General features: G+C 44.5%; 2 protein-coding genes across 5 annotated transcripts; both read left to right on the top strand.

Annotated features, from left to right (window-relative positions):
- The first annotated feature begins 34,794 nt into the window (after positions 1–34,794).
- On the top strand, positions 34,795–117,042 carry Septin6 (septin 6). Of its 4 annotated transcripts, XM_042702484.1 has the most exons (11): positions 34,948–35,136; positions 52,949–53,063; positions 65,958–66,153; positions 79,921–80,107; positions 84,025–84,186; positions 91,871–91,967; positions 95,256–95,424; positions 101,309–101,441; positions 102,819–103,009; positions 107,377–107,421; positions 112,786–113,543. In XM_042702484.1, exons 1-10 carry the CDS (start codon positions 35,107–35,109, stop codon positions 107,378–107,380), a joined length of 1,284 nt encoding a protein of 427 aa, XP_042558418.1. In that variant the 5' UTR covers positions 34,948–35,106; the 3' UTR covers positions 107,381–107,421; positions 112,786–113,543. The 4 variants fall into 4 exon arrangements, with proteins under 4 accessions (XP_042558415.1, XP_042558417.1, XP_042558416.1 ...); XM_042702481.1 differs by lacking the exons at positions 107,377–107,421; positions 112,786–113,543 and adding an exon at positions 114,071–114,251 and having other exon boundaries at positions 34,795–35,136; XM_042702483.1 differs by lacking the exons at positions 107,377–107,421; positions 112,786–113,543 and adding an exon at positions 116,030–117,042 and having other exon boundaries at positions 34,947–35,136.
- Positions 117,043–124,259: 7,217 nt separating this feature from the next.
- Nkrf (NFKB repressing factor) lies at positions 124,260–139,324 on the top strand. Its single transcript, XM_042702480.1, has 3 exons — positions 124,260–124,970; positions 135,066–135,196; positions 136,490–139,324. The coding sequence occupies exons 1-3, from the start codon at positions 124,705–124,707 to the stop codon at positions 138,445–138,447; spliced, it is 2,355 nt and encodes a 784-aa protein (XP_042558414.1). The 5' UTR covers positions 124,260–124,704; the 3' UTR covers positions 138,448–139,324.
- The last annotated feature ends 3,804 nt before the right edge of the window (positions 139,325–143,128 follow it).

Raw genomic sequence — 143,128 nt, forward strand, 5'->3', positions numbered from 1 at the left:
GTGTTGTGTTCTTTATCTCAAGGCTTGCACTCTACCACTTAAGCCACAGCAGCACTTCTGGTTTTCTGGTAGTTATTTGGAGATAAGAGTCTCCTGGGGGGCTGGGAAGGTGGCTCAGTGGTAGAGTGCTTGCCTCGCATGCATAAGGCCTTGGGTTCGATTCTTCAGCACCACATAATGAGAAAAGGCTGGAAATGGCGTTGTGGCTTAAGCACTAGAGTGCTAGCCTAGAGCTGAAGAGCTGAGGGACAGCACCCAGACCCAGAGTTCAGGCCCCTTGACCAGAAAAAAAAGACTCTCATGGACTTTCCTGCCTGGACTGGCTCTGAACCACAATCCTCAGATCTCAGCCTCCTGGGTAGCTAGGATTACAGGCGTGAACCACCAGCGCCCAGCTTTAAAATCTCTTTAATTACATGAGATACACGAGTACTTTTTTTTTTGTCATTTGTGGGGCTTGAACTCTGGACCTAGGCATTGTCCCTTAGCTCTTCAGCTTAAGGCAAGTGCTTTACCACTTGAGCCACGGCACCACTTCCAGTTTTCTGGTGGTTAATTGGAGATAAGAGTCTTACGGCCCGAGCCACTGGCCCCAGCTATCATTACATTTTTATAAGTTGTTTTAACACAATATAGAATTATATAGACTAAAATGTGACTGGCTCCAGAAGTAACATATAGAAAGTAGCTTCTTCAGCCAAGCACTAGTGGCTCTCACCTCTAATCCTAGCTACTCAGGAGGTGGTGCTGTGGCTCAAGTGATAGAGCACTAGCCTTGAACTGAAGAGCTGAGAGACAGTGCCCAGGCCCAGAGTTCAAGCCCCATGACCAGCAAACACACACATACACACACACACACACACACACACACACACACACACACACACACACTAACCATCACTAAGTCTTGGCCTTGTCTCCATAATAAATCTTTCTTCATATTGCATAAATCAGGTTCTTCACTCCTGCCCGGATCTTACACCAGTCACTAGCTTCTTTTCTGCACCTGCCATCACAGAGAGTTTTAAAATATTTTTATTGAGGCATAATTCACATGCCATACAATTGGCCCTTTTCAAACGTTGAACTCTGAGCCTTTAGTGTTTCACGTATTTGCTCAACTTCACAGCTCATTTCAGAACATTTTCATCACCAGAAAAAGAAACCTGTGTGCTGGGCATGGGGACTACAATCCTAACACGGAAAAATCACAAATTTGAGGCCAACCTTGGCTACATAGTAAGATTTTTCTTTTTCTTTTTTTTTTTTTTGGTCCAGTTGTGGGGCTTGAACTCTGGGTCTGGGTGCTGTCCCTCAGCTCTTCAGCGCAAGGCTAGCACTCTACCACTTGAGCCACAGCACCACTTCCAGCTTTTTTCTTTTTGCTTATGTGGTGCTGAGGAATCGAACCCAGGGCTTCAGGCATGCAAGGCAAGCGCTCTACCACTGAGCCACCTTCCCAGCCCCTAGTGAGATTTTTCTGTAAAAGAGAAAGCAAAAAGTGGGCTGGGAAGGTGGCTCAGTGGTAGAGTGTTTGCCTTGCATGCATGAGGCCCTGGGTTCGATTCCTCAGTACCACATACACAGAAAAAGTCAGAAGTGGCGCTGTGGCTCAAGTGGTAGAGCGCTAGCCTTGAGCTGAAGAGCTGAGGGACAGCGCCCAGGCCCAGAGTTCAGGCCCCCAACTGGACCCCTCCCCCAAAAAAAAGAAAAAAAGAAAAATAAATTTAAAAAAAGAGAAGAAAGAAGAAATGAGGAAGAAGAAAGGATATATATGAAAGGAAGGAAGAAAGCAGTGACTCTCCATTCCTTCCAGCTTTTGGCTACACTAGTAATTACTACTAATAATTAGTCATTAGTACTTGTTAATCTATTTTCTCTCTATATAGAGTTCTCTACTCTGGATATTGCATAAAATTAGAATCATATTGCATGTGCTTTTTTTCCTTCCACTAACTTCTTTCATTCAGCAAAAATTTCCCAGGTTCTTTCTTCTTGTAGTGTGTGTCAGAACCTCATACACTCATACAGTTTTACTGCAAAATAGTATTCCATTACATGTGAGTGTTTCCAGCTTTTGGCTATTATGATGAATGTGCATTCATGCACAGGTTTTACACGAATACATATGGTTTTGTGTGTGTGTGTGTGTGTGTGTGTGTGTGTGTGTGTGTGTGTGATGACATTGGGCTTGAATTTAGGGACTCAAGCTCTTGTTCTAACACTAAGTGATGCCTCTAATCCAGCTTATTTTTTGTGCCAGTCCTAGGGCTCTGAACTCAAGGCCTGAATGCTATCCCTGAGCTTTGTTCAAGGCTAGCATACTACCACTTGAGCCACTGCTCCACTTCTGGGTTTTTTTTTGGTAATTAATCTGAGTCTCATGGACTTTCCTGCTTGGGCTGGCTTTAAACCACAATCCTCAGACCTCAGCCTCCTGAGTAATAAGGATTACAAGCATGAGTCACAGACACCCAATATAGCTCTGTTTTTTATGCTTATATGCTAGTTATTTTTTTATTTTTATTTTTGTCAGTCATGGGGCCTAAACTCTGGGCCTGGGTGCTGTCCCCCAGCTCTTCAGCTCAAGGCTAGTGCTCTACCACTTGAGCCATAGCTCCACTTTCAGCTTTTTCTGCTTATGTGGTGCTGAGGAATGGAACCTAGGGCCTCATGCATGCAAGGCAAGCACTCTACCACTGAGCCACCTTCCCAGCCCCTGTGCTAGTTATTTTTAAGATAACACTTACTGTCCAGGCACATGACTGGACTTCAGTCTACTTATTTTAGGCTTCCTATTGTAGCTAGGATGACAAACATTTGCCAGTGCATCCAGCTTTCTTCTGTTGATATGGGGTCTTGTAGACTTTCTGGCCTAGATTGGCCTGGAATCACAGTCCTCCCAAACCGAGCCTCCAACATAGGTTAGGATGGCAATCATTTCCCATTATACCCAGTTATGGGTTGAGAAGGCATTTTATGAACTTTTCTGCCTGAACTGGCCTCCAACTTCAATCCTCTCATTTTCAGACTCCTAAGAAGATAAGATTACAGGTGTGATCCACTGTCCTAGCTTCTTCTTTTTTGTAGGCCATGGGGCTTGAACTCTGGGCCTGGGCGCTGTCCCTGAGCTCTTCAGCTCAAGGCAAGCGCTGTACCACTTGAACCACAGCCCCACTTCCAGTTTTCTGATGGTTAATTGGAGATAAGAGTCTCCTGAGTAGCTACGATTACAGGCGTGAGCCACCGGCGCCCAGGCCTTCCTTTCTTTCCTTCTTCCTTCCTTCCTTCCTGTCTGTCTTTCTTTCTTTCTTTCTTTCTTTCTTTCTTTCTTTCTTTCTTTCTTTCTTTCTTTCTTTCTTTCTTTCTTTCTTCCTTCCTTCCTTCCTTCCTTCCTTCCAGTCAGTCTTGAGGCCTGAACTCTGAGCCTAGGTGCTGTCCTTCAGCTCTTCAGCTCAAGGCTAGCACTCTACCACTTGAGCCACAGCTCTACTTCCGGCTTTTTCTGTATATGTGGTGCTGAGGAATGGAACCCAGGGCCTCATGCATGCAAGGCAAGCACTTTACCACTGAGCTACCTTCCCAGCGCCTGATTTTTTAAAATTGTTATTATTATTGTTATTTTTTGGTGCCAGTCCTGGGGCTGGGCACTGTCCTTGAGCTTCTTTTTGCTCAAAGCTAGTACTCTACCACTTGAGCCACAGTTCCACTTCAGGCTTTTTCTGCATATGTGATACTGAGGAATCGAACCCAGGGCTTTATGCATGGCAGGCAAGACTCTACCACTAAGCCACATTCCCAGCCCTTTAACTGATACTATAAATGATATACAGAGAGGTTACAGTTGCATAAGTGAAATAAAGAGTATATTTCTTTGTGTGTCTTGTCTTATTACAATTCGTGTGTGTGTGTGTGTGTGTGTGTGTGTGTGTTAGTCCTGGCCTGGGTAATGTCAAGCCCCAGGACTGGCAAAGAAAAGTTCTATTGGCACATACAGATGTACATTCTTTTATTTTTTTGGTTGTATTCTGTAGACGACCAGAAGGTCTAGTTGGTTTCTTCAGGCTTTATGTTTTAGAAGTAAGGCCTTTTGCCAATCCCTTCTATCCTTTCGTGGGATTTATTGTTAGGTGCACCAGAGCTGGTTGTGTGTGTGTATGTGTGTGTGTGTGTGTGTGTGTGAGAGAGAGAGACAGACAGACAGACAGACAGAGACAGAGAGACAGACAGAGAGACAGAGAGAGAGAGAGGGCCCTGGAGCTTGAACTCAGGGGCTTGACTTGTCCCTGAGCTTTTGTTCTCAAGGCTAGTGCTCTACCACTTGAGCCAAATTTCTACTTCCAGCTCCTTTTTCCTTTTGGTGATTAACTGGAGAAGAGAGTTTCACAGAGTTTCCTGCCCAAGCTGGCTTTGAACTGAGATCATTAGATCTCAGCCTCCTGAGTAGCTAGGATTACAGGCGTGAGCCACCAGCGCCCGGCTAGCAGAGATGTTCATATTTGATTGTGACCCTCCTCTGTTTCAGTGTGTTGCATTCTCATTTATCCCAGGGCAAGAAAACTTTCCTTCATGGCACTCAAGGAGATGATCTCGCTACTGGTAATTTTTAGTCTCCTCAAACACTGCCTTACAGACAAAATGATTACCTTAAAGCTCTCTGAACTCACCATGTTCTTTCTTCCTTCTGGTCCTCATATATACTAGTCCCTTTATTTAGACTATCACTCATCTCAAATTCTTCACAGATGACTCTTACTCATCTTTCAAAACCTAAGAAATCTTTCCCAACTCACCTCTGATAAATTTTTTCCTCTTCTGTGATCTCACAGTACCCTGTGCTGACCAAATGGACCTACTTCACAGTATTTCTCCCATTTAAAAGGAGTCAGAAAAGTCCATGAGACTCTTATCTCCAATTAACCACCAAAAAACCAGAAGTGGTGCTGTGGCTCAAGTGGTAAGGGGCTATCCCTGAGCTGAAGGGCTCAGGGACAGTGCCCAGGCCCAGAGTTCAAGCCCCATGACCAACAACAAAAAGGAGAGAAAGGGATCAGAACAAGATGCAGTAGTGCACATCTACAATCCCAGCTACTTAGGAGACTGAAATCAGGAGAAAATGAATTTGAGACCAGCCTAGACAGCCTAGTGAGATCTTGTCTCAAAATAATTTTTTTTCTTTTTGTTGGTCATGGGCTTGAACTTGGGCCCTGGGCACTGTTCCTGAGCTCTTTTGCTTAAGGCTAATGCTCTACCACTTTGAGCCACGGAGATAGGAGATATTTCTGGTTCTCTGCTAATTAGTTGGAAATAAGAGTGTCACAGACTTTCTTGCCTGAGCTGGCTTTGCACCATGATCCTGGGATTACAAGCATGTGCTACTAGTGCCCAACTTCAAAATGAAAAAAAATTTTTTTTGGTCAGCCATGGGGCTTGAACTTGGGCTTGAGCGCTGTCCCTGTGCTCTTCAGCTCAAGGTGAGCGCTCTACTGCTTGAGCCACAGCGCCACTTCCAGGTTTCTAGTGGTTTATTGGTGATGAGAGTCTAACTGACTTCCCTGCCTGGGCTGGCTTTGAAGCACGTTCCTCAGATCTTAGCCTCTTGGGAACAGCAATAGAAAATTTGTCTATTTCTCTGATCAGACTAGCAACTCCCTGAGGGAAGAAACAATCTGATCATTTCTATAGGTTGTGGAGCTTGAACTCAGCCTGGGCGCTGTCCCTGAGCTCTTCAGCTCAAGGCTAGTTCTCTACCACTTGAGCTACAGTACCACTTCTGACTTTTTCTGTTTATGTGGTGCTGAGGAAATAAACCCAGGGCCTCATGCATGCGAGGCAAGTACTCTACCACTGAGCCACCTTCCCAGCTGATCATTCCTATTTTCTACAGTACCTGTCACAAGGTCTTAGAGTCCCTCATGACCTATACAGCACTCAAATATTTTCCCTGCAGAAACTGTCACATTGAAGGTTAAGTTCCCACATATGAATTAATTAATTAATTAACTTGTTTATTTTTGTCAGTCATGGGTCTTGACCTTGGCCTGAGCACTGTCCCTCAGCTCTTCAGCTCAAGGTAAGGGCTCTACCACTTTAGCCACTGCGCCACTTCCGGTTTTCTAGTGGTTTATTGGAGATAAGAGTCTCAGGGACTTCCCAGCCTAGGCTGGCTTTGAACCCTGATCCTCAGATCTTAGCCTCCTGAGTGCTGGCTTTGAGCCCTGATCCTCAGATCTTAGCCTCCTGAGTAGCTAAGATTACAGCTGTGAGCCACCGGCACCCAGCATCCACATATGAATTAAGAGAGACACAAACATTCAGCCCATGGAAATAAGTAACTCAGCTAATTTAACTTAACTAGCAAAGCTCTTACAATGTACCTGTGCTGTTCCAAGCACTTTACAAATGTCAACATATTTTATTCTCATGACAACTCTATAACATAGGCACTTTTGGAATTTTTTTTTATTGTGAAAATACTGTACAGAGGGGTTACAATTACATGGGCAAGATAATGAGTACATTTCTTATCAAGCATTGTAGCCTCCTCCTTTGTTTCCCCTTCCCATCCCTTTCCATCCTCCCCCCCACCCAATCCGCCCGCCTCCCCCCCCCCCACCAAAGTTGTAAAGTTCGTTTTCAACATGACTTGTGCATCTCATTGTTGCAATGGGTCCACCTGTATCCCTATTTAAATGATTTGTTTTTCCCCTTCCTCTCCACAAATTATTTTTGGAATTTTACAGAGAAAAACAGAAACACAAATGGGTGGTGTGTGTGTGTGTGTGTGTGTCTGTGTGTGTGTGTGTGTCTGTGTGTGTCTGTGTGTGTCTGTGTGTTGGTCCTGGGGCTTGAACTCATGGCGTGAGCATTATCCTTGTCTTGAGCTTTTGTTCTTAGGCTATTACTCTATCACTTGAGCCACAGCTTCATTTCTGACCTTTTTTGGGGGTGGGGTAATTGGAGATGAGAATCTCATGGACTTTCCTGCCTTGGCTGGATTTCAAACACAATCCTCACATCTCAGCATCCTGAGTAGCTAAGATGACAGGTACGAGCCTCCAGCGCCTGGCTGCTGGGGGACTCATCTCCAATAAACTACCAGAAAACTGGAAGTAGACCTGAAGCTTAAGTGATAGAGCCTCAGTCTTGAGTGGAAAAAGCTCCTTGGCCCTGAGTTCAAGCCAGCACAGGCACACACGTGTGCGCGCGCACACACACACACACACACACACACACACACACACACACACCTTTGTCCCAAGTTGCTAGGGGCTTATGCTAGCCTTCAATAAAAAAGTTTAGGAACAACAAATAGGTCCTGAGTTGATGCCCCAGGACAGGCACAAAAATAATTAAGTCAGGGGCCAGTGGCTCACACCACCTGTAATCTAGCTATATAGGAGGCTGAGATCTGAGGATAGTTGTTTAAAACCAATCTGGGCAGGAAAATTCCATGAAACTTTTTTTTTTGGCTTTTTTTGTGTGTGTGTGTGTGAAAATACTGTACAGAGGGGTTACAATTACATGGGCAAGATAATGAGTACATTTCTTATCAAGCATTGCAGCCTCCTCCTTTGTTTCCCCTTCGCATCCCTTCCCATCCTCCCCCCCCCCCCCGCCCCTCCACCCAATCCTCCCCCCACCGAAGTTGTAAAGTTCGTTTTTCCACATAACGACTTGTACATCTCATTGTTGCAATGGGTCCACCTGTATCCCTATTTAAACGATTTGTTTTTTCCCTTCTCTTCCACAAATTATAGCAACCTCAAATACAGTGAAAGCAGGGGTTATACCGTGGGGGAGGGACATACAAGGCAACAAAGAAATAATCTTATAAATGTGTTAGAAACAATCACCTGAAAGAAAAAAACATTTGCATACATATCTTAGGGTTCATTTTCCTAACATCAACTTATCTGACCTTTTCTGCTTGTCTCAGACATATACTGGTTATCGCAAATAAGGGAAACCATGGGACCTATGTTTCTTTGGGCCTGGCTTACTTCACTTAATATAATTTTTTCCAAGTCTTTCCATTTCCTAACAAATGGGGCAATGTCATTCTTTCTGATGGAGGCATAGAATTCTTTTGTGTATGTATACCATATTTTCTTGATCCATTCATCTACTGAGGGGCATCTCGGTTGGTTCCATATCTTAGCTATGGTAAATAATGCTCCAATAAACACAGTTGTGCTGGTAGCTTTAGTGTGGCCTTGTTTGTGATCATTTGGGTAAATGCCCAAAAGTGGGATTGCTGGGTCCATGAAACTCTTATCTCCAATTAACCACAAAAAGCCAGAAATGGAGCCTGTGGCTCAAGTGGTAAAGTGTTAAATTTGAGCACAAGAGCTCAAGGACAGCAGGAGGCCCTGAGTTCAAGCTCCAAGACTGGCATACACACACACACACACACACACACACACACACACACACACACAGATACATACACAAACCCTCTGTTGATTTGTTCAAGGAAATATAAACTCCAACTGGACGTGTTGATTAGCCAGATGGTGACTGCAAACCTCTCGTTTTCCACTGCTGAGCTGTCTTTTTTTTTTTTTCTTCCCCTACTATGGGGTTTGAACTCAGGGCCTGCACGCTGTCCCTGAGTTTCTCAGGCTCAAGGCTAGTGCTCTACCACTTGAAACACAGCACCACTTCTGTGTTTTTTTTTTGAGTAGTTTATTGGAGATAAGAGTCCCCAAAGCCAGGCCCAGGCTGGCTTTAAATGGCATTCCTCAGATTTCAGCCTTCTGAGTAGCTAGGATTACAGGCATGAGCTACCCATGCATGTCTGAGCTGTCTTTTGTTTAATACATGCACAAACTTCCCCCCCAAGAATGCTACACTATTTTTGGTGGAAAAGAAATTACAGTTGCATGAGAATTTCCTCTCTTGGACACAGAGTACAGAAGAGGGTTTAGACAACAGGGTCCTGAGAACATGGGACAGGAAGGAAAGTCTTTCACCTTAGGTTAGACATGCAAGAGCCAAGAACCTGCAAGCCAAGAAGGGCAGAGCAATGACAGTGCAGTCACAGCCAATGTGAACTTAGGCCCTTCTTGGCAGATGCCTGCGCATTTGATGGTCTTGCCTTTCAAGTAGCAATACAAGGGTGCAGAGCCCCAGCCGAGTGTAAGACTTAAGGATGGATGGCCAGAATAGAACTGCTCTATTGAGATATCCACAGACCACACAATTTGCCTTGTTTATAGGTTTTTCTGTATATAAACAACCTTTCATTTTCATATCTAAACACAATGAGTATAGACATTTTGTTTATTTATATCTTGCCTGGGACTAAATGATCAAATCCCTTATCGATGTATGTCAACATTGTACTCAGAGGGAGGTGAATGTGATCGAAGCACATTATATGCATGTATGGATATATCACAATAAATTCCCTCTGGCCCTTTAATACATACTAATTAAAAAAGAGAAAGGACTGGGAATGTGGCTTCATGGTAGAGTGCTTGCTTAGCATGTATGAAGCCCTGGGTTCGATTCCTCAGTACCACATACACAGAAAAAGCTAGAAGTGGCGCTGTGGCTCAAGTGGTAGAGTGCTAACCTTAAGCAAAAGAGGCTTAGAGACAGTGCCCAGGCCCTGAGTTCAAACTCCAGGACTGGCAAAACAAATCCTTTTTTTTGGTGGGGGGGGTAGAAGTGGGGGGAGGTGGGGAGGGAAGGGAAGTAGGAAAAAAAACAAAGGAGGAGGTAACAATGTTCAACAAGAAATGTACTCATGGGGGCTGGGAAGGTGGCTCAGTGGTAGAGCGCTTGCCTTGCAAGTATGAGGCCCTGGGTTTGATTCCTCAGCACCACATAAGCAGAAAAAAATCGGAAGTGGCGCTGTGGCTCAAGTGGTAGAGTGCTTGCCTTGAGCTGAAGAGCAGAAGGACAGCGCCCAGGCCCAGAGTTCAGGCCCATGACTGACAAAAAAAAAAAGAAATGTACTCATGGGCTGGGAAGGTGGCTCAGTGGTAGAGTGCTTGCCTTGCATGTATGAGGCCCTGGGTTCGATTCCTCAGCACCACACAAGCATAAAGAAAAAAAGCTGGAAGTGGTGCTGTGGCTCAAGTGGTAGAGTGCTAGCCTTGAGCTGAAGAGCTGAGGGACAGCGCCCAGGCCCAGAGTTCAGGCCCCATGACGAGACCAAAATAAAAAAAAAAGAAATGTACTCATTACCTTACTCATGTAACTGTAACCCCTCTGTACAGCATCTTTACAATAAAATAAAATTAAAAACAGAAAGAGAGAAAACGAGCTGGATGCTGGTAGCTCACACCTGTAATCCTAGCTGTTAGGGAAGCTGAGATCTGAGAATAGTTGTTCAAAGCCAGCCTGTGCAAGAAAGTCAATGAGACTGAGGGGGGACCAAGATGGCGACGGGGCAGTAGGGAAATGCCACAGCTCTCTCCAACCAAAAAGAGAGTTTGAGTTCCAACGCTTAATCTCCCCAAGAGACCGACAACAACAAAAAGACGAACACTCAGAGAAAAACCAGAGGTGGAAAATAACAAAAAAAGAAAGAGAGGAAAAGAAGAATTTCAGAACAGAGAAGAGCGAAGACCCCTCCCCCAACCTTCACTGGCCGCGCGGCAGTGCGCCAAGCCGCCGGCCAGCCGGCCCGGCAGGGGCTGCTGGAGCCACAGAGACACAGGGGGCTGCTTGCAGATCACCAGGTACCGGATTGCAGAACAGCGGATCGCCAGGAACAGAGAAACCTACCAGCCGGGAGTCTCCAGGAGGATCCCACCCCCACCCATCACTCTCCACCGGAGCGGAGAGGCTCCATCCCGCCAAAGCCGCCCGGCACCAGCAGCGCCACAAAGGGACCTGTCCGCAGACCACCCGCCCAATCGCGATCACAACGACCCGGCGGGGGGCCGCCCAACCCAGCCCGCAACCACCCCAACTGAACTCGGACTGCAACAACAACTGACGGACTGCAACAACAACTGACGACCTACAGGGTGAGTACCCATCAGGGGACAGGGAATCCATCAAGGGAGACCAGAGCTGGAGGGAATCCCCAGACCCTGACCTAGACTCCCTACCCCAACACCCGGACCACAGGACCCACTAAAACTGGGAACTGTTCGAGAGCTCCACCAGCCGGTGGAGCACACTCTGCTGGCCAGGCCAGAGCAAGAGCGCCCCTGGAAGGGAGCTTAAATGCTCAAGCCAGGAACAGTGCCCCTGGGTCAAGACTACCAACAGTAGAAGAAATTTGAACTGTGTCCTCCAGGCTGCATAACCAAGGTGGTATACACATTAGCACAGGCCTAACGAGCGCGCTCCAGGCTGGGGCCGGAACCAGGCCAGGGGACCGGCGCCTGAACAAAGCAAAAAGGGTCAGAAGTGGGGCTGTGGCTCAAATGGTAGGGTGCCAGCCCTGAGCTGAAGAGCTGAGGGACAGCACCCAAACCTAGAGTTCAAGCCCACAACCAGCCCAAAACAAACAAAAACACATCAGGAGCCCATAGCAGACTCCAGTATTTGGGAGAGTGCATCCAGAGCATCTGATCTTCCCAAGAGCACCCGCAGGAGCAAACACAAGCAGTCTAGGCTGCTCAACCCTTCCAAAGGCGGGAATTGCTACAGCAGAGAGCTGAGAATCCTAAGTGAATAGCAGCTGGAAATAGGCTCCCAACAGAATCCAGATCAGGCACAGACTCTCTCTACCAATACAGAATCAGCAACCAAGCAAAGACAGACACACCAAAACAAGATTGAAGAGCAGTCTCCTGAACCCCCATGCGAAAATCACAGAGAAAAATCACAAGGTTTACCACTACCCAGGACAGCAAGCTCACCTCAAAAGCCAGCAGCCACGCAGGGGAGAGCCCCAGTGGGAGCAAAGCAGGAATGGAAGACAAAAACTACATCCAAGGGTTGCTGGAGGCAATGACTCAAGAAATAAAGCGAGAAATGGATCAGAAATTGAAAGAGCACAAGGATGAACTATCAAAAGATATACAGGATATCAAACAAAAATTGGATGCAAAAATAGAAGCTGCACAAACCTCAGTAAGAAGTGAGATAAACGCCAAATTAGAGGTAATGCATACTGATCTCACCTCATTGAGAGGTGAGATCAGTACTCTGAGAGCCAACATTGAATCCATAAAGGGATCCATTTCCACCATGCAAACCACAATAGAAGCCACGGTCAACAGAGTGAATGAAATGGAAGGTAGAGTGTCAGATACAGAAGACAGAATACACCAACTGGACCAAAAAGTGACAGATATGGAAAAATCACTCAAATTAAACCAAAGGGAAATTCAAGAGCAAGCAGATAATGCTAAAAAATTTAACCTTCGCATAATCGGAGTGGACGAAGGTGAGGAATTCCAGAGCAAGGGAATGCAACACCTATTTAACAAGATAGTCAATGAAAATTTTCCCCACCTCAAAAACGACCATCTTAACTACATCACAAAAGCTTATCGAACACCCAACAAGCAAGATCCCAGGAGAAACACTTCTAGGCACATTATAGTAAAAATGATGGATCTGAATAATAAGGAAACAATCCTGCATGCAGCAAAAATGAAGAAGGAGCTATACTACAACGGGAAAAAAATTAGAATCACTGCAGATCTCTCCACACAAACAATGAATGCAAGAAAAGCCTGGGAAAGTACCATACGAGCCCTGAGAGCCAATAACTGCCAACCCAGACTGATATACCCGGCAAAGCTAGCATTCACATTCGATGGAGAACTGAAAACTTTTAATAGCAAAGAAAAACTAAATGAATACATAAACATTAAGCCAGCATTACAAAGAATTCTAAGAGGGGGGACACAACCTGAAGAAAGCAACCAGGAACTGGGACCTGCCCCAAACAGGCATTACTCAAAGTCTAACTGAGCAAGCACAGGAGGAAAGGAAAGAAGAAAAACTTAGGAAAACGGAATGGCAGGGACAACAATGCATCTCTCTATACTTTCTCTTAATATAAATGGGCTGAATTCGCCAATTAAAAGAAAACGAACTGAGGACTGGATCAGAAAACAAGACCCATCCATCTGTTGCCTTCAGGAGACCCACCTCTCAGCCAAACATACAAACAAACTCAGAGTGAAGGGGTGGAAAAGGATCTACCAATCAAATTCCCCCAATAAGAAAGCAGGTGTAGCTATCCTGATATCTGACAAAATAAACTTTTCATTAAAATCAGTACAGAAAGACAAGGACGGACACTACATATTAATAAAGGGAACAATCCAAGAGGAGGATATAACCATCATCAACTTATATGCCCCAAATATTGGTGCACCCAGATATGTTAAACAAATGCTCTCAAACTTACAGAATAAAATAGATCCCAATACGATAATACTAGGAGACTTTAACACGCCACTCTCACCAAAGGACAGGTCTACCAACCAGAGGATTGGCAAAGAAGCTACCGAATTAAGTGAGGCCATACTTCAAGCGGAATTAACTGACATCTACCGAGTATTTCACCCTAAAACAACACAGTACACATTCTTCTCAGCAGCTCATGGAACTTTCTCCAAAATAGACCATATCATAGTTCATTCAAGGAACTTAAGCAAATACAAAGGGATCAACATAATCCCCTGTATCCTATCTGACCACAGTGGAATCAAGCTAGCTCTCAATAACAAAGCATACCGCAGAAATTTCTCTAATACATGGAAATTGAACAGCACACTCCTTAACAAGGCCTGGGTAACAGAAGAGATCAGAGAAGAAATAAAGCATTTCCTAGAACTCAATGAAAATGAAAACACCTCACAAAGAAACTTGTGGGACACAGCAAAAGCAGTCCTGAGGGGCAAATTTATTGCCCTCAGTGCCCACATCAAGAGAATGGAGACAGACCAAGTAAATAATCTCATGTTGCAACTAAAACAGCTAGAAAAACAAGAAAAAAATGGGACCTAAAGCTACTAGACGAAGCCAGATAACCAAATTGAGAGCAGAGATTAACCAATTAGAAAATCAGAAAACCATAACCAAAATAAACCAAACAAAAAGCTGGTTCTTTGAAAAAATAAACAAAATTGATGGCCCGTTGGCAAGATTAATTAAAAAAAGAAGAGAGGAAACCCATATTAATAGGATTAGGGATGCCACGGGAAGCATCACAACACGTACCCAAGATATCCAAACAATTCTAACAGACTACTTTCAAAAGCTATACTCTCTAAAGGAAGAAAATCTGGCGGAAATGGATGCATTTTTAGAGAAATACAAGTTACCCAAACTGAGCAAAGAAGAAGTTAACCAATTAAATAAGCCAATATCCTATAATGAGATACAGGAAGCTATCAAAAGTCTTCCAACAAAAAAAAGCCCAGGACCAGATGGATTCACAGCAGAATTCTATAAGACCTTTAAAGAAGAACTAATACCCATACTCCTCAAGCTCTTCAGAGAAACAGAGAAGGAGGGAGCTATCCCAAACTCATTCTACGAAGCCAATATCACACTCATCCCCAAACCAGGCAAAGACCCAACCAAAAAGGAGAATTACAGGCCAATCTCCTTGATGAACACAGATGCAAAGATCCTTAACAAGATTCTAGCTAACAGAATCCAGAAACACATAAAAAAAATAATACACTATGATCAGGTAGGCTTCATCCCAGAGACACAGGGATGGTTTAACATACGTAAGTCAATAAATGTAATCCAGCATATCAACAGAGCCAAGGTCAAGAATCACATGATTATCGCCACAGATGCAGAAAAGGCCTTTGATAAAATTCAACATTCATTCATGCTAAAAGCTCTGGAGAAAATAGGAATAGAAGGAACATTTCTAAAAACAATAAAAGCCATTTATGACAGACCAATAGCCAATATTATACTTAATGGGGAAAAGCTACAACCAATCCTCCTAAAAACAGGAACAAGGCAAGGATGTCCACTGTCTCCACTCCTCTTCAACATAGTCCTAGAACCTTTAGCCAGGGCAATAAGGCAAGAAAAAGACATTAAAGGGATCCGCATAGGGAAAGAAGAAGTGAAACTATCCCTTTTTGCAGACGACATGATACTATACCTCCACGATCCCAAAAACTCCATCCCCAAACTTTTAGAAATCATAAGTCACTTCGGCAAAATAGCAGGATACAAAATAAACCCACAAAAATCAGTTGCCTTCCTATACACTGATAACGCACAGGAAGAGAGGGAAATAAAGGGAGCAACCCCATTCACAATAACCTCCCAAAAAATAAAATATTTAGGAATTAACCTAACCAAAGATGTAAAAGAACTATTTAATGAGAACTATAAAAAGTTAAAGAAAGAAATTGCAGAAGACACTAGGAAATGGAAAGACCTCCCATGCTCCTGGATAGGCCGACTTAATATAGTAAAGATGGTGATACTTCCAAAACTAATATACAAATTCAATGCAATTCCTATTAAAATCCCAATGACGTACATCACTGAAATACAGAAAACAGTCCAAAAATTTATATGGAACAACAAAAGACCTAGAATAGCCAAAACAATTCTAGGGGATAAAGACAATATGGGAGGGCTATCCATGCCGAACTTCAAACTCTACTACAGAGCTATAATCACAAAGACAGCATGGTACTGGCACAAAAACAGACCCGAAGACCAATGGAACAGAATAGAAGATCCAGATATAAATCCACAGGCCTACAGCCAGCTGATATTCGACAAAGGAGCCAAAGACATACAATGGAAGAAACACAGCCTCTTCAACCGCTGGTGCTGGGAAAACTGGGCAGCCACATGCAGAAAACTAAAAGTGGACCCCAGCCTATCACCATGCACCAACATCAACTCAAAATGGATTAAAGACCTTAACATTAAACCTGAATCTCTGAAACTACTGCAGGACAGAGTAGGAGAGACACTTGAACTAATAGGCACAGGAAGGAACTTCCTGAACAGAGTCCCAGGGTCACAACAAGTTGGAGAGAGACTCGACAAATGGGACTACCTTAAAATAAAAAGCTTCTGCACAGCTAAATCTATCGCAACTAAGCTAGAAAGACAACCAACTAATTGGGAAAAAATATTTACCAGCAATATATCAGACAAGGGGTTAACATCCTGTATATACAGGGAACTCAAGAAACTAATCCCTCCCAAACCTAACAAACCAATTACTAAATGGGCAAGGGAACTAAAGAGGGACTTCTCAAATGAAGAAATAAAAATGGCAAAGAAACACATGAGGAAATGTTCATCATCCATGGTGGTGAAGGAAATGCAAATAAAGACAACCCTGAGATACCACCTTACCCCAGTCAGAATGTCCCACATCCACAAATCAGCCAACGACAAATGCTGGAGGGGATGTGGAGAAAGAGGAACCCTATTACACTGCTGGTGGGAATGTACACTTATACAACCACTTTGGAAAGCAGTCTGGAGGGTCCTTAGAAAGCTAAAGATTGACCTCCCTTACGACCCAGTCATACCACTTCTAGGCATCTACCCTGAACAACAGGAACCAATATACAAGGACACGTGCACCTCCATGTTTATTGCAGCACTGTTCGCAATAGCTAGGATATGGAAACAACCTAGGTGCCCCACCACAGATGAATGGATCCAAAAATTGTGGTATCTATACACAATGGAATATTATGCAGCCATTAGAAATGACAAAATAATGGCATTTGCAGGGAAATGGATGGAGCTAGAAGGAATCATGTTGAGCGAGGTAAGCCAAGAACGAAGAGACAAACGATACATGGTCTCCCTCATAAGTGGATGCTAAATCCAAAAGGTTAGGTGATACGACAAAACTAACAGGACTTAAGAAACAAAGAACTCCCGCTCATCTGGTTGAACCACTACTAAATATCCTCATGCTGCTGATCACAAATATGGTATATAACATGTGAACACTGTTATATATTACAGACTGTGGTAGACAATTTGCTCCAGGGAAGTTAGAATGAACTTGTGACTTTGAAATTATGTAATCATTTAATCACAATCAAAAAAAAAAAAAAAAAAGAACCTCGGGGAAGGGAGAGAGGGAGGGGATGGTAGGGGGAAAACAATGGAGGGGGTAACAATGTTCAAGAGGAAGTGTACTCATAACCTCACTCATGTAACTGTAACCCTCTGTATAGTAGCTTTACAATAAAAAAAAAAAAAGAAAGTCAATGAGACTCATCTCCAATTAACCGTCAAAAAGCCAAGTGGCTCAAGTGATAGAGTGCTAGCCATAAGCACAAAAGCTCAAGGACAAGCCAGGCATTGGTGCTTTGTGCCTGTAATCCTATTCAGGAGGCTGAAATCTGAGGATCATAGTTCAAAGCCAGCTTGAGTAGGAAAGTCCTCACGAGACTCTTAATCTCCAATTAACCACCAGAAAATCAGAAGTAAAGCTGAGGCTCAAAGTGGTGGTACAGTACTAGCCTTGAGCAGAAAAGTTCAGGGACAGCTCTCAGGCCCTGAGTTCAAGCCTCACCACTGTATTAAAAAAAAAAAAAAAAAGCTTAGGGAAGGGACAGGGTCCAGTCCCAGGACTGGCATAAAAAAAGACAAATGGGCTGGGAAGGTGGCTCAGTGGTAGAGTGCTTGTCTTGCATGCATGAGGCTCTGGGTTCAATTCCTCAGTACCACATAAGCAAAGCCTCAAGTGGCACTGTGGCTCAAGTGGTAGAGCACTCGCCTTGAACTAAAGTGCTAAGGGACAGTGCCCAGAGTTCAAGCCCCACAACCAACAGAGAGAGAGAGAGAGATAAACAAAACAACAACAAAAAGCATTCTAGGGGCTGGGAAGGTGGCTCATTGGTAGAGTGCTTGCCTTGCATGCATGAGGCCCTGGGTTCGATTCCCCAGCACCACATAAGCAAAAAGAAAAAAAGCCGGAAGTGGCGCTGTGGCTCAAATGGTAGAGTGTTAGCCTTGAGCTGAGGGACAGTGCCCATGCCCAGAGTTCAGGCCCCACAACCGGACCCAAAAAAAAAAAAAAAAAAAAACCCCAAAAACAAAAAGCATTCTATTCACTGAAATGGACTTACCAAATATATAATTCCTAGAACTTTATAGAACATTATCCCAGCCTCTCAGGTAACAAACAATAGCGTTAGGATAATGGCCAAGGTCTATACAAGGCCAGGATCTGAGCACTTACTTTCTTTTCTTTTTTTTTTGGGTCCGGTCGTGGGGCCTGAACTCTGGGACTGGGCACTGTCCCTCAACTCTTCAGCTCAAGGCTAGCGCTCTACTACTTGAACCACAGTGCCACTTTGGACTTTTTCTGCTTATGTAGTGCTTAGGAATCGAACCCAGGACCTCAAGCATGCAAGGCAAGCACTCTACCACTGAGCCACCTTCCCAGCCCCAGCACTCACTTTCTTAAAGTTGTGATTCTTTTTTTTGTTTGTTTGTTTGTTTTTGTTTTTTTTTTTGATCCGGTTGTGGGGCCTGAACTCTGGGCCTGGGCACTGTCCCTCAGCTCTTCAGCTCAAGGCTAGCGCTCTACCACTTGAGCCACAGTGCCACTTCCGGCTTTTTTCTTTTTGCTTATGTGGTGCTGAGGAATCGAACCCAGGGCCTCAGGCATGCAAGGCAAGCACTCTACCACTGAGCCACCTTCCCAGCCCCAGCACTCACTTTCTTAAAATTGTCATTCTTGAGCCAGGTTCCAATGGGTCATGCCTTTAGTCCTAGCTACACAGGAGGCTGAGATCTGAGGATTGCAGTTCAAAGCCAGCCCAGTCAGAGAAGTCCCCTGAAATTCTTGTCTCCAATTAACCACTCAAAAACCAGAAGTAAAGCTGTGGTTCAAAGTGGAAGAGCACTAGCCTTGAGCAAACGGAGCTCAAGGACAGTGCCCAGGCCCTGAGTTCAAGCCCCACAATCAACAAAATAAAAAAAAATTGTCCCTCTTGATGTCCTATCACAAGTCCACTTCTGGCATTAGTGAAAGACTGGCTTAGCCTGAATAGCTTTCGCTGCTTGTTTTGCTATTTATTTTGTTAAATACCAGTGTGGGTTTTGTTTGTTTTGTTTTTGTTTTTGTTTTGGCCAGTCCTGGGGCTTACACTCAGGGCCTGGGCATTGTCCCTGAGCTTCTTTTGCTTGAGGCTACCACTTTACCACTTAAGCCACAGCTCCACTTCTGGCTTTTTGCTTTTTTTTTAATTTTTTATTGTGAAAATACCATACAGAGGGGTTACAATTACATGGGCAAGGTAATGAGTACATTTCTTATCAAGCATTGTTGCCTCCTCCTTTGTTTCCCCTTCCCATCCCTTCCCATCTCCCCCCACCCTGGCTTTTTTCGTTTATGTGGTATTGAAGAGTGAAATCCAGGGCTTCACGCATGCTGGGCAAGCACTCTACCACTAAGCCATATTCCCAGCCCACCAGTGTTCTTATTGTTAAATCAATCAATATTACCAATGATCAATAACAGGAGATCTAAAAATGCACACTCAAGTGAATTTGGCTGATCAAACTTTTGGAAGATGCTTTTGCTCTGCTGTCTCCACAATATGTATTTTTAGACAATAAAACACATTTCATTGCCAATTTATGTAGTCTATACATGTCTGCATGTTTTATTATGTGGTCTAAAATGGAAAAAATCTATTAGTGTTCTACCCTTGACAAATTTTTCAAAAATTTTAGATGTCTTGGCCAGATTTATGATTAGAACTTAAAATCACTGAATCAGTGACAAGGGCTCAGAGAATTAGTCTCTGTGTGTGTGTGTGTGTGTGTGTGTGTGTGTGTGTGTGTGTGTGTGTGTTCTGTTACTATGATTTCAACTCAGGGCCTGATGCCTGTTTGGTTGACATTCTGCCACTTGAGAGTCATGTTTCCAATCCCACTTTTTGTTGTTTATTTTGGAAATGGAGTATTGCAGCCTTTTTTGCACAGGCTGGCTTCGAACCATGCTCCTTTGGATCTCAGCCTCCTGATGACGTAGGTATTTTATTATGAAGGATGTGAAGCTTGGAAGAAAAGACAAAGGGTCACCCATGGCGGTAGGCCATGAAGCCACTTGAAGCAGAGGCCAGATCTTCCTCAGGAAGTAGCCTTGGCTCTATGCCAATAGGCCAAAGAGTGAGTCAGTTTGAGTCCCTAACTTCTATTATGGAGCAGAATAACATTAACAGGTCCCTTCCATGGTCATAGAAAAAAAAACCCTCAGAATTATTCTAAATGAACACAAAAAAGCACATAAGGACCTCTTCAAGGAGCTGTAGTATTGTGTACTGTGCAATGAAAATAGAGATGGAGAATATTTAACAAAATGAACAAGATCTTATCTGTACTCCAGGCTAGCTATTTCTGCCTTACATACTTTAAGATCTCTCCAAATCTCTGCCCCACGTTTTTGTCCCCATCCACCGATGCCCTCTGTCAGGGTTTCATTGTAGCACAAAATAATGAACTCACATGGCTGGAATCCACCCCTGTAGCTTGTATTGGCCACTTGGCATTTCCCAACTTATTTCTTTTGCCTATTTTACCCAACCACCTCCTATTGTCCCTCAGACCTCATCTTTTTTTTTTTTTATTGTAAAGCTACTATACAGAGGGTTACAGTTACATGAGTGAGGTTATGAGTACACTTCCTCTTGAACATTGTTACCCCCTCCATTGTTTTCCCCCTACCATCCCCTCCCTCCCTCCCTTCCCCGAGGTTCTTTTTTTTTTTTTTTTTTGATTGTGATTAAATGATTACATAATTTCAAAGTCACAAGTTCATTCTTACTTCCCTGGAGCAAATTGTCTACCACAGTCTGTAATATATAACAGTGTTTACATGTTATATACCATATTTGTGATCAGGAGCATGAGGATATTTAGTAGTGGTTCAACCAGATGAGCAGGAGTTCTTTGTTTCTTAAGTCCTGTTAGTTTTGTCGTATCACCTAACCTTTTGGATTTAGCATCCACTTATGAGGGAGACCATGTATCGTTTGTCTCTTCGTTCTTGGCTTACCTCGCTCAACATGATTCCTTCTAGCTCCATCCATTTCCCTGCAAATGCCATTATTTTGTCATTTCTAATGGCTGCATAATATTCCATTGTGTATAGATACCACAATTTTTGGATCCATTCATCTGTGGTGGGGCACCTAGGTTGTTTCCATATCCTAGCTATTGCGAACAGTGCTGCAATAAACATGGAGGTGCACGTGTCCTTGTATATTGGTTCCTGTTGTTCAGGGTAGATGCCTAGAAGTGGTATGACTGGGTCGTAAGGGAGGTCAATCTTTAGCTTTCTAAGGACCCTCCAGACTGCTTTCCAAAGTGGTTGTATAAGTGTACATTCCCACCAGCAGTGTAATAGGGTTCCTCTTTCTCCACATCCCCTCCAGCATTTGTCGTTGGCTGATTTGTGGATGTGGGACATTCTGACTGGGGTAAGGTGGTATCTCAGGGTTGTCTTTATTTGCATTTTCTTCACCACCAGGGATGATGAACATTTCCTCATGTGTTTCTTTGCCATTTTTATTTCTTCATTTGAGAAGTCCCTCTTTAGTTCCCTTGCCCATTTAGTAATTGGTTTGTTAGGTTTGGGAGGGATTAGTTTCTTGAGTTCCCTGTATATACAGGATGTTAACCCCTTGTCTGATATATTGCTGGTAAATATTTTTTCCCAATTAGTTGGTTGTCTTTCTAGCTTAGTTGCGATAGATTTAGCTGTGCAGAAGCTTTTTATTTTAAGGTAGTCCCATTTTCAGACTCATCTTAAGCAATCATGACATCTGTAAAGCCACACTTGATTACCTGAGTCTGAACTCCTTACCCATTCCCAAGGGTCCCAGAGCATCTTCTCTTTATCTGTCTATACAATATTATATTATAGTATAGTCTGTGTGTCTTTCTGTCCCCCTCCTCCCACCCAGACGTTAAATCCAATAGCAGCACTTATTCTTTTTTTTTTTTTTTTTGTCGGTCGTGGGGCTTGAACTCTGGGCCTGGGCGCTGTTCCTCAGCTCTTCAGCTCAAGGCGAGCGCTCTACCACTTGAGCTACAGCGCCACTTCCGGTTTTCTGGTGGTTTATTGGAGATAGGAGTCTCAGTGTCTCCTGCCCAGGCTGGCTTTGAACCGCTATCCTCAGATCTCAGCCTCCTGAGTAGCTAGGATTACAGGCGTGAGCCACCAGCGCCCGGCGCAGCACTTATTCTATTCTGTCCTCAATGCCATGTCAGATAAATTACTCAACATAGGAAGCAAATGAGTAAATGAATTCATTCCATTGATGTATCCATCCTTTCCTTTCCTTTCCTTTCCTCTCCCTTTCTCTCTTCCTTCCTCCTCCTTCTCTTCCTCCTCTTTCTTTTTTGTCAGAAAGCTTGAACTCAGGACCTAGGTGCTGTCTCTCAGTATTTTTTGCTCAATGTTAGTGCTCTACCACTTTGAGCCATAGTGCCATGTCCAGTTTTTGAGTGGTTCATTGGAAATAAGAGTCTCACAGGGACTTTCCTGCCCAGAATGAAAGTGAACCATGATCCTCAGATCTCAGCATCCTGAATAGCTAGGATTACAGGCATGAGCCACTGACACCCGGCCCCTTTTTCTTTCCTCCTCCTCCTCCTCCTTGTTCTTCCTCTTCCTCTTTTTTTTGTGGTATTAGGGGTTGCTGGGGCTTTGTTCTAGCTATTTAAGCATTCTACTTCTTGGGCTGCATCCCCTATCTATCTGCCCCTTGAATCCTGACTTTATTCTTTTTTTTTTTCTTTTATTTTTCCAGTTGTGGGGCTTGAACTCTGGGCCTGGGTGCTGTCTCTGCGCTCATCAGCTCAAGGCAAGCACTCTACCACTTGAGCCACAGAGTCATTTCTGGTTTTCTAGTAGTTTATTAGAGATAAGAGTCTCATGGACTTTCCTGCCTGGGCTGGCTTTGAACCATGATCCTCAGATCTCAGCCTCCTGAGTAGCTAAGATCTCAGCCTCCTGAGTAGCTAAGATTACAGGTGTGAGCCACCAGTGCCTGGCTCTGACTTTATTCTTGACTTGCTCTCTCAGCTGGAGAGACACTTAAGAATGGCTGTCAGTGCTGAGCTTGAGCCTGCTTTTTCAGGCTCAAGATGTCTCTTTCTTTTCTTTTTTTTTTTTGACAGTCCTGGGCTTGCACTGTCCCTGAGCTTCTTTTGCTCAAGGCTTACACTCTACCAATTGATCCACAGTGCCACTTCTGGCTTTTTCAGTGTATGTGGTACTGAGGAATCAAACCCAGGACTTCCTGCATGCTAGAAAAACATTCTACCACTAAGCCACATTCCCAGCCCTCAAGATGTCATCTTGAGCCAGGCACTGGTGGCTCACACCTGTAATCTTAGCTACTTAGGAGGCTGAGATCTGAGGATCATGGTTCAAAGCCAGCCCAGGCAGGAAAGTCTGTGAGACACTTACCTCCAATTAACCACCAGAAAACTAGAAGTGGTACTCTGGCTCAAGTGGTAGAATGCTCTCCTTGAGCTGAAGAGCTCAAGGACAGTGCGCAGGCCCAAAGTTCAAGCCCCACGACCACCACCAACAACAAAAAAGGTGTCATCTTGATAACTTGAAATCCAAAGTGAGAGTATTTACACCTCTGTAATTGGCTAATACTACATAGCAAGGTCATTGGTTTGTTTCTTGAACAGCTGACTGGTTAAACATTTACCAGCACCTTAATGTATTGGTCCAACCACTGCCTCTCACCTAGATCTTTTCCAATTACCTTTAAACCTATTCAAGTCTTCTGTGTCTAAAGAAACCTTGGCTCCTATATCCTTCTGCTTAAACTTCCTCAAAGAACTAGTGGTACTTGCTAGATCCATTTATTCTTTTCTTGAGCATTATTCAACATATTTAAATCATTTGGGGCCACCATCCACTTCATCCAGCAGTTTATGCTGAGCTGAATGACTTTTTTTTTTTGGCAGTCCTGGGGCTTGAACTCAGGGTCTGAGCACTGTCCCTGAGCTGCTTTTTGCTCAAGGCTAGTATTCTACCACTTGAGCCACAGCACCACTTCCGGCCTTTTCTGTTTATGTGGTATGGAGAAATCGAACCCAAGGCTTCATACATGCTAGGCAAGCACTCTACCACTAAGCCACATTCCCAGCCCCAAAACTTATTGTCTTTACCACTATGATTTTTTTTTGCGGGGGCGGGGGGAAGGGGGTCCGGTCGTGGGGCCTGCACTCTGGGCCTGGGCGCTGTCCCTCAGCTCTTCAGCTCAAGGCTAGCGCTCTACCACTTGAGCCACAGCACCACTTCCGGCTTTTTTCTTTTTGCTTATGTGGTGCTGAGGAATTGAACCCAGGGCCTCATGCGTTCAAGGCAAGCACTCTACCACTGAGCCACCTTCCCAGCCCTGATTTTTTTTTTTGGTTGGTCATGGGATTTGAACTTTGGGCCTGGACTCCATCTCTGAGCTCTTCTCTACCACTTGAGCTATAGCACCACTTCTGGTTTTCTGGTAGTTAATTGGAGATAAGAGTCTCATGGATGTTCCTGCCTGGGCTGGCTTTGAACTGTGATCCTCATATCTCAGCCTCCTGAGTAGCTAGGATTACAGGTGTGAGCCACTAGTGTCCAGCCCTTACTGTCTTTTTAAAACTTTTTTTTGTGTGCAAGTCCTTGGGTTTGAACTCAGGGGCTGGGTGCTGTCCCTGAGGTTCTTTTTGCTCAAGGCTAGGGCTCTACCACTTGAGCTACAGCTCTACTTCTGGCTTCTTTAGTAGTTTAGTGGAGAAAAGACTCTCACGGACTTTTCTGCTTGGGCTGGCTTTGAACTGTGATCCTAAGATCTCAACCTCCTGAGTAGCCAGGATTACAGGTGTGAGCCACTGCGCCTGGCTACTGTATCTTTTTCCTGTCTGAACTTTCTGTTTCCCTGGCTACTCTTTTTCTTTTCTTTACTTTTAACGGCAGGGGCTGGGGCTGCCAGGGCCCCTCTTTTTTTTCAACCACCTACTACACATGGTTGTGAGTGAAGCTTGAGGTCCTGGACAGAGGTAACAGTGTGGAAAATACTCTGCCCTTCTACTTCCATTCCATTCATTCATTTATTCACATGACTTGTCCAGACATGTTCCTCTAGGACCAGGCTGCTCTGAGGTAGAGGTTGCTCCTTCCTGTCAACAATCTATATGGGGCTGGGAAGGTGGCTCAGTGGTAGAGTGCTTGCCTTGCATGAGGCCTTGGGTTCGATTCCTCAGCACCACATAAGCAGAAAAAGCTTGGAGTGGGACTGAGGCTCAAGTGGTAGAGGGCTAGTCTACAGCTGAAGAGCTGAAGGACAGCGCCCAGGCCCAGAGTTCAGGCACCACAACCGACAAAAAAAAGAAAAAACAAAACAATCTATATGTTTTGGGTTTTTTTAATTTTTAATTTTTATTTGTGTATTTATGTATTTATTTATTTATGGCCAGTCCTGGGGCTTGAACTCAGGGCCTGGGCACTGTCCATGAGCTTCATTTTGCTCAAGACTCGCACTCTACCACTTGAGCCACAGCACCAATTCTGGCCTTTTTGTTGTTGTTGTTTGTTTATGTGGTACAGAGGAATTGAACCCAGGGCTTCATGGATGCTAGGAAAGCAGTCTACCACCCTGCCACATTACCAGCCCTATTTTTTTTTTATTTTATTTATTTTATTTTATTTTTTTGTCAGTCATGGGGCTTGAACTTTGGGCCTGGGCATTGTCCTTGAATTCTTCAGCTCAAGGCAAGTACTCTACCACTTGAGCCACAGTGCCATTTCCAGTTTTCTGGTCGTTAATTGGAGATAAGAGTCTCATGGACTTTCCTGCCTGGGCTTGCTTTGAACCATGATCCTCAGATCTCAGCCTCCAGAGTAGCTAGGATTACAGGTGTGAGCCACCAGTGCCCAATTTTCTCTTTTCTTTTTCTCTTCTTTTCTTTCTTTTCCTTCCTTCCTTCTTTCCTTCCTTTCTATACACACACTCTCTCTCTCTGTCTGTCATACCAGTACTGCAGCTTTAACTGAAGACTTTGAAGCTATTCCTTAGCTTTTTACTCAAGGCTAGCATTCTACCACCTGAGTCACAGCTCCACTCTGGCTTTTTGGTGGTAAGTTGCAAATAAGAGTCTCACAGACTTTCCTGCCTAGGCTAGCATTTAACTGTGATCCTCAGATCTCAGCCTCCTGAGTAGTTAGGCTTATGGGCACCCAGTCCTAACTGCTTTAAACACTCTCTCCTCCAATCTTTTTATTTTTTCCCCAAGATCAAGCCAGTATGACCTTTCAAAATTACAAATGTATTTGTCACTCCCCGAGTCAAAGCTCTTCAGCTCCTCTCACCATCTAAGGGGCAGTTTCTCCAACTGATTCAAGTGGCCCAGCATCTAGACATTGTCATCCTCCTTCCAGAATGCCCTGGAATAATTGATATATTAAATTACACCATATGAAAGAAGTCACTTTTCAAAAGAACACTTCTGCTAGCAGAAAAATATGTCTACATTCTGTGTGTGCAATAGAAAACCATAGCCACAAGCACAGATGTCCATTGGAAAAAAAAAATAAACTGTTGAATTAAGCATGATCTGCACTGGAATGGTCTGTTTAATATTCATTTGCTACTTGTTCATTCGTTTTGTTGCTTGCTAGCAGATAAGCAAGAGCATCTGCTAAAGATTTTGGAAAATTTTTATGGTTAAAAAAATTCTAGCCAGGCGCCGGTGGCTCACGCCTGTAATCCTAGCTACTCAGGAGGCTGAGATCTGAGGATCGCGGTTCAAAGCAGCCAGGGCAGGAAAGTCCTTGAGACTCTTATCTACAATAAACTACCAGAAAACTGGAAGTAGTGCTATAGCTCAAGTGGTAGAGTGCTCGCCTTGAGCTGAAGAGCTGAGGGACAGCACCCAGGCCCAGAGTTCAAGCCCCATGACTGACAGAAAAAAAAAATTCTACCCATTAACTGATTTTCTTTTGCTTTATGAGTACCCTGTTAAGCAGGGTCAGGATTCCAGGCAGGGCTGAGTAGGCATTATTCCCTAGAGAGTATGTTTTCCTCCACTCCAGAGCTAAAAGCTTATGTGAATAATTATTCCTAACATGACCCCTTCCAAACCTTTCCACATGTTACCTTCCAGTCTTATTTGTAGCTATGATCTTCTCCTTCTCCCATTCCCTTTAGCCAAGACTTGAAATTCCTTAAATGCTCTCTCTCCAGTTTGTTTCTTTGCAGTGCTAGAGATTGAACTCAGGGACTTCTTGCATGCATTTTGCTCCTGATTTCCACTCCTGGACTGCCTTTGCTTTCTGTGACCTTTTTATTTTTATTTTTTTTAAGAAAAAGAAAAAAAAAAACTATTGTTTCCATTTTTGGAGGTGATCTGTGATCTTATACTATTTTCTGCCTGGCACTGGTGGCTCATGTCTGTACTACTTATTCAGGAGGCTGAGATCTGAGGATCAAGGTTTGAAACCAGCCCAGGCAGAAAAGTTTGTAAGGCTCTTACCACCAATAAACTACTCAGAAAAAGCAAGAGGTGGTGCTATCATTCAAGTGCTAGAGCACTAGCCTTGAACACTAAGAGGCTCAGGGACAGCAGTACCCATCTTATGCCCAGATAAGGATCCCCAAAGACCACCAAGGAGCCGATTTCAACGCAAGCACACCATAGTTGTTTATTGCAACCTGGAGCCTGGACTCATCATGACAGTCACCGATGCAGCAGATCTAGATCGAGGGACCTGACCCTTCATCTAGCAGGCTTTTTATAGGGTTTTCAGGGACTTTTATGCGTCATTGCAGCACTTAACAAATCATATCACACTGCGGGAAAATCATAAAATAATTCTAAAAGATGATTAGAGTAACCAGTGGCAGGAACCGACCAGGTACTGGGGATTGGCTGGTTCATGGGGTTGATGCTCTTCAAAATGATTGGCTAAAGCAGATGGTCTGAGCCCTGACCAAGTGGTTTTTAACTTGCAAGAACACCTGGAACTTGCAGTTTTTCCTGTTATCTGCTGATTGGCTGTAGTTAGTGGAATTTTCCGTAAAGGGGGGTATTTCTGGAATTTGGGATCAAGGGGACCAAGGGGAGTTGCTGACACAGTTCCTGGCCAAAATGGAATCCAAACCTAAAATTGCTATATTTTGTTCAGCCTTTACACCCAGGCCCTGAGTTCAAGCCCTAGAACTGGCAAAACAAACAAACAAAAAACAAAAAAAAAATGGCTGGTCCTAAGGTAGTGGGTTATCACAATTGATTGTTCACAGTCAGTTACAAAAAACAAAAAAACAACCAAACAAACAAGCAAAAAAATCACATATTATTTTCTGTAACTCTCCTTGACTGCTAGACTGACCAGCCATTTTTTTCTTTAAGACTCAATCCAGGGCTGGGAAGTTGGCTCAGTGGTAGAGTGCTTGCCTCGCATTCATGAGCTCCTGGGTTCAATTCCTCAGCACCATATAAGCAGAAAAAAGCCAGAAGTGGTGTTGTGGCCCAAGTGGTAGGTGTTAGCCTTGAGCTGAAGAGCTGAGGGACAGTGCCCAGGCCCTGAGTTCAGCTCCCTAGATCGACCAAAAAAAAAAAAGACTCAATCCAATTGGCTCTTCTTTTTTTTTTTGGGGGGGGGGGGGGTCTACCACTTGAGCCACAGCACCACTTCCAGCTTTTTTTCTTTTTGCATATGTGGTGCTGAGGAATGGAACCCAGGGCCTCATGCATGCAAGGTAAGCACTCTACCACGGAGCCACCTTTCCAGCCCGCCAATTGGCTCCTCTTTGAAGTTTCTTTCAACCCCAGGGTTGTGCTCTGTACTGATCTTATCATTTATCCCATGATCACTTATGTGACCAGTCAGGAGACTACTGACCTAGGTTTGCTTTGTTTGTTTTTTCTTTTTCTTTTTTCTTTTTTTTGTCGGTCGTGGGGCTTGAACTCTGGGCCTGGGTGCTGTCCCTCAGCTCTTCAGCTCAAGGCGAGCGCTCTACCACTTGAGCTACAGCGCCACTTCCGGTTTTCTGGTCGTTTATTGGAGATAGGAGTCTCACGGTCTTTCCTGCCCGGGCTGGCTTTGAACCTCGATCCTCAGATCTCAGCCTCCTGAGTAGCTAGGATTACAGGCGTGAGCCACCAGCGCCCGGCTGTCTCTGAAGTCTTTTGCTCAAGGCTAGCACTCTACCATGTGATCCACAGCCACCGGCGGCCGGCTCTTTTTCTTTTTTAATCAAGGCTAACACTCTACCACTTTGAGCCACTGCTCCACTTCTGGTTTTTGGTAATTTATTGGTGATAAGATTCACAGACTTTTTTTCCAGGCTGACTTTGAACTGCTGTCCTCAGATCTCAGCCTCCTGAGTTGCTAGGATTAAGGACAACAGGCATGAGCCCACTAGAGCCCAGCTCTGGGAGCTTCTTATAGAAGTAAGGCATTTACTTATTTAATTTAAAATTTTTGGGAGGTGGTAATGGGACTTGAACTGAAAGCTTCACACTTACTCAGCTTGCTAGTTCATGGCTATCACTTTGCCACATGAAGCACACTTCCAGCCTGGCTTTTGGCTGATCGCTTTGGATCTGGCATGTTGCAGACTCGAAGTTTGCAGTGGAATCCTTAGTTCATCTACAGTCCACCCCTTTACTGTGTTTCTAATTCAATTGGCATCCTTTAGGTTTGATGAATTCGAGATCGCTTCCCCCTTCTTTTCTTCTTCTTCCTCCTTCAACGTTCTTTTCAAATTCTCAGGACTTCTTTACTCTCAGAGCAACTGCACTCTATTCTCAGAGCAACTCTACTGTCCTCTCTGCTTTCACAAAGCCATAGCTTCAGAGCAAAGGCTTTTCCCTCCCTTTCAGTGTCCTCCTCTCTCTTCCTGTCCCCTGGTCCTATCCGGTACTAGCAGTCCCTCCACCCCAGCAGTTAAAATGACCTTCCAAAGCTTGGCTTCACTTAGGGCCCACTCCTCTGTATCAGGGGAAGCCATTTCCTGTTCAGGGAGGGAGATTGTGGCTCCACAAACAATATTAGCATGATGACAGCAGTCACCTGCTGGCCCTTGGGAAATTGTGGTTTGCTCCAGCTTCCTCCAGGACAGTGGAAAAACCCAAAGTGTCTCATTTATGCGCTTCCCTTCACACCTCCATCAACAAACAGACTGAGCACCTGCCAAACACACTGCTAGGCCCAAGGGACCCCACCAGGACACATCAGACACGTGTACATGTTCATGTGTGCATGAGACCCCCAAAATGCCTCCAGATAAGGGGGATCTGTTTTGATCTGGAGATGGGGACAGATAATCAAGGGAGAAAACCCACACTGTCCATTCATGAGATTTCTTTTCTCCTTAAGCCCTTCCTTCTATTTCCCCTGTGCCTGGGGAGGTGACCAGCATCAGCCTGGGGAGGTGACCAGGACCAAAGACTGGAAGGCTCCAACCCCCTTTGATAAAATGAGAATTGGAATTCACTTCTCTCAGTTGTTCACCTACTCACTATAGAGCGGATCAGGTATGCAAGCCCAGAACCTAGTCAGCCTAAAACTCTCTACACTTTGACATAAGCACATTGTCACATACCACCACATACCAGTGTCATACAAACCTTTATATACATACTTACCACTGCAGAGCAAAACACACAAACATGCACACACCTACTCACACATCATGCCTAAAGCATACCCCAGGGAGATCAGGAAGCCCAAGCCCAGGAGTGGTTTCCAGCGGCATATAGCAGCTTATTACAGGAAATCAACCTCCAAGTTGCAAGAGACTTAATTATATACTCTGTCCCAGACTGGGAGGTCCAGTGTTTTGGAGGAAGTGACTTTGTGACCTTGTCAGTGAGGTTCTGAGTCTCTAGGGACCTGTGGCAGAGCAGGGCACAAAAAGTTGAATGGTATAGTGCTATTAGGCTGGGTGGAAATGTACCTGGCTTCAGTCAGTTCACAGAGCAGTAGCTCATGGGTTGGGGAAGAGAGACAGACAGACAGACAGACAGACAGAGACAGACAGAGACAGACAGAGATAGAGAGGAGAAGAGAGAGAAAGAGGGGGGACAGGGAGAGATGGGGGGGAAAGAGATTGAGAGAGGATTCCTGAAGAGTTGTATACTCTTGAGTAGCAGCTCTCATCTTGTTCTCAGGGTAACTCCAAGCTTAGCTCAGAGCCTGGCCTGAGGCCCTTTCCCATCTGTGTCACCAAAGCTAAGGCCTGGGAAGACTGACTCCCAGCCCCCATCTGGTTGGGGCCCAAGCCTTACAGCAAGTGGTTCCTCAAATTTAGGCCTGGTCACAAGTGTCACTGCCATTCCAATCCAGAGCCCAGTTTCTCCCCCAGGGATTCTCGAAGACCCCAGTTACCCCTCTTCTTTGCCACAGCCACGTACCTTATGGCAGGGTCACTTTGGGGTCTCCAAAACAACCATGTGGCACAGTGGACACCTTCTGGATACTTAGCTTTCAATACTGTCCCCCTACTGCTACTCCTAGAGTCTCATTACCATTATGCCTGTGTTTTGTGTTATTTTTCCCATTAGCCCTGGGGCTTGGAACTTGGCCTAGGCACTATCTGTGAGCTTTTTTGCCTTTTTTTTTTTTGTTGTTGTTGTTAATTGGCAATGAATCTCATGGATTTTTCTGCCTGGGTTGGCTTTCAACCCCAATCCTCAGATCTCAGCTTCCTGAGTAGCTAGATTACAGGCACGAGCCATCAACTCCCAGCTATGTCTGTTTTTTTTTTTTTCCTTTGGTCCCTATTGGAATGGTCTCCCTCTTGTTCGGGAAATGCTGAACAGAGTAACTACCTTGTAGATGCTAGGCCTTGCATTTCATATTGGGGCAGATTTTTTTGCAGTTTTTTTTTTTTTTTTTGGGTCCGGTTGTGGGGCCTGAACTCTGGGCCTGGGTGCTGTCCCTCAGCTCTTCAGCTCAAGGCTAGCGCCCTACCACTTGAGCCACAGCACCACTTCCGGCTTTTTTCTTTTTGCTTATGTGGTGCTGGGGAATCGAACCCAGGGCCTCATGCATTGCAAGGCAAGCGCTCTACCACTGAGCCACTTTCCCAGCCCTTTTTTGCAGTTTTTGTAGTCAAAATACACAAGAGCCAGGCCCTGGAGGTTTACATCTAATTCTAGCTACTCAGGAGAGGTTGAGGGCTAGAATTTGGAGCTAGTTTAGGCAGAAAAGTCCAAGAGACTCTATGTCCAAACTGTTAGGAAACTGAGTCACGGGGATATTAGAACAATGAAAGAGTAGACTATGACTTCAACTGACCAGACCAACTTGAATGAAAAGTTGAAGGATCCAAGGAGAGTCAGGAGACAAGAGGCATCATGGGAGGTAAGAGGTGGAGGAACTTAAATAAGGTAATGGGTAAGGGGCAGGGTCTCGAGTAGCTCAAGGGATCCAAGAGTTTAGCAAGTTTCTGGTGCCGGGTTTATTTATGATGCAAGTCAGGCTCAGGGAACTTATTGTTGGAACAAGTGTCTGGTTTTGTCTCTCAGTCTCTCCTGGCACCTATCACCTGAGGGGGGGGGGAGGGAGTGGGCATTCATATTTAGATTAAGATTCTAAGATGGAGCTGGGAGATCCCCTGGGGGAAAGGTAGTTAGTGGGCCAAGCTGTTGGGAGCAATATTGAGTTAGGAGAAAAAAGCAGATTCCCATAAAAAATAATTCACAAAAAGGAAGACTAGAAGAGTGTCTCAAGTGGTAGAATGCCAGATGAGGAAGCAAGGCAGCTGAGTGAGAGTAAAGCCCTGGGTTCACACACCAGTACGATAATCAATCAGCTGTTGCCCAGAGAGTATGAGGAGGGCTACCTCTGGGGGCGGGGGTGAGGGGGTGGGTAGGGGAGAGAAGAGAATCAAATGCCAAGGATGGCTCCCATGGCCTTACCATTTCCTTGCTTCCCTTTAAGGCGTAGAATAGTGGGTTTCCTTCTCCTTCTGTCTACTCAATGCCTTCCTTCACTTAGCTCTTCAACCTTAGTCTCTCTGGCATTGAGAATCTTGAAGGTCTTCTCTCACTCTCTATAGGATCCCTTCGTAGCCAGGATTTTCTCCATTAGCTGTTGCCCTTCTTGTGGCATTTATCTCTGAGACCAGGCATCCTACCTGTTTGCACCCTCTTGGGCCTTTAGCTCGTTAAATCTGCCAGGGTTCAATACTCACAGGCAGCTCACAAGTGGCCAGGGATGGAGAGATGGTGAGTTGTGAGAACAAGGGAGAGAACTCACCAGGGCAGATGAGTAGAAAGAAAAGGGCAGCAGGCTGGCATAGTCCTTGCTTTTAGTCCTTCCTCTACTACAAATGACAATTCATGGGAGCTGGGCACCGGTGGCTCACACCTGTAATCCTAGCTGCTCAGGAGGCTGAGATCTCAAGATAGCAGTTTAAGGCCAGTCTGGGCAGGAAAGTCCTAGAGACTCATCTCCAATTAACTACTAGAAAACCAGAAGTGGATCTGTAGCTCAAAGTGTCACCGGACAGAGGTGAGGATTAGTGAAGCTCTCCTTTAAATATATTAATATGTTAACTCTTTACTTCGGGTTCTTGACTTCAATCGCAGAATAAGAATTTCTGGACAAGTCACAAAGGTAAGAATACTTGGCAGAGCTTTATTAAGTAAAAGAAGCAAGGAAACAGACAAAAAAGCAGACAAACAGAAGGGCAGGGGCACACTCTAGCAGAGTGTGGGACACAAAGACACAGACACACACAAGGAGACACCCAGAGAGACACACAGCTCCTTGGGCTGTTGGGTACATACAGGGTAAAGGCAGGGGGTCTGGCCTTAAGTTATGCAAAACTAGGTGCTTTGTCTTCGTTTTTAACTACACCTGGTGTTCCAGGTAAGAATGTATCCTGCCATAAAACAGATCCTTATCCTTTAAACAAGGAGACACCCTGCTATCTGCATTTAAAGGCATCCTGTCAGGCAGTTGTGAATTCTTGGGTGAGAGATGCATCTCTTAGGAAAGAATGTATTCAGTTGCCTTTGTTTGAAACAAAGATAGCATTTCTAAGTTTTTAGATAACATATTTCTGAGTTGCCTACCGCAGGCCTGTTCCATAAGTTATTCTGCTTCAAAAGTAGTAGAGAGCTAGCCTTGAGCAAAAAACAGCTCAGGGACAGGCCCCAGAACTGGAGAAAAAATAAAATAAGAATTCATAGGGAATTGGGGGGCAGGACAGAGAGCCTGATTCAGCTCCCCCTACCTGCTTCTCCATCTGGGTCAATACCGTTGGGGCCCTGGCCTAGGAAGGGTGGATAGTTGGAACCTCAGTTTAAGTTAAGGTTCTGGGACACGGGCCCAGAGGGAAAAGAGCCATGAGGACCATTTGTGTTAAGTAGTCAGTGGTGGTGAATTAGGCTTCTTGAAATTCCAGCCCACAGCACCCAAGGTTTGGGGACCCTAGGGCAGGAGAAAGGTCCTGGCTTCAGAATGTACAAGTTACAGCTGGGTTGGGGGGCATCCCATTTTCTAAGCTGCAATGTGGAGCTGCAGGTGCCCCAACCCCTCCCCTCCAGCCGCAGCAATTCTCCTGGGTCCTGGTGGGGTGTGGAGCATTGGCACTCAGGGGCTGAAGTCAAAGAGGGGGTTTAGGGGGCTGGGAGGAAGGAGTGTTGAGCTGAGCACGGGAGGGGGGAGGAGGGAGGGGTTCCTTCCTTCCCAGCCTGGGGTGTAAGTGTGTGTGTGTGGAGGGGGGGGCGATCTGGGGACTCAGGGATATAAAGGGGGGGGGATAATTCATCAGAGGGAGGTCGGGACGTACCACGGAGCCCAGTGGAGGGAGGGGGCAGAGGACATGGTCATCGAGGGGAGCCCCCGCCCCCTTGGCCGAAGCCTGGGGCTAGGGTTGGAGGGAGAAGTGGAACTGGGCTGGCGGGTGGAGGTGGGGGGAAGGGAGGGAGGCGGTGTGCTCCTTCCATCCCATCCCCCCCAAACCGGGACTTCCGAGGGGGTGGGTGTTAGAGGAGAGGTTAGGCTTGGAGCGGGCGACGAGGGGGCCCCTCCCTCGCACCTCCCCCCCCCCCCCCCGACTTGGTCGCGCCCGAAGTGTAACACTTTCTCTTTGTCGGAGGAGCTCTTCTCTTGTTTCCTGTGCTGTGGCTCCGGTTGCAGCGGCGGCGCCGGTGGCAGCCCTGGCGGACGCGGGAGCGATGGCAGCGGCCGACATAGCTCGCCAGGTGGTGAGTGCGGGCTTTGGATTGCCAGCGCCAAGAGGAATTGGTGGTGGTGGTGAGGGGATTGGGGACGAACCGGGGGGGGACTTCATCGCCAACCCGCGTGCAAGGAGGCAGTGGGCAGCCTTAAAGATCTGAGGCTTGGAAGGACTTTGGTTTCGGGGTTGGGGGGTAGGTCAATGACTAGTTCCCCTTACCCCCACTCCCTTGGCTTGATCGGTGTGTGTGGGGGGGGGACTCTTGGCAAAAAGCCTGCAGGCGGCAGCTGAACTTGCGTGGCCCTAGCCCGCTGCAGTAGGCGCCGCTGCCGCCTCCTTTGCTGCAGCTGCGGTCGCGCTGCTGGCTGGGGCGTTGCCGAATGAATGGCCGCACAAGCCGCTGAGTCCTGGGGTCCCTGGCCGCCCCCCGCTCCGACCTTGCTGCGCCCCCCCGGCACACTACTGCCTGCTGGGACTCATGCTAGCTGTGGCTAAGGGGCGAGGGGCAGGGGCTAGCCTGGGGCAGAGGGATGAGGGGGGCGGGGAAGTGACTGGCTGGAGTAGGGTTTCTCCATATGCATTGCATATGTGACTGCGTCTGTGTATGTGTTAGCCGTGTGTGCTTGTATATGGGCACGCGTGCGCTTTCGTGCCTTCCCCCGACCAGGCAGATGTGGCTCCTGGCCTTCTATCTATGACCCTAGATGAATCGATCTGTTTGTATAGAGACAGAGGTGTGCTTACTTCTTGAGTTGTGCGTTGGTACGTCCGAATGCGACTGCAGCAGCTTGTGCTCTGTGCCACGGGGTCCCCTGTGTGCCTCTGTGTGTGAGGGTGCAGTTCAGTGGCCTGTACTTCCATGGCTGCATATTTGGGCACGTTTCTGAGTGGGCCTGGGGGGGGTGGTGTCTGTCTCCAGTGTGTGTTCAGGGTAGCTTGGGCTTGTTTACCAAAACCTGTGGAGCTGGCTTCTTTCTGTGGGGACTCAGGAAAATAAGTGTGAGACTTGAAATGCAGTACTGACTCTTTTTTTTCTTCCTTCTTGTTGGCTTCAACTCTGGTTAAAACAAAACAAAACAAAAAAGCAACCCGAAACCCCAACAACAAACAACTCCCCCCCCCAAAAAAAACCCTTTCATTTTAGAAACTGAAGTTTTCCAGCGTGGGAGTACAGAGAAGACCCCATACTCCTCTTTTTTTTTGACCAGAAGTTTGCTTGCAAAGGGAGAAGTTGATTCCATTTGCAGGGAACAATCCACTCCTTATCTATGGATATCTGGGATTTTAAAAAGCCCACCAGCATCCTGAGTTCATGAGGTAGAACAGGTAGAGTAAATCCCCCTACACCAAATACTACTTGATGAAAATCTCTGAACCACACAAAAATGTTGCTAAACCTCATAGCTTATTTAGAGAAATAGTCCATGCAATGCAATTCCAGTGGGGGAAAATGCCTGTAGGTATTTGCCGTAATCAACGTTGATTTTCAAGATCTGAGTCCAAAATCTGACATTCATTTTCTCTACAGGACAGAGAAAGGTAGTCCATTCCCTGTCCCACATTGGAAGGAAGGTGAAGATGGTTTCTTTGCAATCATCCCATCCCCTTGTGTAGCTAACACAGAACTCTGTAGGCAGTCCTAGGGAGGAAGGTTATGAGGAATAGTTAGGAGATAGTGCTCTCTGATGATGGAATTTAAGAGAATTCTCCCCCAAGATTGGCACTGTAATATGTGTTGTTTTAGTGTTTAGAGGGCAACCAGAGTGCTTTTTTATTCTTTGTTATGTACATTTTACAGATGGCATACTTAAGTAGAGAAATTACCCCCCTGGGTCACACTTGCTCTATTCTTAGTGACCAAAAATGGCACTAATGATTTTTTTTCTTGTTAGATAATGAATTTGCATTGATCCATACATACACTCTCACCACACTCCTTTTGCCTGGCTTAGGATTGCAGGGCAGATGTTGTTAAATGAACATTCCAGAAGGTTATTTCACTTCAAACACAACTAAGGCAACCCAGGGAGCTCTTTTGTTCTGCAAAATGGGGAGCAGGGGATGGAAGGCCTCTTGGTTTGCTTTGCTTGGTTCCACTTTGCTCTGGCTGCCTTCAGCCATGTTGTATACTGAAGTACATAATTGCAATGGCAGATTCTGGAGCCGAAAAATCAGCCCAAGCACTTGAGACCTTGTTATTGTGATAAATGGGTTTCTGGGAAAACTGACGTCACTCTTCATGCTTCCATTCCCCCCACCCTCACCCCCCCAGCCAGTGAAGATCTTATTTATATGTCATTTGTCTCTGCTTTGCATCTGCAAGAAGTTGTAATTTACTGGCAGAAGTAGGGATAGACTCAGGAGACCTTGGGTGGCTGGTTACTGCTGGTTTCTTGTATCTAGGGTTTGAGAAAATTAAAGAATAAGTCTGGAATCTTAGCTACTCAGGAGGCTGAGATCTCAGGAGCGAGGTTTGAAGGCAGCCCAGGTAGAAAAGTCTGTGAGATTCTTATCTCCCATTAACCACCAAGAGTCCAAAGTGGAGATGTGGCTCAGAGTACTAGCCTTGAGCGAAAAAGACTAGGGACAGTGTGGAAGTCCAGAGTTCAAGCATCAGTTCTCTCTGTCTGTCTGTCTGTCTGTCTGTCTGTCTGTCTCTCTCTCTCTCACACACACACACACACACACACACACACACACACACACGAATAAGCCTGATGGTTACGGGGCTTGAACTCATGGCCTGGGCACTATCCCTGAGCTTTTTTGCTAAAGGCTAAGCACTCTACCATTTTGATCCACAGCTCCACTTCTGGTTTTCTGGTGGTTAATTGGAGACAAGAGTCTCCCAGACTTTTCTGCCGTGGCTGGCTTTGAACCATGATCCTGAATAGCTAGGATTATAGGCATGAGCCACCAGTGCCCAGCAGGGGTGACGTCTTTTTTTTTTTTTTTTTTTTTGCTTATATGGTGCTGAGGAATGGAACCCAGGGCCTCAGGCATGCAAGGCAAGCGCTCTACCACTGAGCCACCTTCCCAGCCCCAGGGGTGACGTCTTAATAAGCACTGAGATAGAGTATCATGCCAATAGTGCCTTCATGTGTGTGTGTTTGGTTTTTCTTTTTCTAAAGTCAGTTGAGGGTCACTGTGCCTAAATATCCTTAGTGCTTTAACAGGTCTGGAGTGCTTGGGGAAGGGTCTGTATTTGGGCAAGTGTGCATCTTGGAATTTGTTCTTGTATGCATAATTCAATGCCTTCCCCTATGAATGGATACCACAAAGCATTCTGTATGACAACATTATTTCTCCACTGCGTCCATGACTGACTCATGTATCCAAGTCTGCGGCTAGCCTTTGTCATCTATACCAAAAAAGTAGTAGATAAAGTTCATGGCTTTTAAGCTTCTAGCCTATTTGGAGAGACAAATTGGGGACACAGTGAGACAATTAGAGAATTTGAGAAGATCCTTGGAGTTTTTTACCCCAAATTTCTTTTCTTTCTTTTTTGTCCAAGACAGGGACTGTAACCTCTCAGTATCTATAGATTTTGTTCATTGCCTAGTGCTCTACCAACTGAGCCATGCCTCCAACTCCTAACCCAAACTTCTAATAATAGTGCCTTGGGCTGCTACTTACTCTGTACTCTGGGAAGTTAACATGATTCATCTGAGGTAACAGCGAGGCACAGGGCAGAACTTCAAAAACCTGTAACTTCTACCTCTTACATTAGGAAGTTTCTCTCAGTTTTCAGTTTGGGGTTTCAGCCATTAAATGCTGGCCTACAGAAAGCACAATCTGGTTGATTATTTTTAGAACCAATCCCAGGATTGGCAGTGGCACTGTAGGGCGTGGTCAATGCTAGCTCTCTCAAGTTTTCCATGAAAGAATTTGTGGGAGCTAATTTTACCCTATGAACTTGGGAGGGCTGCTTAAGTCTTGCTATTAAATGGCAGCTTTTAAAATTTTTTGTAAATTGTGTGTGTGTGTGTGTGTGTGTGTGTGTGTGTGTGTGTTCTAGGCTTGAACTCAGGGCTTGGGTGCTATTCCTGAACTTTTTTGCTCAAGCTAGCATTCCACTACTTGAGCTACAGCTCCACTTCTGGCTTTTTAATAATTTATTGGAGATGGGTGTCTCACAGACTTTCTTGCCCTGGCTGGCTTTGAACTGTGATCCTTAGATCTCAGCCTCCTGAGGAGCTAGGATTACAGGCATGAGCTACCAACGCCCATTTTTTTTTTGGGGGGGGGTAAATTTTTGAGTCAGGGTTTTGCTCTGAAACCACGGCTGGTCTTGAACTCCAGATCCTCTTACCTTAGCTGCTTGGTGGTGTATACCAATATGCTTGATGGCTTTAACTCTTCTCAAAGCTTCTGGCTGAGATGGTTCCCTACTCACTAGGAGAGAAAACAAAATGCCCGTACCGTATTCACCTAGAGCTCTAGTGGGACTATAGCACTGAGGAAAGTTTCCATGGCCCTAAGTATTAAAATTTTGTTGAATCCAAGTCAGGTATAGGGCAATCACTATACAAATTTCCAACTAGTCTACAAGTTTGAGATTTTTTTTTTTTTTGTCGGTCCTGGGGCTTGAACTCTGGGCCTGGGCGCTGTCCCTCAGCTCTTCAGCTCAAGGCGAGCGCTCTACCACTTGAGCTACAGCGCCACTTCCGGTTTTCTGGTGGTTTATTGGAGATAGGAGTCTCACGGTCTCTCCTGCCCGGGCTGGCTTTGAACTGCGATCCTCAGATCTCAGCCTCCTGAGTAGCTAAGATTACAGGCGTGAGCCACCAGCGCCCGGCTTACATGTTTGAGATTTGACAAAAAAAAAATTGGAGGGGCATTTCAGTTCCCCCTAAATGCACGTAGTCCTTTCCCTGAAAGAGTTTTCAGACTATTGATAGACACAGACACCATTAGATCCTGGTGCTAAGTCCACACAGGGTAGCTATTGCCTGCCATGAGATTTCATTACTAGTGGTCCTAATTCAGCAGTTGATGAGGACTATGACAAGAAAGGCTTCTGGAGAGCTATAACACAAGAGGGGGTGAGTTGAAGATAAGTGTGATCTCATTTCTGCCAGGCTGGGAACAATTCATCTGTTCATTCACCCTTGATTATTTTCATTCATTCCTTTAACATTTATTTATTGGGCACCGATCCTGCTAGGTCCTGTGCCAAGGCCTGGCAATGTAATAGTGATTAAGGTACACAGGAACTCTTACCCTCTCAGAACTTCCAGGTAAAGGCAGGAATAAGCCTTGTTTCCTCTTCACAATCTAAATCCTGGAAATGAGAGCTTTGGCAGTGTGCTTATTACAAACTGCATCACAGTCCAGTGATTTGTCTGCACAGTGTAATGAGATTTTGAACTACCGTCATATGTATAGCATTTGTTTTGTGGCATCTCTGTTGTAAATTTTCTCTTGGAATTACTGGCTATGTTGCCCGGTATTGGCCCCTTCCCTTCGTGTGCTCTTGGAAGGGAATAAATCCATTGCATTGATCTGCGCAAAACTAATTAGCAAGGGATATTCCTTGGAAAAGGTTTCTCCAAAAATGAAACAGGACTGATTTCTAGACTTTCCTGGATTTCCTTTCCTTTCCTTCCTTCCTTCCTTCCTTCCTTCCTTCCTTCCTTCCTTCCTTCCTTCCTTCCTTCCTTCCTTGCTTCCTTGCTTCCTTCCTTCCTTCCTCTCTTTTTCTTTCTTTCTTGCTTGCTTGCTTGCTTTTTTGTTGGTTGTGGGGCTTGAACTCTGGGCCTGGGCTCTGTCTCTAAGCTCTTCAACTCAACAGTGCCACTTCCAGTTTTCAGGTGTTTTCTGGAGTAGCTAGGATTATAGATGTGAGCCACTGGCGCCTGGCACTGGCCCGGATTTCTGAATTATCTAAGCCATGATTTAATATTTTTATTATTATTAAGGAGAAGCAGAAGGGTTATAATTCCACAAGTCTGCTAATAGGTAATTTTTTTTTTGGACACTGTCACCCCCTCTTTCATTTTCTCCCCAGTCCCCTCCAGTCCCAGCCCACAACAAGTTGCATAGTTTATGGTTTATTTATTTATTTTTTCCAGTCATGGGGCTTGGATGCTGTCTCTGAGCTCTTTTGTTCAAGGCTAGCCCTCTACCACTTTGAGCCACATCGTCACGGTTTTCTGGTGGTTAATTGGAAATAAGAGTCTCAAAGGGACTTTCCTGCCTAGGCTGGCTTTGAACTGTGATCCTCAGATCTCAGCCTCCAGAGTAGCTAGGATTACAGGCATGAGCCACCAGCACCTGGCTTATGGTTTAATATTTGTGTGAACAATTGAGAAAGGGCTTTGAGTTGCATATATATTAGAAGGAAAAGGGAGGAAAGGGAAAGGGGTGGAGAAAGGAAGGGAAGAAGGAAGGAGTAAGAGAAAGCAAAGGAAAAGAAAACCATGGAGAGATGTAACATGTTTCTTTAAATTATCTCCCAGTGCTTTCATCTGTATGATTTCACCTTCCCTGACAGCTTCCTGGACAAATATTATTCTCTTCATTTTAATGTGTGCAGGGAGACTAAGTGACTTAATCCAAAGTTTTACTGCTGGTCAGTAGATGAGATAATGGAACACCTACCAGATGATACAGATTCCCTGTTTGAAAACTCTCACCTTTCCAAGATGTTTATGAGACATTGAAATCCTGTCATGCCCCTCTTCTCCTCACCCCTGTCAGCATGCTCACAGGACTCAGAGAAGGGTTCACATGCTACTTTGGACATTCTGATAGATTTACCTTAAAATCTAAGATAACACAGTCATGGCTTGTGTGGGTTTTCTTTTTCTTTCTTCCTTTCCATATTACTTTAAATAAAAATCTTGGAGCCACCCGCCATGTAATGATGGATTATTTTAAGTAACAACTGGGGGGGGGGCAGAATAAATTAGAAACACAGACCCTTCTTCCTCAGTTTGGCAGCTTCTGCTGCTGGGATTTGAAATCGTGGGTTTCTCTGCTGCCTGCACAGAGGAAGGAGGCCACGTGCTCAGGAGGGTGAAAAATCATGTTAGCCTCTTCTCCAGTGTCTTCTCCTTAGAGACAGCCATCTGCTGAATGATGCAGCGCCCTCTCTGCTGGCCCTGGCCAGGGGTCATTTGTGTGACCAAGGGGCAATCTGTAGGCCTTCTCAGGGAAGGCCTCAGGGTTCTGGGTTCCCCTCCCAGGGACCTCTCTGACCCCTACCTAAGGCCCTGGGGTAACAGGAGCTGAGCCCTGCTTTCACAGTCCTGATGAAGTGTGAGATGGTGTTCGATTTCCTCCCACAGCAGAGGCCCCAATTCTGAACACTGGCTGATGTACAGGCAGGAACTGTTTTTTTTTTTTTTTTCTTTCTCTTTCATATCCCCTTTAAATAAGACCAGATGGAAGCAGGGGCAAATTCAGGCTCCCCAGAGGGCAATTGGGCATTCACCCAGAGGCCTATGGGAAAACCTAATTTTTTTTTCCTTTTTCTTTTTAAGACATTAGAGGTTAACAATGGCCAGAACACCAGAACACCTAGAAAACTCCATTGGGAGTGCCTGGCTTGAGGGGGAGTGTATGTGGCTTTTGTAGGAAAGTTGGCCCACCCTTGAGCAGGGGTCAGACCTGGGTTGAGATGGAGATATTTAACCTAGACAATGGCTTGTTGAGTTAGGTAGGGTTGTTAGCCTGGGACTCTTGAGTGGAGCTGGGCAGCTGGCCAGGCTGAGGCTTAGGCCAGAGAGAGAAGAGAGGAAAAGAGAAAGAAGAGTGGGGGAAGAGAGAGATGAGAAGGAATACAGGCCTTTCAGCAGCATCAGCTACCTCAGTTGCCTTCCAACTGGTCAGAGCCACCTTAGTGAGCTTCCAGACCATGGTCCTTTGACCTTTCTTCTTCCTGACCATCAGGAATCCCAAGTCCTGGATTTTTTTTTTCCTTGTCTGTCCTGAGGCTCGAACCGTATACCTGCGTGCTATCCCTGAGCTCCTTTTGCTCAAGGCTAGCGCTACAGCGCCACTTCCGGTTTTCTGATGATTAATTGGAGATGAGTCTCCTGGGCCTGCTTGCGTGTTGGGTTTGAACCTCAATTCTCAGATCTCAGCCTCCTAAGTAGCTAGGAGTACAGGTGTGAGCTATCAGTGGCAGGCTTGTCATGGAATTTTCATTCGCAGAAAGAAATACATCCACCACTGCAGTTAGTGTTGCCGTCAGAGTGAGAGTCTGCTTTCACAGTGGCCTTGCACCTAACACCACCATTCTCTGCCACTCTGAGTCAGACAAGTCACTTCCTTTCTCTGAGTCTCTGTTTCCCCTTTTGTAAAAGAAGAAAAAAGAAAAAGAAAAAGACCGTGTTGTTGGATCAGGTGATCTTCCAAGGTGTTGGTGGCTCTGAATTTATGTGGGTCTTAGGGTTTCTTCTCTAAGCTAATTTCTTTTAGGTGCTAGCAGCTTCTGCTTCCCAGTGAAGTGCCAGAATTAAGCTCCGCCCCTTCTCTCCTCTGACTTTTTGAGCTGGGAGGAGAAAGCTGGAGAGAAAGCCGGGCTATGCTTTGGGCTCAGTAGGGTCTCCATAAGTGGAATGGAAACAACCCTTCAGCCATTGCCTGTGGTGTGGGTATATATAGCTATTGCCTTCCAGATAGGTACACAACAGCTCAGTATTTGTCTATGGATCCCACTTTAAATATACTAGGAGAGCTGGCTATTTAATACATTCCTGCTGTGAATTCTTTTATAGAATGAAAAGCCATGCTGGAATTGAACTTCTGTATTGAAATCAGTTTCATCTACTGGCCTTGTCAAAGTAGGCCATTTCCCTTGTATGGTGTGAACAGTCTTCCTTGTGCTTCCTCTAGGTCCTCTAAACTCTTCTCCACTGATGGACAATTCTGAGGGTGCTTGGAGGGTGCTGTCAGCTTTGTCAGGCCTGATTTCTCCTTAAAATGGCCCCCAAATTTCTCTGAAGGCAGCAGATGAGTCAGTTGTCTCAGGACTTTTCTCTGTGTGTTTCAGAGCATGTGATTTGTCTTCTAGTTTCCATGAATCTTTATGTTATACTGTATAATGCCATGTTATATATATATTAATATTACATGTGAAATCAGTTATAACAAGGAGAATAATAGGGTTTTTATTGGGTTATTGGCAAAATAAATGTGCCTTATATATAATGGAACTGCCCAAAAGCTAAATGCCCTTCTTAACTAAATTTTCTGGTTATTTGTATATAAAGCACCTTTTGGTTGTAGTTGAAGATTTTCGTCAAATATCTGAGGCTACTTTCTACCTAAGAAAGTATCCTCACAGACTTAAAAAATATTAATTTATGCCTTAGTACCAGTGGCTCATGCCTGTAATCCTTGCTACTCTGGAGGTTGAGCTCTGAGGATTGCAGTTTGAAGCCAGCCCAGGCAGAAAAGTCCATGAGACTCATCTCCAATTAAGCTCCCCAGAAGCCAGAAATGGAGCTGTGGCTCAAGTGATAGAACACTAGCTTTAAGCAGAAAAGCTCATGGACAGTACCCTTGCCCTGAGTTCAAGCCCCAGGACTAAGTCTCCTCTGTCTGTCTGTCTGTCTGTCTGTCTGTCTGTCTGTCTGTCTGTCTCTCTCTCTCTCTTTCTCTGTCTCGTCTCTGTCTCTCTCTTGCGCGCACACACACACACACACACACACGCACACACACACACAATATTTTTTCCATGCGTACTGTAGAAATTTTGGAAAACTGAAAAACAGTATGACGTATCATAAACTACTTTCTATGCCAAACTTAGCACTGTCACTATTCCTACTCCCTACCTACCAGAGATGCTTCTGTGTATGTAGGGTTTTTTTTCTTTGCATGTTATTAAACATTCTTAGAAAATATTTTCCATTAGCTGCTTAATATTTCATCGGGTATCCTTGAACTAACGAATTGGAGCTTTGTGGTGTCTCAGACATCAGTATTCAGGGCCTGAATGGGGATGGAGAAAGAGAAGGTGTGAGGGAATGGACCCATCATTAAGCTTCTGTGGGGACACTGAAGAACATTCCACTTCAGTGTTTCGGTTTTTTTCTTTTTGTGTGTGTGTTGGTTTTAGGACTTGAATTCAGGGCCTCGGTGCTGTCCCTGAGCTCTTTTAGCTCCAGCCTAACACTCTACCACCTTGGGCCACAGCACCACTTCTGGTTTTTTTTTTTTTTGGGTCCGTTCATGGGGCCTGAACTCTGAGCCTGGGCGCTGTCCTTCAGCTCTTCAGCTCAAGGCTAGCGCTCTACCACTTGAGCCACAGTGCCACTTCCGGCTTTTTTCTTTTTGCTTATGTGGTGCTGAGGAATCAAACCCAGGGCCTCAGGCATGCAAGGCAAGCGCTCTACCACTGAGCCACCATCCCAGCCCCACTTCTAGTTTTTGAGTAGTTAACTGGAGGGACTTTTTTGCTCAGGCTGGCTTTGAACTGTGATCATCAGATCTAAGCCTCCCATGTAGCTAGGATTACAGGCATAAGGCACTAGTGTCCAGCTTGTCCCTTAGCTTTTTAACTCAAGGTTGACACTTGAGCCTTTCTCTTCACTTTTGGTGCTTAATTGGACATGAGTCTCATGGCCTTTACCTGCTTTGAACCATGATCCTCAAAACTCAGCCTCTTGAGTATGTAGGATTACAGGCAGAAGCCATCAGTGCCCAGCTCAGTTTAGTGTTTCTGTCCTTTGTTACCACTTGGATGCAAAAGGCCAGAGGGGAAAGTCAGTGGTGGGTCATGTGTTCCTGCCATTTTGTTCTTATTGTTCAGGACGACAGTTACTAACTTAGCTACCTTGGCTTTAAAGGGAGGCAGGAAATTCTCCCTGGACACAGACAGATCCTCAATTCCTTATGGTCTCAAATCCCACTTGCTGTCTCTAGCAGGGATGTCAGATGAGAGGCAGCATAGAGTGTGAGACAGCAGTTACCTATTTGGTTACTTTATTTTCTGGAATCACAGCAGTGAGAAGATACACAGCTGGAAGTGCCATAACTCTTTTTTCTTAATAGGAATATCCAATTAAAAAGCACAGTTGGTATGTTCTCAAGGGAGGAGGCGGAAGAGGAGAGCACAGTTTTTGCCTGTGATGTGAAAGGTGGTATAACGTATTTGAAAACCACATGTGGCTACAGATGAGGAGCAAACAGGAAATGGAATTGGGGAGCGGGGGGGGGGGGGGGGGGGGGGGAGGATTTTGTCATTACTCAGGGGCCCTCTCATTTTGCCTTTAAAAGTTCCTCATCATGGCTCACATCTGCAATCCTAGCTACTCAAGGAGGCTGAAATTTCCAGGTAGGAAAGTCTGTAAGAGTCCTATCTTCAATTAGTCACCAAACAGCCCAAAATGGAGCTGTGGCTCAAGTGGTAGAGTGCTACCCTTGAGCAAAAAGGCTCAAGGACTACACCCAGGTCCTGAGTTCAAGCTCTTCTCAACTCCTGGCATCCTAATAACTCCTGCTACAAAGCCAAGTGAGCTAAAACAGGCCTTCTTTTATTAATTATACAGGTGATATGGGAATACATTCATGCTATAAAAGAACCAAGCATTATGAAAGCAAGCTGACAGCTCTCCTGGACTGGGCCCTCACTTCCATTCCTTTCCCCTGAGGTAGTTGGTTTGGCAAGTGTCATTTTGGTAATGTCTATGCATTGTATATTTGTGTGCCGATACACATACAGGCTTTTTGTACCTATATTGCCTCGGATTCTGCATCTTATTCTCCAACTTCTTTTTATTTACTTTTGTGTGCCAGTGCTAGGGGTTAAACTGAGGGCTTAGGCACTGTCCTCTAGCTTTTTCTTTCAAGGTTGGCACTCTACCACCTGAGCCATAGCTCCACTTCCAGCTTTTTGGAGGTTAATTAGAGATAAGCATCTCATGCAATTTCCTGCTTGGGTCAGCTTTGAATTGCACTTCTCAGATCTCAGGCTCCTGAGAAGTTAGGATAATAGGTCTGAGCCACTGGCACCTGGCTCTATCCTTGATAGGCACCTGGTAGGCACCTGGCTTGAATTCAGGGCCTGGGTGCTGTCCCTGAGCTTTTCTACTCAAGGCTAGTGCTCTACCACTTTGAGGCACAGAACCATGACCAGTTTTCTGGTGGTTAATTGGAGATAAGTGTTTCATGGACTTTCCTGCGTGGGCTGGCTTTAACCTTGATCCTCAGATCTCAGTCTCCTGTGTAGTTAGGATTACAGGTATGAGCCACCCGGCACCTGACTTCTATTATTCTTCTGTATGGCTACACAATGTTCCAGAACATGCCCTGTACCATAATTTAGTAAAATATTTTTCTGTTGTCAGACATTTCCAGTTTTTCAGTGTTATAAACAATGCTGTAATAAATTTCGTTGTATATAGATCTTTGTACAGAATGGGAGGTTTTGTAAAATAGACTGAAAGAGGAGGTTTCAGGGTTATAGGAGCCATGCAATTTACAATTTTGGTGACTGGCCTTTCTGGCATCTGTGTTTAAGCTTTGCACATGGCCCTGACTGTTACTCAAGATGACAGTGGAAGGTTTCATTGTTGGACGTGCTGGGCCAAGCTGCCAGTTCCATCTCCCCTTGTGCACATTGTAGTCAAGGAAACATTCAATTAAGTGCAATTAAAGTAATCAGGACTTCAATTAATCAGGAGGAAGGGGAAAGAGATAAGGTGGCAGAGGCTTAGTGAGACAGTAGGAAAGACACTTCTAAAGTCAGTATGCTTTCAGTGCAATGTTTTTGTCTATTGCTACAAATTTACCTCTGAACAATGAAGGCTAATATTCACAATGAAGACCTTAACTAAGATTCATCAAGCTGGGTGCTGGTAACTCATGCCTGTAATCTTAGCTACTCAGGAGGCTGAGATCTGAGGATTGTGGTTCAAAGCCAGCTGGGGCAGGAAAGTCCATGAGACTCATCTCCAATTAACCACCAGACACCAGAAGTGGCGCTGTGGCTCAGGTGTTAGAGCCCTTGCCTTGAGCTGAAGAGCTGAGGGACAGCTCCTAGGGCCAGAGTTCAAGCCTTATGACTGACAAAAAAAAAAAAAAAAGATTAATCAAAACACAACCAAGGTGCCTGCTAGACAGGATCTCCTAAAGCAGGTACTGTACTTTTTTTGTTGTTGTTGGTCATGGGGCTTGAGCTCTGGGCCTGGGCGCTGTCCCCCAGCTCAAGAGGCTAAGATCTGAGGATCTTGGTTTGAAGCCAACTTGAGCAGGAAAGTCCAGGAGACCGTTAGCTCCAATTAACCAACAAAAAGCCAGAAGTAGAGCTTTTGGCTCAAGTGGCAGAGCACCACCCTTGAGAGAAAAAGCTAAGGGGCAACACCCAGGTAGTGTGCATATACAATACACACACACACACACACACACACACACACACACACACACAAACAACAAAACAAAAAATACAGAAAAGCCTGGTAAGTGCAATTTTTTGAATAACGGTTTATTTAAAAGCACATCCCTTGACATCCCACTAAACAAACTTCTTTTCTTGGCTTCTTTCCTTCTATCTGTGATGCTATCAGCCAGAGCTCCCAGACTTAGACCTTGTAGCCAGCTTTGGTTGCTTCTTATTCCCTCGGCCTGGTTACTCAGTGGATCTCAGACCTCAGTTAGGACAACCTCAAATCTGTTCCTTTCTTGTCTGCAGTGCTAGGCATGCAACCAACCCAAGGCCTCACTTGTGCTAAGGCTTAGCATTGGTGCTTAGTAGCTAAGCATATGGTCTACTGCTGAGATTCCTCCCCTCCTTCCCTCCCTCTCTTCGTTTTCTTCTTCTCCTTCCTTGTCTTTTTCTTGTTCTCCTTCCTCCTCCCCCTCTTCTTCCTCCTTCTTCTCTTCCCTCGTCCTTCCTTCCTTTCTTCTTGTCTTGCTTTGTTGCCTAGGCTGGCTTAAACTTGAGATCCTCCTGCTTCCACCTCCCAAGTGCTGGGATTGCAGGAATGAATGCACTACCATGACATCAGGTCAGTTACAGCAGTTACTCTGCCAGTTCAGCATTATTGGAGCCATATCCTACTATGTCTCCTTGATATTAGTTTCTTGTTCTTCCTTCCCTACAGCTGGTGTGACGTTTCACAAACGCTACTTATATCATGGCCCTCCCTTCTCATTACTCAAGATTGTCTCAGCTCTACTGCTAAGGGAGTAGAGCCCATCTCCTCCTTTTGCTTGCTGGAGTATAACAGGGGACACCTGGGAGGTGTTGTGCAAGTTTCTGATAATGAGAGAAATCTTTATGGCGAGGGACTGTCCACACTGTCCTCTATGGAGTCTTCCTTTCCTCTCCTTTTTTGCCACTTTAGATCAGAAGTTTTGGAGCACTTGAAATTTCATGGTGCTGAATTTAGAGACAGGAAGAGGCAGCCAGAGGCGATAAAATATGGCTCAGGAAACTTCCACTCTGAATCCCTCCCAATTTTCTGGGGCCTGCTACGTAGGAGGCGCCATGGAGAGAAGCATATTGGTTCTTAAGTTCCTTCTCCCAAGAACCAAACAGTGAAAAACTTTCATTTTAACTGTTTGCTTTACTAAAAAAGAAGGGGAAAAGGGGGAAGGAGAAGCAGCAAAGGGGTTGAAGTAGAGAACAAAGCCCCAGTGATGGAAGCCCTTTGGGTTGGGGGGGCTGGGTGGAGGGTAGTTGGAGGAGACCACAGGCTCCGCCAACCTGATTGAATGATGGCATATGGCCGTCTGTCAAGTGTGCTCCACTGGGAGTGTGTGGGGGTGAGACATGTGAGGGTAATGAACCTGCCAGATGGTAGTTACCGCCACTAGCTCTTGGAGGATCCACTCACTAGGAGCTATGAAAGTGGGATTCCTAGCTGCAGGGAGGTGCTGTCTGGAGCCAAACATTTTGGCAAAGTAGTATGAAGAGGCTCTTTTTTTTTTTTTTGGTCCGGTAGTGGGGCCACTTCCGGCTTTTTTCTTCTTGCTTATGTGGTGCTGAGGAACCGAACCCAGGGCCTCATGCATGCAAGGCAAGCGCTCTATCACTGAGCCACCTTCCCAGCCCTGAAGAGGCTCTTATATTGTCTCACCTCATTCCTATTTATTTATTTATTTAGTCTGTCACGGGGCTTGAACTCCAAGCCTGCGTGCTGTCCCTGAGCTATTTTGCTCAAAGTGAGTGCTCTACCACTTTGAGCCACAGCACCACTTCTGGTTTTCTGGTGGTTCGTTGGAGATAAGAGTCTCAGACTTTTCCTGCCCAGCCTGGCTTTGAATTGTGATCTTCAGACCTCAGCCTCCTGAGTGTGTAGCTGGGATTACAGGAGTGAGCCACGAGTGCCTGGCACTCCATTCTTTTTAATGTGAAAATGCCCTTCGACGGACCTAGTTTAACATCAGGTCTAGTCCAGGTAAGATGGTGCAAGCCTCTTGGTACTACTCATTCCTTTGGGGTTACTCCTGGCATCTTTCTCCTTATGGAAAGCTTTGGTGCAGCCCCACCCAACAGAAAGGCTTCTTCCAAAGCCCATAATTCCTGTCTAGCTCTGCTGTCTCACAGTTTCCTTTCCTGTTCCTTCTGCCTTCCCCTTCTCCACTCTGACCGTTGGCAGTCGACATGTTTCTTGAGTACTTGCAGGCCATATGTGTCCTTTCCTCCTGGCTCCTTGGAAACCTGCCCTGGTTTGAACTTCTCTCTGGTTTTGTAAAACCATTAGCCACACCATGCTTTAGGCCTGCAAAGCTTTGGGCCTTGCAGGCAAAGCAAAGTCCCTAGCCTTTCCAGGGTTGGGAGTGGTGTGGCCGATCCTTGTGGAGTCAAGGGAATGGGGAAACTTGGAGACAGTAGGAGGGAGCCACACATATTCTGTGGCATTCTGGGGTTAGTGTGGGTCCAAGGACAACCTCCCAGTGCAGTGGAAAGGAGAGCTACTGTTAACTGAATGGTTTCTCCATGCTAGACACTCTACTGTATGCTCCAGGAGCATTAACCTATAGAATCTGCTCACTAAATACTAGTTCCTGCTTGGCACTTGTAGCTCACATCTGTAATCCTAGCTACTCAGGAGGCTGAGATCTGAGGAACACAGTTCAAAGGCAACCTAGGCAAGAAAGGCTGTGACACTCATCTCCAATTAAGCATGAAAAAACTAGAAGTGGCTCTGTGGCTCAAGTAGTAGAGCACTAACCTTGAGCAAAAAAAGCTCAGGGACAGTGTCCAGGCCCTGAGTTCAAGCCTTAAAGCCCTGGAGAAAACACACACACACACACACACACACACACACACACACACACACGTTCCTGATTTTTATCATGGAGAAACTTATTGAGTAACTTGTCACAGGTCACAAGCTAGATGATGGCAAACCTGCCTGATTTCAAAGCTCTCTGTGTGTGTGTGTGTGTGTGTGTGTGTGTGTGTGTGTGTGTGTGTGTGTGTGTGTGTGCGCGCGCGCAGCGCGCATCAGCCCTGGGGCTTGAACTCTGGGCCTGGGTTCTATCTCTGAGCTTCTTTTGCTCAAGGCTTGCTCTCTAGCTCTACCATTCTTGAGCCACAGCTCTACTATTGGCTTTTTTTCTTTTTTGGTGTAGTAGTTAGTTACAGGGTTTGAAGTCAGGGCCTGGGCACTGTTCTTAAGCTCTTTTGCTAAAGGCTAGTGCTCTACCACTTGAGCCACAGCCCCACTTCTGTTTTTTTTAAGAGTCTCTCAGGGACTTTTCTGCCTTGGTTGGCTTCAGACCTTCATTCTCAGATCTCAGCCTCCTGGGTAGCTAGGATTACAGGTGTGAGCCACCGGTGCCCGGCTAAGCCTGTGTTCTTTTTTTTTTTTTTTTTTTGTCGGTCGTGGGGCTTGAACTCTGGGCCTGGGCGCTGTCCCTCAGCTCTTCAGCTCAAGGCGAGCGCTCTACCACTTGAGCTACAGCGCCACTTCCAGTTTTCTGGTGGTTTATTGGAGATAGGAGTCTCACCGTCTTTCCTGCCCGGGCTGGCTTTGAACCGCGATTCTCAGATCTCAGCCTCCTGAGTAGCTAGGATTACAGGCGTGAGCCACCAGCGCCCGGCGTCAAAGCCTGTGTTCTTAATGTGTGTACCCTGACACTTTTCTAGATAGATCCTCAAAGTGTACATCCTAGAGGATTCACTTTATTTTTAAGGTCATTGGAAAGTTTGCTGAACACTTACACATAAACCACGCCTATTATGTGTACAAGTAGCTGATTTGACTTTCTCCCTCACCTCTAAGATTAGCTATATAATTTTTTTTTTTTGTCAGTCATGGTGCTTGAAGTTGGGGACTTGGCACCGTCCTTGAGCTCTTCAGCTCAAGGTGAGCGCTCTACCACTTGAGCCACAGCGCCACCTCTGGTTTTCTGGTGGTTAATTGGAGATAAGGGTCTCACGGATCTTCTTGCCTAGGCTGGCTTTGAACTGTGATCCTCAGAGTTCAGTCTCCTGAGTAGCTAAGATTATAGGTGTGAGCCACCAGCACCTGGCTTTAGCCATATCATTTTGTAGGATGGACATAGGATGGAACTGAATCTCAGAGACATTACCCACTTCATAAGCGATGCAGTCAGAATTGCACCCAAGTCTGGGTTCCACCAGTACCAGTGTTCTCTTTTCTGACTTTCCCCTCCTTCCCCATTGAGCCTCTTTTGTAGTTTCTCTGTCTGGAACCTCATTAATGTTTGTTACTGAGCTTACAGGATGCCGGCACCCAAGCGTCCATGACTTCCAAGTTGATGGATGACCATTTTCTTTGAAGTCAGGGAGTGGCTGAGTGAAGAGAGGGGGTGGGGTGGGGTTACTTCCTTCTATGTGCATGGAGAATCGAGACCTAGATTGCTTCTAAGCACATTTTTTATGTTCTCCCCTCTCTCCTCTCTTAAATCAGGGTGAAGGTTGCCGAACTGTCCCCCTGGCTGGACATGTGGGGTTTGACAGCTTGCCTGACCAGCTGGTGAATAAGTCAGTCAGCCAGGGCTTCTGCTTCAACATCCTGTGCGTGGGTGAGTTATTTCCATAGCAGGAAATTCTATTGCAGAATATGGACCCTTAATGGTGGCTGGATGTGGCTTTGCAGGTAATTAGGTTCAATAATGTGTCATTCTGATCTAGTTGCAAGAACTTCCCCGCCTCCCCCCTTCTCCTCTTAGCTCTCTGCTCGCTTTTAAAGCAGCCAGCCATAATTACATTTTTTTTTTTCCTGGCTAGACCAGAGTCTGGACCTATACCTTGGGGGAAACAGGGCTGTGTAAAACCCAGTGGAAACTCTTTGAACAGGGGGCTAGGCTGCTCACGGACTGCTGTCAGGTTCATCCTGATTGAAGAAGACATGAACCAGGTCACAATTGAGAGATTATGATGGCCGAGGAAAGAAAAATGGCTGCTCACCAGCTCTGAGAAGGGTGTTGGGCATGTTGCTTCCATTTGTAGCTCCTTTAGCCTTGGTACAAGTGAGATCACCCATGGGGTGTGCTGAGATCTTTAATTCCCCTTAACTGTATCTCTCTGCCCTACACCTTTAATCTCATCTCATTTGCGGGAGCCACATCTTTTAGTTGTTATTGTTTTTTTTTTAAATTTGTAGAGAGGTTCTCATTTGTTTTAGCTCAGGTCTTTGGATCTTCTTGCCTCAGCCTCTTGAATGCTGGAATTCTAGGTGTGTGCATCATACTCAGCTCAGAAGCCACATCTCAGTCCCCTCTATATGTTCATAAAGAGAGTTCAGTATTTGTGAAATGAATGGATGAGACAACTCCACAGGAACAACTCATTTAGTTCCTCACTCTTTCATATTAGCTAATTAGGTCCTTAGTCTGCAAAGTGAACAGAACAAGTAGCGTTTATATCCTTGTAGAACCCAGGAACACAGGACTTGGGAAAGACAAAGGATTTACCTAACCAGGCAACAAAGAAAACATGGCAGAGCCATAACACAGACCCAGGCCTGGCCTTCCTGTTTCTCTTACTGCCTTTCCAGCTGCTGCCAACAATATCTTTGGAGAACACGATAGCACTTTGGAAAGCATCAAGTACCAATCATGCAGCCACGAGGAACAACAGTTCCTTGATATTCTTTAAGAATGTCTCCTTAGACCTTAGAAACCCCAAATTTGCAAACACAATCATATAATTTTCACCCCACAGTGCAGGAAAGCAAACCTGTGTATTTTCAGTGACTTCCTTCTGAACCTTAATGATTATATAAATACCATAATAAAGTCAGTTTTCATACTGGCTGGAACACTCAAACACTTTGGCTAATTGCTTTTGATTATTTTTGTAGAGATTGTATAAGTAACTCATTCATGGTATAGCTCAGAACCAACCATTGCATTGAATATTGTACTCTTAAAAATTCTTTTTTTGCCAGGCGCCAGTGGCTCATGCCTATAATCCTAGCTACTCAGAAGGCTGAGATCTGAAGATCACGGTTCAAAGCCAGCCCGGGCAGGAAAGACCATGAGACTCTTATCTCCAATAAACCACTCAGAAAACCAGAAGTGGTGCTGTGGCTCAAAAAAAAAAAAGAATTCTTTTTTTTTCTCACTTAAGGTTTAAAAATTCTTTTTTTTTTCTCACTTAAGGTTATGATCTTCCTTCCTTCCTTCCTTCCTTCCTTCCTTCCTTCCTTCCTTCCTTCCTTCCTTCCTTCCTTCCTTCCTTCTTTCCTTCCTTCCCTCCTTCCTTCCTTCCTTCCTTCCTTCCTTCCTTCCTTCCTTCCTTCCTTCCTTCCTTCCTTCCTTCCTTCCTTCCTGAACTTAGGGCCTGGGCACTGTCCCTGAGCTTCTTTTGCTCAAGGTTAGCACTCTACCACTTGAGCCACAGTGCCACTTCTGGATTTTTCTGTTTATATGGTACTGAGAATTGAACCCAGGGCCTCATGCATGCTAGGCAAGCACTCTACCACTAAGCCACACTCTCAGCCTCAAGCTTATTATTTTCTTGGGCCTTTTTTTTTTTTTTTCTTCTCCCTTCCTTTACTCTTTCCCATGTCATTTTCTGTAAGAGAATCACTGCACACTCAAGGACAAGTAGAAAATAACAAAGTGACTTCTAAATATGGAGGGCAGACAAGTCAACCTAGGCTCACTCACTAGCGATATGACTCTTTTCCATGTCTCAGATTCAGAACCTATGACATGAAAATATATGTTTTACACACTTACACATTTAGGGGCTTTAGAGTCCAGATCAAGCCTACCAACCTTTTGAATTCTGAAAGTCTAATTCATAGTAACATTTAGGAGTTATGTGTAGGTGCTATTAGGATGGAGGAAACAAAACAAATCGAAGACAGAATGATTGGCATCAAGAGCAAATGCCATCACATCCCATATTAGCACCACCAAATCTCTATTTAACAAGATCTCCAATCTTTGGCTGGTGGCCACCTTCTTTCCCCTAATATTTGATTACTGAAATATTCCAGCACAAACATATCAGATTCCCTTGGCATTCCTCCCAGAGCTTCCTCCATACGACCTGTGCTGAAGTTTGAGATGAGAAATGACCAAAATTCACCCAAAGCAACATTTCAACCAAGTGTACAACTGGGTGGGCCCTGGAAAGCTTCAGGATCCAGACTCTGTGAAGCAGAATGGCTCTCGATGGCAGAAATATGTAGGGGGACATGACATGGAGATCACAGGCTCTTCTGGGGTCCAAAGGAAAAGGCAGCCAAGACTAAGACAAAGTGCCTGGAAAAATAGTAACTCCCCTCCCCCTTCCTACTTCCCACACATGCCTTATCCAACTACAGCTGCTTAAACCTGCACCTGCTGGGATGGAATAGCTGGGGGGGGGGGGGCCGCCAGGACAGGACAGTCCCTCCAAGAGGGGAGGAGGAAGAAGGAAACCCTCACATCCTTAAGCGCTCTCTCTCTCTCTCTTTCCATATACATATTTGTCAAGTTCTAGGAAATGGCCGCCCCAGTAACTCCTCTTAGACCTGTGTGTGGAGCCATTGGGTAGTCCCACCTGGATGGGGTTAATCTTTTTATTTTTATTTTAATTTTTAATTGCTATTATGAAGGTACAGATGGGTTATATACATCAGGTAATGAGGCCATTTCTCCAGTGAATGGGGTTTAATCTTATGCTCATGTACCCTCCTTTTGCTTGAGCCAAGGTCACAGCAGCATAGAGTGGCTGAGACTGCAGTCTCAGCCTAGCCACAGTGCTGGGTTGTCACTGACTTGGCAAAGAGGCAGTAGCTTGGCTGGTGAAGGTGATCTTTCCTCTTAGAGGACTTTGAGAGCAGGTGTTCAAGCCTATTGCCTGTGCGTAACTGTCAGGTGAACTTCCTTAATGACTGCTATAAAACCCTTCTGTTTGGACATAAAATGTATTCCCTCGAAGTATTTTTAACATAAAATTGAGACAATGCTAGTTTGCATTATTAACTGAGAGCTTTGTTCTCTTTTCTACATTATTTCTCTTGATACTCATGTCCAGCAGAGTATCTGATCTACAGATGTGTGTGTGTGAGTGTGTGTGTGCGTGCGTGTGTGTGTGCGTGTGCGTGTGTGCGTGCGTGCGTATGTGAGTGTGCATGCCAGATTGTTGAAATTGAGAGGGACAATTTTTATGAATCTAGAGCCTGATTTATACTAAGAGTACCCATAAGTGGTTCCCATAATTATTACTTTGAGCTGTGCACATTGGTGTGAACATATTGTAACTCAGGTCCAGTAGACTCTCTGAGGCTGATGATAATTAGAGTGGGTTGAGATTCCTCTTCCTCCATCAGAAATCATTTCAAAGGGGCTGAGAAGGTGGCTCAGAGGTAGAGTGCTTGGCTTGCATGCATGAAGCCTTGGGTTCGATTCCTCAGCACCGCATAAGCAGCAAAAGAAGTGGCGCTGTGGCTCAAGTGGCAGAGCACTAGCCTTGAGCTGAAGAGCTGAGGGACAGCACCCAGGCCCAGAGTTCAGACCCTATGACTGACCCCCCCCCCCCCAAAAAAAAAAAAAATCATTTCTGAGCCAGGCACTGTTGGCTCATGCCTTTAATCCTAGCTACTCAGGAGGCTGAAATCTGAGGATCAAAGTTTGAAGCCAGCCTGGGCAAAAAAGGCCTGCTGTGAGATTTTATCTCCAATGAAGCACCAAAAGCCAGAAGTGGAGCTATGGCTCAAAGTAGTAGAGCACTAGCCTTGAGCACTAGTGTTCAGGGACAGTGCCAAGGCCTTGAGTTCAAGTCCCTGGATAGGCACCAAGAAAATTCTATCTTAAGCTAGGTGTTGGTGGCTCATGCCTATAATCCTAGCTACTCAGGAGGCTGAGATCTGAGGATCAGGGTTCAAAGCTAGTATAGGCAGAGAAGTCCGCAGGAGACTCATCTCTAACCACTCAAAAACTGTAAGTGGTGCTGTGGCTCAAATGGTAGAGAGCTAGCCTTGAGCACAAAGAGGCTCAGGGACAGCGCCCAGGCCCTGAGTTCAAGCCCTACAACTGACCAAAAAAATACTATTGGAACTGGGAATGTGGCTTAGTGGTAGAGTGCTTGCCTAGCTAGCATGCATGAAGCCCTGAGTTCGATTCCTCAGTACCACATAAACAGAAAAAGCCAGAAGGGGAGCTGTGGCTCAAGTGGTAGAGTCCTAGCCTTGGGCAAAAGAAGCTTGGGATAGAACTGGCAAAAAAAAAAAAGTCCTATCTTATTCTTTAGCTTCAGAAAATTGTGAAGATCCCATGATTGTATTTGTTTGTTTGTTTTTGTCGCTTGTGGGGCCTGAACTCTGGGGCTGGGCACTGTCTCTGAGCTCTTCAGCTCAAGGCTAGTGCTCTACCACTTGAGCCACAGTGCCACTTCCAGCTTTTTCTGCTTATGTGGTGCTGAGATCCCATGATTGTAGATGTGATTATAGGAGGCCTCAAAGGAGCTGCCAGACCCCACAGTACATGTGTTCTGGGACCCATTGCTTTATACCTCTGGGGACAATTCATTCACATGTGGCAACAATAGGAAGAGCTGGGAGAGGAGCACAAAGGGTTATAATGATAATATTTACTTTGAAGCTGCTCAGGATTCCAGACTCAACTGTGCTCTATTGAACTTGGAAAACACAAGAGAAGCAGGATTGAGGCATTCTACCAGAGCAAGGAAAGGGCAGCTAGCATTCTCTCAAGGTCACTGGCCAATTATCCTCGTACCTTTGTGTCTGGGAAATGCAGCTGCTCACCTAAGACAGGCTGCTAGCATCAGCCAGCATCTAATGAGGCATCACAGGACAAAACTTGCCAAGGAGCCAGGTGCCACTACTCAGGAGGCTGAGATCTGAGGATCATGGTTCAAAGCCAGCCCAGGCAGGAAAGTCTGTGAGACTCTTATCTCCAATAACCACTAGAAAACTGGAAGTGGCGCTGTGGCTCAAGTGGTAGAGAACTTCAGCCTTGAGCTGAAGAGCTCAGGGACAGTGCCTAGGCCCAGAGTTAAAACCCTACGACCAGGGGGAAAAACAAACAAACAAACAAAAAACCTTGCCGTGGTTTGTATTATTATCCATTCATTTTCATGGTGTCACTCTTCCCACCATAGCTGATTTGAAGCTACCCATGTAACACTGATGCATGCAGATTCCGAAAGAGAGGCAGGAAGCTGGACAACGCTGGCTGGAGTATGTCAGCGTTTGCCAGCCTTCTGCCAGTTCAGGAAGGAGAAAGGGCAAGGTCATAGGACCAGTTAGGAACCTGTCCCCAACCATAGGCTACCTAGATCTACTGGAGTTCCAGTAGAGTTCCTATTGAACTCAGAGCTATTCCTCTTGTTTACCTCAACATTCAAAGCTGAAAGGACTGGGTTCTAGCAGAGTGTTGTAAAGCATTTGCCTAGTAAGCCATGGGTTCAACTCTCAGCACCGCCAATAAGAGAAAAATAACAAAGGCGAAGGAGACTTGAGTTCCATCTCAACTGTGATATTGGCTCTGTTTTTGGTTGGTCATGGGGCTTGAACTCTGGGCTTGGGTGCTGTCCCTGAGCCTCTTTGTGCTCAAGGCTAGTGCTCTATCACTTTGAGCCACAGCTCCACTTCCGGTTTTCTGGTGGGTAATTGGAGATAGGAGTTTCACAGCCTTTCCTGCCCAAGCTGGTTTTGAACAGCAATTCTCAGATCTCAGCCTCCTGAGTGGCTAGGATTATAGGCGTGAGTTACTAGTGCCCAGTTGGGATAGTGGCTCTTGTTCATCTATATGTCCTCAGCCTCTGGTTTCTATTAGAGGTTAGGGAACTACTTGGCAAACTGAACAAATCTATCATGCCTAGGAGTCCTTTGCATGAGCAGAGTGGGTTAAACACATCCATTCCAGCATTACCATTGATGGAAATGCTGCTGGCTCTGCCACTTACCTGTTTGGGACACTGGCTTGTTACACATTCTCCACATTGTAAAGATTAGGAAAAGTAGGAGTAGGAGAGGCTGAGCAACAGAGGGAATTCACATTGCTAATGAGAGGCTTGGTAAGCTAACTGTAAATGGAGGACACACTGTGGTATCTTGGCACTGGTTGGGGTAGAGTTCAATGGTAGAGATTTCTCATGGAACATGCATTTAGGCCCTAGGCTCCACCCCTATAAGCTTAAAAGGTCAAATTGTAGTATTTGCCTAATAGTCTTGTTATGAGGACTAAATAGAAAAAAATACATGTGGCTGAAGTTTATTTAGCTCAGTGGTCAAGTACTTGCCTCATAGGTGTGAGCTGCTAGATTTCATACTGAGCACTGCAAAGAAAGAAAGAGAGAGAGAGAGAGAAAAAAAGAAAGAAAAGAAGGAAGGAAGGAAGGAAGGAAGGAGAAATTACAAATATTTACAGCAATACTAGGCACAGAGTAAGTGTACTATAAATAGTTGCCATAGTTTAACTTCAACTTTCTTTTTTTTTGTGGTTGTGAAGCTTGAACTCAGGGCCTGGGCACTGTCCCTGAGCTTCTTTCTTATGCTTAAAGTTAGCACTCTACCATTTGAGCCACAGTGCCACTTCCGGCTTTTTCTTTTCCTGCCTTCCTGCCTGCCTGCCTTCCTGCCTGCCTGCCTGCCTTCCTGCCTTCCTTTCTTTCTTTCTCTTTCTTTCTTTCTTTTCTTTCCTTCCTTCCTTCCTTCCTTCCTTCCTTCCTTCCTTCCTTCCTTCCTTCCTTCCTTCCTTCCTTCCTTCCTTTCTTCCTTTCTTTCTTTCTTTCTTTCTTTCTTTCTTTCTTTCTTTCTTTCTTTCTTTCTGGCCCTGGGGCTTGACCTCAGGGCCTGGGCACTGTCCTTGAGCCTCTCCATGCTCAAAGCTAGTGCTCTATCACTTGAACCACAGCTCCACTTCCACTTTTTTCTGCTTATGTGATACTGAAGAATTGAACCCAGGACTTCATGCATGCTAGGCAAGCACTCTACCACTAAGCCACATTCCCAGCCCATCAACCTTCTCTTTCTGTGGGAAAATAGACTGGGATTCAGAGATGGTCCAGGGCTGTGACTCAGGCTGTCCCGTGGTGACCAGGCTAGGATTCTTCATTTCATGACTTGCAAGATCTTAATTGCACAAGGTACCAGGATAAAAACAGCAGCTGAGGAAAATGAATAAATCTTTTTCCTCCCCTTGCTCGCCCGGAGACTTGAACTCTGAGCCTGAGCACTGATTTTGTGCTTCTTTTGCTCAAGTCTAGCACTCTAGCACTTGAGCCACAGCACCACTTCTGGCTTTTTCTGAGTAGTTTATTCGAGATTAGAGTCTCAAGGACTTTCTTACCTGGGCTGTCCTCCAACCCAGATCCTCAGACCTCAGCCTCCTGAGTAGGTAAGATTATAGGCATGAGCTACCAGCACCTGAGGAAGACAGCTGAATTTGTATAAGTTTGTGTATTTGTATGTATATGTATGTGCCAGTACTGGGGCTTGAGCTCAGACCTTTATGTTGTCACTTGGCTTTCTTGATTGTAGCTAACACTCCACCACTTGAGTCATTTTGCTGGTTAATTGGTGATAGAATCTTGAGGACTTTTCTTCCCAGGCTGGCTTCAGACCTAGGCTGGCTTCCTCCAGGTCTCAGCCTCCTGAGTAAGTAAGACTATATGCATGAGCCACTGATATATGGCTTAACTTTTACTATAGTGGTTTTTGTGAGTGTGTGTGTGTGTATACGTTTTTTATTGTAAAAATATGCAGTACAGAAGGGTTACAGTTACATGAGCCAAGGTAATGAGTACATTTCCTATTGAGCATTGTTGCTTCCTCTTTTGTTTTTCCCCTACCATTCCTTCCCTCACCACCTCCACAACTACCCTCTCCCCACCCCCCATAGTGGATTTTTGTTTGTTAGTTTTTTTCCGTGGTGCTAAGGTTTCAGCTCACGGCCTTGTCTTGTTAGGCAATTTCCAGTCATGCCCTCAAAACTTTTCTTTTTGCTTTCTGCTTTAGTTGTTTTTCAAATGAGATCTCAAGCTTTTTGCCTGGGCTGGCCTCAAATTTCTATCCTCTTACCTATGTATAGGTGAGATCTACACGTGGGAAACACCGCACCTGGCTTCTTCTTTGCGATGGGGTCACAGTAACCATTTCCCTGGGCTGGCCTCCAACTCCAATCTTCCTATCTCTGTCTTCTAAAACCTGAGATTCCACCTGGGTGATTGCTGTGTGCCACACTGATTTTTCACCCAGGCTGGTGAAATCAACATCACACTGTCTCAAGGAGTATATATCCTGGGGCTTGAACTCAGGTCTTGCCTGCTGTCCCTGAGCTTTTATGCTCAAGGCTGGTGCTCTGCCATTTGAGCCACAGCTCTACCTCTGGTTTTTTGGTGGTTAATTGGAGATAAAAGTCTCACAGCCTTTCTTGCTGGCTTCAACCTGATCCTCAGACCTCAGCCTCCTAAGTAACTCAGATTACAGACATGAGCCACTACTGCCTGGCTCTAGAAAAAGTATATATTATATGCTTTCCATTTAAATATAGTTTCCCAAATACTATCTACCTTAAGCAAAGTGAGAGGAAATCCTCTTGGATGTTAGTATGCATGAGTTTTAAGAAACTCTAGTGTCTCCATGCTCTGGGAAGGCTAGGGAGAAGGAGAAGAGAGGGAAATTGACTCCTTGGGATTCCTCAAATTTCCTACTGGAGTCTAATTGCCAAGTTGCTACCTTCCTGCTGACAGGATCCCATTTAGGCCATGTACCTCCCTCCCCCAATCCAGTATCAGCCCAGGGCAGCTGTTAGAAGGGACCATATCTCAGGCTCAAGCTGGGTTTGTGGCTGCCATTGAGAGAGATTCCCGACCCCCCTCCCCCCCCCCCCCCCCCCCGCGCCCTCCGCCCCAGCTTGACACTGCTGGGAACATGAGCACCCAAGAACCATAGGGAGAACAGCCTTGATTTTCTGCTCTTTCTGAGATATTGCATTTATTGCCATTCTTAAGCACCAGGAGTTTCTTTTCTTGCAGACCTTCATTAGCTGACATCTCATTTCCAAAACCCTTCTGTGCTGGCTTGCATCTGGGCAGTCATTTTACTGCTCTTCAGTCCTGATGCTTACCCTGCCTTCCCAGCCCTCATTTCTCCAGCTGTGCAAACAGGGTGGATCCCTTGCTCTGCAGTGCTACTCTTTTGTTGTTGTTGTTGGTCATGTGGGGATTGAACTCAGGGCTTGGGCACTGGCCCTGAGCTCTTTTGCTCAAGGGCCAGTGCTCTACCACTTTGAGCCACAGCACCACTTGCAGTTTTCTGGTGGTTAAATGGAGATGAGTCTCATGGACTTTCTTGCTTGGGCTGGCTTTGAACTGTGATCCTTTACATCTCAGCCTCCTGAATAACTAGGATTACAAGTGTGAGCCAGCAGTGTCTGGCCTTGCAGTGCTACTCTTAAGCACCAAAGATTCTCTCCCAGAATTCTTAGGATGGGGAGCCAATGAGACTATGTTGGGTGCTGGGGAGTAAGCCCACCTTTCTCTAGGAGCTGCTAGACTTTGAGTTAGGAGCTTATGACAGGAGAGGGGTGGGGGTGGAGATGCACATGGAAAATCCATTAGGCACTTACCAAGACTGGCTGGAATATACCTTGAAACAGTGCTGTAACCATCCTGTGTACTTCAAAATTGCTGGCCCCATTTGCAGTTAAACTTCACCCCTACTTTAGGAGGTGTGTATTATGTGCATGTGTGTTTTAGGTGTGTGTGTGTTTCAGGTGTGTGTGTGTGTGTGTGTGTGTGTGATAGATCCAAATCTGTTTGCTTTGCCCAAGTCTGTTACCTTTCATGGCAAGATCCCAACTCATCCTATTTTTCTTGGGACCCAAATGCTTCCTGCTCCGTTCATTAGAGGTGGACGAAAGAGGCCTCTTTTCAGTCTTTGCTGCTAATGGATCTAGCAGACCCTGGCTAGAAACCTGATCTATTTGAGGACCCATTTCCACACACCCTGGCCATCCACCATGTTACCCAGACTTGGAGCTGAAACTGAATGGTCTCCTTGTCTCCCCTACCCCTTCCCTCTCCCCTTCTTACTCTTTCTCCTTTCCTCATACAGAATGCTCTCATCATAGACAGCTATTTTTGAAAGCACCTCCTCCCTTCATAGCTCATTATTCAGGATAAAAGAAGCTTGGAACATGTGAAGCTAGACACACCCAAAGGGTGGAGAGAGATGAAGCCTTTTCGGGATTTCTAAATGTGCAGCTTTAGCTCAAGCCCTGCACTGCCTTGCAAATGTGTACTGTTGGTCCCAAAGGGGAGATTTCCAGGTTAAGAGCTTCCCAGGGCAAGCTGTGAAGAAAAGACAAAGCTCTAAAGTCTTCAACACACACACACACACACACACACACACACACACACACACACACACACACACACACACACACACACACACACACACGGTCCCAAAGGGGAGATTTCCAGGTTAAGAGCTTCCCAGGGCAAGCTGTGAAGAAAAGACACACACACACACACACACACACACACACACACACACACACACACACACACACACACACACACACACACACACACACACACACACACACACACACACACACACACACACACACACACACACACACACACACACACACACACACACGGTCCCAAAGGGGAGATTTCCAGGTTAAGAGCTTCCCAGGGCAAGCTGTGAAGAAAAGACAAAGCTCTAAAGTCTTCAACACACACACACACACACACACACACACACACACAGCCAAAGCTCACACACATCCCCTGGGTGGGGAGGGGTGGGAAGAAGGATAGTGTAGGAAAATCATAGGTATGCAAAGGGCAGTGAGAGTTGTTCACTACTGACATTTATTCCAAAATTGTTTGTGGGGTGGGGTGCAGTGGAGCTGGGTACAGTGAGAGGTCAAATACCTTCTGGATCCTTGGATATTCTAAGTGGTTTTAGAGCCTAGCCCAGCTTGTGGTTTCCTATCAGATTCCTGCCTAACTCTCTTGTCACCAACTTCCCTCCAAATTGAGCCTTATGATGTCTTATTCCCAAAGTGACTTCAGGCAGTGCCTTGATAGGCCCTGGAGTTCCCAGAAATAACCTTCCCAAACCTTTGTCAGTCAGCCCCAGCCCTTCCCCCATTCATCTCCCTCTCATGAAATTCCAGACTTTTCAAATTCCAGTGCTTTAATTTATTAGTGTCCCAAAGCCTATTAGTTAAACAAACAAATGACTGGTTTGTTTGAAATTTAAGGAGAACAGTAATTTGTACTGTTCCCCCTCCCCCCATTAGCTAAAAATAGTACCACTAGAAGGCTCAAGCAGGCCCGAGGAGAAGCCTAGGGCAGACTCAGTCTTCCTACTGGAGACACATTTGGACATATACAGAGTGCCTGAGGAGATTGAGGAGGGGTAGGAAGGAGGGGGCTTTCCTTCCTTCCTTCCTTCCTTCCTTCCTTCCTTCCTTCCTTCCTTCCTTCCTTCCTTCCTTCCTTCCTTCCTTCCTTCCTTCCTTCCTTCCTTCCTTCCTTCCTTCCTTTCCCCAGTCCTGGGGCTTGAACTCAGGTCCTGATCACTATCCTTGAGTTCTTTTTGTTCATGGTTAGCACTCTACCACTTTGAGCCACAGCACTACTTCTGTTTTCTGGTGGTTAATTAGAGATAAGAGTCTCACAGACTATCCTGCCCGGACTGGCTTTGAATCATGATCCTCAGATCTCAGCCTCCTAAGTAGCTAGGATTACATGTATGAGCCACCAGTGCCCTGTTCCCTTTAATTTTCTTATTACCTAACTATACATGTTCTACTTGGAAAACACAGGAAAGTAGAAAGAAATACAAAGCACACATAATCCCATCACTCAGGCAAGCGTGGATAAAAGTGTATTGTGTTTCTTTACACAGTCTTGCTGGCCATAACTATACCTCTCCATTACTGCCTAAATATAAATTACTGTTATTATTATCTTACTATTTTTGCCAGTCCTGGGCTTGAACTTAAGGCCTGGGCACTATCTCTGACCTTCTTTTGCTCAAGGCTAGCACTCTACCACATGAGCCACAGTGCCACTTCTGGCTTTTTCTGTGTATGGGGTACTGAGGAATGGAACCCAGGGAGAGAGAGTCTTATAGTCTTTCCTGCCTCGGCTGACTGTGAACCGTGTTCCTCAGATCTCAGCCGCCTGAGTAGCTAGTATAAATATTTTTTCTGGATATGTACTCTAGATAAAAATATGAAATGACAGAAACAATCTGAGGAGCAAAATGGAAATGACCTGAATTCCAGTTAGAGTGAGGTGACTGGTAGCTCCCGCATTCCCTTTGGTCATTTGCATGTAATTGAGACCATGTAGTCAGTGTTCTTCCCTCTGCTTTTCCTTAGGTGTCGCGTGTATATTTGCTCACATACACAACGTCACTTGAAACATGGCGTGTAAGGGCCACATAGTCACTGTGTGAATGGATCCCAACTTACCTTTTTGTTTTTCAGGAGAGACGGGTTTGGGCAAGTCCACCCTCATGGACACTCTGTTCAACACCAAGTTTGAGGGGGAGCCAGCCACTCACACACAGCCGGGTGTCCAGCTCAGATCCAATACCTATGACCTTCAAGAGAGCAATGTGGGGCTGAAGCTCACGATTGTTAGCACAGTGGGCTTTGGGGACCAGATCAACAAGGAAGACAGGTAAGGATGGCAGTCGGGTGGGAGGTGGTGGCTGGGGTGGGGGGCGCAGTAGAGCATTGCCCAGAGGAGCTCAGGATGCTATCATGGATGCTGGGATCCATCCTGTCTCCCCACAATGACAGGTAGCAGGTCCCTCATAACCAGCACAGTCCAGTACCTTACTCACTGCTTTAACTCCATACACTTGGCCTAAAGAAGGCCATTTTCCCAGTATACATGGGCGGGCCCCCAAGTGTACATTAAAGTGTGCATTCAGCACACTTGTAGGTTTCTGCCTTGTGCTGGGTGTCCTGTTCTTGGAATCCAATAAGGTACATACACATAGTATCTGTCCTTGAGGCATTCCAGGGCAAGATCGGTGCTAAGTAAACAAGCCAATAATTTCCATAGAGTGCTATGTGTTCCATAAAGGACAAGGTACAAAAAGGCAGGGGTGAAAAGTGTCACTTCTTTGTAGTTAGAGGAGGTCAGGGTCAAGGAAGCCTTCACAAAGCCCCCCATGACGCTGAAGGATGAATCACACTACCAGATAGACAACGGATAGAACAGAAGGGCATTCTAGGAAGAGGTAATTGCTGGGACAAAGGCAAAATGATGAAGAGAGTTCTAACAGTGGGTGTTGGAGGCGTGGCTCAGGGGGTACAGCGCCAGCTAATGAGAAAAAAAGCATCAGTCTTGGTTTTTAATGAAAAAAAAAAAGAAAGAATTTTGATGTATTCTAGGAAACTGCAACTGTTTGACTAGATAGCTAGAGTTACAGAGAAACTAATGAAGCTTAAGCTTTGGGATCCTATAACCAAATTTTAGTCAGAAGGTAGTATTAGTTTACTTGGAAAGTTAAGAATAAGTGTAACTCCCTCTGAAATCTGTTTTTTTTTTTAAATTTTAATTTAAATTTTTTGTGAACATACTGTACAGAGGGGTTACAATTACATGGGCAAGATAATGAGTACATTTCTTATCAAGCTCCCTCTGAAATCTGGATCTGCCCCTGGGCTAGCAGTTGAAGTGATGAGAGGACAATAGAGGAGGTGAGTCTGTAGATAGAGTGGTACCAAATCCTAGAGGGATTTAGATGTACATTTATGTGGAGCTGTTGAAAGATTCAGTATGGCTGAAGTTGGCAGAACACCTGCCTAGCAAGTACTAGACCTGAGTTCAAACTCCAGTACCTCAGAGGTGGTAGGAGGAAGGAGGTAGATAAACAATCCTTTCAGATAGTATGCTGATAAACTAGATAATCAAGAAGGCCAACCAAACTAGTGGAGCAATAAGATTGAAGAAGCAAAATAATGCTAAGATAGGCAACAGGAGACTGATTTTCATAGATACTGAGTGGGTAAAATCACGGGGCTTGGTTTTGTTTTTATTTTTCTTTTGTCTTTGTTTTTTTTTGTTGTTGTTGTTTTTATTTTTTTATTTTTTGGTCAATGGTGAGGCTTGAACTCAGGGCCTAGGCACTGTCCCTGGGCTCTTTTGCTTCAGGCTAGCGCTGTACCACCTTGAGCTACAGCTTCATTTCTAGCTTTTTGTGGCTAATTAGAGATAAGTCTCACAGCCTTTCCTGCCTGGTCTGGCTTCAAACCAATGATCCTCAGATCTCAACCTTCTGTGTATCTAGGCGTATAGGTGGGAGCCTCTGAAGCCTGGCTATTCTATTATTATTTTGTTTTTAAAAATTATTTTTATTTTATTTATTAACTGTACAAAGGGGTTTCACTGTGATATGTTTGCACATGTATTGTGTACTTTGATCATATTCATCTATCTTTTACTTTCATTTTTCTTTTTTCTTTTATTTTCTTTTTTGTGCTGGTCCTGGGGCATGAAATCAGGGTTTGGGCACTGTCACTGAGCATCTATGCTCAAGGCTAGCTCTCTACCACTTAAGCCACAGCTCCACTTCTGCTTTTTGGTAATTAATTGGTAGTTAATTTTGGTGATTAATATAAAAGTCTCATGGAATTTCCTGTCTGGGCTGGCTTTAAACTTAGATCCTCAGATCTCAGCCTTCGGAGTAACTCGGATTACAGGTGTGAGCTGCCAGCACTTGGCTATTACTCTTATTCCCCTTTGTTTTCTCCCCTCATTAAACTTTTTTTTTTTTTACAGATTTTGGGAATGGGTTTTATTATGCATTTCTTTTTTTCTTTTTCTTTTTTTGGGTCCGGTCATGGGGCCTGAACTCTGGGCCTGGGCACTGTCCCTCAGCTCTTCAGCTCAAGGCTAGCGCTCTACCACTTGAGCCACAGCACCACTTCCGGCTTTTTTTCTTTTTGCTTATGTGGTGCTGGGGAATTGAACCCAGGGTCTCATGCATGCAAGGCAAGCACTCTACCACTGAGCCACCTTCCCAGCCCCTTATTATGCATTTCTCATATGCATACAATATACTTCATATTCACCTCCAGCCTGTTTTTCTTCTATTTCCTGCCATTTTCTCCCCAAACAGTCCCCCTTTAATGTTCATATGTATATACATTTTTTTCTTTTTTTTTAATTTTTAATGTTTTGGTGCCAATCCCAGGGCTTGAACTCAGGGCCTGGGAAGTTTCTAAGCTTTTTTGTTTTTCAAGGCTAGCATTCTACCACTTGAGCCATAGCTCTGCATTTGGCTTCTTGGTAGTTCATTGGAGATAAAAGTCTCACAGACTTTCCTGCCCTGGCTGGCTTTGAATGGCAGCCTTTAGATCTCAATCTGTTGTGTAGCTTGGATTACAGGCTTGAGCTGTTGGTGCCTGGCTATTTTATTTTAAAATTAGTATATATTAACTGTATAAAGGGGTTTCACCATAGTATTGCGCATGTATCTGTATTATACTTGGATTAGATTAACCCTCTCTACTACTCTCTTTCCTTATGTCATCTTCATACATAAACATAATATGCTGGGAACTGGTGGCTCATACCTATAATCCTAACTACTCAGGATGCTGAGATCTGAGGATCATGGTTCAAAGCCGACCCAGGCAGGAAAGTCTGTGAGACTCTTTTTTTTTTTTTTTTTGCCAGTCCTGGGGCTTGAACACAGGGCCTGGGCACTGTCCCTGAGCTTCTTTTGATCAAGGCTAGAGCTCTACCACTTGAGCCACAGAGCCATTTCCAGCTTTCTCTGTTTATGTGGTACTATCAAATCCAGGACTTCATGCCTGCTAGGCAAGCACTCTACCACTAAGCCACATTTCCAGCCCCTGAAAGACTCTCTTCTTCAATTAACCACCAGAAAACTGGAAGTAGAATTGTAGCTCAAAGTGGTAGAGCACTAGCCTTGAGCAAAAGAGCTCAGGGACAGTGCCCAGGCCCTCAGTTTAAACCCAAGGACTACCGTGCATGCCACACACATGCACGCACACAAAAGTATATGAACATTAAAAACATTAAAAAGTATATGTATATATATTGTCATCTTTCCCTTTTTTCTCCTCCTCTCCATAGACAGTCCCATAATTACAGTGATGGGGTTGTTTATATTTGTATATATATTTTTAGGTCTACTTCCACACAAGAGGAACAATTTCTATTCCTTATGAATATATGTAGCTCCTTAAGATGATATAAATACTTTTTCATTTCATTTGAGATTCTAGAAAGATCTCTGCCTCTCCCTTCCTTCTGTGTGTGTGTGTGTGTGTGTGTGTGTGTGTGTGTGTGTGTGTGTGTGTGTTCCCTCTTTCTGAGCTGGAATTCACTATGTGACCTAGGTTGGCTTCTAACTAGAGATCCTCCTGCCTGAAGCTTCCCAGGTTGGGATTTTAGTTATATGCTATCATGCTAATCATACTAATCTTGTTAGCATGAGGATAATTAGACTTTGCACCATCAGTTGAGTAGTTGGGCCACAATGTGCTTGATCTCAGCTGCAGATTTTCAGGAACTTCTCAATTAAGTTTGTCACAGCCTTTTCAGTTTCATTTATTCAACATATCTAGTATTGGACAATGCCTTAATGATGGCTTGGGGGGACTGAATGGATACTGCCCTTAGAGGCAAATCTACTTGTAATTTGTTTGTTTGTTTGCTTATTGTATCAGTATTGGAGCTTGAACTCAGCACGAGTGTGTCTCTGAGCTTTTTTTACTCAAGGCTAGTGCTCTACCACTTTAGCCACACCTCCCCTTCTGGTTTTTGGTTGTTAATTGGAGATAAGAGTTCCACAGACTTTCCTGCTTGAGCTGGCTTCCAACCTTGATCCTCAGATCTCAGCCTCTGAGTAGCTAGGATTACAAGTGTGAGCCACTAGTGCCCATCTTCATGGCTATTTATTAGTTAATCCAGAGACCTTAGGCAAGATACTGTAATTCTCTGGGCCTCCATTTCTAGTCACATGTACAATGAGGCTAATGATCATAATAACCTTACATTAAAGGGCTGTGATGAATTGTACTTGACAAGAATACCATAAAAAGGGGGCGGGGCACCAGTGGCTCTTGCTTTTAAATCCTAGCTGCTCACGAATCTGAGATCTGAGGATTTCGGTTCAAAGCCAACCTAGGCAAGAAAGTTTACAAGACTCTTATCTCCAATTAACAACAAAAATAATCAGAAGTGGTATTGTGGCTCAAGTTGTAGAATGATATCCTTGAGGAAATAAAAATTGCAGAGAGGGCTGGGAAGGTGGCTAAGTGGTAGAGTGTTTGCCTAGCATGCATGAAGTATTGGGTTCGATTCCTCATAAACAGAAAAAGCCAGAATTGGCGCTGTGGCTCAAGTGGTAGAGTGCTAGCCTTGAGCAAAAGAAACTCAGGGACAGTGCCAAGGCCCTGAGTCCAAGTCCCAGTACTAGTGTGTACACACACACACAGACACACACACACACACACACACACACTCATAGCATGAAAAATGCCTAAGCAGCACCTGGCATGGACTACCTCACAAACTCAAGGTGTTACTATGGTTATAATTTTAATTGATAGAAGAATAAAGGGAAGACTTGTATCATGCAGCATATAGGAGGAAATTGTAAATGGTGTCCAGAAAAATCAGATCAGAAAAATAACCACTGTGTTTGATATGAAGGTCATGAGTATATTTAGGAAGAATAAACCAGGAGAAATATCGGTAGAAGCTAGATTGCTATGATTACAGACTGAAAGGGATGGAAGGATGTAAAAGCATCCAAATAGCAAGAAGGGTCATAGAACAGAAAAAACAAGTTCAAGATCAGATTCATGTTTGCATGAAAATCTAGCATATATAAGGCAGCAGGAGGAAAAAAAAAATGAACTATTTAGGAAATGATGCTGGGAAAATAGGCCATCCATTTAGGAAGGAAAAAAAAAAACCCAAATGAGACCCTTTTACACAAACACCATTCATAAAAATAGATTCCCGATGAACTAAAAACACAATTCTAAAAATATAAGGAGAAAATGTCAGAGAATATTTTTATAACTGCAGGGATAGAGAAAGCTTTTCTAGCCATGACACGAAATCCAAGTCATAGATTGACAAATCTATAGTCATTCAAATGAAATCACTTTTTTTTTTTTTTTTTTTCCCTTTTTTTTTTTTTTTTTTTATTGTAAAGCTACTATACAGAGGGTCACAGTTACATGAGTGAGGTTATGAGTACACTTCCTCTTGAACATTGTTACCCCCTCCATTGTTTTCCCCCTACCATCCCCTCCCTCCCTCCCTTCCCCGAGGTTCTTTTTTTTTTTTTTTTTTTTTTTTTTTTTGATTGTGATTAAATGATTACATAATTTCAAAGTCACAAGTTCATTCTAACTTCCCTGGAGCAAATTGTCTACCACAGTCTGTAATATATAACAGTGTTCACATGTTATATACCATATTTGTGATCAGCAGCATGAGGATATTTAGTAGTGGTTCAACCAGATGAGCGGGAGTTCTTTGTTTCTTAAGTCCTGTTAGTTTTGTCGTATCACTAACCTTTTGGATTTAGCATCCACTTATGAGGGAGACCATGTACCGTTTGTCTCTTCGTTCTTGGCTTACCTCGCTCAACATGATTCCTTCTAGCTCCAATGAAATCACTTTTATATATCAAAAAGATATAAGTAAAAGGAAAAATGTGCTACAGATAGGGCAGAAATCTTTGAAATCTATTTCATGGACAAGTGATTTTGTAAAATGTCAGAAATGCTTCTACAATTCCCTGAAACTAATTGGCAGAAAGAAAGAGACTTAAATAGCCAATCAACATATGGAATGATGCTGTTGAAATGTAAAAAGAAACAATATAAGATTCTTGTTTTAGCCATCAAATTTTCCAAAATAAAAAATAGTATAATATTCCCTAACACAAAGTAATTTCATTTGCGTTGGTGGGAGTATAAACTGATACACATTTTTTGGGGGGTCAAATTTGGCAATGCCCACTAAAACCTAAAATATGAATATTTTTGTGCTGATCTGGGGCTTGAACTCAGGGCCTGAGCACTGTCCTTGAGCTTTTGCTCGAAGCTATTGCTCTACCACTTGAGCCACAGCTCTCCTTCCAGCTTTTTGGTAGGTAGTTAATTGGAGATAAGAGTCTCAAGACTTCCTTACCGGGGCTGGCTTTGAACTGTGATCCTCAGATCTCTGCCTTCTGATTAGCTAAAACTATAGGCATGAGCCACCAGCTCCAGGCCATGCGAATAATTTTTGACCCAGCAGTTCAACTTCTAACTACACAACCTAGAGAAACAACTGCTTATGTTAATAAGCATCCAGAAAGGACATGGATTGCACTGCACTGCACCACACGGCACTGCGCTGCAGTACTGGCAATCAAATTAAAGAAAAAAAAACTTTAAATTTCTATCAATAGAGCAATTAAAAGCATCCACAAAGGCTATGTATTGCAGCACCAGTGATCGAATTAAAAAAAAAAAGCCTCAATTTTCATAAATAGAGCAGTCAAATGAACTGTTGTACAGCCCATAGCATAGAGTTGAATTTGATCATTTAAAAGAATGAGACAGCCGGGCACCTAGGGCTCACGCCTGAAATCCTAGCTTACTTAGGAGGCTGAGATCTGAGGATCAGGGTTCAGAATCAGCCAGGCAGGAAAATCCGTAAGACTTTCAATAAACCACCAGAAAACCGGAAGTGGTGCTGTGGCTCAAGTGGTAGAGCACTGGCCTTGAGCTGAAGATCACAACTGACGAGAGAGGGAGAGAGGAAGAGGGAGAGGGGGAGAGAGAGAGAAAGAGAGAAAACGCAAGCGCACCAGGTATGTAGATGCATGATGTCTGGAATCCCAGCACTTGGGAAGCTGAAGCAAGACGATCAGGAATTTGAAGGCCTCCTGGGCTATGTAGCATGACCATGTCTCAAAAACCCAAACAACAAGAAAAAGAATGAGGTAGATTCATGTCCTTATGTGGTTAAAAGTCCATGTGATGGGGATGGGAAGGTGGCTCAGTGGTAGAGTGCTTGCCTTGCATTCATGAGGCCCTGGGTTCGATTTCTCAGCACCACATAAGCAAAAAAGAAAAAAAGCTGGAAGTGGTGCTGTGGCTCAAGTGGTAGAGCGCTAACCTTGAGCTGAAGAGCTGAGGGACAGTGTCCAGGCCCAGAGTTCAGGCCCCACAACCGGACCCCCCAAAAAAAAAGTCCATGTGATGTTCTTACATGAAGTTAAGAATTGCAGAATGACACACAGATGATGATATTATTTGAATAACTCAGTCCCCACCCTGCAACAGAACACCACACATTTCTATTTCTATAAACACAGGGGAACGATCTGAAAGAATAATCAATACACTGAAAATAAAGATTAACTCTGAGAGAAAGAGGTGTACTTGTGTGACTTGGATTTTTTTTTTGGCAGGGGGGTCAGTCGTGGGGCCTGAACTCTGGGCCTGGGCACTGTCCCTCAGCTCTTCAGCTCAAGGCTAGCGCTCTCTCACTTGAGCCATAGTGCCATTTCCGGCTTTTTCTGCTTATATGGTGCTGAGGAATCCAACCCAGGGCCTCATACATGCAAGGCAAGCACTCTACCACTGAGCAAACCTTCCCAGCCCCTGACTTGCATAATTAAAAGTAAATCAAGCTGGGTGCCTGTGGCTCACATCTCTTATCCTAGTTACTCAAGAGGCTGAGATCTAAGGATCACAGTTCAAAGCCAGCCTGTACTGTAAGACTCTATCTACCAAAAAAGCCAGAACTGAAGCTGTGGCCGTGGGGTCAGAGATAGAACACTGGCCCTGAGTTCAAGCCCCAGAGACTAGCATTAAAAAAAACAAAAAGGATGAAGTTTTATTTATTTTTAAAAAGAGAAAATAGTTGTACACTGCTTATTTTAAAAGCTTGTCTGAAGCTGGACAGTAGTGGCTCTTGTGTATAGCACTCATAACTCAGGAGGTTGAGACCTGGAGGATTTCAGTTTGAAGCCAGGTGGGACCGAAAAGTCTTTACGACTCCAACTCCAATTAACCAGCAAAATACTGGACAGGAGGCATGGTTCAAATGGTAGAGCTCTAGCCATGAGCAAGAAAGCAGAGAGCGTGTGGCACTGAGCTGAAGCCCTGGTGTAGCTCCCCCTTTCTACCACACCAAGTTTATCCCAGTTGGGAAGCGGAAAGAAAAAGCAGGATGTAAAAGGAGTGACTGAAAATGAGAGAGATTTTAAAAGAAAGAGGGGCAGAGACCGAGAGACCAGCCACAAGATGTAGCCAAGTTGCTGCAAGGGAGGAGAGAGCAGGTGGTCAGAAAATACTGAGTTAGGAAGGACACTGGTGGGACAGGAAAGGGTGAGTTCATTTTTAGAGGACAGGAAGGGAGATGAACCTGGTGGCCTTGAGTTTGTTGGTTATGTAGGTTGTCAGATATCTTGGTAAGAGTAGAAGGCTCATGGGTAATTTTGGAGTATGAAGAAATAGGCAAGTGTTCGGTGATTATTCGCCCTTTTTTTCTTCTTTTTTTTGTCCAAGACTAGGATTGGAACTCGGTATCTGATGCTTGCTTTCACTTATTGGCTGGTGTTCTGTGACCTGAGCCATGCCTCCAAGCCCTGGGTGAGCATTGAGGACAGTCAGTGAGACCAATGAGAAGGGAATTCATCAAAACCAAGTAAAGGGGTAGTCATGTTGCTTTGGATGCCCATATGAGCTTGGAGACCAGGAGTTTGTAAAGGTCTTTAGGCCTATACTTTTGTGTTCTCACCTTTAGCAACAGTGGTGTAAGGGCAGAGAAAGCAAATCTTGCCATGCATTCAGTGTAGCAATTTTGTTAAGCAACTATAGCAGAAGGACAGGGCTGGAGTGAGATGAATGTGTCAATAAAAAGCCCGGTTTAGGGGCTGGGAAATGTGACAGTGGTAGAGTGCTTGCCTAGGATGCATTAAGCCCTGGGTTCGATTCCTTAGTACTTCCAGTCTAGCTTTTTGCTAGTTATTTTGGAGATGAAGTCTTTTAGACTTCTTCACAGGCTGGCTCAAACCAGTATTTTCTGGATCTTTTTTTTGGCAGGGGTGTGTGGTGGTGGTGGTGGGGAAATCAGTCATGGGGCTTGAACTCAGGACCTGGGTACTATCCCTGAGCTTTTTCACTCATAGCTAGCACTCTTAGCACTTATAGCTACAGCACTACTTCTGGGGTGGTGGCTTATTGGAGGTAAGAGTCTCATAGACTTTTCTGCCCAGGCTGGCTTCGAACCTTGATCCTCAGATCTCAGCCTCTTAAGTAGCTAGGGTTACATACATGAGCCACCAGGGCCTGGCTAGAATTCCCTTGTTTTTATGCCTGAAGCTATTTCATGTTATGGATGGTCCCATTTTCTTTGTTCCAGTTAACAATGAATGGACATTTGTGGCCCTTCTACCTTTCAGCTATTGTAAATGGCTATTATTTGTCCTTCACTTGCTGGATCTCGGTTCCCTGAACTACTTCCTATTGCCAAACATGTCAAGCTAGTTTCTGCTGTGGATGAGGATTTTGTAAGTCCAGTAGAATATGGGCAGTGATGCTCCCGATGGGGGTGAGGGCCCCTTACAGTATTACAGGCACCAGGCTAGGCACTGGGGACACAAAGATGACTTCGACAAAACAAGTCACCCATTTCAAACCAAATCTTGGTGTCTCATGGGCTGACTGGGTTGGTCTGATCTGTGGACATCTTCAGAGACCCTGAGAGCCAGAGGCAGCAGCAACAAGATGGGTACAAGGTATCACTAGAGATTTTGGGGGTGGGGGAGGGAAGCTTAAGAAAAAAATGTCCTTTCCCCCTTCTGTTGCCTTTTGGAAAGCAGAAAATGAAGCTTAGAAAGTTATGTAATGGACCCAAAAATGAAGCAGTATCATGATCAGATGATTCACACCAGTCAATCATCTAAAAATGATTTGAGCCTAGAGGAGGATATGTCACCATCTTCACCCTGAATTATTCTAGAACATTCTAAGGATCTTTGCCACCAAGTGGTCCTTTAATACTGTTACCTTTCAGAACAGTGTTGGCTCATAGAAGTCACGGGAAGAAAGAGAAGCCTATATTTTTAGATTTTTTTTTTCCTTTGGAGCTCCAAAGCTATGCCACACCTGGATTTCTTCTCTCTGCGTGGCTCTTGATAACTGGGATGTTATTCTTTTGTAAATGCTGTTTTCCAGCCAGGCTTTGGTGGCTCACGCCTGTAATCCTAGCTACCCAAGGAGGCTGAGATCTGAGGATCAAGGTTCAAAGCCAGCCTGGCCAGGAAAGTCAGTGAGACTCTTATCTCCAGTCAACCTAAATGCCAGAAGTAGAATGTGGCTCAAGTGGTAGAGTACCAGCCTTAAGTGAAAGAGCTAAGGGACAGCAACTAGGCCTTGAGTTCAAGTCCTAATACTGGCAACCACCACTCCCCTTCCCCCCTCCCCCTCCCCAAAGCTGTTTTCCCTTATCTACTAGGAGGCTGTTTTATGGAAGTCTCATATAAGAGCACCGGTAGAGCTGTAGCTGAGCTGACCTAGTTAGAATGGAAAGAGACTGTGTAAGGGGTGACAAGGGTAGGCCTGGGCAGAGACTAGAGCAGGGAAGAGGGAAGTTTCTCAAAGTGGCTCAAGACTGAGAGGAGAAGAGAGCTGAATATTGGGTGTGAAGCCTTGATGCCAGGTGGCCAGTCTGGGTTACACAATAAAGGTCCTGTCTCCAAAAGAAGGGAAGAGAATGACAAAAGAGAGTCTGATCAAAACACATTGTTTTCATTATGTGGACATGTTACCCCCTTATACAACTGGTTGATGCAATTTTTTAAAAAAGCAGAATAAGAAACAAAAAAGCAGGGAGCTAGTGACTCATGCCTGAAATCCTAGCTACCCAGGAGGCTGAGATCTGAGGATCGTGATTCAAAGCCAGCCTCTGCAGGAAAATCCACGAGACTCTTAGCACCAGTTAACCACCAGAAAACTGGAAGTGGCGCTATGGCTCAAAGTGGTAGAGTGCTAACTTTGAGCTGCGGCCCCAAGTTCAATCCCCATGACAACCAAAAAAAAAAAAAGATTGAGTGTAGTGATGCGCTCTTTTTTTTGGGGGTGGGGTGAGGGGAGGGTCCGGTCGTGGGGCCTGAACTCTGGGCCTGGGCGCTGTCCCTAAGCTCTTCAGCTCAAGGCTAGTACTCTACCACTTAAGCCACAGTGCCACTTCCGGCTTTTTTTTCCTTCTTATGTGGTGCTGAGGAATGGAACCCAGGGCCTCATGCATGCAAGGCAAGCGCTGTACCACTGAGCCACCTTCCCAGCCCAGTATGCACTCTTATAATTCATCTTGACATTAAGATCCCAGGTGGAGATGGTTTCAGGCTAACCCCAGCCAAAGAATGAGACTTTATGGGAATAGGGAACTAAAACTAAAATGTATAGGGATGTGGATCACATGGTAGACTTCCTTCATATTAAAATGAAGAGCCTTGGGTTCAAACTCCAGTACTGCTAAAATAATAATAATAATAATAATAAAAAAGAATTGTTGGGAATTAGAATTAGAAAAGTATGTGGCTCTTAGGGGAACTGAGTGAGGTGTTCTAGTCAACCCAGTAAGAATGAGCAAAAAGATTTCAGTATTCTGAGAAGATTCTCCTAGGTAGGCTAAGGAGAGATGTGTACCCAGCCCTCATCCTAGTCATGGTGATGGAGGAAGCAGACAGGCACCTGGTAGGGAAGAAAATTAGCTCAGTCACTGATCCACTAGTGGACTTGCATCAATTCAGGGCCCGTTGGGGATAGAGAAGGACCCTGTCCAAGCCCTGTCTTCCAGGATACAGTTCATTTGAGAGAACAATAACCATGGAGAAGCAAGAGGTAGTAGTCCAATACTCTGTGTGTGTGTGTGTGCGTGCGTGTGCGTGTGCGTGTGTGTGCGTGCGCGCTTTCTTTTTGTGCCAGTCCTGGGGCTTGAACTCAGGACCTGAACTATGCTCCTTTTTCATTTTTTTAAACATTTTTAAATTATTATTATCTTTAAGTAGTTGTACAAAGAAGTTCCCATTCTACAAAACAGTATATGAGTACAAGGTGACAACATTGTCACCCATCACTCCTAACCTATCCTTTCTCTCACTTTCTTTTTCTTTCTTTCTTTTTTTTTTTTTTTTAATTGAGATTAGGTGGGGCTGGGAAGGTGGCTCAGTGGTAGAGCGCTTGCCTTGCATGCCTGAGGCCCTGGGTTCGATTCCTCAGCACCACACAAGCAAAAAGAAAAAATGCCGGAAGTGGTGCTGTGGCTCAAGTGGTAGAGCGCCAGCCTTGAGCTGAAGAGCTGAGGGACAGCGCCCAGGCCTAGAGTTCAGGCCCCCCCCCAAAGAAAATTGAGATTAGGTGATTACATAAATTCACATATTTCACAGTATTGTGGAATAGTGATAATTAAGTCACAAACACATTTTAACCTTCACAAGGCAAATTGTCTTTATCATGGTCCATAAAGTTTGTGAATTCTATGAGCTTTGACAATATAATTATTTCTTCCACATCAGGTGATGTTTACATTTCTTTCTTTTTGCTTAGTGTAGACTGTTCCTATTATCCCTGTCATTCCTCCCTTCCCATCGCTGTCTTAGGGTTGCTTAGTTTTTTTCTTCTATGTCTAGTGCAGCTGATGCTCCTTTTCATTTAAGTCTAGTACTCTACCACTTGAGCCATAGCTCCACTTCCTGCTTTTTGGTGTTTCATTGGAAATGAGCCTCATGGACTTTCCTGCCTAGGTTGACTTCAAACTGTGATCCTTGGATCTCAGCCTCCTGAGTAGCTGGGATTATAGGTGTGAGCCACTGACGCCCAGCTCAATACCATATTTTTATGCTCTTGGGTCATGAAGGTGTTCCTGGACTGTAGGCAGGAGGGAGGCATCAAACTGAGCCCTGGGCAGTGAGAGGGAAGGGTTGGGATAAGCAGGAAGAAATGAGCCTTCCAGAGTGAAGGTGAACACATAGGAATTAATTGAGCTCATGTAGGGACCAAGAAGATTGCCAGGCTAACGGACCATGAAGAGGAGATGGAGAAAACCAATTGGATGAGGAAGACTCTTATTGCAGAAGGCACTTCACATTTCTAAAAGAGACTATGTTGTCAGGCACTGGTGTAATCTTAGCTACTCAGGAAGCTGAGATGTGAGGATCACGGTTCAAAGCCAGCCTGGGCGGGAAAGTGTGTGAGACTTCTAACTCCAATTTTTAAAAAGCCAAAATTGGAACTGTGGCTCAAGAGTTTCAAAAGCAGCTCAGAGACAGCGCCCAGACCCTGAGTTCAATTCCTGGCAACAAATTACTAAATAAATTAAAAGAGACTACATTATGTCAAAATCCAAGTGCTCGGGCTTCACTCATTTCTCTCTCCCCTGTAGCTACAAGCCCATTGTTGAATTCATTGATGCACAATTTGAGGCCTACCTGCAGGAAGAGTTAAAGATCCGAAGAGTGCTGCACACCTACCATGACTCCCGAATCCACGCGTGCTTGTACTTCATCGCCCCCACAGGTCATTCACTGAAGTCCCTGGATCTAGTGACAATGAAGAAGCTGGACAGTAAGGTCTGGAAGTGGGGCAAAAGCTGGGGCTGGAGCAGGGGCAGGTGGGAGGCTGGGAAAACTGGATTCACTCATATTGATCTCTTGTATTTACTAGGTACCTGATTGCTGACCAGACTTTGTGGCTTCCTCATCCTCTTTCCTTGTCCCTCTATAAAGATGGCATTAACTAACTCATTCACTTTGCCATCTCGTTTCCCAGCACTGGAGATGGGTTTGCCCTAAGCCTTCATAGAAATAGGGTTGCAACCAGGTGTAGGTGGTTCATGCCTGCGTGAAATTCTAGCTGTTCAGGAAGCTGAGATGTGAGGATAGAAGCTAGCCTGGGCAGGAAGGTCCCTGAGACTCTTATCTCCAGTTAACTGGAAAAATGTGAGATGTGGAGCTGTGGCTCAAGTGGCAGAGCACTAGTTTTGAGCAAAAAAAGCTCAGAGGCAATGCCTAGGCCTAGTTCAAGCTTCAAGACTGGCAAACAAAAAACAAAAAAAAACAAAGTAGTATGCTTGCATACAAGATAACTCTCCAGGTATAACAGTACAGGTTTTTCTTTCTTTTTCTGTCCCAGTATTAATCAGCACATGGTAGAATCAGATATGCAGACTTGACTTTGACACTTTTTATGGTTAGTTTTTGGCTTAGCAGGCAACGTTTCTTAAACCTTCATTTTATGCCATGACCGAGCTAAGTATCTCATGGAGTATTTGACTAAATCCTTTTGCCCCTATGAGGTAACTATTGCAGTTACCACCAGTTAAAGAAGAGAAGACTGAGTCTCTGAGAGGTTGTGGCTGCTTTGTTGTCAAATAGCTACTGATGGGTTCTAGATTCGAACCCCAATCTGACACTGTGTTATTTTGGGTCCATATTTGAGAAACATAGCTGTGGAAATCGGATATTTTCTGCTTTCATAGAAAAATGCAAATACGATGTATAAATTAGACAAGAATTCTTTGTGTTAAAGGATTATTTGCAGTACACTTGAACTGACTACAGGATTATTTAAAAAGCTTAATGACCAGTACCTTTACTTTTAACATTTAACATGTGCTAGGCACTGTAAGTACTTTATATGTGTTATTTTTTTTTTTTTTTTGTTCCGGTCATGGGGCCTGAACTCTGGGCCTGGGCACTGTCCCTCAGCTCTTCAGCTCAAGGCTAGCACTATACCACTTGAGCCACAGCGCCACTTCCAGCTTTTTTTTTTTTGCTTTTTGCTTATGTGGTGCTGAGGAATTGAACCCAGGGCCTCTGGCATGTAAGGCATGCGCTCTGCCACTGAGCCACCTTCCCAGCCCCAATATATATGTGTTATTTTTTAAATAAAAATTATTTAAGCAGTACTTGGATTTGAACTCGGGGCCTGGTGATTGCCAGTAGGCACTCTACCACTCGTATATGCACCCACAGCCCTGATATGTGTCATTTTATTTCGCTCTTCCAATTAATCCAGTGTGGTAGATACTGTTATTACTCCATTTTATTTTAATTCATTGATTAATTTAGTGCCAATACTGGGGCTTGAACTTGTGGCTAGGTTAGTCTTCTCTAGTTTTTTTGATCAAGGCTGACAATCTACCACTTGTACCATACCTCCACTTTGCAGCTTTTTTTGGCAATTAATTGGAGATAAGGATTTGCGGACTTTTCTGCTCAGACTGGCTTTGACTAGAGATCCTCAGATCTCAGCCTCCTGAGTAGCTATGGTTATAGGTGTGAGCCACCAGTTCCTTGTAATATTTTATTTTGCATATGAGAAAAAAATGGAGAGGCAAGTAGTTTGCTTAAGGACAGACAGCTTGCAATAATGGGTCTGAGATTTGGATCTAACTCTGACTGCAAGGATTTTTATTTTCCAAAAATGCTTTTATTTGGGTACAAGCAATACTGGTATTTTAACTCAGGGCCTTGCACTTGCTAGCTAAGTGCTCTACCACTTGAGTCATACCTCAGCCCTTTATTTTTACAAAATTCTAGTTTATATGCAGTCATGTAGTAGCATAGTCACTAAAAGAAAAACTGGATGTCAGCTATAACAAGAATTGGAGCAATTGAGCTCACTGCTCATGAATAATAGGCTGCTGTTGAAATGTCGCCATGCCCAGCATGCCCCTGTATCAGGCAGCAGTGAGCGAGTGGCTGGCAGCTTGCTGGGTGGGCTGTGCTAACTAAGCAGCTTTTCACATGTTTATAGTATGAGTTGGCACTTTGCAAAAGGTGACAAGAAGAATTGGATTTTCCCCCTTGTTACACATTGCCAAGGGCACCACCCTCTTCCCCCCTCCACAAAGATATCAAGGCAAGTACCTCCAAGGTCTAGATTTTATTTGCCCAGTACCTGAATCCCTGTGTGGCACAAGACTTGAGGCTTTTTTTTTTTTTTTGGTCTTAGGGCTTGAACTCTGTCCCTCAGCTCAAGGCGAGGGCTCTACCACTTGAGCCACAGCGCCACTTCTAGTTTTCTGGTGGTTTATTGAAGATAAGAGTCTCACAGACTTTCTTACCTGGGCTGGCTTCAAACTGTGGTTCTCAGATCTCAGCCTCCTAAGTAGCGACGATTACAGGCGTGAGCCACCAGTGCCCAGCTTTAGAGGCATTTCTAAGTCAAAGTGCAGGGGAGGCAGAACTTCTCTTCCAGGTCCATAGCTCTTTAGGCCCCCCCCTTCAGAGCCTAGGGCCTGGGCACCATAAGTGCCACCCCATTGAGACATGGTGGCAGGCAAGACTGTATCCTCCTTGGGGACTTGAGCTTAGGTGTTGTTCTGTCTCCCAAAGCCATGGCCAGGTCAAATTTCTTTAACCTTGTCTCTCACTCTCTTTTTTTTTTTTTTGTCTTTTCTTTTTTGGTACTGGGGATTGAACCCAAGCACTTAGTCACTGACCTACATCCCAGTCCCCCCGCCCCCCTTTGTCCTTTCTTGAAGAGACTTGAGGAATTAGGGTTCAGATGGGTTACACTTGCAAGCACATTAGGACTTTCTCCTACTGTCTGAAATTGGAAATGTCTGCTTTCTTTACCTGGAAATGAATCATCAAATTCAAACAATAACTGGATTTTTTTGTTTGTTTTTTGATTTTTGGCCAGTCAAGGGCTTGAACTCGTGGCTTGGGCACTGTCTCTGAGCTCTTTTTGCTCAAGGCTAGCACTCTACCTCTTTGAGCCGCAGTGCCCTTTCCCCAACAGTAGACCTCTTAGGTCAAATTGCTAACAGAGTCTTTGACCAATGAGACTGCTAGCAACAAGGGAGCCAGGTGTGTTTCCTCCCTGAGTACTGCCTGGCCTCCCTTCCTCCCATTTCCACTAGCACCCATGTCATACATTGCTGGGGCTTAGCCTGGCCTGAACCTATTGGGACCATTTACTGTTAGCAAGGAGTGACCTCATCTCCTATTTCAACTACAAATGCCTTGCTATCACCTTTCTGCTTTGAATCACCCTAGCAATGACTTTGATAGTAAGCTATCACAGCTCTTCAACTTGGATCTGAACTGCTAGACAGCTCCAGTAAGTCTGTGGACTTAGGAAGAAGGCTTGGGTTTGAATCTTAGTTCTGTAAATTAGCTGTCCTATGGCCTTGGACAGGTTATGTCACCTCTCTGCAGTTCAATTTCTCATTGGGAAAACAACAGTAATAATATGCATCCTTGGAGGGTTATTTTCAGGATTAATTTTGTTAGACCCATACAAAATAGGTTGGTACCCAGCACATAAGTGCTTACAGTTGTTTATCATATTGTTCGGTTACAGAGGTGGCCAATCCCAGGCCAATAGGCAGAACTGCCCATGGGTGTAGTGTTTAGTGTATCAATGTATATGGAGCATTTCCTCTTAGCTGGAAGTAAGTGGACTCTCAAGGTCATGCTTCCAAGGTCATGCAGTTACATTACCAACAATGATCCCACTTTGCTTCTCCTTTCCCTAGGTGAACATCATCCCCATCATTGCCAAATCAGATGCCATTTCTAAGAGTGAACTCACAAAGTTCAAAATCAAAATCACCAGTGAACTTGTCAGCAACGGAGTCCAGATCTATCAGTTCCCCACAGATGATGAGTCGGTGGCTGAGATCAATGGAACTATGAATGTGAGTGGGGAGCACAGAGATTCATCTTTCTAATCATTGCTCTCTGTTATTATTTTACAATAATAAATATTTTATAATATTAATAAATAATATTGCCTACTGAGTGGCAAGCATCGGTGAAAGAAAATTCAGAACCCAAGTAGCCTCTCTTGCCAGTGTGGTCAGTGCAAAGTCCCAGAGAGCCAGATCCCGAGGGACAGAGAAAGGATGACTCCAAGTGGTGCTCAGAGCAAGGAATTCAGGCCTGTTTTCCCACCCAATCTCCTCCATACTGCTCTGGTCTAAGCCAGGCAGCCTCCATAGGATTATAGAGGAAAGACATAGAGCCTTTCTCTGATCCATACACTGTTGGGACAGAAAGAAAATGTTGGCTGGCTTTGGTTGATTAAAAGGTGATCTGTCCTCAGATCATCTAGCCCTCTGGGGGTGGGGTGGGGGGAGGAGGAATGAGGTATAGAGCCTCCAGTTTTGCGGGTGACTAAAGAAATGTTGCTTTTATTTTATTTTTTTGCAAATCTTGGGGCTTGAACTCAGGGCCTGGGCTGTCCCCGAGCTTCTCTGTGCTCAAGGCTAGCACTCTTACCACCTTCGACAGCTCCACTTCTGGCTTTTTCTGAGTAGTTTATTGGAGATGAGTCTCACGGACTTTTCCTGTCCAGGCTGGCTTTGAATTGCAATCCTCAGATCTCGGCTTCTTGAGTAGCTAGGATTACAGGCAAGAGCCACTGGCACCCAGCGAGATGTTGCTTTTAAATATTAGGGTTCTGCTTTGCTTTATTATTAAGTGTGAATGAATTAAATAAGCCCTGAGTCCTTCCTCTTTTCTTTCCTCCCCCACATCCCCTAGTAGAGGAGTGAGTAATAAAAAAAAGGCAGAGAATCAAACATCTCCTCATGGTTCTTTACAATGTGTTGATGGTGTTGCTGCAAATGCTTCAATGTTGTGATTTCAAGGAGACAGTTAATAGCTTTCAGAAAGCCTCTGCTTCGGGAACAAATTTCTTTTTGCTTTATTGAAAGACATCACATTTTCCTAATGACATAATGCCTAGGGATCGCCAAACTCAGGAAAGCTTTGTAATAAAAGCCATTTTTAGAAAACTTTTCCTGCTGCCGTTGCCCTCTAAGTTATCATTACAGCATCAGCTGCCACCTCCTATGAATCGGCCAACAAATTAGCATAGCAGGGTAGCAAGTCATTGTCTCGCCTGACTTCCTGCCCCTTGTTCTGCCCAGGATAGGATTGTTATTAGAAGTTCCCTTATCATCTTCAACAAATTTGGTTCCAGGGTAAAGCTATATGGATGTGATAGGTGGATCTATGTCCTCTGTGACCTGCTGAGCACATAGACAAATTCAGAGATAAGTACTTGTCCCTCTCCCACAGTCAGGGCATTTGGATAGAGACTAAAATTCCTTTTCTTTTTCTGTTTTTGTCAACCCTGGGGCTGGGCACTGTCCCCCTGCTTCTTCGTGCTTAAGGTTAGCGCTCTACCACTTGAACCACAGCGTCACTTCTGGCTTTTTCTGAGTAGTTTATTGGAGATAAGAGTCTCACAGACTTTCCTGCCCAAGACTGGCTTTGAGCCGAGATCCTCAGATCTTAGCTTCCTGAGTAGTTAGGATTAGAGGCGTGAGTCACCAATGCCTGGCCTAAGTTCATTTATGATGAAAAAAAGTGAGAAAACCTCACTGTCTGGGTGTCCCTGGCACTGGTGTGTGGAAGCATCTAGTTGCCTATGCTGGTCAGTCCCCACAGAGAGCTTGCAAACTCCTCATTCCCTAAGTCACCAAGTAGCTTTCAGCCTCGTGCTTTTTTTTTTTTTTTTAAGAACAAATAAGGTGGAGGGTGTTGGGAAGGAGGAAAAGTTGGAGAAAAATGAAGGAGGGGTAACAATGTTCAACAAGAAATGTACTCATTACCTTACGTATGTAACTGTAACCCCTCTGTACATGACCTTGACAGTTAAAAAAAAAAAAAAAGAACAAGTAAGGGCTGGGTGCCAGTGGCTCATGCCTGTAATCCTAGCTACTCCGGAGGCTCAACTCTGAGGATCGAGGTTGAAAGCCAGCCCAGGCAGGAAAGTCCTGAACTCTTATTTCCAATAAATCCCCAGAAAACCAGGAGTGGCTCAGAATAGTAAGGCACTAGCCTTGAATGAAAAAAAAAAAAGCTCAGGGACAGCACCCAGGCCCTGAGTGCAAGTTCCATGATCGACAGGGGGAAAAAAAGAACAAATAAGGGCTATGATTTCTCAGCAATCTCAAGATGTAAAAGCAAACCACATTTCGCCACATTGTGGATTAGAAGTGACAGTCATTTTGAGCTGTATTCTCCACTCAGTTCAAGTGTCTTGCTTTAGCCTTAGGGTAGGTTCAACCTTAAGGTTGGCCCTCTTGTATCCTTATACAATTGAACCTGCCTGTGCTTTGGTCATGAACTTCCTAGCTTCCAGGATTGCAGAAACTGTATTTCCATTCTTTATGGATTGTCCAGCCTCAAGTATTTGGTTTTAGTAATACAAACTGGACTAAGACAGGTGGTGAATGTGCCAAGAGGCTCAGGAGTGGCTTGAGATTGTCTGTTGTGGAGCTCTCTGTGGCTGGAAGATGTGACATGTAGGGGAACACCTTACCAGCAGTGTGGATGACAGTCACAAGGCTCCTTTTAGCAGCACTGCTTCACAACTATCAGAGTTTCCTCCCTGGGGCCCCATGTACAAAATAGCACTTGTCAGTCTCCTATAGGCACCTGAAGAAAATGAAGAAAAAGCCTGCTATCCAATTCGGGTCGTATGGATAGGATCTGTGAGCATGTTTGGGGAATTAGCATTTTCCTGCCCTATCTGACTCCATTCTGGTTGCTATAGCCATCTGTCTCTCAAGCAGCAGGATACACAGAGGCTCAGAGCATGGTTCCCAGGATTTTCGCCTATCATGGTTGGCTGATTTCCAGCAGATGCTGTTTAGCCAGAAGGCAGAGCATAAACCACCCTAGGTGAATGGGGGAGGCTGGCTGCCAATATGTAATGGCCTCAGTACTTTCTGCAAAGAGCTGGACATGGGACGTTGGGACCTGGGTAAAGTATTTAACCTCTCAGATCCCAATTCCCTCAGCTCATGCAGGAGGTTTATATTCATGGATATCTAAGGTTGGTGTGCGAATCATTCCGTTGGGAGCACTTGGAAATGATCTGCTTGCATATACTTATCAGAACTTGCTTCTGCCACTTGCAAAAGAATGTGCCATGACACGCCATGCTGTGGGAGGGCTTCAGAGCCCATGGATTTCCATTTGGTGGGGGCTGTGTATTTGAGAACAGGGGAGGGAGCTAGAGGAATCAAATGACAGCAATTTGAGGAAATGGAGAAACAAGTAATATTGTCATTCTGATGGACAGTATCTCTCCAAAGTAAAAATAACAGGCCCAAGGGAAGACTGACATTTCCTGTGCCTTTATTTTCTTCTTGCAGTTTCCCCCTTCTTTCTTCTTGCGCCCAGAGAAGTGCCTCCCACTTCACACGCCTTCCTTCCTCCTCCATCACTTACAGCTCAGAGCCCAGGATGAGAGCAGAGGATATAAGGCGCTGCTTTCTCTTTCTCGCTTCCTCCCTCAGTCTAGCCCTCTGCAGCTGCTTCTCTTTGGCTGTGTGTGTGTGTGTGTGTGTGTGTGTGTGTGTGTGTGTGTGTGTGTGTGTGTGTGTGTGTGTGTGTGTGTGTGTGTGTGTGTGTGGCACACAAAGCTTTGGGCCTTCTGCAGAGGTTTCCCCAGAAAATGTTTGCAGGGAATTTGATGCTCTTGAAGCTTCTAGAGTCCCCGAGTAGGAATGAACTGTGCCCATCTGACCTCTTAAAAAGCTAACTGGCACAGGCAGGAGATGTTCAAGCATTTGAGTAACATTTTTAGGGAGTCAGTCTTCCCCAAATGCTCTGTGGTTACGTGCCCACTCCTTTGTTGATCATTTCTCTCCTAGCAATGATGAAAATCTCTCTACCTCCAGCCCACACCCAATGTCCACATCTGTAATTCCCTCTTCCTCTCTTTCCTGTGTCCCTAATTGCAGTGACACAGTACAGTAAGGGAAGGGCTGCCTGAGAGGGATAGTTAACAGAGTAGAAAGGAAGAGCAACTTCAACTGCTTCCTGAGCCCTTTCAAGAATTTATAGTTATCCTAACACTGAGTGCCTGATGAGAACACGTGTTTTGCTACACCGAATAATATTTTGGGGCCAGGCCCTAGTGGCTCATGCTTGTAATCCTAGTTGCTCAGGAGGCTGAGATCTGAGGATCACAGTTCAAATGCAGCCCAGGCAGGAAAGTCCGTGAAATTCTTACCTCCAATTATCCATCAGAAAGCTGGAAGTAGAGCTATGGCTCAAGTGGTAAGAGAGCTAGCCTTGAGCCTAAAAGCTCAGGGACAGCACATTGGCCCTGAGTTCTAGCCCCAGGACCAGCATTAAAAAAAAAAAAGAATATTCTTAGAATCCGGACCTAAAAAAGAATGGAAAATGATTGGCTCTGAGATCAGTATGCAGCTAAAGCCTTTAAGCAACAGATTGGCTGGGCTTTCTAGAACTGAACTTCCTTTTATAAACTGGTTTTGCACAAACCAATTTTCCTTTCCCTCTTCCTTCCACATGATTAGGAGTGTTTGTCTTGACTGCTGCTTGAAAGTCAAATGGGATCAAGAAGGAGTGGGCTTGGAAATTAGAGAGACTCAGAGTCCACATCTAGCTCTGCTGTTTCTACTGTATACCTCCTGACAAGTCATTTAACTCTTCTGGGCCTCAGTTTTCTCATCTATACAATGCATTGGTAGCATATATACTATAAAATGAGGATTATGGGCTGGGAATGTGGCTGAGTGGTAGAGTGCTTGGCTAACATGCATGAAGCCCTGGGTTCCATTCCTCAGTACCACATACACAGAAAAAGCCAGAAGTGGCATTGTGGCTCAAGTTGTAGAGTGCTAGACTTGAGCAAAAGAAGCTCAAGAAGAGTGCCTAGGCCCTGAGTTCAAGCATCAGGACTAGTCAAAAAAAAAAAAGAGGATTATAAGATTTGGAAGATTGGGGCTGGGAAGGTGGCTCAGTGGTAGAGCGCTTGCCTTGCATGCATGAGGCCCTGGGTTCGATTCCCCACACCACATAAGCAAAAAGGAAAAAAGCGGAAGTGGCACTGTGGCTCAAGTGGTAGAGCACTAGCCTTGAGCTGAAGAGCTGAGGGACAGTGCCCAGGCCCAGAGTTCAGACCCCACGACCAGACCCCCCCCCCAAAAAAAAGATAAGGCCAAACTCAATATTTTCTTTTGCATGAGGAATCTAAACCTAAAATAAGTAGTAATAATAGATTGAAGATTGAGATAAGCCAGGTGCTGGTGGCTCATACTTATAATCCTAGTTACTCACGAGGTTGAGATATGAGGTTTGAAGCCTGCTGAGGCAGAAAAGTCTGTGACAGTCCATCTCCAGTTAGCTAGCAAAAATGCTGGACTGGAGACATGGCTCAAGTAAAACACCAGCCATGAGCGAGCAAAAGCTGTGTTAGTACAAGGCCCTGTTTCAAGCACTGGTACTAGTATATATACCTGCCTTAAAAAAAAAAAAATCAATGGTGACTAGGAAAAAAAAGAAAAAAATCAATGATATGGGAGGAATATGATAAAAAATATATTTCAGGAAGTGGCACTGTGGCTCAAATGGTAAAGCGTTTGCCTTGAGCTGAAGAGCTCAGGGACAGTGCCCAGACCCAGAGTTCAAGCCTCACGAAATGTAATGATGAACCCCTCACATTGTGTAACTAATATATGCTAATCAAAATGTAGGGGAAATATGTAATGGGGTAATGTAATATAAAGCACCTAGTACACAGGGCTGCTGTGAATGTTTTGTTTTGATTTTTGTTTTGTTTTGTTTTGTTGCTGTTTTTTTGGGGGGGGTGGGGGGGGGTCGGTCCTGGGACCTGAACTCAGGGCTTGGGCACTATCTCTGAGCTCACTTTGCTCAAGGCAAGTACTCTACCACTTTGAGCCACAGCTTCTCTTCTGGTTTTCTGGTGGTTTATTGGAGGTAAGAGTCTCATGGACTTTCCTGCCCAGATGGCTTTCATTTGTAATTCTTAGATCTGTCTCCTGAGTAGCTAGTATTACAGATGTAAGCTACCAGAATCGGGCTGCTGCTGTGAATTTTAAAGCTGCAAACAGTGCTCATGGTATCTATTCTGGTACTGTCTTTGTTTTCCCATAAAGTTGATGGCTTCCTGTTTGTATTCCTTCAGCCCTTGAGCCTCATGGTCCAACTCTGACCCACTCTAGTATCATTGTGGCCATGTCTCCCAGCACATTGTACTCTCCAGGGGCAGACTGCTCTATCAACATGTATTTATGAATCCCAGTCCATAGTTGGAAGTCAGTAAGTATTTATACAATGGATCAGTAAGCCAGTGAGTGAAAATATCTGAGACTGTGGCCCATTTCTGTAAGCTGGCTATGAAAGCTCTCTCCAGGGGCTGGGAAGGTGGCTCAGTGGTAGAGCGCTTGCCTTGCATGCTTGAGGCCCTGGGTTCGATTCCCCAGCAGCACATAAGCAAAAAGAAAAAAGCCGGAAGTGGTGCTGTAGCTCAAGTGGTAGAGCGCTAGCCTTGAGCTGAAGAGCTGAGGGACAGCGCCCAGGCCCAGAGTTCAGGCCCACTACCGGACCCAAAAACAAAAACAAAAAAAAAAAGAAAGCTCTCTCCAATAATCAGTCACCCAGGTGCCTATGGCTCATGCCTGTAATCCTAGCTACTTAGGAGACTGAGATCTAAGGATCTCAGTTTGAAGCCAGCCTGGACAGGAAAGTCTGTGAGACTCTTATCTCCAGTCAACTGCCCTAAAAGCCAAAGTGGAGCTGTGACTCAAGTGGTAGAATGATAGCCTTGAGCAAAAAATGCTCATGGAAAGTACCCAGACCTTAAGTTCAAGCCCCACGACTGGTACAAAAGATAAAATAAACTTCCCACAATCTTATCTCCCCTTTTCTTTATGCCTGTAGCATCACCCTTCAGAGTATTTATTAAGCACCTCCTATGTGCCAGACACACTGGTTACATACTGTCATGTATGATTGTAGGTATGTAATTTGGGCTGTTCCAGTGGGCAAGGCAGTGTGGCCTGCACTTCTTTATCTCCCTTGCAGCACATAAGCAATACGGAAGCCAATACAATCATGGGCATGTGGCTGCAGAGTTTGTGTCTTGCCCTTTAGGCACAAGGAATCAGTGTGAGCTTAGGAAAGGATAAGAATGGGGACATTGTAGCTCAAGTCAGCCTTGTGGTCTCAGGATGTGTCTGTTCTTGGGGCTCTCAGAAGGTGCTACCCCCTTACCTTTTCTGTACACATCTAAGTCTTCCTGCTCACCGGCATTACAGAGGCTCTTCCAGTCCCAGCCATTATGACTAGTAAATAGCTTGTCAATACAGCTAGCAGCTTATATTTTATCTACTTAGTGTCTTTGTTTCCTATGTGTTGGGCTATGTCCTTGTTACCTTCTCATGGGTTTGGGAGGAGCAGAGGCTGGGCATAGGCCTGACTCCTCTTTTAGTCAATGCCTCTGGGGTGATGGGGCCAAGAGCTACATTGCAGCGGAGTGGCCTGAAGCCTTTCCTCTAGAGGTCTAAGCAGTCTGTTTGCCTTCCATTGCAGGCTCACTTGCCATTCGCTGTCATTGGCAGCACAGAAGAACTGAAGATAGGCAATAAGATGATGAAAGCCCGTCAGTATCCTTGGGGGACGGTGCAGGGTGAGTCTCCAGCAGAAGGACTACGTTCGGGTAGCCCCTTCTGTCTGTTTCTGCTTGTCCTTAGTTACTAAGTCCCTAACTTGTCCGTAGACTCTGCTTACTCAGCTTGGGTCTCTTAACAGCCATAGGAGTCACTAGCAGGCAAACTCTGGCCTCATGCCTATGTTCTCTGATGGGAACATGCTCCCTTTGTCTCAATGGAGAAAGCCCTTTTAGAAACATAATCAAATGTCTGTGTGCTTGTTAGAAATAGCTTGGAATACTGGAGTGTCATGGAATAAAGACACCAACTCAAAAGAAACTTAGTAAGGCAAAGTTTACTTCTGCAGAAGGGTGCGCTCTGTCATCTAAGTCTAGCAAGCAAGCACACAGAGCAGGCAGGGTGCTCCCTTTTTTGTTGTTGTTGTTGTTGTTGGTTGTGGGGCTTGAACTTTGGGCCTGGGCATTATCCTTGAGATCTTCAGCTCAAGGCAAGCACTCTACCACTTGAGCCACAGCACCACTTCTGGTTTTCTGGTGGTTAATTGGAGATCAGAGTCTCACAGGTGTTCCTACCGGACTGGCTTTGAACTGTGATCCTCAGATCTCAGCCTCCTGAGTAGCTAGGATTACAGGCATGAGCCAGCGGCGCCCGGTGATGCTCCCATTTTATCCCTAACCCAGCAGGTCCTGCCCCTCTGCTCAACATTGTCTGAGCTCCAAAAGGATGCAGCTTAATTAACACAATGTAACTAAAACTCAAAGAGCTTCTAACAGGATGTCTTAAAGTGCTCAGGAAAAGGACATATGTGACTAAATTGTTCTTTTTTTTTTTTTTTTTTGTCGGTCGTGGGGTTTGAACTCTGGGCTTGGGCGTTGTCCCTCAGCTCTTCAGCTCAAGGCGAGCGCTCTACCACTTCAGCTATAGCGCCACTTCCGGTTTTCTGGTGGTTTATTGGAAATAGGAGTCTCATGGTCTCTCCTGCCCGGGCTGGCTTTGAACCACGATCCTCAGATCTCAGCCTCCTGAGTAGCTAGGATTACAGGCGTGAGCCACCAGCGCCCGGCTAACTAAATTGATCTTAACAGGGACCAAGCGACCTGACCAATGCAGGAATCCTTCAGAAAAACATTCTCTCAGGAAGATAGAAAAGACAATTTTTCTCACACTACTGTTGGCTCACACCTGTAACCCTAGCTGCATAGGAGGCTGAAATCTGAAGATTGCTGTTGAAAGCCAACTGGGACAGGAAAGTCTATGTCTGTTATCTGCAAATTAACCAGGGAAAAGAAAAAAAAACAAAAACAGAAGTAGAACTGTGGCCCAAAGTGGTAGAGTGCTAGCCTTGAGTATAAAAGCTAAGAGAGAGACAGTCCCTAGGCCCCGAATTTGAGCCCAGGACTGGAGAGAGAGAGAGAGAGAGAGAGAGAGAGAGAGAGAGAGAGAGAGAGGAAAAAAACAGGAAAAAAAATAAGATGGACTTGGATCAATTGAGAAAGGATGTGCAGGAAAGGAAGGATACTTGCGTGAGGATGCCAGGACATGTACAGAATATTCACAGTAGTGTGTTTGTAATGACAAATTATTAGAAACAACCAGATAGGCACAAAGAAAACTAAGTAAACTGAAATATTCATGTAGTAGGATATTACATAGCAGTGAAAATTAATGAACTAAAGTTACATTGCCATGAATAAATGTCAGAAATATAATGTGGAGCTAAACATACTACAGAAAAATGAATACTATAGAATTCCATTTCTATGAATTTCAGAATTAATAAGATAATTAGTTTAGGAGTTTATACAAGAGTGATAAAACTATAAAAGAAACTGAATGGCCCACAGGTGTGGCTCATGCCTAGCAACACAGGAAACTGAGATCTGAGGATCATGGTTTGAAGCCAACCTGGGCAGAAAAAAACCTGTGAAAAAAGTCTGCGCGCGCGCGCACACACACACACACACACACACACACACATATTAAAAAAAGAAAGAAGAGCTGGGTACCAGTGGCTCACACCTTGTAATCCTAGCTACTCAGGAGGTTGAGATCAGAGAATCACGGTTCAAAGCCAGCCTGGGCAGGAAAGTGCATGAGACTCATCTTCAGTTAACCACCAGAAAAACTAGAAGTGATGCTGTGGCTCAAAGTAGTAGAACACTAGCCTTGAGTAAAGTGAGTTCAGGGACTGTGCCCAGCTCTTGAGTTCAAGCCTCACAACTAACCACAAACAAAAAAGAAAAGAAAGGGGCTGGGAAGGTGGCTCAGTGGTAGAGCGCTTGCCTTGCATGCATGAGGCCCTGGGTTCGATTCCTCAGCACCACATAAGCAAAAAGAAAAAAGCCGGAAGTGGTGCTATGGCTCAAGTGGTAGAACGCTAGCCTTGAGCTGAAGAGCTGAGGAACCGCGCCCAAGCCCAGAGTTCAGGCCCCACGACTGGACCCCCCCTCCCCCCCCCCAAAAAAAAAAAAGAAAAGAAAAAAGAAAATGAATGATTAGCCCAACGTCAGGATACTGGTTAAGTTTCATTGCTGTGGAGACGAGGGATGAAGAGAGGTGTGTGGGATTAGAAAAAGGAGGCAAGGACTTTCCAAGTGGTGGCAGTTCTGCCTCTGCTTTTGTCATTTTTGCAATGTATTCTGTTTGTTTATTTGTATCTGTTCTTCCATTAAAGTTTTAAGGTCCTGAGTGTAACAATATTCGGACTGCGGTTCTGAAATCCAAGTGCCCCATATAGTACTATGGAAATACTTATGGAATATGTGTGAGGCACTGTTGTCTGCAAAATGGCTTAGGGCAGACCCTCCTATGAGCCTCTGATGAATGGAATGAAATTTGGGTTGAGCCACAATGAATATCCTGGATTTTGTTTTTGTTTTTTTGTCATGGGGCTTGAATTTGTGTCCTGGGCTCTTTTGCTCAAGGCTAGCACTCTACTACTTGAAAGGCATAGCTCCACTTCTGGCTTTTTGCTGGTTAATTGGCGATAAGTGTATCGATGACTTCCCTATCCAGGTTGGCTTTGAACTGTGACCCTCAGATCTCAACCACTTGAGTAGCTAGGATTACAAGAACTGAGCCATCAGTGCTCAGGCTGGCATTACAGTTTGATCTCTTCTATTTTGTAACATTTGGTTTTTTTCTTTGATAGAAGAATCAAAGTAGGAGGTACATTTGCAGGCTGTGTATTACTCAGATTGCAAGGCAGTGTCACTGTTAAGATTTGCCTCTCATCTTGTCTGTTTTTGCTTCTGCTGCCCTTCCTTTTCAATATACTTGCAACTCCCCAACCCATCCCTATGCAGTTGAAAATGAGGCCCACTGCGACTTTGTGAAGCTGCGGGAGATGCTGATTCGGGTTAACATGGAGGATCTGCGGGAACAGACCCACACTCGGCACTATGAGCTGTACCGCCGCTGTAAGCTGGAGGAGATGGGCTTCAAGGACACCGATCCTGACAGCAAACCCTTCAGGTACCATTCCCACCAGGCCAGGCCAGGCCAGCTCAGCTCATCCCACCCAAGTGTTATGGAAGCCTTTCCCTTGAGAGAAATCACAGGGGAGGCAACACTTGGGTGCTAGCAAGGAGGGCAAGGTGACTTCTTCTTGTCCACTTTTTTTTTTTCTTTTTGGTCTGTCATGGTGCTTGAACTCTGGGCCTGGGTGCTGCCCCTCAGCTCTTCAGCTCCAGACAAGCACTCTACCACTTGAGCCAAAGTGCCACTTTCAGTTTTCTGGTGGTTAATTGGAGGTAAGAGTCTCACAGACTTTCCTGCCCCGTCTGGCCTTGAACCATGATCCTCAGATAGCAGCCTCCTGAGTAACTAGGATTGCAGGCGTGAGCTTCTTCTTGTCCACTTTTGCTTGTCCATTCCTTCTCTGTTTTATCCATGTGCTAGGCAAGCTGAGGCCCTGATTTAGAAGAATGGAGGAATGGAGGAGACCCAGAACAGCAGCTCCAATCAGCTGCATTGGAGGGAAGCCCTGAGTTTTGTGGCCTTGTTCCTTAGGGTGACAGAAACGACTGTCTCCTGCCCCATTTTCTTTATTTCTTTTTTTTCCTATATATATATATTTTTTTATTGTAAAGATACTGTACAGAGGGGGTTACAGTTACATGAGTAAGGTAATGAGTACATTTCCTATGGAGCATTGTTACCTCCTTCTTTGTTTTTCCCCTACCATCCCTTCCCTCCCCACCTCCCCAACTCCTCCCCCTCTTCCCCCATTCCATGCCTGAAGTTCTAAAGTTCGTTTTGAACACAGTATCTTGTACATCTCATTGTTACAATGGGTCAACCTGTATCCTTATGTAAGCATTTTGGTTTTTTTCCCTTCCCCTCCCCAAATTAGAAAAATGTATATAAAAGATGCAGGGCACTGGAATCAAATACAGTGAAAACAAGAGTTATACCGTGGGGGATGAACTTACCAAAGAAACAAAAAAAATCACATAGTACATTATAAATACGTTAAAAATAATAGCAAGAATGAGAAAAACCACTTGTGTCCCTATCTTGGGGTTCATTTCACTTAAATCATCTTATATGGTCATATGTACATAGCTTTTGACCTTTTCTGCTTGTCCTAGACATAAACTAGTTATTGCAAATAAGGGAAACCATGGGACCTATGTTTCTTTTCTCTGCCCCACTTTCTTTGTCAGGCTCCTGCTGCTCAGGCAGGTTTCTAGACTGTTCTTCCACACACACATTCCTCCCTATTCTGACAGCCAGAAAGGAGAACTTAGGGGTGCAGCTCAATGGTAGTGTGCTTGCCTAGCATGTGCAAGGCCCTGGGATCCATCCCCAGCACTGAAAAAATAAAGGAAGGAAGGGGGGTGGGGGAGAGGCATAGTCTGGCACCGGTGGCTCACGCCTGTAATCCTACCTACTCAGGAGGCTGCCAGCTCAGGCAGAAAAATCTGTGAGACTCTGATCTCCAATTAACCACTAGAAAACCGGAAGTGGCGTTGTGGCTCAAGTGGTAGAGTGCTCACTTTGAGCAGAATAGCTGGGGAAAAGCGCGTAGGCCCAGAGTACAAGCCCAGGACCGGCCAAAAAAAAGAAACACACAAACTTGAACATCCGTCACGTTGCCTACCGTGATGCACTGTAGGCTCTTCATTTGCTGGCTTTGCATTCCAGTGTAAGTTTTGTTTTGGGCCACAGGAAATGAATAATCAGTGGCGTATTTTTCAAAGCTTTTCAGAGAAGGGGAGTGTTTGGGAAAAGCAGTTTATTTTATACAGATGGGAGTGATAGACCAAGTAGAAGTATCGGATCTAGATAGGTGGTGTGTGACATAAGCTCTACATTTTTAAATTACCATGTGGTACCCTTTATATGGTACTGTGGCTCCTGTTGGAAAATGTCAGACAGCAAAAAGCAATTGAGCAGGGAAGTTTGTGAGTGGTGAAGGTGATCCCAGGATATCTGTTCACAGTAGAAAGCTGATCTGGGGCATAGTTCAGGGAGTCTTGGCATGGCAGCTTCAGGGGGCAGGAGACAACTTTGCAACCCTATCGGAACAAATAATCCAGGGTCCTAGAGTACCTGGCCTAGCAGAAGGTGTGCTTGTCTTTTTTGTAGGAACTTCCTTAGCTCTTTCTCTCCTTTACCTCTAATATCTTTTATCTGGGGGTGTGCCCCTACCTGGCCATTCAGTCCCTGCCTCTCTTCCGGTGTTCCATCCCAAGTACCTGCATTCCATCCCAAATACCTGTGTTTGTATCTTCCCCTCTTCACTCTCCTTCACTTACCCTACATAAACATTCCTACATTTGGGGAACATTCCTACCTTTACCCTGCTCTTTCTTCCTAGCCTCTGCCATGTCAGCAAGTTTGGTTGTAGTCAGACTAAAGGAGGATACCCTTAGGGAAGGAAGCCAAAGATATAACTTATCTGGACATTTAAAATACTATTTAAGGGCTGGGAAGGTGGCTCAGTGGTAGAGCGCTTGCCTTGCATGCCTGAGGCACCCTGGGTTCGATTCCTCAGCATCACATAAGCAAAAAGAAAAAAGCCGGAAGTGGCGCTGTGGCTCAAGTGGTAGAGTGCTAGCTTTGAGCTGAAGAGCTGAGGGACAGCGCCCAGGCCCAGAGTTCAGGCCCCATGACTAGACTCCTCCGCCCCCCCCCCCTCCCCCCAAATACTATTTAAGAGGCTGCAAATGTGGCTTATTGGTAGAGTGCTTGCCTAGCATGCATGATGCCCTGGGTTCAGATCCTCAGTACCATATAAACAGAAAAAGCCGGAAGTAGTGCTGTGGCTTAAGTGGTAGAGTGCTAACCTTGAGCAAAAGAAGCTCAGGGACAGTGCCCAGGCCCTGAATTCAAGCCCCAGGACTGACAAAAAACAAAACAATAATAATATTATTTAAGCCAGATGCCAGTAGCTCGTGTCTGTATTCCTAGCTACTCAAGAGGCTGAGATCTGAGGATCATAGTTTGAAGCCAGCCCAGGCAGGAAAGTCTGTGAGACTTACCTCAAATTAATCACAGAAGAAGTTGGAAGTAGTACTGTGGCTTAAGTGGTAGAGTGCTACCCTTGAGCAAAAGTAGCTTAGGAACAGTGCTCAGGTCGAGTTTAAGCTCCAGGACTGGCAAAATAAAATACTATTTATTGGCCGGGCAGTGATATCTCATGCCTGTAATCCTAGCTACTCAGGAGGCTGTGAGATCTGAGGGTCATGGTTCAAAGACAGCCCAGGCAAAAAAGTCCCTGTGAGACTCTTATCTCCAATTAACCACTCAAAAACTGGAAGTGGAGCTGTGGATGCAAGTGGTAGGTTGCTAGCCTTGAGCAAAAGAGCTCAGGGACAGTGCCCAGGCCCTGACTTAAGAAATAGTAACCCCTCTGTACAACACCTTAATAATAACAATACAAATTATATTAAAATAAGTTTGGTTCTGGCAGGAATGAAAAAGAGCTCTATATTTATTAATTCCTGTGACTCTTCTCTCATTTATTTCCTCTACACATCTCCAAGGCTAGCAATTTTACACTGGGAGCCACTTTCATTGTGACCTTTGAGTCTCATCATCTTTCATCTCAACGGGCATTTGATGCTATTTCCCACTACTTCCTTTTTATTTATTTTTGTGGGTGTGCTGGCGCTGGGACTTGAACTCAGGACCTAAGTGTTGTCCCTTAGCTTTTTTTTTTTTTTTTTTTTTTTAAGTCCACTCAAGGTTAGTGCTTTACCACTTGCCACAGCAACACTTCCAGCTTTTTTTGTGGTAAATTGGAAGTAAGTATCTCATGGACTTGCCTGCCCATGCTGACTTGAACTATGATCCTCAGAACTCAGCCTCCTGAATAGCTAGGATTACAAGCATCACTCACAAGTTCCTTGTGATGCTCTCTGCCTGTGGCTCTTCCAGTATTAGCTTTGTAATTTTATCCTTCTTTCTCTGTGTCTCACTACTCTTTCTCGATCTTGCTTGCAGGCTCATTTTCTTCAGCTTACTCCTTTAAATGTCAGTGTTCCCACAGGGCTTCTCTGCTCCTTGCATTTTATTCACTTTGCTGCTGCTTCTTTCTCTTCTTACAGCTGTAATTACCACCTAGAAATAGATGACTCCCTAGCTAAAATCTGAGCATTGAACTCACTGATGCAATTGCATACTGGGCATTCCACTCAGACATCTCACAGAGGCCCCTCCCTGCAACTCAAGCTCTCCAGAATCTACTTCATCTTCTTCTCTCTCCAGTGCTCCATGCAGAATTATGGAGCACCGTGCTCCATGTTGTCCCTATCCACCAGGTAACCCAAGCTAAAAAACAGAATCAGACTTGACTTCCCCTATCCTCAGAGTTCTGATTCCCTTACTGTTAGTTCATATTCCTCTGATCCCTCCCAACCCTTAACATGAAGATACTGTCATTTCCTGCTTGGATTGTTGGGAGTAATTTCTCTCATAAAGCAGCCATAATGATCTTTCTCACTTTCCTTGATTAGTTCTAATCAATCTTCCTGTTTAATACCTCTCTGGATACATATTCGTGTGTGTGTGTGTGTGTGTGTGTGTGTGTGTGTGTGTGTGTACACACTACAGGTCCTGTGGCTTGAACTCAGGGTCTGGGTGTTGTCCCTGAGATTTCTTGCTCAAGGCTAGTTCTAGCTTTTGGTGGTTCATTGGAGAGTCTCATCAACTTTCTTGCCTGGGCTGGCTTCAAACTGTGATCTTCAGATCTCAGCTTCCTGAGTACCTAGAATTACACGCACGATCCATCGACACCCCACCTGTCCATTCCTTTAATGTAGCACCTGAAGCCTGTCCTCTCTTTCCAGACTCAGGAACTTCACCTCCTACTTCTTTACCATTTACATGATATCCTCTGCCCTGTTAAACTACTCCTGGCTCTTCAAGAACACCACTCCATCACCCTCCCGTCGCCATGCCTTTATCCATGTAGCCCTCTGGAACATTTGGAGCACTCCCTCCTGTTCTTCACCAGGCTAAGTCCTACTTCCTGAAGTGCATGCCAGGGTTAAGGGGTTTTAGTTCAGACATTTTCTACTACCACCCTGAGTTCCTTGAAGGCAAGCATGGTGGCTATGGGTTCTAGATGTTGAGCGGCTAGCAGGTCCATTAGTAATGTATGTAGAACATCGTAGCATCTCATCAAAAATTTGAAGTGAGCTGGGTGCCAGTGGCTCATGCTTGTAAATTCCTAGCTGCTCAGGAGGCTGAGATCTGAGGATCACAGTTCAAAGCCAGCCCAGGTAGGAAACTCTATAAGACTCTTACCTCCAATAAACCAATAGAAAACCGGAAGTGGTGCTATGGCTCATGCGGTAGAGTGCTTGCCTTGAGCTGAAGAGCGCAGAGAAAGCTCCCAGGCCCAGAGTTCAAGCCCCACAGCAGACAAAAATAAATAAATAAAAATTTTGAAGTGATAAATTTAATGTAGTCAGTTTCAGAACCAAGGTCTAACAGTACAGTATAATCAGTGGGTTCAGATGAAGACACAGGAGACCTAGCTTCTGGTCCCATCTCTACCTCTGATCCTGCTGTCACATGCCAAGCCAGTGGCTTTCTGGCTTTGTTTTTTTCTTTTAATTTTTTGATAATATAAAGGTGGTGTACAAAGGGGATTACAGTTATGTAAGTCAGGTAGAGTACATTTCTTGTAGAACCACATCACCCCTTCTCTCACTCTCTTCTAGTTTTTCCTTCCCATTGGATTTATATTGCAACTATCAGATTTGGAGAACTGAGCCCAGAAGCTGACCTCAGGGAGGATAATTGGGGCTTGTTTTTATCAAGTTGGAGCCACCAGAAAACTGAAAGGGGAACTGTGGTTTCTGCCTTCTGAGAAGGTGGAGAATTAACCTAGCCATGTTCTCAGCTTACAGGAGACCTATGAAGCCAAACGAAACGAATTCCTAGGGGAGCTCCAGAAGAAAGAAGAAGAAATGAGGCAGATGTTTGTTCAGAGAGTCAAAGAAAAAGAAGCAGAGCTCAAAGAGGCAGAGAAAGAGGTAAATGTGAACCTGTGGCCTGGCAGAAAGGAAAGGGAGTTTGCGTGTGTGATATAGAAGAGGATTCAGCCTCAAGAGCAGCCAAGGTGGCGATCCCTGCAGCCACTGGGCAGGAATGGGGTGCAGCTTGTCTGGCAAAGGGACCCAAGACTTTGCCTGCCAGGGCTGACTTTGAACTGTGATCCTCAGATCTCAGCCTCCTGAGTAGCTAGGATTACCGGTGTGAGCCACCAGTGCCTAGCTTTTGTTTATTTCTAAGAGACAAATGTATCAGAAAAACAACCTGATGGGCTGGGAAGGTGGATCAGTGGTAGAGCGTTTGCCTTGCATGCATGAGGCCCTGGGTTCGATTCCTCAGCACCACATAAGCAAAAAGAAAAAAGCCGGAAGTGGCGCTGTGGCTCAAGTGGTAGAGAGTGCTAGCCTTGAGCTGAAGAGCCCAGGCCCAGACTTCAGGCCCCATGAAACAAACACCTGAGTTCCTTCTATGGGCTCCATAGCTTCATAATGATTACATTATAAAGCTTAGGTGCACTTAATATTCATTTTCAATTGTTAATTAAATTTATTAGCTTCAAGTAGTTGTACAGGGGCTTTCATTTTGACTTGTCCTTTTATTCATACAGTGTACCTTGATCAAACCCTTCCATCACTCTACCTCATCTGCAGTCCCACTGCCCAAACCTGTCTCAGCAAGCTTTGTTGTTCCATTTCACCCATGTACATGAAATATTTTGACCATATTCACCCTCCTTAACCCTTTAATGTTCCCCCTTATTAGTACTCACACTCCAGATAGGCCCTGCCTTTTTGTTTTTAAGTATATTACCTTAATTGTCCAAATGGGTTTCACTGTGGCACATCACATGTGCATAGACTATTTTGTTTTTGGCGGGGGGGGGGGGGGGGGGCTTGAACTCTGGGCCTGGGCACTGTCCCTCAGCTCTTCAGCTCAAGGCAAGCATTCTACCACTTGAGCCACAGCTCACTTCCAGTTTTCTGGTGGTTAATTGGAGATATGAATCTCACAGACTTGGCTGCCCAGGTTGGCTGTTAACCATGATCCTCAGATCTCAGCCTCCTGAGTAGCTAGGATTACAGGCATGAACCACTGGTGCCCACCTACTGTGGAGATTCTTTTAGAGAATGCACTGATCCTTGATGACTTGAGGGGTAGAGATTTTTGACATGAGATAATATAGCTACCCACAGTATGGTGCCTTTTGGTGCCATCCTGGCAATCCCTGGCAGAAATATCTCTTGAAGTCCCAGGGGCCTGCAGGGTTACAGCCATCCCAATCCCCACCCACCCTGGGCTCCGCTTGGCTAGGGAGACTGCTCAGAGGAGACTCTAATTTCCATATGCATCCATGACAGCTCCATGAGAAATTTGACCGTCTGAAGAAACTGCACCAGGATGAGAAGAAGAAGCTGGAAGATAAGAAGAAGTCCCTGGATGATGAAGTGAATGCTTTCAAACAGAGAAAGACTGCAGCTGAGCTACTTCAGACCCAGGGTTCCCAGGCTGGGGGCTCACAGACTCTGAAAAGAGACAAAGAGAAGAAGAAGTAAGTATTAGGTGCTTCTGAGGGTGGTAGCTTCTTCCTCCTTCTCTTCCCCTTAAGGAAAGACTTGCGAGGTGAGATGCTTGAGGGCTGATGACCAGGTATGAGCGATGGGCTGTTGTTCCATGAATGTGGATGGCTACAACTAATCTTCTGAGTGCCTGTGACATCTTTGCATTCTTGAGAGTTTGGGGAGCTGAGAATAAGGGAGGGATGTAGTTTTAAGAGGCCCCGTCCTTCTGTTTGCATCACTTATGCAAACTCAAAGCAGATGGTTGAGAGGGGGAAAAAAAGAAAGAAAGGAGGAGGGAAGCCAAGGGAACATGGAAAACCTAGATGCAGAGAAGAAGCAATGAGAAGTGTAGATATAGAAGAGGAACAAAAAGTTGTGGAAGAGCGAGCCACAGAGCATTTCTCATCTCACAGGTTAGACCTGATGTGGCTTACAGGCGGCCTTCCTACTGGTTCTACCATCTAAGGTGCCTCACTTCTTTATGCCTATATGTCAACTCTATCCCTGCCTCTGTTCTCACTAGTGACAGACGTCTGAATTGAGCTGTTGCAGTTGAAGGCTGCAGCCCTGCTCTCATTGCCAACTCTCCTGATTGACTGCTTCGGGGTACTGAGAACTTAGTGGGGAGCTTTTGGATGCCAGTGTTCTTCGTGTGTCTCCTCCCCGCATCCTCAAGCTGAGGGCGTGATTTTAAACCAAATCTGTCTGTCTTGCTACGGCTTTTGCTTACTCAATGAGTCAATAGGCTTGGCCCTCCTTGGGTCTCTGCTTGTTGAAGTTCCCCATTCTTCATCTCAGAGCCAGAGAAGAACAAAGTGTTTTCTGGAGAGACCTAGCTAGTCGCAAGGAATCAGCAAACTGCACCCTTGCGCTCTACAACTCCAGAAGCTCCCACATAGACTTTTAGCAGTGTCCTTCCTAAAGGGTTCTTAGGATCCAAAGATGGCTATGGTTGTTCCTTTTTAGTTTTAGCCACTTGTTCCTACATTCAACTTTTGAATACTTGCTGTAAGAAGCAACATCTCCCTTTCCTGAACCTAGTGTGTCATGTGGGAATAATACCCATGCCTTTGTACAGTTGTGAACTGTTTTGTATTTGAGTTTACAAGCTAGCTATTCACATGTAGTTTGGAAATTTTCACTAAGTGGTCCATAGATTTTTTTTGGGGTGGGGGGTGGTCGTGTATGTGTGTGTGCTGGTCTTGGGATTTGAACTCAGGACATAAGCACTCTCCTTGAACTTCTTTTGCTCAAAGCTAGTGCTGTGCCATTCTAGCCACAGTTCCACTTTTGGCCTTTTTGATAGTTTAGTGAAGATAGGCATCTCACAGACTTTCGTACCCTGGCTGACTTTGAACCCAGATCCTCAGCCCTCAGCCTCCTGAGTAGCTAGGATTATGGATGTGAGCCATCAACAGGCTCAGAGATTTTTTTTTCTGGTCCTGGATCTTGAACTCAGGGCTTGGGCATTGTCCCTAAGCCTCTCTGTGCTCAAGGCTAGCGCTCTACTACTTGAACCACACAGTGCCACTTCCAGCTTTTTTCTGTTTATGCGGTACTGAGGAATCAAATCCAAGTTTCATGCATGCTGAGCAAGCACACTACCACTAAGCCACATTTCCAGCCCCAGAGGCTTTTTTTTTTTTTGGGTCCGGTCGTGGGGCCTGAACTCTGGGCCTGGGCACTGTCCCTCAGCTCTTCAGCTCAAGGCTAGCGCTCTACCACTTGAGCCACAGCGCCACTTCGGCTTTTTTTTCTTTTTGCTTATGTGGTGCTGAGGAATCGAACCCAGGGCCTCGAGCATGCAAGGCAAGCTCTCTACCACTGAGCCACCTTCCCAGCCCCCCAGATTTTTTTAATCACTGAAACTTAAAACTTGATGCCAAAATTCACTAATTAATTTTTTTGTATTATCTGATAACATTCCATTATTCAGAAGTAAGTCTCTTGGGACACACTATATGTGTTGGTATATTCATTGTACCAGCAGGAATAGATTCCTTTTTTTAAAAGTAAGTTTTTTATTGTAAAAATACTAGATTGCTTCTTTTATTTATGGATTTTTGTTGTTGTTGTGGGGCTTGAACACAGGGTATGATTGTTGTCCTTTAGCTCTTCTGCTCAAGGCTAGTACTCTACCACTTTGAGCCATGGCTCCACTTCTAGTTTTCTAGTGGTTAACTGGACTCTTGTAAGTCTTATGGACTTTTCTGCCTAGGCTGGCCTTGAACCTTCCTCCTCATCAGCCTTCTGAGTGGCTAGGATTACAAGCATGAGCCACTGGCGTCTGGCTTGTTTATGTATTTTTGTTTTTTACTCACTGCAGTGCTGAGGGTGATGGGACCAAGGGCTTTGTGCACGCTAGGCAGTCACTTTACCACTGAGCCCCCGATTCCTTTTTTCCTCCCTCTTTCTTTCCTTTTCTTTCTTTCTTCCTTCCTTCCTTTCTTTCTTTCTCTTTTTCTTTTTCTCTCTGTCTTTCTTTTTTCTTTTTCTTTCTCTTTCTTCCTTCCTTCCTTCCTTTCTTTCTTTCTTTCTTTCTTTCTTTCTTCCTTCCTCCCTCTCTCTTCCTTCCTTCCTTCTTTTTTTCCTCCTTCCTTCTTTCTTTCCTTTCTTTTTCTTCCTTCCTTCTTTCCTCCTTCCTTCCTTCTTTCTTCTTTCTCCTTCCTTCCTTCCTTCCTTCCTTCCTCCCTCCATCCCTCCTCTCCTTCTCTCTCTCCTCTTTCTTTCCCTTCCTTCCTTCCTTCCTTCCTTCCTTCCTTCCTTCCTTCCTTCCTTCCTTCCTTCCTTCCTTCCTTCCTTTCTTTCTTTCTTTCTTTCTTTCTTTCCATCCAGTACTAGGGCTTGAACTCACAGCTTGGGTGCTGCTGTCCCTGAGCTTTGTTGCTCAAGGGTAGCACTCTGCTACTTGAGCCACAACTCTACTTCTGCCCTTTGGGTGGTTAATTGAAGATAGAAGTCTCAGGGATTTTCTTGCCTAGGCTGGGGGCTGGCTTCAACTATCTTCACATCTCAGCCTCCTGAGGAGCTAGTATTACAGGTATAAAGCCACCAGTGCCTGGCTAGATTTGTTTGTTTTTTGCCAGTCCTGGGGCTTGAACTCAGGGCCTAGTCTCTGTACCCGAGCTTCTTTTGCTCAAGGCTAGTGCCCTACCACTAGAGCCACAGTGCCACTTCTGGCTTTTTCTGTTTATGTGGTATTGATGAATCAAGACCAAGGCTTCATGCATGCTACGCAAGTACTCTATCACTTAAGCCACATTCCCAGCCCTAGATTCTGATTATTTATTTATTTATTTAGGTATTTATTTATTTTTGTCAGTCATGGGGCTTGAACTCTGGGCCTGGGCTTTGTCCCTGCACTCTTCAGCTCAAGGCGAGTACTCTACCACTTGAGCCACAGCACTAATTCTGGTTTTCTGGTGGTTAATTGGGAATAAGAGTCTAACGGACTTTCCTGCCCAAGCTGGCTTTGAACTGCGGTCCTCAGATTTCAGCCTCCTGAGTAGCTAGGATTACAGGCATGAGCCACCAGCACCCAGCTAGATTCTGATTTTTAAGATGAGGAAAATTAAAATTTATCTTTCAGTTCTAACCTGCTGCCTTCTTAGTCCCATAGCTTTGGTTAACTCACTCTACAGGTTCATAGCCTGCTTGTAGGACTCAAGAGATTACATGGTTCATTCAGACCGCACCACACCAAGCCATAAATATTCCCTGTTCAAGATGTTCAATGAAAGCTTCCTCTCAGATCAGGCTTTCCATTCGTGGCTCCAAATTCACTCATTTCCTTCCACAGCAGACGGAAGACTCCATGTAAGAGAAAGACATCTTTCAACAGTCTTCAGACATATTCGTATGGGCAACAGTGCCCTTTTCCAGTTCCAAGATGCCCTTGCCAGAATGTAGCATCTCCTCTTAGCAATAAAGGCCTGCCACAATAGCTTTCTTCTTCCATCCTTCTAGATTTGTCAGAGGCTCCAGGTGTAGGCTCCTCCTCCAATTCCATGAATAATTAGTTAACTTCTAGAGCACCCAATTCAACTTATGCTCCTCTGCTCTCAAAGTGATGCTGCTGGTGGTGGGATTTGGCGGGTAAAAATGGTGATAGTAGCATTTCTTTTTTAAGAGGGATGGTGGTTGGATCTAATCAAGTCTGCATTTCCTTCAGCTGCCGTTAAGGAGACTCAGAAAGAGCAGCAGAGTTCTCAAGGGTCTCTACTAATTTACCTTTTCTTCCCTCCCAACTCCTCCTAATCTCTCTTGGCCCCCTAACTCTTCATTATTTATTTGAACTCATAGTCTTTCATTTCTCCTAATGTTCACTCCATCTTCATCAGTTCTTACTGTTTTACAGTTAACTCTGCTGTTTGCTGCATGCTGCATGAGACCCAAGGTCCTGGTAAGCTTTATTAACTTGAAATAGAACTAGCAGTGGCTTCTAGAGGATTATCTCCCCAACATCTGCCCCTTCCCACACACATGTAATGATAAAATAAGGCTGCTTCCTTAGATTAGCTGATTTCTTCTTGTAACTTGGAATATGAAGAAGTAGGGCTGGGAATGTAGCTCAGTGGTAGAGTGCTTACCTTGCATGCATGAGGGCCCGGGTTTGATTCCTCAGCACCACAGAAACAGAAACAGCTGGAAGTAGCGCTGTGGCTCAAGTGGTAGAGTGCTAGCCTTGAGCTGAAGAGCTGAGGGACAGCGCCCAGGCCCAGAGTAAAAGAAAAAAAAAGTAGCCTGGTGTGTCTTCAGGTGTGTACAATAGAATTGTGGTCTTTTTTGATGGAACAGCTGGGTAGCATAGTTGGGTCCAGGTGAGCAATATTTGAGATTTGAATTTAGGATTATTTTTTGTTGTTTGTTTTTTCCTTAAGGAGTCATGAACTACATTGTAAAACGTAGTTTTTCCAGAAGTTATTTTAGGAATCATAGGTAATAAAGTCATTACTTTTCAGAATAAAAAGTGCCAGTGGAAGAAAGTTTGGGGTGCTAGGAATGTGGCTTAGTGGTAGAGTGCTTACATGAAGCCCTGGGTTCGATTCCTCAGTACCACATAAACAGAAAAATCCAGAAGTTGCACTGTGGCTCAAGTGGTAGAGTGCTAGTCTTGAGCAAAAGAAGCTCAGGGACAGTGCCCAGGCCCTGAGTTCAAGACCCAGGACTGGCAAAAAAAAAGAAAATAAAAAAATGGGGTTCATAAGATTAGGGAAACTGCAGAGCCAGTGGGAGCATTGTTTCTCTATTTCACTCCTGTGACTGTCTTATCTGGGAGTTTTGAGTTCTCTTGATTTCCTTTGACTGTACATCATCCCCCAAACATAATTAAAGTAGAAGTAAAGAGACTTCATATGCTATAGAGAAATTTTTTTACCATTTTTGTGGGGGAGAGGATACTGGATCTGGGTCTTGACCTCAGGGTCTGGACAGTGCCCCTGAGGTTTTTCTATCCCCCCGCCCCATCTCTCTGTTTCTTTCTTTCTTTCTCTCTCTCTCTCTTTCTTTCTTTCTCTCTCTTTCTCTCTCTCTCTCTCTTTCTTTCTTTTTTCTTCTTTCTTTTTGAGGCTAGTGTTCAACCTCTTAAGCTGTCACTCCACTTCTGGCTTTTTGGTGCTTACTGGAAAGAAAAGTCTTATAGACTTTCCTGCTCGGGCTGGCTTCAAACCATAATCCTCAGATCTCAGCCTCCTGAGTAGCTAGGATTACAGGTATGAGCCTCTAGTGCCTAGCTTAGAGAAGTCCTTCTATTTAATCCTACAAGTACAGCAGCTTCACGAAAACCTCTGCTGAGGAGCTGAGCAGGTGACTTTGGGTAGAAAGGATTCCTGAGGGCTAGGGTTCTTGTCTACAATAGATAAAGCAGTGACTCTTGGGGCTGGGAAGATGGCTCAGTGGTAGAGTGCTTGCCTTGCATGCCTGAGGCCCTGGGTTCGATTCCTCAGCACCACATAAGCAAAGAGAAAAAAGCAGGAGGTGGCGCTGTGGCTCAAGTGGTAGAGCGCTAGCCTTGAGCTGAAGAGCAGGCCTGGGCTCTGACCCTCAGCTCTTCAGCTCAAGGCTAGCGCTCTACCACTTGAGCCACAGCGCCACTTCCAGCTTTTTCTGCTTATGTGGTGCTGAGGAATCGAACTCAGGGCCTCATGTATGCAAGGCAAGCGCTCTACTACTGAGCCACCTTTCCAGCCCGAGAGTATGCATATTTTAATTTAACATAATTAGGCTTATTTATTCTTCTCAAAAGTTTACCATGGAAGCTAGGTACTGGTGGTTCATGCCTATAATCCCTGTTAGGAGGCTGAGGTTTGGGGATCACAGTTCAAAGCCAGCCTAGAGAGAAAAGTCTGTGTGAGATTCTTATCTCTAATTAACCACACAAAAAAAGCTGAAAGTAGAGCTGGGGCTCAGGTGGTAGAGTGCTAGCCTTGAGCGCCAAAGCTCAGGGACAACTCCTAGGTCCTGAGTTCAAGCCCTAGGACTGTAACACGAAAAAACAAAAATAACTAAAATGGCCAGAGATGCCCTTTATTTCCTAAATGCCCTTTTAACTTTTGTTCTTTTGGGGGAATATTAAGTATTGAGAAGGAATGAAAACATGCTAAGAAGAACAATTCGAGCAATTCAATGATTTCCTGGCTGATTTAAAGGCTAGTGCACTGTAATTAAGCAGCAGCTCTTCATTTAGGAAGAATGTAAAGTCTTAATTATCTCTCCACTGCAGTGGGCCACTGCCGAAAAAAGTGTCTGTGATGGAGTATGGGATCTAGCCAAGAGCCCAGAGTACAGAATTAATTAATTGATGTCATTTGTGGATCTTGAACTCAGGGCATGGGCCCCCACCCCCCAAAAAAGAATCTCATGGATTTTTCTTCTAAACTGGCTTACAACTATGATCCTCAGATCTCAGCCTCCTAAGTAGCAAGGATTACAGGTGTGAGCTACCAGCGCATGGCTCAGTTTCTCTCATTTTCAGTGAGGAGAGCAGGAAATATAACTCTTACTGAGTTGGAATTTGGCTCATTCATGTCATTGTACTTGGCTAGCCATGATTTCCCTGAAAAATCACTGTTAGTGATCATTCTTAAAATGATTTCTGGAAAAAAATTTTACAAGAGGCTATTGCTATTGCTAAACAGCTGGAACATCCAACCCCAAGTAGATTGGTTTTTCCTGGCAAACTTCTCCCCTGTAGACCACCAAAAAACATTTCTGAGCCAAATAGTCAGGGAAGGCCTTGCTGGCTCAGTACCTGAAAGCAACAAGGTCAACATTCTTCTCCCCTCAGCCCTCACTTGTAAGTGCCCTGCAGAGGCCCTCCAGAATGCAGGCCGAGTGAGACTTGCTGTTTCACCTTAACTTTTGTGTTATTTAGGCATTCCTATTCATAGTAGTGCCTAACTCATAATTAGGAGGGAAATTTTCTTTTTTTTTTGGTCAGTCATAGGGCTTGAGCTAGGGACCTAGACACTCCCTGAGTGCTTTTGCTCAAGGCTAGTGCTCTATCAGTTTGAGCCACAGCACCACCTCCAGTTTTCTGGCAGTTAAATGGAGATAAGAATCTTGACTTTTCAGAAGGGCTGGCTTTGAACCCAGAGCCTCAGATCTGCCTCCTGAGTAGCTAGGATCACAGGCAGGAGCCACTGGCGCCTGCCCGGCTGACAATGGATTTTTTTATTGTTATTATTCTTTCCCTAGAACATAGACAAAGAACAAAATAAGAAGGAAGCATACATGTAACATTTACTTTTACTTATTTTTTTGTTTGTGTGGTGCTGAGGAATCGAACCCAGGGCCTCTGCCTGGTAGGCAAACACTCTACCACTGAGCCTCCTTCCCAGCCCCATCATTCATGTAATATTTATTACTTAATACTTAATTTTTTTTTCTTTTCACAATATTTTTCTGTGTGATATCTACCTTTACCACATTTCTGAGAGGTAAAGAAGGAAGGAAGAATTTGAGGGAGTCAACGAAGGACCACTCAGTGTGTTAGTGGCAAAACTGGAACAAAAATACACATAGGCCTGCTAATTCCTGGTATAAATTGCCATTTACCTGTGTGTGTGTGTGTGTGTGTGTGTGTGTGTGTGTGTGTGTGTGTGTGTGTGTGTGTGTGTGTGTGTGTGTGTCCCCAGAGTGGGTATTTATATAATCAAAGTTTTTTTGTTTTTTTTTTTTTAATTTTTAGGAAGTCCCTGCACAGTTTCGTATGCACATACTTTAAATATATCCTCCAAATATCTAGTAATCTTGATTTTTTTCTTTTTTTTTGGCAGTCCTGGGGCTTAAACTCAAGGCCTAGGCACTGTCCCTGAGCTTGAACTCAAGGCCTAGGCACTCTACCACTTGAGCCACCACTCCCTTTCCAGCTTTATCTATTTATGTGGCACTGAGGAATTGAACCCAGGGCTTCATGCATGCTAGGCAAGCCCTCTACCACGAAGCCATATTCCCAAACTTTTTTTCTTGGGGTTTACTGTAGGATCATGAGAAGATTCTCATGAAATAACTCAGACCCTAGGTGTGACCCTTTCTTTGTGACCCCAGGCAAGGCAGTTAACTCCTTTGTATCTCAATTGGATGGGGCACCTAGATCAATACTAATTGTCCTATTGCTGTCATGGGATGAAGTTCAAATGGGAAATTGGTCAAAGTACTATGGGAACAGAACCAATGGGGCACTGCCATAGTTCAGGTTTTCAAGTAACTGTGGGCTATACCCATCTCCAGCCTGTTGACTAAGGACTATGTATTTAGCTGACTTGGCCAGCTCTGAGGAATACCTTACCTGCAACTTCAGTCCTTCTGTTTTTCCTAAAGGACAAGGAAACACACTGGCCATGAGCCTGGTGTAGCAGCCAGTGCCCTTAGGATACTTGCTAAATAAATTCTTGTATAAGGTTTTGGGGAGGTATTGGTAGGGAATTAGTCAGAACTTAGTACTTAAGAAAAAAGAGTTTAAAAAGTCTTTAGGTGGGCCGGGTACTGGTGGCTCATGCCTATAATCCTAGTTCTCAGGAGGCTGAGATTTGAGGATCACAGTTCAAAGCCAGCCTGGGCAGGAAACTTTGTGAGACTCTATCTGCCAGAAACTACCAAAAAAAAAAAAAAGAAAGAAAAAGAAAAGAAAAAAAGCTGGAAATGGAGCTGTGGCTCAAGTGGTTGAGCATTAGCCTTGAGCAAAAGAAGCTTGGGGACAGTGCTTAGTCCCTTAGTTCAAACCTCAAGATCAGCACACACAGAGAAAATATTTATGTGATTCTCAAGATTTATGTGATTCTCAATCATTATTTCGTTTTTGGGTTTTTGTTTTGTTTTTTGTTTTGGTCGGTTGTGGGGCTCCAACTCTGGACCTGGTTGCTGTCCCTTAGCTCTTCAGCTCAAGGCTTATGCTCTACCACTTGAGCCACAACACCATTTCTGGTTTTCTGGTAGTTTATTGAGTTTATAAGAGTCTCACAGACTTTCCTGCCCAGGCTGGCTTTGAACCCTGATCCTCTGATCTCAGCCTCCTTAGTAGCTAGGATTATAGGCATGAGCCACTAGTGCCCGGCCATTATTTTGCTTTCTAATGCCACTACTGCTGCCATTCAGGGCTGTGTGTGCATGTATGAGAGAGAAAGCATGTTTGTAGGAGCCAATAAAGCCATCTAACATAGCCATATTCTAATTTATTCATTAGTCATCATGACTTAATTTTCTTCTAACTTTTTTTTGGTACATTAATCCATTCATTCATTAACCCAACTTCTCTTTTCATTTTCAGTTTGGGCTTCCTGTAGAAGCGCCCTATCCTGCACAACAGAGCTGGGCCTCCCTTTTCTCTAACTCCTCCTCTAATATGTCAGACAACCCATGGCTTCCCTTCTCTTCCTGCAAAAGTTTATAGATTCCCTGAGAGTCAGAGGATGGTGCCTGCCCTCTGATCAAGAAGTTAACAGACTTTGTAGCTGCATCCTGCATCCCAGTCCCCCACCCCTACCCCACTCCTCCAGCTGTCCACACACTCCCTTACTCTTCCCCCCACATCCTTATCCTTGCATCCTTGCCAGACTGTAACACATTCAGGAGGCCCATCTGCTACTTCTTAACCACCAGCCTCCCCATTCCAACTCTCATCGCTGCTGTCTCCCTGATGTATTTCTATCTACCGTGAGTGGGTAGATACCAGGCAGCTTCCACATGTTCCAGCTGTCCCCCTTAGTTTCCTTGTGACCCAGTTAGGGTCTTCCCTGTCCCCTCCCCCTGTCTTCAGAAATCACTGTCCTTTCTCAGGATCCAAATGGAGATTCTGGAATGCCTTTTCCTCTGGCCTCCTAGCCCAGCCCTTTTCTGTTCTCAGTCATTCACAGTAACTGCACTGAAGCCACATTGAAAGTCCACCACAAGTTTATTTACAGTGACCAAGCCCTTTTCCATAAAAACACAATTGCTTGAGCAAATAGCATAAATCTCCTCCCACCCCACTCTCTGGCTACCCCACAGATGCAGAAGGGAATAAACTTGAATGTTATTACCAGCCTAGAGTCTTGAGTTGACAGATTTACAGAATTCTGAGAGCCTTCAGCATCTTCTTGGTCATTTCCCAGGGGGCTTTTTGCCATCCCAATAAAATGTGATCAATAGCAGAAATCATAGTTCCAGCATCATATAAAAATGGCGAGCTGACTGGGAAAAGAATGAAGTGCTTGAGGGTTTGCTTGGATGAATTTTCTGGTCTTATTTGGGGAATGGGATGATAATTTTAAAATGCGTTTTGCACGTGTTACCTGTAAAAGAGACAAAATTATCCACCCAGAATAATAGAGGTATTGTGTTGGGAAGATCCTTAACTTTGTGTTTTGATGTTTTCAAACTATTCCAGCCCTAATTTTGACCATGAATACCACTTGATAGTGACTGTGGGAACCCCTTTGAAGTAGTAAGGTCTCCATTCTTAGGGCCATGAGAAGTACAGGCCTTTGCTATTTGGCCAGTGAGAGAATGAAAGAGCTGGAGGCCAGCTACCAATGCTGTGGCTAATATGCCGTCTTTCTGCCCTTCCTTTGCAGTAACCTATGGCTGTGTACTGAATAGTATGCCCCGCTACAGCTGGACTGGACTCCACTTAGCCTTTTAAATGAAGGTTCTTATTTTAACTGACAGCTTTCCTTTGGGGTGCCAGACAGCTGAGCCCCCCATTCCCTCCCCTAATCCCTGCTGTATACTTCAAGCCCCACTGCTTCTTTTTGAGTTCTACAACTCGCTCCTTCTGTCTTCCAATCCCACTGGCACCATGACCACCTTCTTTTCTTTTCTTTTTCTTTTTTCCTTTTTTTTGTGATCACTTCCTTTAAAAAAAAAAATCACAGTGGTACCAAGTTTCTAGACCTTGTTGAAGTATTGCAAGACAATACTAAGAAGCAACACACGCACACATTTCTCTTGTTGGCAAACAAGCAAGCCAGTTTTGGCCAGGTGCTGGTGGCTCACGCCTGTAATCCTAGCTACTCAGGAGACTGAGATCTGAAGATTGCAGTTTGAAGCCAGCCCAGACAGTAAACCTATGAGACTCTTAACCTCCAAGTAACCACAAAATGCCAGAAGTAGAGTTGTGGCTCAAGTGATAGAGCACTGGCCTTGAGCAAAAGAAGTTCAGAGACAACACCCAAGCCCTGAGTTTCAAGCCCCATGACAGGCACAAAAAATACCTTTAAATTCCATGTCTTGAGATTCCCAGTCCATTCCACCAAAGATAAGCTTGTTTGTTTTTGATGTGATGGTGATGGAACCCTGGGCCTTTTACCCATGCCAAGCAGGCACTCTACCAATGAGCTCTAACCTCAACCCTCAGTGTTTTGAGACCATGTCTCTCTGTGTAGCCAGGCACAGCCACCCCAGTGCTGAGATTATGGGTATAGAGCCACCTCACCTGGCCAGAAACAAGGTCTTTTAACACAGTCAGGGTTAGAGGTCTCTTGAAAGGTCTCATCCTATATAAAACACCCAGAGATGGGGCAGGTGGGGATGGGCAAAGGAAAGTCTCCAGGGCAGCTTCTTAAGTAAGTTGCTGCCACCCACCCTTCTGTCTTTGGGACAAGACATCTGTTATTCTGGGGTCAGCCTTCCTGCATATCTAGAAATATTGAATATAGGGTTAACAGGTGCTCAGGATGATCTTGAATTCGGAAGTTTGGTAAAGAAAAATCTAACCTGTGAGTGTATATGAGGCCATTACAGCACTGGTGGCTCATGCCTGTAATACTAGTTAGGAGGCCGAGATCTGAGGATCACAGTTCAAAGCCAACCTGGACAACAAAGACCCTGAGACTCTAATCTTCAATTATCCACCAAAAATTAAAAAAGCTGGAAGTAGTGTTGTGACTCAAGTGGTAGAGTATTCTCCTTGAGCAAAAAATAGCTCAAGGACAGTGCTCAGGCCCAGAATTCAAGCCCCAGGACCAGGGGTGTGGGGGGGTGCTTATATCACTGGGTAGCTTTTCCTCACTGTAGACAGAAAAGGCTTTTTTAATTAATACAATTGTTACTATTTTTATTCTGTTTACTTGTGATGAAATGAAACCAGTCATTAGAAATGACGTGTGCTATTATCTTCCAAGACTAGGATGAAATGGATACACGCACGTGCACACACACACACTCACACACACATGCACACACTTCATTTCCCTTAAGCCAAAAAAAAAAAAGTCTGCTTTCCCCAGCTGCATTTCAGATCAGTTTTTTTTTTTTGTTTTGTTTTGTTTTAATCATTTGGCATTCAAATGTGGCTATAATATGTGCTTATTTTTAATTAAACCAAGAAGCTTTAAACCAATGTGTAGTGTTCTGGAAACCTCTGTAGATTTTCCCTATGGTGCCAGCCCACGGACTCTGTTCCTAACCTGTCTTCTCAGAGTAGACTCTGTGCTACCTCATGCTGCAAGTTGCCTTTCCCTTGTCTCACTTTGGATGTCCTTTTTTCTGTGGCTAATTTCCTGTTTTCTTTCTCTTTCTTTCTCCCTCTCCAGCTTTTTTTAATCTTGTCTTCAGCAGCTGCACTAAATCTAAAGGAGAAGACTGCCATGATAGAAGAGTTAGGGTTCCATATGGTCTCAAACCAGAAATCAACCAGTTATCTCTCCTCCCCCAACTGCACACGTATACACTCACACCACATGCAACAAGGGTTCTTGTATCCCCGTGTCCTGGCAAGAAGCTCTCTTCTGATTTACATGGTATTTTCAGTGGAAGTGTCTTGTTCTAAACTAACAAGGCAGGAAAAGAATCACCAGAGCTGGAAAATGGATCAGATGGTAACCTCAGAGAGAAAACTGCAATACCACTCACTCGAGTGTAAGTGATTGGGACAGGAGACCTCCGCTGTGGGAGTGGATGTGCTCCTTGTAAGGTTTTGAGTGTGAAGTTTTTCTTTTGAAACAATTCTTTAGTTCAGAGGGCTGACTGTTGCCAGCCACTATTAAACACTTCTGAAATAGGCAACAGAAAAATTGCATCTTCAACATTCATAAACCTCCTTCAGACCCTAGCAAGGGAGAAAATAATGGGGTCTACTCTCTTAACCGTTCAGGTGGAAAGAGACATTGATAGAGACACTGGGATTGAGGTTAGTTAAGAACAAAATGACTCCATTCGAATTTCCAAGGCCATGTGGAATTTTGGGGCGAAGTTTCTGGTTCAGCTTTGGGATCTGGAGAGAGAGCTTTCATATTGATCAATCTACCTTGAATTCATTGGCTAAACTTGCATCAAAATACCATGTGAGTGTGTTCATTCCAGTATGTCCCGACCAACATCAATACCATTCTGCTGTTCAGTGTCTCTTGAGAGAGCCTCTTTGCATGTTTTCCAGAACCTGTGTTTGTTTTTCCTGTCTTCTCTGTTCTTTTTGCTCAAAGGTGTGACCAGTCATTGGCCCTTTGAAGCTTTGATTTTTCCAAGAAAAACATCCCAGAACCAGCACTGTTTAGCTTAATACCTTTCTAATGTCCATGTTAATTTTCAATAAAATTCAAAGAAATGCTAATGGCTCTGTGATCTGATTTTGAATCAATAGATAATGCGCCTCACAACATTTCCTCTGCAGTAGGAATGGGTGGGTGCCTCCCAAATGGGTGGATTTTAGGGGCTCAGGGAAGCACCAGAGGCCACAAAATCTTCAGTGACTCCCATGCCCTCTCCTTTCTTCCATTTGGCCCTGAAATCTCACTGGAGCAGAGTGAGTGTGAGCAGGAAGTCTTCTGCTTGCTTTATTAGCATGCATTAAATTAATCTGTTGGGCTAATTAACTTGTGGAATAATGGGTGAAGGAAGTGGTGAATAAGATTCCACAGGACAAGATTCGGGTTCATCTAATTCTAGAAGGAAAAGAATTCTTGTGTCGCTTCTGTCATTGAATCCTGCCATGTGACCATCACCCAGATTATCTTTATGTCTGGAAAAGCATTACGTATATATCCAGTCATACTTCTGTATCCTGGGTATGCCAGCAGAGGAAGCCTACTTGTAGGTGTTAAAGTGGACAATAAGGAGAGATCAGTTTCTAGAATTGTGGTTGAGAGTAGGTAGGATTTCCTTTCCTCTGGTTTATTTATTTAATGTGCAGATGCTGAAGATTGGATGAATGTGCTGTTCACATTTTCAGAAGCCTGGTGGCCTCTGCAGGATACCGGAGGAAATGCTAGTAGCCTGCTTTTATGCAGTTTTTCCGCTAGAGGGCAGCTGAGCAAAACCATAATCTCTGAGCAGAAGCAGACCCTGAGGTATGGAAAAATACAGACTCCAGCCAGGCAGGTTTGCTTGCTGTGTGCACAGAGGTAAGTTGTATTATGAATGTTAGAGAAGGAGAATACCAGTGATTTCCTTGCAGAGTCATTGTGATGGCTTTCTGAGCTAATTAAAACAATAAATAAAAGAACCAAGCCTTATTTAAGATGAATTTTCTCTGTACCAGAACATACTCATTTTAAGGTCCTTTCTGGGTTGTTTTTTGTTTGTTTCTTGTTTTTGCCAGACCCGGGGCTTGAACTCAGAATCTGGGCACTGTCCCTGAGCCTCTCTGTGCTCAAGGCTAGTGTTCTACTACAGCGCCACTTCCGGCCTTTTCTTTGTATGTTGTACTCAAGAATTGAACCCAAGGCTTTATGCATGCTAGGCAAGCACTCTACCTCTAAGCCTCATTTCCAGCCCACCTCTCAGATTTTTTTAGTCTAAGCACTAAGAACATTTGGAACCAAATAGTTGTCCTGTGCATTATAGAATATTGAGTAGCATGCCTGGGCTCTACCCAGACCTCAGTAGCGCACCCCCTAGCCCTCACAATATGGCAGCAATGTTTCCAAAATATCCAGTTGTCCCCTGGAGCCTCAGTAAACGTTTTTCTGTGAAGGACTAATGGTAGTTAAGGCTTTGTAGGCCATATTCAACTGCAGCATGAAAACAGCCATACATAAAAGAATGGGTATGGCTGTGCTCCAATAAAAAATAAATTGGAATTTCACTTTTTTTTTGGTCAGTTATGGGGATTGAACTCATGTACTAGGTGCTGTTCCTGAACTCTTATACACCAGGCTAGTAGTATACCACTTGGAGCCACAGAACCACTTCAGGTTTTTCTGGTGGTAAATTGGAGATAAGAGTCTCACAGTCTTACCTACCTGGGCTGGCTTCGAACCATGATCTTCAGATCTCAGCCTCTTGAGTAGCTAGGATTTCATGTGAGGCACCAGCACCTGGCTTGGAATTGCACATTTTTTAACATTCTCAGCTGTACTTTTGATTATACTTATGTTTTTTTTAAACCATTAAAAATGCAAAAATAGCTGGGCACCAGTGCCTCACGCCTGTAATCCTAGCTACTCAGGAGGCTGAGATCTGAGGATCACAGTTCAAAGCCAGCCTGGGCAGGAAAGTCCGTGAGACTTTTATCTCCAATAAACCACTAGAAAACGAAGTGGTGCTGTGGCTCAAGCAGTAGAGCGCTCGCCTTGAGCTGAAGAGTTCAGGGACAGTGCCCAAGCTCAGAGTCCAAGTCCCATGACCGGCAAAAAATAATTCAAAAATAGGCTGGGTACCTGTGGCTCACGCCTGTAATCCTAGCTACTCAGGAGGCTGAGATCTGAGGATCTCAGTTCAAAGCCAGCCTGAGCAGGAAAGTCCATGAGACTTATCTCCAGTTAATCACAAGAAAACTGAAAGTGGTGCTGTGGCTCAAGTGGTAGAGTGTTTGCCTTGAGCTGAAGAGCTTAGGGTCAGTGCCCAAGCCCAGAGTGCAAGCCCCTGGACCAACAACAACAACAAAAAAGCAAAAATAGGCTAATGCTAGTGCCTCAAGCCTGTAATCCTAGCTACTCAGGAAGCTGAGATCTGAGGGTCACAGTTCAAAGCCAGCCTGTGCAAGAAAGTCTCCGAGACTCTTATCTCCAATTAACTGAGTTGTGGCTCAAGTGAACAGAGCCCAGGTCCTGAGTTTAAAAAAAAAACAAACAACAACCCAGAACTCTAGCCCATGTGCACACACACACACAAATGCAAAAATACTCATCATAGAATATATATCAAAATGAAAATAATTGTAAAATAGTCTGGGACTGGTGGCTCACATGGTAATCCTAGTTACTCGAGAGGCTGAGATTTGAGGTTTACAGTTTGAAGCCAGCCTGTGCAGGAAAGTCCATAAGACTCTTCATTAAAACACCACAAAAAAAGCTGGAAGTGGAGTAGTGGGTGGCTCAAGTGGTAGAGTACTAGCCTTGAGGACAAAAGCTCTGGCCCTGAGTTCAAGCCCCAGGACCAGGACAAAAAATGTAAAAATATTCCTAAAGTAAAGGTCAATAAAAATTCTGGGCAGGAGGCCACAGGGTTTCACACTATGTTAGACAATCGCTCTACTACTGAGCTACAAGCTGGCTAGCACATAGCCTCTCAAATCAGTTCCAGTGTCTTTCACATTCTGATTTGAGAGCCTGGTTGCAATTGTTTTCAGTGCAGCTAAGAGGAAGAAATTCCTTTTTTCCCCAGATTGTTTTCTAGGGAACATAAGTTTGGTTTGGTTTTTTTTTTTTTGGGTCCGGTCGTAGGGCTTGAACTCTGGGCCTGGGCGCTGTCCCTCAGCTCTTCAGCTCAAGGCTAGCACTCTACCACTTGAGCCACAGCGCCACTTCCGGCTTTTTTCTTTTTGCTTATGTGGTGCTGAGGAATCGAACCCAGGGCCTTAGGCATGCAAGGCAAGCACTCTACCACTGAGCCATCTTCCCAGCCCAAGTTTTTTTTTGTTTTTGTTTTTGTTTTGTTTTTTTATTTTTTTGGGGGTCCAGTTGTGGGGCCTGAGCTCTGGGCCTAGGCGCTGTCCCTCAGCTCTTCAGCTCAAGGCTAGCACTCTACCACTTGAGCCACAGTGCCACTTCTGGCTTTTTTCATTTTGCTTATGTGGTGCTGAGGAATTGAACCCAAGGCCTCAGGCATGCAAGGCAAGCGCTCTACCACTGAGCCATCTTCCTAGCCCTGGAACATAAGTTTTCATTACAGTCTTGTTTTGCTGAAGATCAGCAGCTTGAGCAAGGTCTTAGTCAATGTGTGCTACTATAACAAAATACCTGTAAATAACAGGTATTTATTTCTCAAGAATTCTGGAAGCTGGAAAGTTTGAAGTTAAGACACCAGCAGATTTGGTTATCTGGTAAAGGATATTCTGTGCTTCCAAGATGGTTTCTTTTGCTGCAGTCTTTGGGAGAGTAGGAACACTGTTCTCACATGGTTGGTGGAGAGTGGAAGGGCAAACAACAAAACACTGCATAAAACTTGAGGGCATTAATCCCATTCAGAAGAGAGTAGACTACTGTTAGTATAGTTTTGTTTTTTTTTGGGGGGGGGGTGTCAGTCATAGGGCCTGAACTCTGGGCCTGGGCACTGTCCCACAGCTCTTCAGCTCAAGGCTAGCACTCTACCACTTGAGCCACAGCGCCACTTCCAGCTTTTTCTGCTTATGTGGTGCTGAGGAATCGAACCCAGGGTGTTAGTATATTTCTAGAGGCAGCAAAGAGGCTCAGAGAAAGCCTCCTGACTCCAAAAACAAAAAGCAATTCCTGGGGCTGCTGGCCTCTCCTTACACTACTAATAATGATGTGTGGCCCACACAATATTTTTTTAAATTTTTATTGTTATTACGAAGGTGACATCCAGAGGGGTTACAGTTACATAGGTCAGGTAATGACTACATACTTTTAAAATTGTTCATATAAAGGTGATGTACAAAGGAATTAGTTACATAAGTCAGAGAAAGTATATTTCTTTTTTTGACAAATTTTTTATGATTATCTTTAAGTAGTTGTACAAAGAAGTTCCCATTCTATAAAACAGTATATGAATACAACAATGCCACCCTTCCCTTGCTCTCCCAGTTTTTCCCTCCTATCCCCACTCACAGTCGTATAGTTCATTTTCAACAGTGTCTAGTACCATTGCTGCATTTGTTCACCCTTTGTCCCTCCATTTCTGTGCCCCTCTCCCCGCCCCTAGCCAGATAAAACAAAAAGGAAAGAAAACCAAAACAAAGACAAAACACTTGTTTGGCATATGCATTATTAATCTCATAATAAAATCCCCTCCCTTCCCCAATAGTTTGAATCCTTTTTATTTTACATATTTTAAAATATTTTTTACAGGCAGTTGCTCAAAAACATGTAGACAGTATTTTTCCTCAATCTTGCTTCAGTTCCAGCAGATTTCTCAGGTCCTACACAGGGACCTGAGGGATTTCCTCCTTTCATCTCAATACCTCACCGAAGAAGACACCTCTCTGCGGGAAACAGAAGAGCCTTTTCCACCCTAGTGTCTAACCTACTACTCTCAATAAATAATAATAATTTTAAAAAAACAAACAGGAAGAGGCAGGGATGTAGTTCAGTGGCAAAGTGCTTGCCTAGCAAGTGCAATGTCCTGGGTTCGATCCCCAGTACCAAAAAAGAAAAGAAAAAGGTTTTAAGAAAGGAAGAAATGTTACTTCTGAATAGTCAGGTGCTGGATCAGAATTTAAGGAGGCTTTAACAGATTTGGACTTGAACAGACACCTCACCTGGTTTACTCTCATTTCACACATTATTTTTTGTCCTACCATTAGTTTTGTTTTGTTTTGTTCTGTTTATCGGTTGTGGGGCTTGAACTCTGAGGTTGGGCACTGTCCGGTCCCTGAGCTCTTCAACTCAAGGCGAGCACTCTACTGCTTGAGCCACAGCTCCACTTCCAGTTTTCGAGTGGTTTATTGGAGATAAAGAGTCTCAGGGACTTTCTTGCCCAGGCTGGCTTTGAACTGTGATCTCAGATCTCAGCCTCCTGAGTAACTAGGATTACAGGCGTGAGCCACCAGCGCTTATAGCAATCCCCAATAAATGCCAGCATTCCCATGGACTTACTGCTAGCCTGTACGGGATAATGGATCTCTAAGCTGTAGCTGGGCTCCTCAGGTTTTCTCTCAAATAAACCAGTGCTGGTGATGAACCATGTTTGTCTATTCTCCATGTCTTTTTTTTTTTTTTTTTTTGTCGGTCGTGGGGCTTGAACTCTGGGCCTGGGCGCTGTCCCTCAGCTCTTCAGCTCAAGGCGAGCGCTCTACCACTTGAGCTACAGCGCCACTTCCGGTTTTCTGGTGGTTTATTGGAGATAGGAGTCTCACAGTCTCTCCTGCCCGGGCTGGCTTTGAACTGTGATCCTCAGATCTCAGCCTCCTGAGTAGCTAGGATTACAGGCGTGAGCCACCAGTGCCCGGCTCATTCTCCATGTCTTTTGACCGCAACAAACGTATCTTATAAATTACCTCTTGTCTGGTGCAGGCCTGTCATCCTACTACTCAGGAGGCTGAGATCTGAGGATCACAGTTCAAAGTCAGCCTGGGCAGCAAAGTCCATGAGTCTCAATTAAGCACCAAAAAATCTGGAAGTGTAACTTTGGCTTAAGTGATAGTGATAGAACGTTGGCCCTGAGCAAAAATGCTCAGGGATTGGCCATGCCTTGAGTTGAAGCCTTGAATTGGAATACAAAACAAGACAAAACAAAACAAAAAAAAACTCTACCGTTTAATGCCATCACAATGGTATGAAATTTCAACTCCTGAATTTTGAAAGGGGACTGAAATCAATTCAGCCTTGGCAGGCTGAAATCAATCCCATTATAAAAACAATAAAATCAGTTCATGATGTAAGCTCCAAGAAAATGTATTTCACTAGGCTGGAACAATTGAAAAAGTGTTCATTCATTCATTTATTCATTCATATTAACAAAAATCTAGAGTAGCTGCAGGTGTTAGATACAGGTGCTAATAGCCAAACAAGATGAGTTCCCTGCTATCCTCATAAAGAAAGTCAAGTTTTGTTTTGTTTTTTAAGCAAGGGAATGAGAGGGAAAGAGAAACAGCTTACACTAAGCAAAAGGAAGATGTGGAAGAAATAGTTGTATTGTCAAAGCTTACAGAACCAAACATTATAGGTCATGATAATGACAATTTGCCTTGTGAAGGTTAAAATGTGCTTGTAACTCTAAGTAGCACTGCCCCACAATACTGTGAAATTTATGTAATCACTTAATCTCAATTTTAAAATATTTTTTTAAAAGGAAGTCAGCCGCTGGTGGCTCATGCCTGAAACCGTAGCTATTCAAGAGGCTGAAATCTGAGGCTCATGGTTCGAATGCAGCCTGAGCAGGAAAGTCCAAGAGACTCATCTGCAATTAACCACCAGGAAACCGGAAGTGGAGTTGTGGCTTAAGAGGTAGAGCACTCACCTTCAATGAAAGTGCTTAGAGACAACACCCAGGCCGCGAGTTCGCGAGTTCAAGCCCCAGGATCGACACACACAAAAAAGTGTAAAATCCATCCCAAACCTAAATCCTTCCAAAGGACATTGTGTCCGTGTTAATATCTCCTAGAAATCTAGAGGGGAAAAAAAAATCGGGCGAGAGTGCTGCCGATAGTCACCTAAGGATGCGTCCAAGGACTTAATCATGTTCTCGAACCTCAGAGAACTTTCTACAGTATCTTTCCCGTCTCCCTCCGCCCTCCGCTTTTCACCCTAGTACGTCAACGGCGTGTAAACCGTCATAGGAAGGGGGGGGGGCGCGTCAACAGCGTGTAAACCGTCATAGGAAGGGGGGGGCGGAGGGAGCACATCTCGCGAGATTTTGCTACGGGATTTGGAAGTTAGGGAACAGCGGTGGCGCTTGCGTACTGGCCTCACAACCTCGGGGCAGCACGCGGGTAGGTAGGCTATAGCCCAGAGGAGGGGGGAGTAGTGTTAGTGTCTGGTTTTTTTTCTCCCTCTTCTTCTGCTCTTCGGGGCCGTGCGTTGCCTTGTGCGGGTCCGAAAACGGAGCGAAGTTAGCCGGTTTGCTAGCTTCCGCGGGCACACTTCACGAGTGCACACAGGGAAACCCCCTCTTGCTCCTCCACGAGTTGGAAGAGTGCCGAAGGGGTGCGCCCTGGTGCCGGCACTTGAGCTCTTCCTGCCCCCTCTGTCCTTTGAGCGATAGTCCCCCTACTTTCACACTCCGGTCCGCTCAGAGTTGCTTCGTCCGAGTGCCCCTCACCCGGTCCTTCCGTCAGACCCCCTCGGCTTCCCGGCTAGCTCGCGTCAAGAGTCAGCTCCGTCCCTACTCTAGGGTTTCCCCCCCTCCCCCGCCCTGCTTGGAGGCGGAGAAGATGGCTGGAGGACGTCTGCTGTTGGGGGGCGACTTCCTGTCGCCGCCGCCGCTGCCCCCCCTCCCGCCGCCGCCGCTGCCGCCCCTCCCGCCGCCCCCGCCCGAGCCAGTGCTGGAGCAGTGGCGCTATAGCCACGAAAGTGACTGGCAGTGGGCTCTGCGGCGCAGCTTCATCTGTCGGCACCTGCACAGCTATCCCGGGGCTGCACTTGATCAGCTCCTCGCGCTCTCTGCTGCTTGGACCAACCACGTCTTCCTGGGCTGCAGGTGAGGAACAGGGAGCCGGGAGATGGGGAGGGGGGTCGGGTAAGAAATGGGTAAGGGGTGAAGGGGTTGGTGATTGAGGATGGATGGGTTAGGTAGAGTGGGGAGGGAGTCACTTGATGGTGCTGGTTGATGAGGGACAGGGGCAAGGATGGAGATGCTTTGCTTGGAAGCTGCAAGATTTCAAGGTGCTGGAGGACACTAGGATGCTCCGTGATTGCTTAGGGATGGGGTGTCGGATCAGGGTGGCAGGGGATAGAGTAGCTTGGACGTTGCGCAGATCTGTAGCCCCTCCAGGACGAGGGTTGCAGATAAAGCAGCACCTGCAAGAGGATTATTGATTATTGACAGGTAGTCATTGTGGTTGCTGATGGAATTGGAGGGCGTGGGAAAATGATGAATAGCAGACCCTTGGATCTGCGTAGGGCCTTCCAAGGATGCAGTATCTGCAGAGAATTTTCAATAGGGCTGCTGGGGACCACGATGGGGGATACAGAGCTTAGGGAAAACGCGATTCTAATCTTAATTTCCTCCTGACCACTTTCTCCTGCCGTTGCCATTAGATAGAACACCCCTCCCTCACTTCTCACAGCCCACCTAGGTGAGTCGTCCTATCTCCTCCTGGGGCTGTGATGTATGCAGCAGGTCTCTAAGCCGCAGTGTCAAGCTTGCTTAGCTTTGCGCATAATGTGTCTGGGACTCAAACAAAGAAATGGAAATACCTGCTATAAAAATGAATTGCCCTCTCTTTACCTTAAAGGAGATCACGCAGATGAACATTCAGTCATTGGATGAGGTTTTACATGTACATGTGTGTTTGTGTATGTGTTTTCACTCCTTTCCTAGAACCTTCTGAAGAGAGAGGCCGGCCTCTTTGATAGCTCTTTGCATTCAATAGAGACTGCAGTATGGTTCCAACGCAGTTTTTTTTTTTTTTTTCTTTTCCTATGAATTGGCTGCTTAGGCTTGTGTCCTTCACAACCCTCAAATTGGCCCTCAAATCATTCCTTTGATAGACTGGGAAGCTTCTTTTTTTGGACATTCCTTTCTAACTGTTGACTTTTTTTTTTATTAGGAAGGATAATAAATTCTGGAAGATGATCCAATCCAATTCTAACAATTCAGTTTTAGGAATGCACTTAAAGATGCTGAAAAATAGACTTGTCCACTACAAGTCTTAATTGAATATAGCATCCAGTGTGATGCTTTGCTTTTCTCACCAATTTTTTTTCTGTCTCCCCTGATAACTATCTCTAGGAGGTAATATTTATTTCACTGGATGAAATGGTCACTATTAGGGAAGTCTCAGTAATTGTCACAGATCCAATTGACCTTCACATAGCAATGTTCTTGCAATTGATAAAGTACCTTTATCATATAACCATGTCTCTTTAATATCACAGAAGGCCAGAGGGAATCTGAATCCTTAAAACACCTTTAATAAGAAAGAAGAATGACCATTCTTTATTTGTTTAAAACCATCCTTTATATTATAATAAAACTTAACCTTTCACGAGCACTACAAGCTCTTTTTTGGGGGGTAAGGGGGAGAGAATTTTACTTTTTTATTCATACCATCAGCAGCAGTCCTAGAATACTGGCTGCGTAATAGCTGCCCGTTAAATGTCTGAGGAATAAATGCATGTATGCAGCTTTATTTTGTACAACACATTTAAAATAGTTTTGATCTTTACAACAACCTTAGGAGTTTGGAGATCTCTGATATTTACAGCTAAATCAGTGGAGGCCGAGAAGTTAAGTCACTTGTTTATGGTCCCACAATTGGAGCTAGCCAGGTTTTCTGATGTTCACAGTCTGATGCTCTTTTCACTGCGACACAGCTCCCATTTTAGGGAAAGATGGACCAGAAATGAAAGCAAGTAACTAAGAAAAGCCATAGCATTATACCTCAGGACATGAACAAAAACCAAGCCAGTGATTGCTGGTAACTGGCTTTCAGAGCAACCCAGGTATCTTGGATATTTTATGTGTGGGCATAGGTATGCAGCTCTGTCATATGTATGCAAAAATCGTGTTCCTTGCATGGTGACTAAGTCAGTTATTGAATAGCTGAAGTGATGACTCATGTTTACATTTTATCTGAATCCTGGAAGGTAGGCACCCAGTGTGAATCTACTTCAGGCAGGTTTTATGTTAGCTTTCATCTTCAGATGGGTAAAATCTATACTGAGAGTACTCGATGTGGGTAGGGCTCCTGTTTTTGTGACAGATGACTCTTAAACAAACTGAAGAGTGCATAATGGCTTTAGGCTTTCTTTTCTTTGGGGAGGGGGGCGCTTTAGGCTTTCTAAACTTGTTTGTTGTTGTTCAAGGTCCCAGTCTGATATCTAGAACACTTTATGAACCAGGACAAAATTAGCAAAAGGGCTGGTCACTGGAGGCTCACACCTATAATCCCAGCTACTCAGGAGGCTGAGATCTGAGGATCAAGGTTCAAAGCCAGCCTGGGCAGTAAATGCCTGTGAGATTCTTTTTTTGGGGGGGAGGTGGGAGGTCTAATCGTGGGGCCTGAACTCTGGGCCTGGGCGCTGTCCCTCAGCTCTTCAGCTCAAGGCTAGTGCTCTACCACTTGAGCCACAGCGCCACTTCCGGCTTTTTTCTTTTTGCTTATGTGGTGCTGAGGAATCGAACCCAGGGCCTCATGCATACAAGGCAAGCGCTCTACCACTGAGCCACCTTCCCAGCCCCATCTGTGAGATTCTTATCTCCACTAAAATACCAAAAAGCTGGAAGTAGAGCTGTGTGTGAAGTGGTAAAGTGCTAGCCTTGAGCCAAAGAAGCTCAGGGACAGTACCCAGGCCCTGAGTTCAAGCCCCAGGACTGGCACGGCACAAAGAGAGAGAAAGAGAAAGGGGTGGAGAGAAAGAGAGGGAGACCTAGCAAGTGGAACTTTCTTCTGGCAAATTGTTTTGTGTTTGGGCCAAAATAAAATCCTAGTTCAAGGATATCTTTGAAAATTCCCTTAGGACTAAAACAGAAGGAGCTCAAGATGTGCAGAGAAGCAGACCCTATATAATTTCTTTGTCAATTTCTGTGAAACAGGGTTGAACAACTTCATGACTACAGCATTACCTGTTGGGGAGGTGTGGTTAGGATCTAGGCCACTCTAAGCAAGACCCTGTTTCGAAAATAATAGTCAGGTGGATGCTGGTAGCTTATGCCTATAGTCATAGCTATTCAGGAAACAGATCTGGTGAACATGGTTAGAAGCCAGCCCAGGCAGGGAAGTCTTATCTCCAATTAACCACAAAAAATCCAGTAGCGCACTAGCTTTGAGCAAAAAAGCTCAAAGACATCATCCAAGCCCTAATGACTGGCACAGGCAGGCAGACACACATATATACCTATTAGGTTTGTTATAAATCAGAGCTCCTGGGTCCTCCCCTAGGGATTCTGATTGAGAAAGGCTGAGGCGAGGTCTCAGAATTTCAATTTCTATCAAGATCCCAAGTGATGATCATGGTGCTGACCCAGGAACTACACTGAGAACAGTTGCTTTCTAGCCTGTTTGGTTTTTTAAAAAATCGTATTTCCTCATTGTCCAAACAGCCTGGAAGCTCAAATAGCTGAAATTATGTCTCTTTATTGTCTGTTTCATAAACAGCCTGCCAAGATACTTTTTTCTATAAGCAACTTCTAAGATAATGTTTTGTGGCTAATGAAAAATTAGTATAGTTTTTAAATCAACTCCAAATATAGCACTTACATAATTGTTCATATATATGCCTAGGGATCTGTGCAATCTTTGCTTACAAACTATAGATAACATTCATTTTATAGTAAATAGGCTCAAATGCAGGATGTCATATATGTTAGGCCATTACGTTACCCCTGGCATATATACATATATATGTATGTATATATACCACGGACATATATACCTATGGGTGTACATATATACACATACATATTTAAGACAATGTTTGGTTCATCTAGAATATTCTGTTTTGAGTTATTTATTTATTTATTTGGTGCCAGTCCTAGGGATTGAACTCAGGGCCTGGGTGCCATCTCTAGGATTATACTTATAATACTAGCTACTCAAGAGGCTACTGAAGATCATGGTTCAAAGCCAGTTCAGATAGAAAAGCTTTTTTTTTTTTTTTTGCCAGTCCTGGGCCTTGCTTGAACTCTGGACCTAGGTGCTGTCTCTGAGCTACAGCTCTATTTCTGGCTTTTTTTTCCCCCTGGTGGTTCATTGGACATTAGTCGCACAGACTTTTCTGCTTGAGCTGGTTTTGAACTGCAGTCCTTAGATCTCAGCCTCTTGAGTAGCTAAGGTTACAGGCATGAATTACCAGCACCTGAAGAGAGTTTTTTTTTTTTTTTGGCTGGTCCTGGGGCTTGAACTAAGGGCCTGGGTTGGGTGCTGTCCTTGAGCTTCTTTGTGCTCAAGGCTAGCATTCCACCACTTGAGCCACAGTGCTACTTCCAGCTTTTTTGAGTAGTTTATTGGAGATATGAGGCTCTCAGGGATAGATCTGAGGTTCTTGGGGACTTTTTTTTCCCTGGCTGGCTTTGATCTCAGCCTCCTGAGTAGCTAGGATTACAAGCATGAGTCACCAGGGCCTGACTGACACTCTTATTTCTTAATTGAACACCCAAAACTTGGAAGTTTAGTTATGACTCAAGTGGTAGAGTGCCAGCCTTGAGCAAAAAATCTAAGGGATTGTGCCCAGGACCTAAATTCAACTTCAATATTGTCACAAAGGGCTGGGAAGGTGGCTCAGTGGTAGAGCACTTGCCTTGCATGCATGAGGCCCTGGGTTCGATTCCTCAGCACCACATAAGCAAAAAGAAAAAAGCCGGAAGTGGCGCTGTGGCTCAAGCAGTAGAGTGCTAGCCTTGAGCTGAAGAGCTGAGGGACAGTGCCCAGGTCCAGAGTTCAGGCCCCACGACCGGAACCAAAAAAAAAAAAAATATATATATGTATATATATATATATATATATATATACATATATATATACATATATATATATATATATATGAATAAATAGTCCTCAAAGTGTTATCCATGTTATTAGTTGTTGGGATGTAGGTGCTCTTGTTGTATTTTCTGAAATTTTTGTAATTGAAGCTATTACTTTTAGATACATTATGAAAAACCACTATGTCACTGGACACTATATTGAAAATGTACTATAAAACTTGTGGGTGGGGGTTGGGAGGGAAAACTGGGAGAGAGCAAGGGAAGGGGTGACATTGTCCAAAAAGAAATGTACTCTTTACCTGACTTCAGTAACCGCAACCCCTCACCATTCTAACAACAATAAAAAATTATTTTTTTAAAGAAAAGGCACTATGGAAGACTAATTAAAGCTTTGTTGCTGTGATTTGCTTTACATTTGTAGACCAGCTTCTTTTATCCTTAGCTAGCTATTCTGTGGGTGGGTAATTTTAGAAACAGAAAGAAAAATCCTAGTGACCTTATTAAAGACTCTAGGTTAATATTTGCCTTGTTCTTTGAGTAATTGAGCCTTAGATACATACGGTATTGTCTTTTCTATTCTTGCTCAAGCTAGCTAGCTTCTTTGGTATCATGACTTCCTAATAAAGGACAGACAACCTGACTGTTGGCATCCTACGCAAAGTTTTATTTTTATAGTCTCTGGGAGCTGCTGGGTTTTGTGTCAATTGCAATGAATAGAGAACAGTAAATAGCTATCATAATTACTAGTGCTGGAAAGAACTTGAGAAAAAAGTTGTTTGAATGGAGCAAGCCCCACTTGTGTCATTCCTGGGCATTGTGTAGCAGGCATACCATGTTCAGTATACATACACACCATACTTGGAACAGGTTCTCATTGAAGGTCTGGAGAATTTTGACAAGAACTCAAGGTGGCTTGGATCACCCGTTTTGATAGCAAATGTGAGATTCCCAAAGAGTTGCAGACTTCTAATTTTCATCATTTTCATCTTACACTTTGGAAATTGGGCTCCTACATTTGAATGGAAGTGATATATACAGAATTTATAATGTTTTAGAGTTTTACACAGTTTTTGTTTTTGTCAGTACTGGGGATTGAACAAGTACAGAGCCTTGCTCTGTCACTATTTTCATTTAAGGTTTGTGCTTTACCATTTCAGCCATATCACTACTTCTGTCTTTTTTGCTGGTAAATTGGAGATGAGTCTCATAGCCTTTTCTGCCCCTGCTGGCTTTGAATTCCCATTCTTAGATCTCAGTGCCCTGAGTAGCTAGGGTTACAAGCACCATTACTCTGTTTTCTCATCCTATAAGTATTCCCCACCTAACTTTATTTTCATATATTTACTTAATGAGGAAACTGGGTTGTCACAGTATTTCCCTGGTTCTGGATTCCACTGGGTGTGTATTTGCTTTTCTTTTTTGTGTGATACTTGCTCAGTTTTTTTTTTTTTTTGGGTCCGGTCGTGGGGTCTGAACTCTGGGCCTGGGCGCTGTCCCTCAGCTCTTCAGCTCAAGGCTAGCGCTCTACCATTTGAGCCACAGCACCACTTTCGGCTTTTTTCTGCTTATGTGGTGCTGAGGAATCAAACCCAGGGCCTCAGGCATGCAAGGCAAGCGCTCTACCACTGAGCCACCTTCCCAGCCCATCAGTTTTTTTGGTTTTTTGTTTGTTTGTTTGTTTGTTTGTTTTTTGCACATAATGCTCCACCTCTTGAGCCACATGTCCATTCTATCCTTTTTACTGATTAATTGGAGATACAATTTCTTGGACTTTTCTGCCCCAAGTGGTTCTCACTTCAGTCCTCAAATCTTAGTGGCTTGAGCCACCAGTTGGCTGGAAATATAGTTGCAATAGTGTTTAACATGTTTCTGGGTGTTAGGGACTTGTTGATTAGGTTCAGGTTCAATTTTTGGCAAGAAGAGTTACTTTAAAAATAGTGTAATATGTTGGTGTAATATGTAATCTGTTGGTAATATGTTCGCTCACACCTATAATCATAACTACTTAGGAGGCTTAGATCTGAGGATCACAGTTGAAAACCAGCCAGGGCAGGAAAACCAGTGAGATTCTTACCTCCAATTAGCCAGCAGAAAAAGTGGGCTGCAGCTCAACTGTTAATGAACCAGTTGAAGGGCTGGGAAGGTGGCTCAGTGGTAGAGCACTTGCCTTGCATGCCTGAGGCCCTGGGTTCCATTCCTCAGCACCACATAAGCAGAAAAAAAAAAGCCGGAAGTGGCGCTGTGGCTCAAGTGGTGGAGTGCTAGCCTTGAGCTGAAGAGCTGAGGGACAGCGCCCAGGCTCAGAGTTTAGGCCCCACAATCGGACTCCCCCCCCCCCCCCCAAAAAAAAAAAAAGAACCAGTTGAAAAAGCCAAGTGAGAGTATGAGGCCCTGAATTCCAAGCCCTAGTACTGGCATGCATGTGTGCATGCACACACACACACACACACACACACAGAGTAGTTTAGTGCATGTCCTATTGCATCAAGCTCAGTTAGTCCCACATTTTTTTTGTGTGCTAGTCCTGAGCTTAAACTCAGGGCCTGCGCAGTCCCTGAACATTTGTGCTCAAGGTTAGCACTCTACCACTTGAGCCACAGCTCCACTTCTGTCTTCTTGGTGTTTAATTGGAGATAAAGAGTCTTGCAGATTTTCCTGCCCTGTCTGGCTTCAAACCGTGATCCTTGGATCATAGCCTCTTGAGTAGCTAGGATTACAGGCATAAGCCACCAATGCTAGGCTGTCCCACTATTAATACACTGTTTTCAACTTTCCAACATCAAAATTTTTAAGTGAAATAATTGATATTATTGTAGATTCACTTGAAGTTGTAGGAAACATAAAGAGATGCCCAGTAATCAACTTTCATTTAAACTCCCGGTGGTAACAGGCTTCAAAATTATTATAATTCAACTAGGATAATAACCTTGTCTTCCTTAACTAATTTTACTCCAGATTCCCCCAGGTTTACTAGTGTATGTATAATTTACCATGGTATAGTTTTTGAGATTGCTTAGATTGTATCTATGATGATCATAATGTTGAATATTCAACACAGAGGTCCTTCCTATTGTCCTATAACCACATCATATCAGTAATTTACTCTTTTTTTGTTTCTGTGTAGTATTCTGTGGCATGTATGTACCAGAGATTAACTATTCACCTCTTGAAAGATCGGGGTTGATTATACTTAGCCCCTTTAAAAATCAGGCTATTGCTGGGCACCTGTGGCTCATGCCTGTAATCCTAGATACTCAAGAAACTGAGATCTGAGGATTGTGAGTCAAAGCTAGCCTGGGTAGGAAAAATCCATGAAACTCTTATCTCCTTAATTGCACCAAAAAGCCAGAAGTGTAGCTATGGCTCAAGCGGTAGAGAGTTAGTCTTGAGCAAAGAAGCTCAAATATAATGCCCAGGCCCTGAATTCAAGCCCCAGGACTGGCAGGCATGCGCGCATGCACACACACACACACACACACATACACACCCCACACAATTGTGAAAGTTGATGCACAAGTTTTAGTGTGCACGTAAGTTTTTTTTGTTTTTTTGTTTTTTGTTTTCTTTTTTTTTCAGTCATGAGCCTTGAACTCTGGGCCTGGGCACTGTCCCTCAGCTCTTCAGCTCAAGGCTAGCGCTCTACCACTTGAGCCACAGCGCCACTTCCGGCTTTTTTCTTTTTGCTTGTGTGGTGCTGAGGAATCGAACCCAGGGCCTCATGCATGCAAGGCAAGTGCTCTACCACTGAGCCACCTTCCCAGCCCTTCTGAGTGGTTTATTGGAGATAAGAGTCTCTTGGACTGCCGGGCTGGCTTTGAACCCTGATCCTCAGATCTCAGCCTCCTGAATAGCTAGGATTACAGGCATGAGCCACCAATGCCTGGCTGCACATAAGTTTTTATAAGAAACTGTCAACTTGTTTTCTAGAGTGACTATACCATTTTACATTCCCTCTAGCAATGTCTGAGGAATCCAGTTTTTTGCATTCTTGCCAGCATTTGGTATTGTCATTTTGTAAGTGTGAAGGGGAGAGCATGTGTGTGTGTGTGCGTGTGTGTGTGTGTGTGTGTGTGTGCGCGCGCGTGCGCACGCGCACACGCACATGCACTGGTGATGTGATTTGAACTCAGAGCCTCATGTTCTCATTTGGCTTTTCTGCTCATGCGGGATCTCTACCACTTGAGCCACAGCTCCACTTCTGGCTTTGTTTGCTTGTTTATTGGAGAGAAGAGTCTCACAAACTTTTCTTCCCAGGCTAGCTTTGAACTGCAATCCTCTTTAGTAGTTAGGATTACAGGCCTGGCTTGATTTTATGTTTCTGTATCTTTTTTTCTTAATATATTTTTTAATTTTAAAGATACTGTACAGGGGGTTACAGTTACATGAGCAAAGTATTGAGTCCATTTCCTATCAAGCATTGTTACACCCTCCTTTGTTTTTCCCCTACCATACCTTCCCTCTTCATCTTGTTTCTATATCTTTTTTTGGGGGGGGGGGGGGGGGGCGGGGTCTGGTCGTGGGCCTGAACTCTGGGCCTGGGCGTTGTCCCTCAGCTCTTTAGCTCAAGGCTAGCGCTCTACCACTTGAGCCATAGCGCCACTTCCGGCTTTTTTTTTTTCTGTTATGTGGTGCTGAGGAATCGAACCCAGGGCCTCATGCATGCAAGGCAAGCGCTCTACCACTGAGCCACCTTCCCAGCCCATCTTGTTTCTATATCTTTTTTTTTTTTTTTTTTTTTGGTCCGGTCGTGGGGCCTGAACTCTGGGCCTGGGCACTGTCCCTCAGCTCTTCAGCTCAAGGCTAGCGCTCTACCACTTGAGCCACAGCGCCACTTCCGGCTTTTTTTCTTTTTGCTTATGTGGAGCTGAGGAATCGAACCCAGGGCCTCGAGCATGCAAGGCAAGCGCTCTACCACTGAGCCACCTTCCCAGCCCTTGTTTCTATATCTTATGCTGAAAAATATTATTCTTAAGAAGTAATTACTGGTTTCGTAGATAGGTATTGTAGGGCTAATCTTTGGTTTTACAGCCAAATACTGTAAATTCTATATGAGCAGTGATAAGATTTGCTCATTTAGAAGCTTAAAAAAAATACCCAAACTATGTCCTTACCTGTTTTAACTGTAGATTATATTTACTTAAATAGGTATAGCCCACACTTGATGGAGAAAATTCTCCAAATGGCTGAAGGTATTGATATTGGGGAGATGCCTTCATATGACCTGATGCTGCCCAAACCTTCCAAAGGCCAAAAACGCCACCTCTCAACATACGATGGTGAGTATACTTGTTTGGGGAAGCTGGGATTTTAAAGGTTTCTTTAAAAACAAATCTATACACTTGTGGTTTTAAATTCCATTGGTCACATTGGTTCTTGTACAGAGATAAAAGATTTTTTAATGTAGTGAAGTCTGATTTTTTTTGAGGATGCTAACTAGAACTGAAAGCTAAGAATACTGAAGACATGCTTTAGTGCTGTCCTTGAAGTGTATGTCATGGGACTTCCCTCTAAGTAGAACAACCTTATACTGGCATCAATTGAGCATCTAAGTAACTAAATCCTTTTGGATGGACCTGAAATGGACCAGTTTCTACTGAGCAGTCTTAGGGCAAGGGACTGCCAGTGTCTAGTATTGCCTTAACAAGAGTTCTTCCATAGATTCAAATGGGCATTTGTATTTAGCTGTCTGTTCTAGAAATAAAGCAACTAGCCTGTTGTACAGAATAGCACAGTATTAAGATTTTCATTGAAAAACCTCTGGAATCTTTTGATAACTTTTTTCTTTGATTTTTTTTTTTAGTCATAATTGCATAAAGTAACATCACAAAGTCACTCATCTCTGATACCAAATAGAAAGGTTTTGTAAATGCCTCTGGTCATCATCTCTGTTACATTAGAACTATCTGTTCCATTTGTAACCCTTCAGTGAGTAGTAAGAGATCGTACTAGAACATCCTTTCAGTACACTTCATGTTCCAGAACAGGTGAACGCTATGTTGCACCTATGGTTTAGCTCATTTGATGCAAAAGAACCTTTCAGTCATGCATGGTAATGACCTCCCACTCTTGTTCCAGTGATCTGTTTCCTATCAAGAGTTTGCCCTTAGCAGGGTGCTGGTGGCTCACTCCTGTAATCCTAGCTACTCAGGAGGCTTAGATCTGAGGATTGTGGTTCAAAGCCAGCCCACGCAGGAAAACCCATGAGACTCTTTATCTCCAATTAAGCACCAAAAAATTCAGAAGTGGTTCTATGGCTCAAGTGGCAGAGCACCAATCTTGAGCAAAAGAAGCTCAGGGGCAAAGCCCAGGGCCTGAGTTCAAGCCCCAGGAGTGGCACCAAAAAATTAGTCTTACCTTACACGTAGAAGGTCAGGGAATACCCCCTCCCTATGGTAAAATATTACATTGATATGAGTCCCTTCACCCAAATGCCTTTGAAGTTTTCGTGATGGGGCATTTCTTGTACCAACAATACATCTTGCAAGTAATATGATTGGTACCATTTTCCTGTTTGGGTCTTCTGAAATGATCCCCATTTTAATGAATTGTAAATTTCACTCATTCTATAGGTCAAAATCCTCCTAAAAAGCAAGCTGGTTCCAAATTCCATGCGAGACCTCGTTTTGAGCCTGTACATTTTGTAGCTAGTAGTTCAAAAGATGAAAGACAGGAAGATTCTTATGGCCCTCAAACCAAAGAGGCAATCGAACAAACACATTTTTCCAGCATGCCACGAAACATCTACCAAGATTATACTCAAGACTCTTTCAGTATACAAGATGGGAATTCTCAGTATTGTGATTCGTCAGGATTTATTTTCACAAAAGACCAGCCTGTCACAACCAACATGTATTTTGAGAGTGGGAACCCTCCCCCAAGCAGCACCTCCCAGCAGGCCAACTCTCAGCCAGCGCCAGAGCCAGCCTCATCCCAAACATACCCGGAGTCAGTGGTAGCCGAGAAGCAGTATTTTATTGAAAAGCTAACAGCAACTATTTGGAAGAACCTTTCTAATCCAGAGATGACTGCTGGCTCTGATAAGATTAATTACACATACATGCTAACTCGTTGTATCCAGGCTTGTAAGACAAACCCTGAGTATATATATGCTCCTTTAAAAGAAATCCCTCCTGCTGACATCCCCAAAAATAAAAAACTACTCACAGACGGCTATGCTTGTGAAGTGAGATGCCAAAATATCTACTTAACTACAGGTTACGCTGGCAGCAAGAATGGGTCCAGAGATCGTGCTACTGAGCTAGCTGTAAAACTCTTGCAGAAATGTATTGAGGTTAGAGTTGTCCGGCGGAAATTTAAGCACACGATTGGAGAGGACCTGGTAGTGTGTCAGATTGGCGTGCTTTCCTATGACTTTCCTCCAGCTCTAAAACCCCCGGAAGACGTGGTAGTGCTGGGGAAAGATGCTTCTGGCCAACCCATCTTTAACTCTTCCGCCAAACACTGGACCAATTTTGTCATTACCGAAAATGCAAACGATGCAATTGGCATCCTTAACAATTCTGCCTCATTCAACAAAATGTCTGTTGAGTACAAATATGAAATGATGCCAAATCGTACATGGCGTTGTCGAGTGTTTTTACAGGATCACTGCTTAGCTGAGGGTTATGGAACCAAGAAAACAAGTAAACATGCAGCTGCTGATGAGGCTCTGAAAATTCTCCAGAAAACCCAACCCACATACCCATCTGTCAAAAGTTCACAGTGCCATTCAGGCTCTTCACCCAGAGGATCTGGAAAAAAGAAGGATATAAAGGATCTTGTTGTGTACGAGAACTCCTCGAATCCCGTGTGCACACTGAATGATACAGCTCAGTTCAACCGCATGACGATTGAGTACGTGTATGAAAGGATGACAGGCCTCCGCTGGAAATGCAAGGTGATTCTGGAAAGTGAAGTCATTGCAGAAGCCGTTGGGGTGAAGAAAAGTGTCAAATACGAAGCTGCTGGAGAAGCTGTGAAAACCCTCAAGAAAACCCAGCCAACTGTCATCAACAACCTGAAGAAAGGAACTGTGGAAGATGTGATTTCTAGAAATGAGATTCAGGGCCGCTCTGCAGAAGAGGCTTACAAACAACAAATCCGAGAAGACAACATAGGAAATCAGCTGCTGAGAAAGATGGGTTGGACTGGTGGTGGGTTAGGTAAATCTGGCGAAGGCATACGGGAGCCTATCTCAGTCAAAGAGCAGCATAAGCGGGAAGGGCTAGGTCTTGATGTAGAGAGAGTCAATAAAATTGCCAAGAGAGATATCGAACAGATCATCCGCAACTATGCCCGCTCCGAGAGCCACACAGATTTGACATTCTCCACTGAATTGACCAATGATGAACGGAAGCAGATACATCAGATTGCTCAGAAGTATGGCCTGAAGAGTAAGTCTCATGGGGTGGGCCATGATAGGTACCTGGTGGTAGGAAGAAAAAGGCGGAAGGAAGATCTCCTAGATCAGCTCAAACAGGAAGGCCAAGTGGGGCATTACGAGCTTGTTATGCCTCAAGCAAATTGAAGAGCATACTATATTTTATTAATGCCTAATGAGGCAGCTCTGTGGTCAAAAGAAAATGCTACATGTTCTGGTTACAGAGTACTAGTCATTCTTAAGATGTTTCGCCTTGTTCATTTTATGTAGAGCTTTATTAGGTATTGGAATCTGAAGAAATCCATCTTGTACTAGCTTCACCTGCAGATAATATTGTGCAGTAACTGTGTGTGTCTCTTGATAATGCTATGCCCCTTGGAGTTTAAGTAGTTTGCTCAAGCAAGAATACATCCAAATGGAATTCCACACTGAGAAAGAAATTCACCTTTTAAAGGGCATAGCACAGCAATCTGCAACAATATATATGTCAAGTCAATATTGACTCCAGTTAAATGGCAGTTTTAATTTCCAGACTTCTGGAAAAATGTCAGTTCATTTTTGTATGATCTCTTTTCATCTTTGTGTGAAGCCAGTTATAGAATGTTTAACAGTAAATTGTGCTGTACGTGTAAATGTCAGCTAAACGATGTAAAACTTTCTTAAAAGTACTTTGTTCATTTATTTATAACTTCAAGTCATGTGATTTTCAGAGTATTGAAAGTAATTCACTGTACCTTGTGATCTATAAGTTTTAACAAAATCCTAGTCTTCATGCTGAGAGAGCACTACTTGAGAGAGCAGTTGAAAAGTTTCAAAAACTTTTCATTCAATGGAAGGAAGGAAGTTTGAACTGTTTGTTCTTGGTGCCTTGCAGAGAGACTCACAGCAACTCTCCATTGTAGCTTTGCCATGGTTTGGATGTGCAGCACATCCCAGGCAACCACAGCTGTGGCAGAGCTTGATAAAAGACTGAAGATACATTGGTGCTTTGATGCAAAGGTCAGTTGGCTGGTCCCTCTCTCTCGGGAAAAAAAAAAAAAAAAAAAGCTTATTAAACCCCCAAAGCCAACTTTGTAACATATTTAAAACTGCTATTTTCGCTTATTTCTGGAATGTAAAAAAAAAATGTATAAAAAGAATTAGTGTATGCTTCCTGAATAAACCAAGGAGCCAGAGTTGATCAAAATAGCGGTGTGCTTATTTCTGGGCAGCAGCCTAGTCACGACACTTTGGGTCTTTAGATCTGTGCAGAAGGGAAGTGGTGTTTGCAGAAAATATGTCAGTTGTGAAGCGCATGTGGATGGATGTAACAGTTTAGCAGATGGGAACAGAAATCAGTCACCCAGCGTGCTTTTTCCCATGCACTAACATTCTAGCTTCAGTGAGATCTTAGGCTAGTCCCTTGTATGTGATTTGGGAGTTACATATCAGATAAATCAAGCACAGCTCCACCTTTCTAAAACAACACAGATGCTATTATTGTTATTTAAGGACCTCGAGTGAGATGATTTTTGAGATGGATCAGGTTGTTTGCAGTGTCTTAAAATGTTCAGCAGGCATAAGAAAGAGTAGTTTCCTTTCCCCCAATGTTTATATTTTACACTGAGTTATAGTTAAATGATTGAATACAGATTAGCTTTTTCATCCAAATCTCTCTTATAAGGACCAATTGTCACTAACAGTGTTTGATACTTGCTTTCCAGTATCTTCCTTTCTGTGGTGTGTGTCCTTTTAAGAAATGACGTATGAATATTATTTTGGCATTTAGTGTATTAGGAATGGCTAAAGGAACTCATCTTGGGAAGCGTTAGAAAAACTTGGGATTTTTCTTGAATTAGTGGCTTTGGAGGATTATAAGGTATGAAAACAACTTTTAGCGGGACACCAGTGGCGCATGCCTGTAATCCTAGCTCCTTAGGAAGCTCAGATTTGATGATTGATTTGAAGCAAGCCCAGGCAGCAAAGTCTGTAAGACTCTTATCTCCAACAAACTACTCAGAAAAAGCCAGAAGTGGCGCCTGTGGCACAAGTGGTTGAGCGCCAGCCTTTGAAAACAGACTCAGAGACAGCGCCCAGGCCTTGAGTTCAAGTCCCTGGTTTGGAAAAAAGAAAAAGTGACTTTTTACATATCCTCTTCCCAAAATGATTTTTTGGAGGAAAAAGAGAAATGTTACATTTAAATTGGATTTTAGATGAGCTTTAGAAAACAACTTATTTACTAAAAGGCTCAAACTGGATCAAGCGTATATGAATTTGGTTCCTGGTTTTGAAGGGCCAGATTTTTAAACTTTGTGGATCAGGTTCCATACTGATGCAGAACTAGATCAAAGTCACTTAACTCTGCTTAAAAAATCTTGGCTTTTTCCTAGCTAATTAGAGATACGAATCTCATAGACTTTGCTGCCCAGGCTGACTTTGAACTGCCATCCTCAGATCTTAGCCTCCTGAGTAGCTAGGATTAAAGACAGGAGCCACCAGCACCTAGTGTGACAGTAAAATAAAAGTACATACAGATCTAAAAGTAGATATGTAACTCAATGCTACTTATATATACTATATATACTACATATATATCTAATACATACACTATACACATATATGTATATATATACTGTACATAGTGTATATGTGTATGTATAGAGAGTCTCACAGATCTACTTTAAGGATTTTTCCTTCCATTTTGCAAAGTGAATGGAAATAGGAATTTGTTTGTTTGTTTCTGTGTGTGCGTGGTTAAGATGCATTCATTTTTCTGTGAGTGACCCTCACAACTCAAGATGGGTCCTAAATAAAGGAGTCATGATTAGAACTTCAGTTCCACAGCATGTATCGTTTTCCACATCAGCAGGTACAGAACTGAAGGAACCTTGCAAAACTTATTTAACTTTCTTGTAATGATCACATACAGGCATCCTGTGGTGCTGGTTAAATATTAGAAAGAAGGCAATTAGTATTAAATGCTCAAATGAATGGTAAATGGTGCATTTGCTTATAACTTGAAATGTCAGCTTGTTGATTCTGTTCTAAGGTTTTAAAAGGATTAGTCCCTTAAAGAGATTGGGAATGGTGTACAAAATAAAATGTTACCAGGCATGCTTTTTCCCAAGTCTCGTCTTATATTTTCCAAGTCTGATTAACAGTGTCACTGTTTCAGGTATGTAGCCACAGTAGGATGAGAAAGTTCATTCACCAAATGAAAATTAATTTAATGGGGTTCTATTTTGAAGCAGAAATGGACTTGAGAGGAAATACTAAGCATGTTTAAGAAGTGGCTCCTAGCCCAGGCACTGGTAGCCCATGCCTGTAATCCTAGCTACACAGGAGGCTGAGACCTGAGGATTGCAGTTCAAAGCTAGCCCAGGCAGGAAAGTCCATGAGACTCTTATCCAATTAACCACCAGAAACACAGAAGTGGCTTTATGGCTCGAAATGGTAGAGTGCTTGAGTAAAAGAGCTCAGGGACAGTGCCCAGACCCTGAGTTCAAACCCCATGACAGACAAAAAATAGACAAGGCTCTAAAGTGAAATGATCCAGTATTGTGTAGTGCAGATTGGACTCCCTTAAGTATCAGTTTTAAAGGGTGAGTGGGTATGTGAATCCTAAGGACTTAATTTCATGTAGCCCCCCCCAAACTATTTTTGTGATTGTTTTCATAGTCATTTTTAAAAAGCTGGGCACTGGTGGTTCACGCCTATAATCCTAGCTACTCAGGAGGCTGAGATCTGAAGATCGCAGTTCAAAGCCAGCCCAGGCAGAAAAGCCTGTGAGACTCTTATCTCCAATAAACCACCAGAAACCAGAAGTGGTGCTGTGGCTCAAGCAGTACAGTTCTCGCCTTGAGCTGAAGAGCGCAAGAACAGTGCCCAAGCCCAGAGTTCAAGCCCCACAATCGACAAAAAAATAGTGAAGGAAGATCCTCCAAGGATTTTTGTTGGTAGTGTCAATCCTGGGGCTTAAATTCAGGGTTTGAGCATTGTCCCTGAGCTTTTTGTGCTCAAGACTAGCACTGTACCACTTTGAACCACAGCTCCACTTCTGGCTTTTCACTGGTTAATTAATTGATCTTCAGATCTCAGGTTCCTCAGTAGCTAAAATTTTAAGCATGAGCCACTAGCACCTAGCTTGTAATTTTGAAAGGTCAATTTGCTTACAAGGGAACCAGAATATGTAACAGTTACCTCTAAGTACATTTCCATTGGCTAAATCTCATTTCCAGGGCCTAAATCTCAGGACCTTTGTCTCTAGCTTGGCTTTCTTTCTCATAGCTGGTGCTTTACTGAAGCCAGGCCACCAGCCCACCTTTTCCCTCTTATTAACATATATTAATTGTACAAAGGGGTTGGCATTGATAGTTCAATATATGCATGCAATATACTTGATCAAATTAATACCCTGTACTACTTTCTCATCCTCTCCCCTTAAAACAATTACCAAGTTTCATCATTTTATTTTCATACATGCTCAAGAAGTACCTTGATCAGTTAACCCCACTCTCACTACCCTCCCCTCTCCTGCTGACTTCCCATAAACAGTTCCCCCAAATTATACTTGTCATTTTTTTTGGGGGGGGGGGTCCGGTCGTGGGGCCTGAACTCTGGGCCTGGGCACTGTCCCTCAGCTCTTCAGCTCAAGGCTAGTGCTCTACCACTTGAGCCACAGCGCCACTTCCGGCTTTTTTCTTTTTGCTTATGTGGTGCTGAGGAATCGAACCCAGGGCCTCATGCATGCAAGGCAACCACTCTACCACTGAGCCACCTTTCCAGCCCATACTTGTCATTTTTTTAAGATCATATAAGAGAGAACATACAACATACTACCAAACCTTTC

This window comes from Dipodomys spectabilis, unplaced genomic scaffold (assembly GCF_019054845.1).
Source record: "Dipodomys spectabilis isolate Male_0828 unplaced genomic scaffold, ASM1905484v1 ptg000325l, whole genome shotgun sequence".
Taxonomy (NCBI): domain Eukaryota; kingdom Metazoa; phylum Chordata; class Mammalia; order Rodentia; family Heteromyidae; genus Dipodomys; species Dipodomys spectabilis.

What these genes read in the sequence shown, in the direction of transcription:
- Septin6 (XM_042702481.1), top strand. Translation starts at nt 35,107, where the DNA reads ATGGCAGCGGCCGACATAGCTCGCCAGGTG. An exon ending in CTTCAACATCCTGTGCGTGG is followed by an intron (nt 53,064 to 65,957) that starts GTGAGTTATTTC and finishes TTTGTTTTTCAG; the next exon opens with GAGAGACGGGTTTGGGCAAG. An exon ending in CAGATCAACAAGGAAGACAG is followed by an intron (nt 66,154 to 79,920) that starts GTAAGGATGGCA and finishes TCTCCCCTGTAG; the next exon opens with CTACAAGCCCATTGTTGAAT.
- Nkrf (XM_042702480.1), top strand. Translation starts at nt 124,705, where the DNA reads ATGGCTGGAGGACGTCTGCTGTTGGGGGGCGACTTCCTGTCGCCGCCG. An exon ending in CACGTCTTCCTGGGCTGCAG is followed by an intron (nt 124,971 to 135,065) that starts GTGAGGAACAGG and finishes TTACTTAAATAG; the next exon opens with GTATAGCCCACACTTGATGG. An exon ending in CCACCTCTCAACATACGATG is followed by an intron (nt 135,197 to 136,489) that starts GTGAGTATACTT and finishes CTCATTCTATAG; the next exon opens with GTCAAAATCCTCCTAAAAAG.